The 143,175-nt window shown below is 43.6% G+C and overlaps 3 protein-coding genes and 1 long non-coding RNA gene across 9 annotated transcripts in view; 2 read left to right on the top strand and 2 right to left on the bottom strand.

The window, feature by feature from the left end:
- The window catches only part of LOC135189846 (uncharacterized), a 4,740-nt gene extending 4,645 nt beyond the window's left edge, over nucleotides 1-95 (bottom strand). The window contains exon 1 of the long non-coding RNA XR_010308328.1: nucleotides 30-95. This is a non-coding gene — a long non-coding RNA (uncharacterized LOC135189846). The remainder of the gene's footprint in view (nucleotides 1-29) is intronic.
- An 85,907-nt stretch (nucleotides 96-86,002) lies between these two features.
- Nucleotides 86,003-91,363, bottom strand: MRPL15 (mitochondrial ribosomal protein L15). Its single transcript, XM_064170629.1, has 5 exons — nucleotides 91,198-91,363; nucleotides 89,074-89,231; nucleotides 88,207-88,372; nucleotides 87,650-87,773; nucleotides 86,003-86,530 (listed from the first exon to the last, which is right to left on the bottom strand). The coding sequence occupies exons 1-5, from the start codon at nucleotides 91,294-91,296 to the stop codon at nucleotides 86,193-86,195; spliced, it is 885 nt and encodes a 294-aa protein (XP_064026699.1). The 5' UTR covers nucleotides 91,297-91,363; the 3' UTR covers nucleotides 86,003-86,192.
- Nucleotides 91,364-95,519: 4,156 nt separating this feature from the next.
- On the top strand, nucleotides 95,520-106,302 carry LYPLA1 (lysophospholipase 1). Of its 5 annotated transcripts, none has more exons than XM_064170634.1 (9): nucleotides 95,520-95,633; nucleotides 96,544-96,575; nucleotides 99,566-99,631; nucleotides 101,037-101,084; nucleotides 101,874-101,944; nucleotides 102,545-102,618; nucleotides 103,538-103,639; nucleotides 104,242-104,418; nucleotides 105,473-106,302. In XM_064170634.1, the coding sequence occupies exons 4-9, from the start codon at nucleotides 101,044-101,046 to the stop codon at nucleotides 105,524-105,526; spliced, it is 519 nt and encodes a 172-aa protein (XP_064026704.1). In that variant the 5' UTR covers nucleotides 95,520-95,633; nucleotides 96,544-96,575; nucleotides 99,566-99,631; nucleotides 101,037-101,043; the 3' UTR covers nucleotides 105,527-106,302. The 5 variants fall into 5 exon arrangements, with proteins under 5 accessions (XP_064026704.1, XP_064026705.1, XP_064026703.1 ...); XM_064170630.1 differs by lacking the exon at nucleotides 95,520-95,633 and adding an exon at nucleotides 95,774-95,917; XM_064170635.1 differs by lacking the exon at nucleotides 96,544-96,575 and having other exon boundaries at nucleotides 95,540-95,633.
- Nucleotides 106,303-112,174: 5,872 nt separating this feature from the next.
- TCEA1 (transcription elongation factor A1) lies at nucleotides 112,175-140,455 on the top strand. Of its 2 annotated transcripts, XM_064170628.1 has the most exons (10): nucleotides 112,177-112,436; nucleotides 116,600-116,662; nucleotides 122,536-122,641; nucleotides 129,944-130,031; nucleotides 131,013-131,161; nucleotides 133,627-133,683; nucleotides 135,088-135,242; nucleotides 136,720-136,866; nucleotides 138,719-138,790; nucleotides 139,907-140,455. In XM_064170628.1, the coding sequence occupies exons 1-10, from the start codon at nucleotides 112,368-112,370 to the stop codon at nucleotides 139,913-139,915; spliced, it is 915 nt and encodes a 304-aa protein (XP_064026698.1). In that variant the 5' UTR covers nucleotides 112,177-112,367; the 3' UTR covers nucleotides 139,916-140,455. The 2 variants fall into 2 exon arrangements, with proteins under 2 accessions (XP_064026697.1, XP_064026698.1); XM_064170627.1 differs by lacking the exon at nucleotides 139,907-140,455 and having other exon boundaries at nucleotides 112,175-112,436; nucleotides 138,719-138,817.
- Nucleotides 140,456-143,175: the final 2,720 nt, after the last annotated feature.

Raw genomic sequence — 143,175 nt, 5'->3', positions numbered from 1 at the left:
AACCAATAATATCTTTAAATGGCACTCACCACAACACGTAGACAAACTGTTTCAACTGGCAGTCACATCAGCAATTAGCAGCTTGAGCTTCTACAGGTTTATGGACCTAGGGAGACAAATAATTTAATAATTCAAACCTGTGCCTAACATTTATAATTGGAAGGTTACTTCTAAAATGATAGAATACAGTCAAATAGATTCATTTTCACATAACTAAATACTGTTTGTCAAGTAGAAGAGAAGGCTCAGGGGAGACTTTATTGGTCTCTGCAGCTACCTGAAAGGAGGCTGTAACCAGGCAGGAGTGGTCTTTTCTCCCAGGCACCCAGTGACAGAACAAGGGGACGCAGTCTTAAGCTGTGCCATGGCAGTTTTAGGCCGGATATTAGGAAAAAGTTCTTTACAGAGAGCGTAATGGGCTGCCAGGGGAGGTGGACTCACCATCCCTGAAGGTGTTTAAAAGGAGGTTGAATGAGGCACTAAGAGCCATGGTTTAGTTAATCAGAAAGGTTAGCTGAGAGTTTGGACTTTAAGAACTCCGAGGTCTTTTCCAAACTGGTTAATTCTGTGATTCAAACACAGCTTGGAGTCATACTCAGCAAACATCAGGAAGTCCATCTGTATCATAGAGTGCTTGGGTTGGAAGGGGTCCATCTTTGGGTTTCCCCCTCTGCCATGGACAAGGTTGATGTTCACAAGAGTGGGTTGTTCCAAACCCTGTCCAACCTGACCTTGAACACTTCCAGGTACTGGACATCGGCAGCATCTCCCAGATCTTTAAATAGCCTATCATGAGTGATTCCCAGCATGCTGTATTTCACTGCTACAAACCCATGCATACAATCCATCTGCCCTCACTTTAATGTTATCTGGACAGAATTAGACAGAACGGTTATCACTGTGCCTACTCTGAAAGGCCTCAGTTCTGTGTTTTGCAAGAGAACAGAGCATGGGCACCTAAATGTATTCATTTAGCTCAATCCCTAGAGGTGTTTTAAGATTGGTCTCTTGTGACAGGTACTTTGAGACAGAACAAGGCCTCATGCTGAGACTGGGTAGGTTGAGATTGGACATCAGGAAAAAAGTCTTTCAGAGTGGTCAGGGACTGGAATGAGCTGCCCAGGGAGGGGGTGAAGTCACCCAGCTTGGATGTGTTTAAGGGTGGTTTGGCTGTGGTGCTTGGGACTATGGTTTAAGGTGAATCTTGTAGAGTAGGATTCCAGGTTGGACTTGGCGACCCTGAGGGGCTTTGCCAACCTGGATGATTCTGTGATCTCAAGCTGCTCCTCTGCTCCCACCAGGCTGCCCAGAGCGGCTTTGGAGTTTCCATCTCTGGGGACTTTCAAAACCCATCTGGATCTGTCCCTGCCCTAGGTGATCCTGCTAGATCTAGGTGACCTCTAGGCCATCTCTAGAGGTTTTTTCCAACCCCTTACCATTCTGTCATGCTCTGTTTCTACCTCAAGAACAAGAGAAAAATGGAGTCAGAGACATGTAACAGGCAGCGTCAGGACTGTCCTTAGGGATCTGTTCAGAACAAGCTGCACAAAATAAAGAGTTCTTTTGTAGTAGGTTTCCTACCTATCAGACAGTTCACATTACCTGGTTCTTTGTAGCTTTCTGTAATTAAAACGAAGGCAAAGAAGAGAAGAAAGTATTTCAAATTCCTCTCTCCCTTTGCACTCAAAACTGACACTGACTGCAAAGAAGCCTTGGACGATTCCACGGCATTTATACCGCCTTTACTCCAAAGCCCTGCCGGTGCTCTAGAACCTGAAATAGAGGCTTACTCTTTCCCTCCGTGACTCACGATCGTGTCGATGATGACAGCAGCGACTAAAAATACCAGCGGCTGCTGCACGCAGCGCCCGTAAATCTGGGGGCAGCGGCGGCCGCAGACAGTGCCGCGGCGAGCCCGGCGGCCGGGCGCTGCCAGGGTGTCAGCGAGCCGCTGCGAGGCGGCAGTCTGTGCGCTGCTGGGAGGACAGGAAGCATCGAGAGTTTCTGCGGCGGTGGTTGGCCTGAGATAATACCATTGTATGAGGAGGCTGAGCGGCCTCTCCCAGCGCTGGGAGCCCGGGGCCTGGCGTCTGGCTGCCTGGCCCCCAGCCAGGCCGGGCCCGGGCGCTGCGGGGAGGGCGGCTGGTGCTCGGCGCTCCGCGCACAGCCCGGGCCACACCTCAGCTCGCAGAGGAAATCTGGCCGGGGCTCCAGACTTTATGACTTCTTCTTTACGAGCGCCTGCCCTTTTTTTTTTACCTCCTTTCCCTCGCTTTTCTTTTCTCTCCCACCCCCCCCCCCCCCCCCCCCCCCCCCGCCGCTCTGGTTGCGATATTCACGCTGGGCTCTCAGGGAGCTATTTAAAGTCGCCAGCAGTAAACGAGCCGCTGACAGGGTTATTGGCACAAGCCGTAGTCGCTACCCCAAACCGCACATAACCTTCCTCTCACTTTTTAAACAGCGGCAAATGACTGCCACCGCCACCCGTCGTGGGGGCTCGTTCCAGCAGGCGAGTTCTGCAGGCTTTTTGGGTCTTATCCCCTTTAATTCCACCAGCTTTATTTAAGATATATGTTCTGTTTAAAGCAGACATTGTTCTTCACGCACAAAGGCAGTTCAAGCATGTGGCATCAGCGTGTTCCCACCCAGCCTTCGCTCCGGTGGGGTTAGATTTGCTGACCAAAAAAAAGCACCGAGCCCCAGTGCAAAGATTGGGTTTTTAAGTTTAACTTTTCAGCAAGAGTAAATCAAAGCCGAGTTAAAAACAAACAAAAACCACCAAACCTTCACATACAGCTGTATGAAAAGAAATAAACCAACAACTGTAATTTAGCACAGCCGCCATCTGCTGCCCTTGCTCCAGAGAAGGAATATCCAAGGGTTCAGGAAGCTTGCCCCAAAGCACTCCACGTATGCCTTCCAAACATGCAGTCACACGCATGCAGAAACGCTCTTTGTGCTGGATTTAAGGATCTGCTTAAGAGTTCTGTGGAAAAGGCAGCAAACAGAACAACACTACTTACAGCTAACTAGTGAGAATGCCAGTATTTGTCAAGAGAATCAACCAGCTTGGAAGAGACCTCCAAGATCACCTAGGCCAACCTAGCACGCAGACCATGACACTCAGTGCCCCAGCCAGGCTTGGCTTCAACACCTCCAGGCACAGCAACTCCACCACCTCCCTGGGCAGCCCATTCCAATGCCAATCACTCTCTCTGCCAACAACTTCCTCCTAACAGCCAGCCTAGACCTCCCCTGGCACAACTTGAGACTGTGTCCCCTTCTTCTGTTGCTGGTTGCCTGGCAGAAGAGCCCAACCCCACCTGGCTACAGCCTCCCTTCAGGCAGCTGCAGACAGCAATGAGCTCTGCCTTGAGCCTCCTCTGCTGCAGGCTGCACACCCCCAGCTCCCTCAGCCTCTCCTCACAGGGCTGTGCTCCAGGCCTCTCACCAGCTTCATTGCCCTTCTCTGGGCACCTTCCAGCACCTAGACATGCAATATAGAGAAGCTGGCAGCAGCCTGTAGTAACCCTGCTCTATGCATTTCTCTGATAGTCTCCTTTGGACTCCTCCAGCTGGTTGTCCAAATATCCAGTAAATATTTACATGCATAGAGTAAGGTGGTGGCACTTTCCATGTAGAGCTAGCAATGAGACAACATCTCAGCTCTGTGTCAACAGTGAAAAACAAACAATGGCTGCTAGTGGAGAACACCAACTTCTATGCAACAGTCCACACTCAGGAACTCATGACCATGACCTACACATTTTATCTTGCTTCGATGTGCACTGTGAAAACAGACACTACTGTGGTTGCTGTCTGTATGGTAGCCTTGTGGGCACTCTGGTCCTAGGGGGAATCTCACTGACCCTGCTCTCTGCGTTTCTTTCTGACCCCTAGTACAGCTTTATGCTGACATGATACAATTACATGATGTATATCTAAGCAATGTTGGCCTCAAAAGCATGTGCCAGCTCTAAAATTGAGCCTGCAGTGCAAGGGTAAACATGAAGGCAGCACATGTACTAGTGGTAAGAGGCAGCAAGAGGCACCAAACAGATTAAAATGCAGTCACATTTAATCAAACGCCTGAATGCAGCATTTTGCCATGTGCACCTATTTTCCAGTCCTATTTAAACAATAGTGGCAATATTTTTTCTGACTGAGCTCAGGCTCTTGGTCTGCCTTGCAGTCTCCCACCCATTCTGAACACCTGCAGAATAACTTCTGTTTCAATAAATCACACATCACTCAAACAGCAAAAAGTACTTTGCTGAAGGGAAGTAGCTGTGTACAAGAGGTTAAAGTAAATTACCCAACTCATCTGAGATAAAAAATAATTAAAAACCAGGTCTCTGCAAATCCCTTAGCTAAGACTAAGGCTTAATGCAGTACCCTTACTGTTATTTTTCCTGCAGCCTCCTGCAGAAAGCACTTTGGACTGCAGTTTCTTTTTAATCTACTCACTTTTCACCAAGGAGCTACATTGCTAAATACCTTAGCATCAATATGTAGAAAACAGTAGTCCATACTTGAAATGAAATTTGAAGGAAACTGAACTCTCAGAGGTCAGTCAGAAAATATTATCCATTTCTTTGCCCACCCTATTTCATTGACATCAAATGAAGACTTTCCTAGTTTGACAAAATCCATGACCTAGCCTTAAGTGCAAAGACAGCCCAAGTTTGTCAGGCTTCAAATGAAACTCTTGTAGCTTTTGGCAAATTTGGGATTTCGGATCTCCAAAGAGTCATTTATCACAATGCACTGCACAGCCTTGCTGATGATGCAGACTGGATTTGTAGAGAATTCAAAAGAATGAAAGAGACAGATTTTGTTCTGTCACTTCTATAGCATTTCTTAAGAGCAGTTTGCTAAAACATGCAGAAAGAGACCAAACAAGCAAAAAATCCTTGATAGAATAGGTAGTTTTCCAACAGATGAGGTCTGGAATGGTGAAAGAAGGAAGTGAATAAAAAGGAGATACGACAGATAAGCAAACAGGTGTAAAAGCGAATGTTTATCATGAGCTGGAGAAGGATTACAACAGCAAGTGGTTGGAATTCTTTCATCTCTGCCCTTTCACCCACACAAGTCTCAGAGCATTGCAGTGTTCAGGTGTGACAGCCTGAGTGATAGTTTTAGACCTAAGTGGTTGGCAAGGAATTTTGTGATCAATGTCTTGCAGTGCTTGATGGCTTCAAGACTGTTAAGAAGTAACAGACAACAGAGCAGAAATCAATACTCAGATCTGCTGGCAACAGACCACATGGCCCTCCATCAGGAACAAAAACTCTGCAGAGCACTTGATAGAACAGGATGAGAGCAAATCTGGGAGCCAAAGCTTCAATGTTGTCTGTGATTATAAGCAAGAGATAGATTATCAAGCGATTTTGAACTCTTTGCAGCTTGGCATCAGCTTCACAAGTGCATCTTTTTTCCCTGTATGCTCCCAAGGTCCCCCTGCATTTCCTCCTCTTGTTAGCCCTGCTTTCTACTCCTCCACCTCCCAAGTCTTTTCAGTTGCCTCCTCACCCATCCCTATACACTTTAGCAGTGATCGCTGCCCCAGATTTTTCTCCACTACCTCTGCCTCTTACACATCTGCCCATTGGTAGTTCGAGCAACACCAGCAGAAAGCCAGCCCAAGCTATTAAGCCCTCTTGTGGGCTGTTAACGATGAGACCAAGGAGAGCTGGGTGAAATGGGGGGAAAAAAGGGCTGAATTCTCAAACGTGGGTGGGATGAGGAACCTTGAGAGCACTGGATTTAGATTCAGGCTGTGGGAAGCAGTATGCTATAGCACCTGTAGGCTTTTCTGCTTACTCTATGCACTTTATACTTAAAAAGCATCAACGACTTCAAATGCCCTTTTCCCAAACCTAAGCAATTGGACACATTTCTTATTCTCTATTTTATAAGTTTCCATTGTCTTTCCTCCATCACTAAGGTCTAACTCATTCTTTTTTTGTCAACACTAGATTTTAATTTGCCTTTCTTTCCTCCAGGATGAGGAGGAAAAAACCTCCAAGGATAGCAACTACACCACCTGCCTGGGCAGCCCATTCCAATGCCAATCGCTCTCTCTGACAACAACTTCCTCCTAACATCCAGCTTAGACCTCCCCTGCCACAACTTGAGACTCTGTCCCCTTTGTCTGTTGGTGGTTGCCTGGCAGAAGAGCCCAACCCCACCTGGCTACAGGTAGCTGTAGACAACAATGAGCTCTGCAGGCTGCACACCCCCAGCTGCCTCAGCTTCTCCTCACAGGGCTGTGCTGCAGACCCCTCACCAGCTTCACTGCCCTTCTCTGGACATGTTCCAGTATCTCAACAATTTTGTGGCTCTGCAGTAGTAGAGACTGGCTACACCTTGAATTTTAGTGAAAACAAGAAGCATCTTAATTGTCTTTTTCCTTTTTTCCCCCCCTCATAAAACCCAAACCCAGTATTGGACTCACGGTCATTCTCTGTGTCCCTGTGCCATGAAACACAGCTGCTAAACTATTGGAAATTCTTATTAAACACCAAGCCCCTATAACATGATCAAAATTGATTCATTATATTCTGCTTTTTTTAAAACCCCACAAAGCCAACCAAATGAAAACCAAACTAAAATTCACCTCACACACAACCTCCTACCACGAGCCAGAAACTCGGAGGAAATTTTCCATCCAAACTATTTGATTAGGGCAATATAAGGAAGATTTTTAATGGGAGGTATGGGCACCTGGGCTGGGGCCTGTGAAAGTGCAAAGCCTGATCCATTCCAGCGTGACCCACTGTGATGTGATCCATGAAAGAGAGTCCAGAAGGAAGTTCCAGCAGCAAAATCAAACTGCGGATTCACTGCCCATTCAGAGTTGTGACCCGCAGAGCAATTTTCCCTCTATACTACAGGCCAGATTGAAAATGCAGATGTGTTTGAAAATCTTTGATCAAAACTCAACACCTTGTTCCTTAGAAATAGACTTAAAATATTAGCTGCACAAGATCCTTAAGAAGAGACAGAGCCTTAAGGCAACAGTAGCAGCAAACCATCCTGGAGTCCTGGACCACAACATTGCTTTCCCCCTCCTTCTTTGAACTTACATAAGAGAGGAGATGAGGGGAAGAAACTGGAGAAAATAAAAGGTGGTTTGTAATATGAAGGGAAAGAGAAAAACCATGCAGTTCTGCTTTGCACTTGGTTGTGTCAGCACCTCTGTGACACTTACCTGGAACTGAGCAGTCCCAGAGAAAATGCTTTTGCTGTAGCAACAGGTGAACTGTGAATGTCAGGGTATCAGGTGGGGATAGCATTTCATTAGAAGTAAGCAAGGGTCTCAGGAGTCCCAGACAATTGAAAACTGCATGTACAAAGCTACCTTTCTCTCCTGCTTACATCTTCATGGTTTCCAAGTCAGACTTGATGATTTTAGAGGTCTTTTCCAGTTAAAACAATTCCATAATTCTGAAATGTGGGACTAAACCTGCTGATCAAAGATGGTCTGATCCTTAACAACAATTAACACTATTAGTTTCATTTCATTTTCTGAAACTGCAAAAGCAGTGAAGTGAGACTGCCTGAAAGAATGTCACAAGTGTATTTAGAGAGGATGCTCATCTTGAAGCAACAGGCACAAGGCCCTGCATGCTATTTTCATATCCCCAGCTATTCTTCACAGGAGGTGCTGCCCTGCCTAGGCAAGGGCAGTGTAGCATTAACCCCACTTGTTTGTACAGTTCTCCAACAGTAGCAACCTGTCCTAATTTCTCTAGAGGCCTACACAGTGATTTTGGCACAGATTTCACACAAGCAGGCCTGGTCTTGTAGTCACAGCACAGGCAAGGCTCCAACAAATCAATGAACCAGAAACTTGCCTGGCTGTAAAAAGAAAAAAGGCATGGTTTCATTACATTCTTTAGTACCTACAAGAATTGAAAATCCTCATTCAGAGCTTAGCTCTTCCATTCTCAGCTTGTTCATCCAGGTGGGCATGTCATACACTTCTGTCAGCTACTGTCTCAACAGTTTGAAGATAAAAATGAGACCACATCCAACTGAGAAACCTCTAAGAACTTGTTTTCAATTAGACAAACAGAAGTGGTAGAGGGACCCTGTAAAGCTCCATTCCCCAGCTTTCATAAACTGCTACTGAGCACAACTGCAGGATGACAGCAGATCACCACCCCACCCAAAAAGCCCAAACCAACTCCTCAGCCTGCTCATACCAAAGTGAGCATGCTGACATTTTCATGTGGTTGACTGACTTTTCTTTATGGCTGCCATAAATTCACCTTGTTATAATTACTGTCAATAAAAGTAATGAAATTACAGCCTGCTCAACAAAAGGAATATCAATCTGTAGCATTTTATTAGGTCAGTGAGACCTTAATTTATCACTGGTACATTTTCTGTGAGGCAGAGATTTGGCTCACGGTTTGTAGCTGCTGTAATTTCTTAAAGCTACCTTTCAGGATCTTAAGAATGTTTCATACACTAATTCTGCTTCCTGGAGTGAAAAGGAAAAAAAAAACACCTCTCAAATTAGGCAGAGCTTTTATAAATTTTTCTAAAGATTTAGAAAACCTTTGGTCCTGAGCCAAATGCAGAAGGAATTGCAGTTATAGAATGGTTTAGGTTGGAAAGGACCTCAAAGCTTATCAAGTTCCAGTCCCCTGCCATAGGCAGGGACACCTCCCACTAAAACAAGTTGCTCAAGGCCTCATCCAACCTGGCTTTGAATACCTTCAGGGAGGGAGCAGCCACAGTCTCCCTGGGCAACTTGTGCCAGTGTCTCACCACCCTTACTATAACTAATTTCTTCCTTAACAGTTTGAAAACTAAAATGCAGCAAATTTTCAGTAGCTGCCTATTTGGAAAATCATCTTAACTACAAACCCTCCCTAAAAGGGGTTGTAAGGTTTCCAGCAGCAAACTTGAAGAGGTCCATGCCACTCTAATTTCCTGTTTACTAAAGAGTGAGGAGACTGCACATTTTCCCCCCTCTGATTGAATAGAATCAGCGAGGTTGGAAGAGACCTCCAAGGTCACCCAGTCCAACCTAGCACCCAGCCCTAGCCAATCAACCAGACCATGGCACTAAGTGCCCCAGCCAGGCTTTTCTTCAACACCTCCAGGGATGGTGACTTCACCACCTCCCTGGGCAGCCCATTCCAATGCCAGTCACTCTCTGCCAACAACTTCTTCCTAACATCCAGCTTATATATCCCCTGGCACAACTTGAGGCTGTGTCTCCTTGTTCTGTTGCTGGTTGTCTGAGAGAAATGATCAACCCCACCTGGCTACAGCCTCCCTTCAGGTAGCTGCAGACAGCAATGAGGTCTGCCCTGAGCCTCCTCTTCTGCAGGCTGCACACCCCCAGCTCCCTCAGCCTCTCCTCACAGGGCTGTGCTCCAGGCCCCTCACCAGCCTTGCTGCCCTTCTCTGGGCATGTTCCAGTATTTCAACATCTCTCTTGAATTGAGGAGCCCAGAACTGGACACAGCACTCAAGGTGTGGCCTGACCAGTGCTGAGCACAGGGGCAGAATAACCTCCCTTGTCCTACTGGCCGCACTGTTCCTGATGCAGGCCAGGATGCCATTGGCTCTTCTGGCTGCACTGCTGGCTTATGTTCAGCTACTATCTGCCAGTATTATATTTGTGATACATTATTTTCCTCATAATCAGTCTGAAGCCAGACAAAGCCCTTTCCAATATTTAAAAGCCCATGAGCAGCTCACATTCAGAAATTAGAGCAATGCAACCACATTTTCTCTTCCTGTGTTACATGAAGACAAAGTTTCTTAGTGATTCCATGATCACCTAACAATCAAAAGCCTTTAGGGATACTCTGATGTTGCTTCTCTGATAGCAGAATTTAATCCCTGAGGCCCAAACAACACTGACAGTAGGGGACACACACAAGAATTCCACTTCTGAAACTAGGTGATCTTACCTTCCAAACTATCCAGGTTCTTTCATAACCTGCCTTCTGTTTTCAGCCATTTCCCAGGTATTGAGGAACTCAAATTTCACTGATGGTCATCAAGGCTTAGAGTTTAGACTGCATGAAATCATGGGCATGACTCTTTCAAAAACCCAGCAAACCCCAGTTAAACAAATGGCTCCACAGCTTGTACTGTTAGTCAGACTTCCAAATACTGCCCTTACTTTCCAGAGGCTTTTCCCCAACCTTAATGATTCTACTTGGTAGAGTCTTCTGTCCTCACTTGAGTCAGTTTTGGCAGGTTACATGTAATGACCGTAAGTTTCTGTCAGCAGTCTGGGCTCTTGGTGAAGCAATCAGCTGCTGTTCACTGACATGATAAAGATCTACTCCTAGTCAGAGTTTTCCTTTGATGCTGCAGCTTCCACTTCAGAAGCAAAAAAATTCCATCAGATAGTAACTTTACTCTTGGAAGACAAAATGCCAAATATGACTACCAGTTCTATGAAGAGCATCCAGAAATGCAACCCAAAAGTTTAATGCAGTGAATTGGAGTAGCAGCACCAAGTCATGGCTGGGGTTTTCTATTTGTTTTGGTTGTGGTTTTTTTTTCCCCACTAGCAGAAACCTGCTGTGGGAAAAAACTATTTCTCAACCCAACTGTTTAAAAGAAGGCAGGGGCAGACAAAATATGCTGTGCTGAGATGACACATCTACTGTACATCCTCTGGCAAGCAGGCCCCAATATTCTAGACAACACATAAACAAGTGTCTTTTTACAGAGGAACAGAACGGCTCCAGCTCCAAATCATAGCTTTCAATAACAAAGCAGGGAAGTGAAAACTCCAGTTTATTTACAAAGCCTACGTGCTACAAATGACAGAGATAAAAGCTTTTCTGAGAAGAGGTCCAGAGAAGGTATTAGCTTGCAGCCTTAGAGTGCTCCCTTTGATATGCTTTAAGAGACAGATCCATGTTGCAAACCAGTTGTAAAACTAGGGAAATGGGGCTTTGGAAAACTCATTGTTAAAAAAAGCATATTAAGAAAAATTTAAGAGTACCTGTATCTACCTTGAGAAAGTGAAAGCTGCTCCTAAGATTACAGCTTTTAAAAAGAAAGAAGTCTGGAGGCTTTTCTTGGCTCAGTGTTTTTATGGGTCAACTGCAACAACAACATTAAAGTCATAGAATCAGTCAGGGTTGGAAGGGACCACAAGGAGCAGCCAGTTCCAACCCCCCTGCCATGGGCAGGGACACCCTACCCTAAATCAGGCTGCCCACAGCCTCATCCAGCCTGGCCTTAAACACCTCCAGGGATGTGGCCTCAACCACCTCCCTGGGCAACCCATTCCAGCCTCTCACCACTCTCATGCTCAACAACTTCCTCCTCACATCCAGTCTGAATCTCCCCACCTCCAGCTTAGCTCCATTCCCCCCAGTCCTCTCACTCCCTGAGAGCCTAAAAAGTCCCTCCCCAGCTTTTTTGTAAGCCCCCTTTAGATCCTGGCAGGCCACAAGAAGGTCACCTGGGAGCCTCCTCTTCTCCAGCCTGCACAGCCCCAACTCTTTCAGTCTGTCTTCACAGCAGAGCTGCTGCAGCCCTCTAAGCATCCTCCTGGCCCTGCTCTGGACATGCTCCAGCATCTCCACATCCCTCTTGTAATAGGGGCTCCAGAACTGGATGCAGTACTCCAGGGTGGGGTCTCAGCAGAGTGGAGTACAGGGGGAGAATCACCTCCCTTCACCTGCTGGCCACACTTCTCCTGGTGCAGCCCAGGTTCTGATTGGCTTTCTGGGCTGCAAGTGCACACTGCTGGCTCATGTTGAGCTTCTCGCCCACCAGCACCCCCAAGTCCCTCTCCTCAAGGCTGCTCTCCAGACAGTATCCATGCTTGGGATTGCAAGTCAGGAGTTTGCAGCAGACAGGTGGTGACAGAAGTGTGAAATAAATCAGATGGACCTGCAGCATTTGTACCTTCTAAAAATTTCCTGTGCAGTTTTGCCATTTTGTTCATTTGTTTCCATCTCTTCTTTGCACATAAACCACTTGGAGGTCACTTCAGAGCATTTTTGTTTACAAACACATTGAATTAAAAAAAGCCAACACATGGGCAAAGCCCACAATGTTTTAGAGGTGCTTAAACCAGACTACCATACTTCCTAGCCTTGCTGGCTTTATCAGACTTATAGTCTCACGTTCCTCAAGAGAGCTCCATTAAAAGCCAAGAAAGCAACAGAAAGGAGCAAAAGCCTTTCCTCTGAACCTTTCCTGTGAGCACACGGGCACTGGAGATCACTGTCTCTTCTCATGCCCAGGACAGGGCTTGGGTGTCTTATCTCAACCTCACCACACTACTCTGTCCCTTTTAGATCAGTCAATTTTTTATTTTCCTTGCTTCATTTTCCTCCACCACAGATCTTTTCAGAAGAGCCTGTCAACAGAGGGTGGAAGCAGAGTGCAGCCAGTCCAACCAAGGTGCTCCCAGGCCTCTCACAACTGGACTCTGTCACCCACTCTTAAACCCAGTCCAAGCTGGAAGCAGGCAGGAATAACCGACCTCAGCTTGGTCATCTCAGCTACCACAAACCAGACCTTACCACCTCTTTGCTAGAAAACAGAAGAGTCAGCATTCCTGGACGGATGTGTAGACACCTCAGGGCATGGTTTAGTAGTCATGTTAGTGCTGAGTTGGCAGCTGGACTAGAGGTCTTTCCAAATCTTAACAGTTCTATGATCCTAAGTCAAATCAACCCCAATGGATAGGAAGGATTGAAGGTACCAGAGTTTTGTACTAAAAAGATGGATTTTGACATCTTTTTCACAGACACTCTTCTGTGTTACTTGAATACAAAACAGATCTTGCTGGAAGCTTCTAACTAAAAAACAACCAACATGTTAAGATTGGTACTTCAAAATTTGGCACCCAGCACCCTTTTTTTGGTCATGTTTCAATGGAGGAGAAAACAGCAAAAGAACCTCCTGAGATTCTCCCAAATAAAAAAAGGCTATGAAGTTTATTTTATTTCACACTTGGCTTTCTATTAACAAAGCCACAACACAGCACAAATCCTCTTTGGCATTACGTGTAAAGCATTCCCTTATTTTTGGACAACTCCACAGTGCCTGCAGCTGTTTTATAGGAAGCTATGTTTGAAAAACACTAATTATATTTCAAGTATTCCAAGGGAAGTGGCCAGAAGAGAAGTGTAAATGACAAGGATATTCATCAGAGGCTGGCAGGAGCAGAAGCATGTTGTGATTGGGATTTTAACACATGTCGGCAGCCTGCTGCCTGAGATAGTTCTGTGATTACATAGTCGCTCACCTATTTCCCCTCGGTGTTTATGTTGGAAGCATGGCACGTTATTTTGAAAGAAATGAAGGGAGGGGGGGGAAAAAAAGGAGTTTGCAGAGGAAACTTGAGCAACTGGTCCTGAGATGCAGTCATTTACCACACGAGCAAAAGGCACAAGTCATATGTTAAAAGGAACTCCAACAACTTGCAGTGTTAGCACTTTAATGCTTTAAAAGTAGGTTGTGTGTTATTGTTGTCTTGGAAGTAGTAAGAGGCTTCTCCTTGCTTCTGATAGTCCTTGAATTACACTGTCTGTGTTGCCCTTCCTAGTTGTTTTGGGAGGGTGAAATTTGCTTTTCTATACAAGGATAAGAGAATATTCCCTTCAGATCAGAGGCTCTGTCTGCTCACCAGTGTAGACACAGGTGAGGATATTGCCTCTGCTGTCATTTCCCATCCTCTTACATAGAATCAACCAGGTTGGAAGAGACCTCCAAGATCATCCAGTCCAACCTAGCACCCAGCCCTAGCCAATCAACTAGACCAGGGCACTAAGTGCCCCATCCAGGCTTTGCTTGAATACCTACAGGGACAGTGACTCCACCTCCCTGGGCAGCCCATTCCAATGCCAGTCACTCTCTCTGGCAGCAACTTCCTCCTAACATCCAGCCTAGACCTGCCCTGACACAACTTGAGACTGTGTCCCCTTGTTCTGTTGCTGGTTGCCTGGTAGAAGAGACCAACCCCACCTGGCTACAACCTTCCTTCAGGCAAGTTGTAGACAGTAATGAGATCATACATGTTGTGGCCATGCTCCTCTTATTTCTTATGATTTGGGCAATTCCTGAAACAGCAGAAAGATCATTGGAGCTTTTGTGACACTGCAGGGCACTCAGAACAGAGTCTATCCCCAAACAGTGAAATATAGCAATGTCAGACAACAGCAAAGAACTCTGTTGTATATCTTCATTCCGGGTGAACTGACTTCCCACAGCATGACAGGATTTCCCCACTGACTATCCAAAACATTGCTCAACACCTTTCAAACTGCAGAGTAGCAAAGCTGCTAATAAACAGATTGCCTTCTAATGTACAAGATTGAATAAGACAAAACAACACACTGAGGTCTTCCATTAAGGTGAATTGGGGCAAATGAAATATTTATAGCCTTTGCCTCAATCTTTGTAAGATATTATGCTTCCTGACCATGCTAACAGGGTAGATGAAGACTTAGCTAATGTGAAGAAGGCTGACAGTGAGCATAAAGGCTCTGAAAACATCTGCAATATTGTTTATATAGCTCTGGTTCACACTGGAAGCTACTCCATTCCGCTCTAGTGCAAGAGATATCATGCTAATGACAGATTAACCACAAACAAGGATGGAGCCCCAAGTTTCACAAGCCTGAGGCCCCACTACCTGCTCCTAAGACCACTGCCTGACAGATAATGTATATTTAAGATAAACAACACTGAAGTGAAAAAATATCTTTCATATAAACTTGCAACACCTAGGAAACGTGACAGCATCTTCCTTTGGGAGTCAGATTGTGTAAACTGCAGCGTCCTCTGGAGACTTTCAAGACCTGTCTGGATGTGTTCCAGAATGTGGCCTGAGCTACATTCTACAGTCCTGCTCTGGCACAGAGGGGTTGGACTCGATCTATGAAGGTCCTTTCCAACCCCTAGCATCCTGTGATCTTCACAGAAAATGCTGTACTTGAGCTGAAGCAGGGAAATCTGGTCGACAGCTGACTGCACATGAGCCACCAGTGTGCCCAGCTGGCCAAGAAGGCCAGTGGCATCCTGGCCTGTGTTTAAAAGAAGGCTGGATGAGGCACTTAGTGCCATAGTTTAGTTAAGTAGAAGGTGTTAGATGACAGGTTGGACATGATGATCTCAAAGGACTTTTCCCATCTGGTGAATTGTGTGATTCATGAACTCCTGCAGTGAAGGACAGAGAAAAGTCCCTGTGCTGGACGACTCTCCAAGCATCTTAAATAGTTCTCAGAAGAAACCAAGGTCAGCATTCTGCAAAGTAACTGCTCTTAAGCTGACTCTCAAGGCAAGGCTATTAATTTGAAGACAAGAGATCCAGACCAGATCCCAAAGCCATTACTGCTCCTCCAATGACTCAGAGTTCAACTGGTGTGAGTGAGTCCAAATCAGGTTTGGAAGCCATTGTCCTTGCCCAAAGCTGAAAATAAGCCCTACTGTAAAACAGATGTAATTACGTCTGTGCAGGAAGGAACACATCCAGAAGGATCATGAAGTTGGTTGTAATCAATGACCTTTTCTGAAATACCTTGAACTCTTTCTTTTGTTGCTGGGACTTTCTAAAAGTATACTGGGAGCCATAGGCTTCTGGCTTGGACCCATTTTAAACACCGCTTATCGCACAGCCCTACAATTTGTTATCAGATGACCCTGTGCTCATATACAAACACAACCACTATCAGGCACAGACAGGCTATAATCTGGCAATAACTTAAAAAAAAAACCCAGAAACAAACACAATGTGTAGGGAATATTAATAAACTGAAGGAATTCTGGCAGGGAATAAGACCGCTTATATGTGTTTGGAGGGAAGTACCGTAAGACATGATAAAAGTTCATACTAATTTTGGTCTCTTCCCTCTGACAAGCTAGCCTAAATTGGTACAGCCACATTAAGTGTTCTATTTGGAGCAGTTCAACATCTTTCTGCCTTATCTGGCTTTTGAAAATGTGATGATTACTGTGTATTATGGAGTTCTGTTGTGTCTGATGAGTTAGTTGATGCTTGTACAAACCCAGTCTTTTCATTATAACCATTACTCTTGCTTAGGAAGAAAGGTTTTACAAGAAAGACTCTCCTTTAGCAGATAGCTTTCTTGCATAGTCTGCAGGATTAATTTGTCACATTTAGAGTTCTCCAGCACCTGTAACAGGATCCAGATTTTCTGAAAGCAGCACCACAGAACAAGATGTGTAATTAATTCACTAACTACTGGCAGCTGCCATGGTTTGGGTTCACAATCTCTCAAGATACTACCTTCTCAATAAATGCACATTGTTGTACTAACCCCCAGTGGAAAGTCAGTGAATAATTGCCTGTTTAGTCTAAACCAGAGCTTACTTCCTTGCCTCGTGAGAGTGCAATGAAAATAAAACCTAGGCATGACTAGGCAGGTATCAGATGCTGCAGTGACAGGTACCAAGGAACCAGCTGGATGGATAAGAGCAGAGAATCTAGCTGCAATTTGTCAGCATAATCTCAAGGCTATGGTGACTTCTCACTGATTAAAATTGCCTGTAACAAAGAGACTCGTTCACAGTACTCATTGAAAGCCATGGCTGACTTTCACAGGGACAGAACATGCTAAACACAAAGGCTGTAAAATACTCATAAGCTTACGCTGATTACTGCTTTTGTGTGTGAAGAACGATCTATTAACCCAACTGCAAGCTCATCTTCCTTGGCCACTACCTGGGTAGACTTAATTTCTCATCCCTTTCTATCCGTTCATCTGACACAAACCATGAGGAGGACCAAATACACAATCTCTCTTCTCATCCTGTACCAAACTTTGTGATTCAGAGGTCACAATAGCTACAGCAGGACACAGTGATATGTTCAATACCTGGTCTGAGCAGACAGTACAGACATTTGCTTGTCTATTACTCCTTAGACTGCTTTCAAAGACCATCATATAGTCTTCCTCTACATTTTTTTTGGTCAAACCTTGCAACACATACAGGTTATATGCCCAAAATCCAATTCCAGAAACTTTGGCCAGTGTGTGTGACTTTAATGAGGGTCACTTAGGAATTGTGCTCACCGAGTATGGAAATAAATGGGATTCCATTTTAGTGTTGCTTGTTCTTCCTAACCTTATCCCTCAAGCTGATGCAAGAGTTCCTGGAAACCTTCAAGCTTTGACATTTTAGTGATAGGCTTACTTTAGAGAGCATGGAAGATTTTAAGCCACTCAATACCATTTTTGTCTGATATGTGAGGCACATTCTGTCTAAGGATCCCAGTAGCTCATTTGTAAAATTGGCTGAAAAGGATCCACACTGTTCAGAGGAGAGTTTGATTTTAGAGCATCCACTCACCCAGGTGTTTTCAGAGAGATGCTCTTCTCATTACCATGACATCACTGACTATAATATTCCAACTGACTAATCTGGAAGGAGGCTATGCCAAAGCTGGATGAGGTTATGACTCTAAACTATTGTTATCTCTTTTTGCTAAGGAAAAATTGGGTCAGGGAACTCCCACTCAGGAATTCCTTCTTTTGCCAGCTGAAGGGAGGTTGAGGTGCCAGTTCAAGCTGCTTTATCACAGACATGGGTAGATTGCACCCATGCTTAGGCTGTGAAATAAGTCCTCTTACAAGCATAAAATATTTGTACTGGAACAGTACCCCCAATTCTCATAACACCTTTACAAATGTGGGAAAGCACAGTTCTTCCCTAGAGATACTTACTGTCTGAAACTAGCAAGAGGTGACATGGAAAAAGAAGGCAGAGAGTGATATAAAGACATTTCCACAGATTCATACAATGGTTTGGGTTGGAAAGTTTGCACTTCAGTTAGATGATCTTACAGAATTATAGAATGGTTTAGGTTGGAGGGGACCTCAAAGCTCAGACAGTTCCAACCCCTGCCATAGGCAGGGACACCTCCCACTAGAACAGGTTGCTCAAGGCCTCATCCAACCTGGCCTCAGATGCCTCCAAGGAGGAAGCAGCCACAACCTCCCTGGGCAACTTGTGCCAGCATCTCACCACCCTCACTGGAAAGAGCTTCTTCCTAACATCCAGACTGAATCTGCCCTCTGCCAATTTAAACCCATTACTACTTCTCCTTCATTACAAGACCTCCTAAACAGTCCCTCCCCAGCCTTCCTGTAGTACCCCTTCAGATACTGGCAGGCCACTACAAGGTTTCCCCAAAGCCTTCCATGCAAAGTTTTAATTCAACTAATTAAAATCCATAGGAGAGCCAGAGAAGGACATTTTACAAAGTCAAGTAGTGCCAGGGCTGGGGGCAATGGCTTTAAACTGGAAACAGCAGGATTTAGATTAGTAATTAGAAAGAAATTCTTCACCATGAGGGTGGTGAGGCACTGGAACAGGCTGCTGCACCGGGAGTGAAATGACACTGGATTTTGATGCATCACCTCCATTTCTTTTACCTGCTCCACTCCTGCATTATTCTCCTTTAAAAAGTGTTTAGCTTGAGGAAACATATTCCTAACTCATCTCAAGTGATACAGGGCTGTCAGGATTGTTGCAGTGTTAATTTCAAGCATCCCAAGAGATGGATTCTTGGATTGCAGAAATATGAACCTAACCTAACCGAAACAGGAGAGTTCCTTTCCCCTTCCCACCCCCACCCTTATTTATTTCAAGCAACATATTTAAATAAGAAGAAAAACAGCCTGAGAAGGAAATTGCTGAGTGATCTGCAGATGATAGCTGTTTGTAAATGTAAAGGTAAGGGTATTTCCATTTACCAGATTGAAACACATTCCAAGTGGCACAGCCAGGACAGTGTCAAGTTTTTTGCAGCGATAAGGCTAGAGGCAGGAAGCCATGAGAGGTCAGGAAGGAAACACTATCAGGCCTGAGAGAAGACCAAACAGCAAAGGGAGCAGCAGAGCCTCTTCTACTTGGGCTATGTAACAACTGTGTTATTTTCCAGAGATAAACACCTACAAGTGCAAAATCCCAGTTACCATCCCTTTACACCTACTGGAACAGAGATCAAAATTCTTGCTTGCTCTGTTTGCCTTTTGCCTCTAGCAGCTTTGTCAGGGGAAGAAGGAAAGAGAGGAAGGCAACAGGGAAAGTCCTGTTTCACATAAACGCTTCTTCTGGCTGGAGACCACTTGTTTGTAGCAATTCAGTTTGACCCTAGGCACAAAGGTTTTGATCCATCATGCCAGAGCTGAACCTGAGTGGTTTAGTTTGCACTGGTACCTTTCCAAACATCATCAGCATCACCTGCTTCCCCACACGTTGCCTATGGGAAAGGTCAGAGAGCAAGATAAGGAGAAAAGGAAAGCTCTCACAAAGTCTGGTTTGTGAGAGAATCACACACAGTGAGGAGCCCTGGGTTGTTGCTGTCTTACAGGCACCAAAGCTTTAAAAGTTGGTTAGAGAGTCTAGCTACACAGCTGGGTTTCCCATCCCACCAAATTAAGAGACTTACATTTTCTTCCACTTCCACATCTTACATTCCCTTCAAAAGTGAGACACAAGCAGCAGAGGACTCAGCTGGTCATTTACTTGCACTATCTCCTGCTGAGGTCGAAGCTCTTTCTGGGCTGCTTACCTATACTGGGGGAAGTATTTGGATGAATACAATAACTCTAATTTGAGAGCAAGAAGATTTCTGAAGTCTGGAGCAAAACAACACTCTGTAATTCGACTCCTTTTAAGAGTCAAAGCTTATTCCTGCTGGAGAGAGGTGAAAACAAGTTCACTTCTGTAAAAATTACCTACCTGAGCTGCCAAGGTCAGTGAGACCTCTCCTGGGTTGAGTAAGTACCGCTGGGGCAAAAGAACCAGACCCGGAGGTAGATTTAACTTATGAGCCGCTTGAAGTTGCTGAACGTTAAGGAGTGAATGTATAAAGCTAAAGTCTACTGTGCTTTATGATCAGCTGATCCCATTGCCTTCACCACAGTAGTACAGAAGAAACAGAAGAATTTGGTTCATAGCACAACACTTGTCTAACAACAGTTCTGTCACTGCTGTTCACAGCAAACTTGTGCACTCTTGTGTGGCACTTCTCTAATGGGAGAATTAGTGGAGCCTGACAAAATCTGGCCCAATTTTACATCAGGCTTTGAGCAAAATTTGGACAATATCTGGCCTGATCTACAGATTCTTATTAAATGGGAATTGGTGTAAAATGGGGTTGGTCCACCTAAAGCTCAGAATGAATTCTTTTCCATCCTTAGTTGGTCTTGAGTATTAAGGTCGGGCTTTAAAGCTGCCCAAAGTAAAGGGATTGAAACTTTATCCACCAACCCTGCAAGTCAAAGCTAGCAAGGCTTCTAGAAAGCTCTGCCAGCTATCAGCTGTGATGCATGCAGCTCTTTCCATATTAAGTTAATGTTAATATATCATGAAGCATAGTAAGTTCAAAGGCATCCAATTTAGCCTTTGATTTCCTTTTTCTTCCTTTAGATCAAATCTGACTGCTTACCTGCCCTCTGCAGCCACTTTTCTGTGTGCAGGTAGCAAAGTCCTAGAGTCAGAGGCTTCCTGTACAAATCCAGTCAATATCTGATTTGCCAAGCAGACAGCTCCCAGTATCACAGTCCACAAACACATCCTTTTTCCTTTCCAAGCAGATAGCTGAGAGGCATTTTCCATAAGACCATATTCTAGAGCACCTGCTCCTGGATTTATGCTGTAATACCCGATTAAAAATGGTCCAGTGACATGGAATTTAGGTGACAAAGCTGGAGGACAAATGAGGTGAACTCGTTAAAAATAAAGGATCAGTACTGGGCTGTCTGGAGAATACTTTATAAGTGTCAATTGAAATAGGTCTAACTGCATAAGCTCCTCAGCCCAATTAGAAGGGCTTTTCCCTGATGCTCTCATCCTTGCCTGGTGTCTTCCTAAAAGTCAAACAAAAGTTGTTTTCTGTGGTTTGACTCATGGCTATTTGATTCCTTTTGTAAAGAAAACCAGGACATTTATCAGACCAGAAATAACTATTGTCCTGCTCCCTCTTGTGTGCTGTTACAGAAATGGTTTGCAAAATATGCCTTATTTCACTGCTGGAACCAGAAAAACTCTCAACTGAAACTGTCGTTCAAAGAGAAAAGCATCTGAGCAGCTGGATTAAACATTATCATTCCCCTGATAAAGACTGTCAAAGTAGATACAGCAGATAAAGACTCTGCTCTAGTGAATACAGTGAAGGCAATTTAAGCTATGACAACAGCTTGCTTCTCCTGTTTCTCTGTCAGAGATTGTTATCCCCAGAGTATTCACTCCTTAGCAGTTCCAGTCTATACACCTTATCTGGACCAGCTGAGAGGCCTGATGAGCACCACTGTGTGTTGTACCATGAACTACAAAAGTCTGAGAAGGTTCCACACATCCCTTCTCCTACCCTGCTGCAGGTGCTAACCTCTGCAAGTGTAAACTCACCAGAGATAGGTCTGCCACAGCCTATAAATCAGAGCCTGTCTGGAAAGTATGAAACACTGAGCAGTCCTTCCACTCCTGGAGTGGCTTCTACTCTAGTTTACTGTAGAAGATTAAACTCCCTTTCCTTCTGCTTGACAATTGGAGCTGGCTGAATAGGGGGTATAAAACTCTACAGAGAAAGATTTAGGGGCTATTAGAATTTAGTTTGCCATTAGAATTTGGTTTGGAATTTTAAGGGGCTTCCAGGAGACTTCGAAGATAATGATCTGAAGCCACAAAATTCCTCCAGGCATTTCTTCATCCCACTATGCCCTGAGGCAATAACACCACCTCCTGTGTCCTTAACCTGTTCTTAAATGCTTTTGTCACCAGACTGCTTTAGGTTTTTAAGCAAAGTGAAATATAGTGCTTGGGGGGAATGCAAAGTCGTTGGTAGGCTGGAAGTCTGACAACAAAACAACAACACTCAGACTTCCCATGAGAACTGAAAATGAGGCTGCTGCACATCACACCAGCATCAGCTCTCTCCACTCCAACAAAGATCAAGGTTGCACTGTGGAGCGATGCGTCCAGTGGGAAATAAAACACAACACCCACCACTTTCTGCAAGGCTGCTTGGACTGTCTTGTGCTTTGAAAAGAGAAGAAACTGAACACCAGCCAAGTCACCAAATCCTCCCAGTCTTCCATGACTGGACCTCCCCTCCTGCCGGCACCTTGAACTTACTTTTGACACCTCTTCAGAAACACTTTTCACAACACAAAGACTGTTGCACTTAAATATTGCAAACCATGAGAAAGAAGAGGAGAACACACCGAGCTGAGAGATTCTTACAGAAGAGGCCATAGCGACTGCTGCCTTTGACAGTACAGGGCCCTCCACTCAACTGACCTCTTCTAATGCAACACTGGAGGACTTCCAGGCAGGTAGGGCATTCAGCTCAATACCTTCAAACTACAGGCAGAAGCCTGAGCAGCTGGTGCAGGTTGGAAAAACAGGCCACAACATTCTGCATGAGATTGACATTGTAAACAGACTTGATTTTAACCAAATATTCAACGTGGTCTCACATCCATCACCGAGTATGATACTCAGAACTATTCTCTATATGAAACAGGCCACCACTTAGGTGGACAGGTAATAGGAAAAGAGATTTTCCTTAGTACTTTTAAAATAAAAAGAAATCCCAGAAAAGTAGTAATGATCTTTTGGTAAGCAATAACAAGCAGTAAGCAAGCAGAGGGCAGCTGAATTTGGAACACTGCCTTTCATTCTTTTGATGAAGTCACAGATAGATGTTTGCCATTTATCCTCCAGCCTCAACGCAGCAAAAAAGGCACTTCAGAATCATAGAATCAAGCAGGTTGGAAGAGACCTTCAAGATCATCCAGTCCAACCTAGCACCCAACCCTATCTAGTCAACCAGACCATGGCACCGAGTGCCTCATCCAGTCTTTTCTTCAACACCTCCAGGGACGGTGCCTCCACCACCTCCCTGGGCAGCCCATTCCAATGCCAATCACTCTCTCTGTGAAGAGCTTCCTCCTAACATCCAGCCTAGACCTACCCCGGCACAACTTGAGACCATGTCCCCTTGTTCTACTGCTGGTTGCCTGGGAGAAGAGGCCAACCCCCACCTGGCTACAATGTCCCTTCAGGTAGTTGTAGACAGCAATGAGGTCCTGTGCTAGATCAGGCACACACAGAGATTTGACTGCTCTAAGGCAGTACTGAGCACAGAAGACAGAGGAGTGCTGCATTTCAAGTCTCTGCATCTCTTGCTGCAACTGTCACAACCTCCTGGGATGTTGGAGCAAATAGGTAAGGAAATCACCAAGCCAATCACCCCTCATGATCCTGAGTGTAAATATAACAACCACCATCTTGGGAGAAATCCTAATGAATGGAAATCACCTTTTTTCCCCCCCTTCCTTTCTTAGTACATAGTGAGTGAAGCTTAAATATTCCCCATTCATACCAAGATTTTCACATGGGAACCCAAGACATCATCCTTTTATTTTTGGTGTTGTTTGGTACTGAGTTATTTACTGGGATATACTCCTGAGAACTTGAACAGGAAAGAACAGTGGCTGACATCTGGCAGAAATATAGACAGCTATGGAGATTATAAACACTTATCACTTTTAGCAAATATATACCAGAACAAAAGACATTAAGTTGAAGCCTAAATGGCAAAACATAGATGGCAGGAAGAGATCAAAGAAATCCTGCTCTTTGCTATATGAATAGAAGAGAGGTGAAATTACTATACAAGGAAGAGTCTTATATAAAATTAGCATTGATATGTTTATCCTTGTTTTGAATACAGCTTTGTTTGAACCGAGAAAAAAATCATAAAGCAGCCAACAGTGCTCTAGAGTAGGTATCCTTTATTGCTGTATTATGTTTTCAGGAAAGATTGATTTCCACCCTCTCCTTTTCTTACCCCCTGCCATTAAACATAAAGGTTTCTTCTACTAACACATTTTTATTCACTTGAAAGCATTGAATGGAAACAGTATATAGAAGTTTGCAATAGAAAAAGATGGAGAAAAACATTTCCTTCTACAAAACCCCATTAAAAAGCACATTTTATCAAGCACTGGGTTCAAAAAGATAACTGAAAGCTAATGCTTTCACATCCTTAAGAGTACAACTGTATTTAGGCAGCTGTGAGGTTCTTCAGGCTGGCAAAGGCTGCAGTGATGAGCTGCACAATCCAGCAGCTGCTCAGCTCGCACACCAGCAACAGGCACTGCAATAAGCAGTAGGGTAAGAGGCTCCAGACTATGGTTTTGTTGGTAAACCTTTACTGGGACTTCCTTTATTTTTCTCTACTAAAATGAACATCATTTTGAAAGCCCTGCTTATGAGTTGAAATGTCCAAAATCAAGAATGGTTGGAACAAACCAGTAAAACACACAAATATCAAGGGACTGACTTATTTCTCTCCTAACAGCACTTCTAGGTAGGATTTCTTCACTGTTACAGTGTCACAGTATCACAGTATCATCAAGGTTGGAAGAGACCTCATAGATCATCAAGTCCAACCCTTTACCACAGAGCTCAAGTCTAGACCATGGCACCAAGTGCCACCTCTAATCTTGCCTTGAACAGCCCCAGGGACGGCGACTCCACCACCTCCCTGGGCAGCCCATTCCAATATCCAGTGAAGAACTTTCTCCTCACCTCGAGCCTAAATTTCCCCTGATGTAGCTTGATACAAGACATTGTTATTGTTTGACTGGGCCCTTGTGCACTGCCACAGGATCAGTACAATAACACATATGTGAGTGCCTCAGATACTTCAAGAGAGGAACCAGTCCAAACTGTTGGTTTTAAACAAAGCTGGCTGATTTTTGTAGTGAAGTAGATATGATGCATATACACATATATGCCACAGAGGCAGAATGGGTAATGCAGAGCCATAAATTCTTCAATTTAATGGAGGGGAATGCTTAAGTCAGTGTCTTAATCCACTAAGCTTTAGTTCTGACTTAGTTTTTCTGCATGAAGTTGTTTCAACACAGAAAAATGTGAAGTTAAATGTCCAAATTTCCTCTCTTGCTCAAAATAATTTTTTTTTTTCCTCATAGCCAGGTGTGTTTTATGCTATTCAGTGTTTTACAGTATGATCTACTTGGCCAGCCCCAATTTACAGGGATCAATATATGCAGTCTACTTCTGGCCTTGACAGCATCCCTGAGCTCCCTGTGTAATAGATATCCTTGAGAATCATTCAGGGTAGATACTTGAAAGTGGATTGTGTGCATATCTCCTAGAGAAACCAGTTCTGGTCTCCACTTCACAAAAAGCCTTGCAGTCTATGGAAGGAAATTCTGGACACCAGATTCTGTAGAGGTGGCCAAATCTCTGCATAGTATAAAAGTCTTTGGAAACTTTCTTCTTTCTTATCTCTAAGTTTGTTAACTTTTTTATTCTGCAGAGATCTTTCTGTCCTTGGCTGCCAGCCACACTACAACAGCTGAACATCTTGATTATCAACAGCTTCAGCTGTATTTCCATCCTAGAAATAATTTCTTTCCTGACTCAGGTGGCAATTCAGCCACAGAATAACAGGAAAATGAACATATGCTTCCAAAAGAGTATAAAGCCTGTGACATGCATGCCTTGGCAAGAAGTGTGACCCAAAGTGTGGAGTTCTGCACTTGGTTTTAAAACTGAAGGGCTCAGAGGGTGCCTGATCTAGTTCATTATGTTTATAAAAAATTATATCTTTAACCTCCTGAGTCCTTCTTCCTGTGTTAACTGTGATAGCAGCAGTGGTCACTGTACAGCTTCCTTTGAGTAGAAATGAATGTGACTATCAGAATATATCAGGAGTTATTAATGAAATTTAAGTCCTCTGAAGAAAAATCTTCCATTGTCCAAGCTGAGAGAAGCACAATAGTCTGCAAGCAAGTGTGACAGGACATTTGGCATCAAATTAACTCCTTACTCACCATTGCCAGCTGTTCCTATCTTGAAAGGTGGGTTTAATAATGCACATCCCAGATAGCAAAGTCTGTCCTATAATAAGGATTACTTTCAGCATCCCTGAACTCAACTCATTAGTTGCACATCCTTTCTCCAAATACACTAAGCAAGAAGTGTCACCAAAACCTCTGCCCCCAAGTTGAATTGAAAATGGAAAGTAATTTTTAATAACAGATCCATGCCTTTGGAAGAAAAAAACAAACCACTCAGCCTGAAGTTTCCAATTCTGTTTAAAATAGCTGTGGAGATGCTGCCTCTGTTTCAAAAGATGTGCAGATACTACCCCTGAAGAGCAGACACTGGCTCGTTAAAGATGATCTAATTGCCAAACTCATGATTTTAATTTCTAAAGCATGGCCTTTATAAATTAAGAATAAAGGCTGGTTGCCTGCTGTGGAGATGCTTAATTCCATTAATCAGAGATGAATTAAGGAGGGAATTTAAACAGCAATTAAAAGCAGTGCACTGTTTTGAACAAGATTCACTGGCATCTATTCCACGCAAGCTTGTCTAAGACATGCAAATGGTTTGTATTATTTCTGTTAGAACAGAAAGCTGGTACATGACTGCCTCCAAAGGACACTGTTTTAACAGCACTGAATTAATTGATCTCCTTAATGTGATCACTGACCATAAAACTGTGCTCAAAAATGCTCTAAAAGGAGTAGGAAGTTGTCAAATACTCCTAGACTCAGACAATTAATTTAATCTAAAGAAAGCTGTCATCTTTCTGGATGAGTGTTCAGCACCTCCCATAAAACCTTAATGTTGAGGCTTGGATACCTAATTCTCCTTGGCCTAAACTGGCATTTTGCTTCATAATTTTTACTAAGCAACAAAAAAAAAAAAAAACCAAGGTTGCTACATATCTCTGGGGTCAAAGTGCCTGCTCTTAAAGAGTGGGATTCATCTTAAAACATAGTTAATTAAGGATAGTTACTACTCCAAGGATCTTTGAGCAGAGGGAGATTCACCCCTGCAGTTTAGACACCTACCTTAGTCTCAGGCCGAGACTATCTCTGGCTATAGAAGAACTGTTTTATTAGAAACCTCTGAAACTTAATGCATTTTTTTCCCCCTGCACCACTGTATTAAGCCTTTTACCACATCCAGCCCATGATAAAGGCCAGGCATTAGGGACATGTTTTGGTTCACTGTGCTGGAAAGAATGAGCTCCACTAACCAGATCATGGTAACTAGAAAACAAGCAGAAAGAAAAGGGCTGGAGAAACAGAAACTGTATCATTCCCTACAGAGTCCTACAATAGCGCTCCTACAAAACTAGGCTAATAAACAGACCAATTGATGTAACTAGAAAAAAGATGTCAGGCACATATAGGACTTCAGACTTAGTGTCTGAAAGATTGCTTGGTATTTCAACTTTTTAGTTGTTCTAACGAATGACAAACAACTCTCTGAATTTTTTGCCTTGCCCCCTTACCCTGTGAATGCTGTAGAGAAGATAGTGGAAAGTACTTGAGTCTTTACAAAACGGTTGCAGATTTCATTGTTGTTTGGTTTTGTTTTTCTTTCCCATGTACTATTTTATGTAATAGCTCTAAATATAACACTTGAAGACACTTCTGATCCCTTGAGATCTCCAGAAATTTCATTTTATGTTTATTAAGCACAAAATATTGGTTTTGAAATGCTTCTATTTAGATCTTACAGGAAATATTCTGTTTATCTAAAACTGTCTTTTCATTTCTGGTTGGAAACCAGATCATTTTAGGTGGAGCCATTGTATCTTGTCAGGTGTGGAAGCATTTACACCAAACAGCTTGAAGACCTTCACCTACTGTCCACAAATTGCCTCTGCAGAAGCAGAGTGGCTGCTGCAGAGGACAATCCAAAGCACTGCATTACAGTTCCAATAAATATAGTCCTGCATCAGAATCTCTCCCTTCCTGAATATAAAGCAAGGCTAAGGAGAATAGACAACAGGGAACCTTCATTAGAGGACTAGAAACTGGGTAGTTCAAGTGTTCTTCCTGCTGTTCAACAGGTGATATGGACAGCTTTAAATACCATAAGGAAAGACATTTCAATGTAGTTTAACTTGCAGTGACAGTGTTGTCATTACAGCAACAGACAGATTTAACAACTTACATTAAGCCATGTGACACATTTTTTAACCAAAAACCTCTTTTAAGTATAGAAACTGCAAAGCTGCTTTGGGTGGAAGCCACTTACACAAGTTCAAGAGGAATCTAAGAACACAAGAGGGAAGGAAATCCATCAAGGGTTACTACCTACATAGAAACCATGCCTAGCTCAGGAAATCCCAGAGCTTCAGGCATGTGAAGGCTGGGAGAGCATTCAGGAAAATAGGATTGTACACTTGCCCTGTTCTTATAGTTCCCTGCAGGCATCTGCTCTTGGCCACTACCAGAAACGGGGTACTATGCTAAGCAGGTCTTGGTCTGGCCTAGAACAGTTGCTCCCATGGCCATTTATGTTTTCAAGAAATTAAGAGCCTCATTTTTCATTAAGGCACTAGATCCATTTCACTTTCCAGGTGACATTTAAGAGATGCATTTGTCTCTGCATGCATGTGGCATTGATAATTCATCAGTCTTTGAAATCAATTACTTTTTGCCATACTGTAGCAACCAAGTATTTCTTAAGAAACAGATATAGTTCAGGAGACCCACTAATGAAAGGCACAACACTCTCTAGTGAGGGTCTGACCCATTCTGTTTACTAACAAGTACTTCAAAGCCTTTACACTACATCCTCACCCTAATTAAGCTTGGTAGTCCTTTAAAACGTGTAGGAGATGAAAGCAAAGCTAATCCCCAGTCCACCTTCCTTCCTGGTTATACATGCAGCACCAATACAATGCCTTCTTGATTAGAAGTGAATCTGGTACAGAGTGCAAGAAGCCCTCCATAGAAGAGATGCAGATCACTATTGGTTTACTTCTGAAGGGGCATCCTCTCAAGCCTAATCTATGCAGTGCTATCAGGTGCTAAAATATTCTCTGCCAGTACAGCAGCAAGCAAACAGAGGCTTTGTTGTACTGCTCCCAAGACTCAGATTCACTTGTGATCACATGCTGTTACAGGAGGAATGTGGGACAATAACCTCACACCCCTGGTGAACACATTGGTAGCATTTACCTGTCAAGAGGACAGTGAACATGCTGCATTGAAAGGCAGGGATGATAGCTCATTTCCTTGTTTGCAGGAAACAGGAGCATTCGAGGGGCCTCCACCTGAAGAGGGAGGGCCGAGAAATCCATTTCTTAAGCTGTGGTCTGACAATGTTGATAGAAGTCTAATGCATGACCTGTTTGATCTGTAGTTCAGGCCAGCTGAGAGCAAAAGCTGCACAATGGTTGCCTTCTAACTCCTTGTAGTCGGTGATACCTGACAAACACCTTGAATTCCTGCAAACTGCAGAACCTAGGACAAGAGCTGTGCTCAGTCATATCAGCTATGGGTTTGAAGGGGGAGATTCTTTAGGCAGTTAATCTTCCTTCCTCTCAACTTAAACTGTAAGTCTTAGACATACTGGTAAAGTTTTGGTACCCATCAGCCACCTTCTGCATTATCCTCAAGAGCAGATCTTAAACACAACAGATTCCATTAACACAGGGAGATCAAGAGGCACCAAAGACCACAGAAACTCCTCATACTACGAGAGACCAGAACCCACAGAGGGTAAAGATGAGTTAACTAGCCCACAACATGGTCAGATGTCATGGTTTGCTAATTCTTTCTAGATTAAGGTCACTGATATTTCATTCAGACTGTTAGTGACCAAGATGTCTCAAATATGCCATACAGGATGCAGGCATGGATCCACCCAGAATCCTGCCTCTGAAAACAAGCACACAGTGTATACACCAGAAGGTTTCCTCCTAAAACTCTAAATTAGAGGTAGCACATGGCACGGTTTGAATCCCTTGTAGAAAAGCACAAGGGTTGTTTTTTTGTTTAAACATCTGATCCTTTCTTGGACATGTAGGAGCAAAAAAGGATGAAGAGAAAGTAATGATTTCTCACATTGTCCAGCCAAGATCTGCTGGCTGATAAAGTAAGCGGGAAGGTGGAAGGAGAAGACATGCATGCCTGCTGTTAAAGAAAAGCTTATTTGCACATAATGCTGTGGAGGAATTATTGGACATTTCATCCACACAGGGTACAAGCCCTGTCACACTGCCAGGTCAGCAAGACCTGGCCTAATCTACTGAGGCAGTTCTAGTTATGCAAGTTAAACGGTTTAGTGGCTGCTTTAATTAGGAACTCTGTTTTGTTTACAAACTCTCCAAAAAAAGGGTAGCAAAGAATGCTTCATGTTCATATTTACCAACCCCAGTCCTTCTCCCAACCTTCAACCCTCCAGAAAAAAAAGTTTCTTCACCTCCTTCTACCCATTCATGGCAAGTTGCCAGCAACACATTCCAGAGCTTAACCAGTACAGGTGGTGCAGGATAGAAGTGAGGTGCAGCACACAGCATCTCTTAGGTGAGAATCTCACATTGTGCAAGGACAAAGAAGGGTAAGAAATCATTGGCACTGTAAAGAAACCAGGAATTTAAGTTAAAGAACTACTGAAAAATAATTATTCATCTTTTCCTACATCTGTTAACATCATCACTGCAAATGTTTTCATTGTGACATCAATTGGCCTTCACATGACACTCCCTGCTCATTCTAATCTCAAATACATCCACACCTTATTCCATGCTCAGAGAGGAATGACCTCCCATAGTCTGTCTCCCCAGTTGCACCCTTACCTGACAAACTCTGCCCAAAGATCCTTTTTTACCTCATAGCTTCATCCATGTTGTGTATACTGAGGACAGAAACTCAACCCAAACGTTAAGATGGACAAACCTAGCCCCATTTTCATACCACACTCATCCTCACTGCTTGACTCTTTCTCCTGAGGCTATTTCTTCTGCTATTTGTACACTGGCAATAACTTGAAGCCCACAGACTGCTGAGAGTGGATATAACCATCCTCAGTAAGGACTTAATTTTCTCCAGCTTCCTCTGTTGAGTCCACTGTTCACGAGTAATGTGTGCCTTGAGTGTAGCTAGGATCATCTTCCACACATCTCATGACTCATAGCACATTTGTAAGTGCTGTCATCAGCAAACAGCAGTAAAATGTAGCATCCTTCACATGAGGTGTAGGCATGCAGAGCCAGCTCAGTATTTCTCACAAGCTTTAATTCTTTCTGTTCTGAAATACAAAGCAAAGCCATGAGCATTACTATTAAAGGAAGATGGAAAGCAGGGAGAGTCACATTTGGAAGATGCAAGAGGAGCCCTGAAGATTTCAACAGCTGTTCTGCTTCTGCAAGAGGCCTTCTTTGAAGGTTATCACTGCTCTGTGGACATAAAAGCCTCTCTTAGGTAGAGGAGCAGCAATTGCTTCCAGTTTGGCCTGCCAGTTTGTACCAGCCATGTCCAGTACAAGCAAACATTGCATAAATGGTCACTCTTCTGCCTCACCTGTAGCCTGCCTTCAGCTACAGCTTGCTCTAGCTATAAGCTTTCCCCCTGTATATGAAGGACACGGCTCTGACTTTCCCCTTTTTTGAGCAAAGCCTGGAGAGAAACCAGGAGTTGTTTTTCCTAATTTGTATACAACTCAGTCTTCCCTCCTTAGAACCCTTCCAGGAAAGGGTTAGACAAGTGGAAAACATGAGTTTGTTTGCTAATCACTCCAGATGACCTCAGGTGCACCAGGTTTCCATATTCACTTTGGAGAGCTCTCTCTCTAAATCTGGACTTTGAAAGGTTGCAATAGAAACTACTTTTTGACCCAAGTGCTCTGCCAAGGGAGGTAACTACACTTAGCATTACACCAGGTGAGTTCACCAGCCAAAGTGCAGTTTTGACCAATTAATACCATGGTCAACCATGTAGTTCTGTAGTTTGTACACATGCCTAATGGATCAGGAGAATGACCCTCCAAGATGCACTGAAATCCAAAAGGAAAATGCAACAAACTTTGGGCTGCACCAGGACCAGACATCCTGTTCAGAGAAGTTGTTCTTCTGTGCAGCTTCCTTTCCCCACTTCCTCTTGGCTCCTAGTCCTGTCCTCAGGTCATTACACCACATCACTTCCCTGTTGTTAACAGGTTATAAATACTGAGCCAGATAGGTACTGACATGATGCTGATAGCAGTTTGATAGCAACCCATGTACATTATCAACTGTATCCCTTGCTTGAAAGGCAATAAAGATTTGCTGGGACCTCCTTGCTGCTAAACACCAGTTGCAAATTTACATCTCCCTTTCAGTAAGCCTAAACGGTTGTTCCCATGTTAATATCCACTCAGCCTGGTCATTTTTTCTCCTACAGTGCTGAAGCACATCACTGCAAGGAGCACATCAAGGTCTAGTCAGTCACAGAAAGCATTTCATCAGTCTGCTTTTAAAAGGTGTATCTTCAAGCCACAACGTGCAGCATGTTTTATCACTGGTTAATGTAGGATTCTTAAAGCACTGCCAATCAATAACCAAGTACTTAACTCTTTGCTTTATTGATTATGTCTGCACTGGCTGAATTCACAGGTTAACCATGCTGGTTCCCAGATCCCCTCTTTGTGGAGCCTAGGCATAGCTTACACAGACTGGCAAGGGTCTTCCTATCACATTCTTGTTCTCTGAGCTGATTCTTCCAATCTAAATCCTTGATGGTTAAGTGCTAGACAGTTCTATAGTGGTGTAGACAGGGAGAAGGTTTCTCAGTCTGAGCAGGGTTTTTGGCAAATACCACAGAGAAACAGGCTCTCATGCCTGTCCCAGAAATGAACTGCTGCTCTCATATCTCCTTGTGAATTTCCATGAATTTAGATTTTTGCTCAAACCAGAAACTTTTTTTTTGTGCACTGAAGACAGCAACATCAAGAAAGCTTCCACCAATAAACCATGAATTTCAGACAAGTCTGTGTGTGAGGAACAGCAAAATATCAATGCAAGAACAGATTTCAGAAGACACTGTTTGAACATAGCTTCTTGATTTGCAGGAATCCCAATCAGCAAGATGTGATGCAACTGAATGAAGATGTAATCAGTGTATTAAAAAGCAGGCTCCTGGCAAATTTTTGCTACTTGCTTCTCCAAGGACATGCTCTGTCATGGCCAGTAGGGATGTTGTCACCAGTCTGGGGTAGTGAGGGGAGATTTCTGCCATGCAGAATTCTGAGTGAAGGATTAGAGTGAAGAGGAAGAAGATGGGAACAGCCAGTCAGCCATCAGCATCTCTTTTAACAGCTGTGTCAAGCAAGGCAAGGAGGAGAAAAAAATGAAGACAAATTCCTCCCAGATCTTAGCCTGAAGTCATTAAAGGGCTTCTACAGGGAAAATGCTTCTCTGTGTACTGCACAGCTCTCTGGAGTAGGTTTGCTGGATGATAGAGTTGACAGTACTCACAGATAGTGCTGACTGTTAGAGTTAGTGCCACTCACATTAGTGGGACTGGAGAAACAGCAGTTTCTACCCCATGCAGGGGCATAGAAAATTGAGGTGCTACCCTCAGCACCTCTTTTTTCACCTTCTGTACACAGCACTCAGCACCACAAGGTTACCTCAGAGCCACAGGAAAGAACACAGCAGCTACCCATCACTACAGCTTAAGACACCAGGATTCTGGCTTAAGCCTTAATGAGAGTGATTAGGAAAAAAATATTAATTGAGAAATCATGAAAACCTCACACCCTGCCCATGTTAGGGGTGACCAAACCAGTAGGACAAGGTCATTTTGCAGGCCTGTCCTGTGCCAGCATTGAGCCTCTTAGCACACAATTGGCAATCACTTTGCAAACCGTGGTTCACTCATTTGTCCCAGTGCTGTCAGGCAGAGGAGAGACCTGTTTGTTGCCTTTCCATACATCACCTTCCCTGCTCTCTTGTACCTCCCATCTGACCCATGTTAGATACCACTGTCTGCACAAAACACCTTATTCGAGGTTGGCACACTGAGCTGTTGCATAAACATTGTGCATCCCTAACAGGCAGTGAGCCAAATTAATAGTTTTATATCAAGTAAATTCTAAGTTCCATTAAAAATCTGCCCAGGTTTAGAACTAGATGTTGAAAGCCATCTGCAGAGCTGTAAGCCTTGTTGCTCTCATGCTATCTAAATGTCGCTATCTTTTTTTCCCTGGTCTCTATTCCCAGATGGCATTTCCCTCCTCAGGGTTAGTTCTTTCCTTAGAAGTTACACTGAGTGGAAGAAAGTGGACAGAAAGCTGCACAGGCCAGGGCTTGGCAGTCCTGTGAAGAATGGGGAGAGGTAATTATGTGAAGTAATAGTTGTGGCTCCCCAAGGAGGAGAAGGATGGAGGGGAAAAGAAGGGAGGGCAAGTGAAGCCCAAGTCAGATTAAGATCTCTTTCCTCCTTTCTTCTCAGCTGCAGCTGGGTCTCACCCACTCTCCACCTTGAAGCTGTCAGCAAGCCAATGCCTGGCACAACGGCCAAGTCATTACTGATGACATGCCAGCAGGTTTTTTTTCCAGATTGGCTTTCCTGCCTTTCTGCAAGAAAAATAAATGAGAAGCTGTACCCCAACAAACAGGACAGGAAAAATAACAATACTTGTATGGGACTGATACTGGAAACGTGCTGCTCCTCCAGCTGCAGACAGGAGAGAAGTATGACCACCCTCATCCTCCAGCACCTCAGCAAGGAAGGGGGAGTTTGAAGGCAGGCTGGGAGAAGGGCTCTTTCCAAAGGTCAGCACATTTCTTTCAGTCAAAGCTCAATGTCACATCAAGAACAGGGAAAAGGCAGCACTAGGAGTCAGCAGGCATGGCAGTAACTCCAGCAGGCAGCACAGCTTGTGTTTGACTTAACCAAAAGTTAAAAAAATCCAAACCCTGTATCCTTCAGTCCTCTTCTTTTAACATGGATTATGATGACTCCTGCAGGCTGTTAAAGACTAACTAACTTCTCTCACCTGCCACACAAGTGTGTCCCACCAAGTGATGACTTCTACAAGTCTCTCAACTAGCAAGCTCTTCACTTTAAGATGGGAAGATCAGGTTCTAAAATTCCACTCCCTTTTATACAGATGTGGCCTTGATAATTTGTAGAGCCCTGCCTTGCAAATATTATCTGTTGGCTTACACACTATCCTGTCTTATTTCATCTCAGCATCACGATTAGAAACCCCACCACCAGAGGACAAGTGTGCAGACATGATGTCATTTCTACCCAGAACAGTGTCTTGTATTTAGCTTCACATAAAGCTTATATTCTGTACTTGTCAGTAGAAGCCAGAGGTTTCTAACCTTCCTCTGCCATAGCCTGGGAGATGTTCATGATTTCTCTGTGGACAATACAAATTGAAGTACACACATTAGGTGAATGGACATCAATTATTTGGAGGCCTTATGCTTTTGGCTTTTACATTTTGCACTACAAGGACCTTGTTTCTCATCCCTTCATACCTACAGTTGATAGATCCAGCAAGACAGTTCATATTAGAATGTCATTCAACCCATAGACAGTCCAAACAATAAATCACCATACAGCTCAGACAAGCAAAGATGCTGGGATATGGTTTGCCATGGGGAAATTAAAGAGAAAAAGAGAAGCCCTCATCTTAAACCTGCAGAAACTCCATGTGGAAAAATAAAGTGTGTGTTCCTATGACAAGCACACTGCCTGCTATGGTCAATGGTGATGCTGCAAAGCTTTCTGCTCTAAGTCCCTGATTTCATATGCTCCTTGTTAGGAAGCTTTGCCACTTTCAGGGTAATTTCTTTCTGTCCAAAAGTGAAGATTGTTGATGATTTTGCTATGTTTTTATAAAGACACTTGAACTGTAATAGCCAGGCAAGGATTAGAAGGCCCACTAAAGGAAAAAAATCTGCCTAGCTAGGCCTGGGAGGGTAGTTCAAAGCATACTGCACTCAGAAGCCTTGAATTTGGGGCTTAGCACTCAAAAGAGAGCAATCAGCCGAAGTGGGACACCTCCTCTCAAAAAAATGCCTGCTGGAACTTCAGAACAGCTTATATTCCCTTGCAGAACTGATGCAAACCCTGGGCTTCCTTCTACAGAGGCAACTTAGCAAAGCAGCATGCTCTAAGGCCATTTAAACTAACCCATTGTCCTTATAGCCACAATAGAGGAGAACACACACAACTACTGTTCCTCAGCTGAAGGATAATAGCTTCCTGCTAAGGGATGGTGACTTCTTGAAGTGCATTAACTCATTCACTTTCAACCCTCTACCCACCAGAAGGCATGATCTGGGCAGCACTGGTGTTCACCAAGCTCTGCTTCCCCATCATCTTTCCCTCATCTTTCTCCTAGTCCAAGTCCCTGGTGGTTGGAACTGCTTTTTGTCTGCTGGGGCAGTTGTCCCTGCCCAAACATTTAGGCTGCCTCCAAAGCTGTTTTTCAACCACTATAGTTGACCTTCAAATTGGTCACGGGCAAAAAATAAACCAGCACTCAGTACATGATTAGCTCCAGACCATCTGTGTGTGGTCCTACAGAGGAACAGAGTAGTGGCCAAAAAGAGAAGCATTACAAGGTCTGCAAACATCAAAGCTCATCCAGTCCAACCTAGCACTCAGCCCTGACCAATCAACCAGACCATGGCACTAAGTGCCCCATCCAGGCTTTTCTTCAACACCTCCAGGGACAGTGACTCCAGCACCTCCCTGGGCAGCCCATTCCAATGCCAATCACTCTCTCTGACAACAACTTCCTCCTAACATCCAGACTAGACCCCCCCTGGCACAACTTGAGACTGTGTCCCCTTCTTCTGTTGCTACTTGCCTGGCAGCAGAGACCAACCCCACCTGGCTACAGCCTCCCTGCAGGCAGCAATGAGCTCTGCCCTGAGCCTCCTCTGCTGCAGGCTGCACACCCCCAGCTCCCTCAGCCTCTCCTCACAGGGCTCTGCTCCAGGCCCCTCAGCAGCTTTGTCGCCCTCCTGTGGACACCTTCCAGTACTGCAACATATCTCTTGAATTGAGGAGCCCAGAGCTGGACACAGCACTCAAGGGGTGGCCTGAGCAGTGTTGAATACAAGGGAAGAATAACCTCCCTTAGTGCCCCTCTTCTGGCAAGTAGCCACTACTTATGGTGAGCTTGATTATTTTCCCCCTACACTCCTCTTCCAGCACTGTTTAGGAACAATTCCATTGGCCCACATGACACTAAATAAGGAGAACTTGGCTTTTGATGTTTCAACTATGCAAAGAAGTGATTCTTTCCTAAATGAATGGTTAAACTTCTGGCATTTTTCTTGTCTCTCACTGCCATTACTTGCAAGACAGAAAAGGTGAATAAGGAAACAAACAGGAATTTGACCTTGGTGAATTAGATCCCAGTTTCTGTGTTCCAGCCACAGTGTGCTTTTTTTTTTGCACAGTCCCACTGCACACAGAGGTGCTGGAATGCAGGGGCTCTATCTCCAATATAATGATCACACATAGGAAACTTCTCTATGCTAATATGAAATCATCAACAGGGGTTAAATAAAAGGAGAAGCACACGTGGCAGGCTCTATGTTCTCAGAGTTACTGGTTCCATCACTTTCTATTCTACTCATGCCAGAAGCCTCCCAAAGTCTTTACTCTTCAAGCATCACATCCTCTTCCACAAGCCACATTCTATGCAGGAAACTGTGAGCTTATCTGCAGGCTGACTCCACAGAAGATACAAAAACCTCATTTAGAAGATTATTGCGGACAAGATTCAAATGTTGCAGCTTCTCTCTTTCCCCTCCCCCTTCCAGTTCTTTTTTCCCCCCATTTTGTAGTACTCACAGGTCAGGTTTCAGGGTGTTAATAAAGCATAGAGCAGTATTTTGGAAGGTGTCCAGCTCTTCACCCCACCCAGATGAATACCTGGAAGCACACTGTTACCATGGCTATCCTGCCAGACTGAAATCAAGCCTGGCCTCAAGTGAAACAAACGTCGCAAAGACAAGATGCCCTCTGAAGCAGGTAACCAGAGGGCTGATGGAGCAATACTTAGCTTACAGGTTTATACCCTTCTAGTAAATAACTTAATGTAACTCTACAAATCCTTTTATGGTAAGACCAGACATTGCAAACAAGTCTTTCAATGTACTTTATCATGATGTTTCCTAAACTAACTTGATCAATTCCTGTAATTTTGCCTGAATTAAGCTTAGGTTTTAGGATCTCAGAGAGCTATCTGGTGTTACCTATGCTCCAGTATCTGGTAAAACAATATCAAGTCAGTTTTTTATGCCAGTGCTAGAGCTGGCTGAGGATTTTGCAAAACATAGAAGGGTCTGTGTTGTTTTGACTTGAAAAAGCTCCCAGCAAACCCAAGCCAGACGCCCAGGAGAACTCTCCAGAACTGTAAATCCAAACACACTGTTCCAAGGCTTTCTGGTCCTATTCCATGAGGTAAAGAGGCTGAGATTTCAGTCTCCCCCCATCACCCACTATTTGCCTTCCTAATCCACAGTCAGGCCACTAGTTTCTGGGTGTCTCACCTTACTGAAAGTCACCCTCCTGCACCTCCTCAGGTCAGTGCCTTGGCTGAGTGGCCAAACAGGAGCATCAGAACATAAGAAAGCTTTTCAAGCTAATCTATGATGTTGTGTAAAACATGATTTAGAAAGAAACCACAGCAGAGAAGAGGACTCACAAACCAGCAAAGCTAGCCCAAAGCAAGCACCAGTGCTACTGCAAGCATCTTTCTCATTACCTACATGTAGCTTGAGGTAAAGTACAGCAGTTGCTCTATCAATCAATATCACCCCCCACAAACCAAAGGGTCAAGGAAAAAGAGGAGAGACCCACAGACTGAAATGGATTTAACAACCAAACTAATATAAAAATAAAGTTATACTCATACCTTCAGGAACAAAGAGCAAGACAAGCCTCTCACCTCAGCAAACTTCTTTATACTGGGCATGATGCTCACACTCTGGGATACACCTAGAGCTAATTCCCTTCAGCTGTGCTAGATGACTTGAGCTACTAATGGTCTGCAGCCTATGGCTGGCCTGGGATTCTGAGCCAGCAAAACAAGGGCACCTGTGCAATATGGCCCTCAGCTGGACTCCTCCACACACCCGAGGAACAGCTGTAACTTTTGCATCTCACGCAGAAACGTCAGGCATAGTGCTGCACTTTGCTCTCCGAGCTGGGCAAAAGCCCTTCCGTCCCAGCAGGGCCATTAGTTACCCCACGACCTTCCTCTGCTGTCTGTGCCAGAGGGCACAGCCATTCTCCTTCAGGCAGGCAGCCTTGGCTCATTTGTTCTCTGTGACAGACGGGGTTATATCTCTGAAGACAAGGTTCCTCCAGGGTCTTCCTCCTTGAGGCCTGGCTCCAGGAGACCCTGCCGTGAGTGTCCATGCGTCTGGCACCCAGCCTGACCATGCTGATTTAGTAGTCCATTGTCCTGTGGGAAAAGTGCTTAATGGCAAATGCCAGAGCATGATCAATAACACTCAGCCTCCAGAGTCTGTGTTAGAGCTTCAACACCAGGCCTCAGGCACTAAAGACATTTCAATGCACCACTGCAAACTGAGCAGCAGTCTGGTGAAGTGAATGGATCAAACTGGCAGGTATCAGAAGAAGGCCAAAGATGCCTGGTTGCAGGTCCTGGGTGCCTGCTGAAATGCCATAAACCATCTGAATGCAACACATTTAGACTTTCTGAAAGCTCAGAAGCTCAAAGGCATTTGATTTCAGCTATGTGACTTCTTTCCTTCAGAGAAGCCACTGATTGCAGTGCAGTTGCTCCTGATTTGTAGAACTGTGAGCTCAGGCTCCAGCCCTTTAATTTTTAAGTCACCAGGACCATGCTGTCACCAACCCTGAGCCTGGAAACATCGGCAGATCACGACAGATGTGTCACATCCTCCTTAACCTCGCAGGACCACGCTCCCTGCTAGCCACTGCCTCTGCCCAGCACGGCAGAAGTCAGCCCACAGCAGCATGATGTATTCTTGTGCGACAGAATAGATGAGGTTCGAAGAACACAAACGGCAACGCACTGACCCAGTCCATCGTGTGATCCCAGGCTCCAAACAAAAGGGCAAGGGTGGGGCCCACAGCCCAGTCCAAGTGTCGGGTGGGTCCATGTTTTATGCAAGATAAGAACATATTCTATTAAAAAAAGCCTTTTGTACAGTTGCTCTTTGCGACCCTGAAGGGGGAAAAAATTATCTTCGTGCACAGGCTGGAGTGGTGTGGGGTGGTGCAGGCACACACACGTACCCCAGCAGTGGTGTTGCCAGGCACTGGGGATGTCTGCTGCTGTTCACTGGTCAGTACTGCCAAGGGAATGTCTATGGGAACTCCATCATGGCAAGAGATTTGCCTTGCAGTGTATTTTTATCTTGTGGTTGGTTGGGGTTTTTTTGGTCTTTTTTTAACCCCTTTGTTTGGTTATTATTGTAAATGAGAGTTCTGGGATGCTGTCTTCTTTTCCTATTACCAGATTGTCAAGGACTAGACACTTATGTGCACGAGGATGTCCACCTCAAAAATTCTAGCATCAATAAAACACTAAAGTCTTCACACTTTAGGGCACCACTATTCAAATGACCTACTCACAGTAAGAGCTTTAATACCAGAATCATTTTCTGAGCAATGGCATTTGTCCCTTTTCATTGCAAGACATTTGGACTAAGTGACCTTCAAAAGTCACCTCCCACCCCAAACATTCTATGCTTCTGTGGTTCACAAACAATCTGTTTTACATGGGCTTTGCCAGGGCTTCAGATGTGGAGTGTCCCATTATGTGGGGTTGGACTCGATGATCTCCTTGGGTCCCTTCCAAACCCTAATGGTTCTGTGATCCTGTGATCTGCTCCAAAACCCCTGCAGTGATGGAGTGAGGAGCCCAGCTTTAAAGCACAGGCCAAGCCACCCTTGTTAGCAATGCAAGCAAAGCATCCTGTGGGAGCAGGTACTTCCCATTGCCTACTGCAGGGTTGTTGCCATTTTCAGAGGCAGAGAACAGAAGATTGACTGGAAGACAAGCATGAGCACCTGGGAAGTTTGATATTCCTTTGGTGCTATGTTGTACCCACTGCTGCTGGAACTGCAGTGTTTGAGTTCACATTTGGTCTTGAAGTACATTTCTTTAAAGTTCAGGGAAATGCTCAGGTTTTGTTTCAGTCCAGAAGATCTACTTCTGGGTTCAGATTCCTCAAATGTTTGTGACTGCTCAGATCCAAGAGCCCAGGTTTGGCCCAACTTAGGAATCATAGAATGGTCTGGGTCGGAAGGGACCTCCAAAGGTCATCTAGACCACCCTCCCTGCAGTCAGCAGAGGCATCCTCAACTAGATCAGGTTGCCCTGGAATCATTACAAACCAGATAATACTACTGAGACAGGAAATTAACACAGCCCTATGAAATCAGAATAATAAATCTGTTCACTTTTTCCTCTTTCTTGAACAGAGAGGTTGAAAATTTATGTGATTGACTTAGGCAGTCAGGGATTTTACTCCTACCAGCACTTTATTCCTTTCAGGAAGGGTTGATTATGCCTAAAGAAAATGTATGTTTCTTAGGAAGTAACTTAAAGTGTTTAGGAAGGCACATTTGGGTGTTTATCCTAAAGCAAGTCAGTCAATCAAGTTTAATGACAAGTGATATTGTCCCTAAGAGAAGCTCTGTAATTACCCATCTATCCCTTTCTATTCTTTGCAATTATTCACATGCAATTATCTCCATCCTGCCTGATGTTTTCCTAAATCCTGCACGAATATAAAGAAAAGCAACAAGCAGGTCAGTCCTGGTTGTTCCTAACACTTCTGAAAGGATTCCTACAGTTAGGGAGAGGATGGCAGGGAAGGGGTTACACTCTCTGTTCCAGTTCCTCTTTTTGTCCCCAAGGAGAGGAAAGAAGCAGAATATCTCCAGAAGCTAATGAAATGTGGAAACAATTTGTGTACAAGCAGAAACCCAAGGTTTGTCGTCTCTTGCTGCCAACAATAATACTTTATTTCCTATTTGCACTGTATAATGTTCAGGATGAAAAACAAGTGATATTACCTGGTAATTCCCAAAGGTGTCATTCTATAGGTAGCATGGCCATCTCCCTGGGCTCTCAATGTATGGAAATAACTCTGCATCCACATAAATGGATATTAGGAAAAGGTTTTTCATGGAGAGAGTGGTCAGGGACTGGAATGAGCTGCCCAGGGAGGTGGTGAAGTCACCCAGCCTGGACGTGTTTAAGGGTCCTTTGGATGTGGTGCTTAGGGCTATGGTTTAAGGTGAATCTTGTGGAGTAGGATTCTAGATTGGACTTGGTGATCCTGAGGGGCTTTGCCAACCTGCCTGTTGCTGTGATTCTGTGTTTCTTTGAAATGGCAGCCATGAGCTGCCTGCTTTGCTTTAGCTCAAGCACATTCAAAATCTCCTTAATGGAAAACTTCAGGAATGTAGGCTTCTTTGAAGAATCAGACTTTCAAATCAAGCTGTTATAAACCTACAGAGAACTCTCCAACTGCAAAGTAACCCCAGTTTAAACTCTTTTACTGATAGTACTTCAAACCTTATTTTTGTCTCAAACCAGAGAAGGTGCAGGTACAGCATAGAGTAGGGTGTGAAGCTGGTTACAGATCAGCACTAATTATCACTGACAGCTTCCTCAAGAAAGAATGAGCATCAAAACCAGTCCCAGCTTCACTGGCATGCAGCCTCATTTGGTATTCATGGAAATTCCCTTCTCATTTCACTAGACCTGGATGTATGCAGGGAAGAAGCCGAAACTGCCTGCCAGAACAATGCACAAAGGCGCAGCATTTGGAGCCCCCCACAAATGACCACTCAGACAATTATAGCAGGTGTCAAAATCCCTAAGAATAGCTGAGAAACAGCACCTCCCAGCCCTGCTCTGGTGTCAGATCAACAGAGATAAAACAACAAATGGACGAAGTCCCAGTGGGTCTCCCCAGGCACCAAAGGCAGAGCTTGCCAGCAGAACTCACCTCCCTCCAGGACCTTGTTTGCTGCTCCTAAAAGCCAACCTTTATGCTGGTCTCACTTGTCCCTTTACTGGGGACAGCAGTTTGAGAGCCTGCTCTACAGCCTAGGAATGCAACCTAAGGCCAACAATTTCCTTGTAGTGTGCTTCCAGAGGTCGAATGCAGCTGACACTTGCTTCACTGTGTGCAGCAACCACATATTCAGCAACTGCCTTGGCCCATCTGCTTTTGAAGCCCTCGTGAAAGCCTCAATGATCTTGCCTTTGATAAAATGAGGCATAAAATAGCACTGCCATGTGCAGCTGTACACAGACAGGCATGTTTTGAGGGTTCCAAACTCAGAGAAAACTGGGAGACTGCTGGCAGTTTGGCTGATCAGCACTGAGAGCAACCTGGAATATCCTTGGAACTTTTGCAGCAGGTTGAAGCCTCAGATCTCATGCTGGTAGTGCACTGTTGCATCAGTACACATTGAGCTGTCAGGCTAAGGGCAGTCCCACCCTGGCAGCCTCAGTTTCAGCCCAGGCTGGGTGCTGGTTAAGGGTGGATGGCTCACAGCAAAGGTTGTGTCACTGCTTCACCACGTGGCACAGTTTCTTTCTGTTATCTTTGAAACCAGAGTACATTTAGACTGGATATTAGGAAGAACTTCTTTACTATGAGGGTAGTGAGACACTGGAATGGGTTGCCAGGGAAGTTGTGGACATCTCATCCCTGAGAGTGTTCAAAGACCAAGCTCTGAGCAGCCTGGTCTAGTAGGAAGTGTCCTTGCACATGGCAGGGAGGTTGGAACTAGATGATTTTTAAGGTCCCTTCCAACTTGAGCCATTCCATGATTCTATTTCTTGCAGCTTAAGTAGTCTTGCTATCACTCCTGTAATTACAGCACAGACATATTCCTTGTTGTGAGCTAGGAGGCTCTCTCCTGATTTAGGCATAACAGTGTACCAGATACAAGAGAAAGTGTAGCTATGTTCCAAAAAATTCCTAATCCTCAGACAGTCCAGGATTAAAGCCAGGTCAGAGCAACATTACTTAGTCATATCTGTACAAAGTCAAGACAGGAGCTCTGTTTCTCCTTTCCACCAAGGCAATACAGCTTCAGTACATCTAGTAAATACAAGCTTTGGAGGTGGAGTTAGGGAAGCCAGCTTTGTAACAAAGGATGCTTCAGACAAGAGCTCCCTGTTGGCATCGTCCTGATGCTTAAACCAGGAGACAACTTTTCAACAGAGTGCCTAGAAAAACCGCGTGAGGCAGTTTGATGTTGGAAGTGTCTCATCTATTCCTTGGGACCCAAGCAGCCTTGTAGTTCAAATTTAACAGTCACCAATCAACATTAGCAAATATAGCTAATATAGCAAAGAGCTATCAAGTGCCCATCACAAAGAAGCCCACACTACTACGTGCCATGCTGTCATTAAGCTGTTCTGGCCATATCTGCAAACTATCTGGATGAGAGAGAGCTGCAAGGGCAGATCCAGACTTTGCAGACCCATGCAGGGCTAGATACTATGGAAATGAATTGCTAACACTGCTGACCAGCTCCATTGTTTGAAGCAGCACCCTCTCAGACTTCAGCAATAATTCAACAGTGAAATAAACAGCTCTGATCAGATAGCTGGGGAAATTAGATAAAGAGCACAATAGCTGTGAAGATAGGAATATTTCACTACAAGCTATGTATCAGTTTATTCCTCATTCAAGCCCCTTCTGATTACTCTTTGTTAATGCCTCACATCTGTATGCCAAGTCAGAGAGAAAGGCAAAAATCTTTTCAGGCAGAAGCTGCTTCCCCCTGAGAGGACATATGCATGCTACCTTCAGGACTTAGTGCTCAGCCTTGTGCCTCTTTATGTTACTCCCTCACAAATAATGACTGCCTTTCAGGACATGGCTATTTCCTTAAAGCTACAGTTGATACTTTAGTGTGCTCCCAAGTCACTAAACTATTCAAAAGTGCTCTTTTCCTCTACGTCTGTTCCCACACAAGTCCAAGGCAACTCCTTTGAGTCTCAAGACAGTGTTTTTGAAGTGGTTGAACTGAAGCTTAGCACTGATTTTATACCACCACATACTGATTTCTTTCAAAAAAAGTCATTTAACTAATAAGACAATAAAAATTCCAAGGGTGGTGAGGCACTGGCACAGGTTGCCCAGAAAGATCATAAAATCATAGAACTGACCAGGTTGGAAGAGACCTCCAAGCTCATCCAGTCCAACCTAGCACCCAGCCCTAGCCAGTCAACCAGACCATGGCACTAAGTGCCTCATGTAGTCTTTTCTTGAACACCTCCAGGGATGGCGACTCCACCACCTCCCTGGGCAGCCCATTCCAATAATTGTGATTGTGATTGTGAATGTGCCCTCCCTGGAGGTGTTGAAGGCCAGGTTGGGCAGGGCCCTGAGCAATGTGGTCCAGTGGAAGCTGTGCCTGCTTGTGGCAGGAAGCTTGGAGCTTGCTGATCTTTAAGGTCCCTTCCAGCCCACACCATTCTATGAATCTATGAATCTGTGCATGGATATAATGGGATTAATGGATCATCACATTTGTTTAGTACTCTATTTCCTAAAAGTATTACTGAGGGTACTGGATGTGGCTACTGTGGATGAAAGAATCATAGATTTGCAGAATCAGAGAATCAGAGACTTACAGAATCATAGATTTGAAGAATCAGAGAATCACAGAATCAGAGATTTGCAGAATCAGAGAATCACACACTCACAGAATCATAGATCTGAAGAATCAGAGAATCACAGACTCACAGAATCATAGGTTTGCAGAATCAGAAAATCACAGACTCATAGATTTGTAGAATCAGAGAATGGTCTGGGTTGGAAAGGATGCCCAAAGGTCATCTAGTCCAACTCCTGCAGTGGGCAGCAGGAGTAAGCTGCTGAGACACTGGGAAAGGAGCAATCTGCAGCCTTACTAAATGAGGCTACTGTGGAATTCGGGATGTGCCGTACACACAGCTGGCTATAACCCCCTTCAGATCATCCAGCTCTGCCTCTCCCCTAGAGCAAACAGTTCTCTTTGCATGTCTTGTTGCTCTTATCAAAGGTAAATAGGCTGGGTATGTCACAGTACTCCAAAGTTTTTTGAGGATGTTCTTAAAAGACTTAGTGAGGCCAGAGGATCTCAGCCCAGGGAGGTGAGGACCTCTTTACAGGTCTGGGGTGGGGTAAAGGGGGGCTGTTTTTTAAGCTTACACATTGTGAAAGGTATCTCCTGTTCTGATAGTTTTGAGAGGTAGGTTGATACCAAGCTAAGATATGCACATCTAGGTTTTACAATCATTGCAAATCATTTCAGTATCTGACTGGTTATCATAAATTCAATATGGAATCCTTTCAAATTAGCAAGTGTAGCAAAAGGGAGGGGGGGCAAAGAAACAGTGAAATGATGATACCAAACTACCCTGTTTTCCTTTGCCTTTTTAAGGGACACGTCATGAGCTGATGGCCAAGCATTCCCACCCAGTGTCCTGGTTTGTTGCTACATTAAGGTCATGCACAGATAATGCCTAGCATTAAATAAAAAACCAAACATCTCCAAATTTTTAGTTAAAACTAAGCATAGAAATATTAAAAAAAAAAAAATTAAAAAAAACCCAAAACCCCCCAAACTTCCAAAGATATTTTTTTGTCCCTTGTGGATCTGAATCTTGGTGCCTCACCTCAAGCATGTGGGATCTCTTTTCAAGGTATCTTACCCTGAGTTCCCTGGGTATGAGGACTTGCTACTTGCAATATTCTTACAAGCAATATTACCTTTTAACCACCATTAATTATTCTCAATCGTATTTTGCTTTAGTGAAGCAGTTTTAGAGGGATTACCTTAAGTTTTCCCCCCAACACTCTACAAGGAGGAATATTCAGCTGTGGTTAGGAGAGCTACAGGATGGAGGGAGAAGGCTTTTCTGAAGTGATGGAAGTCTTAAGCAATGCACAGAAGTCCCCAAAATTTCCTCAGGCTTACTCAGCCTCCTTTCTCTCCAGCTCTCCAAGAGGAGATTCTCTTCCTCCTGTGAATATGATGCTGCAAGCTGGAGCAAGGTGTAAGTGGTAAGAACCCATGCAGATCATCATAGAAACATAGACTGGTCTGGGTTGGAAAGGACCTCTGAAGGTCATCCAGTCCAAGCCCCTGTATAGTAAGCAGGGCCATTCTGAACCACACCAGGTTGCCCAGAGCCCTGTCAAGCCTCACTTTGAACATCTTCAGGGATGGGGTCCCAAACACTTCCCCAGGCAACCTGTTTCAGTGTTCCCCTGATGTCAGGTTTGTGATGGATTCTACTTCCCAACCTTAATGACAACTAGGTTGCTAAAAATCTCCCTTGCTTCCACCAGTACAAATGTAGACCAAATTCCTTAACTGTACTAAAGTTATTCTGAAGATACACTGCTGTAACAGAGGCAAAGATTTGAAGCTGTTTCTTGATAACACCAGTGTAGAATCTCTCAGCAAGGAAAATCTAAAAGTCTCACAGTGTCTCTGCTCAGCTCTAGCAAAAGCAAAGGCAAATACATTTTGAAAACCTACTAAAGCATTGCTTGAGCAATAGGGTGAAAGTCAGTGGTGTTACAAGTCCTGTGAGGAGAGGCTGAGGGAGCTGGGGGTGTGCAGCCTGCAGCAGAGGAGGCTCAGGGAAGAGCTCATTGCTGTCTACAACTACCTGAAGGGAGGCTGTAGCCAGGTGGGGTTGGTCTCCTCCACCAGGCAATCAGCAACAGAAGAAGGGGACACAGTCTCAAGTTGTGCCAGGAGAGGTCTAGGCTGGATGTTAGGAGGAAGTTCTTCACAGAGTGATTGGCATTGGAATGGGCTGCCCAGGGAGGTGGTGGAGTTGCCGTCCCTGGAGGTGTTCAAGCAAAGTCTGGATGAGGCACTTAGTGCCATGTTCTGGTTGATTGGCCAGGGCTGGGTGCTAGGTTGAACTGGATGATCCTGGAGGTCTCTTCCATCCTGGTTAATTCTATGATTCTACGATACTTTACATTTCTGCAGGACCCCCAGAAATCAGAATCTGTCTTGTGCCTAGTAAGAGGAGTCACTCACTTTACAGAATCACAGATACATTCAGGTTGGCAAAGCCCCTCAGGATCACCAAGCCCAACCTAGAACCCTACTCTACAAGATTCACCTTAAACCATAGCCCTAAGCACCACATCCAAAGGACTCTTAAACACATACAGGCTGGGTGACTCCATCACCTTCCTGGGCAGCTCATTTAGTGACAACTGCAAATGCAGCTTCTCCAAACTGTGTGGCAGAGTTGCACAGATGAAAATAAAATCTGCAGCTGGTTTTAGTTGACAGATTTGAACATTCACCAGCACTAATTATTTCTTTCTTATTTCACAAGCTACTTTGATTAGATACAACAAACTTTTGAATATAGCTTGTAAATACTCCACTGTAGCCAAATCCTGCAACTCTCACTTGCCTAAGAAATTCCAGCTGGGCTAGCAGGGCTCACAACAGGTTGGACTCAAAGATCTGAACATTCACCAGCACTGTTTCTTTCATATTTCATAAGCTACTTTGATTAGATACAACAAACTTCTGAATATAGCTTGTAAATACTCCACTGTAGCCAAATCCTGCAACTCTCACTTGGCTAAGAAATTCCATCTGAGCTAATAGGGCTCACAACAGGTTGGACTCAAAGATTTGAACATTCACCAGCACTGTTTCTTTCATATTTCACAAGCTACTTTGATTAGATACAACAAACTTCTGAATATAGGTTGTAAATACTCCACTGTAGCCAAATCCTGCAACTTTCACTTAGAATCATAGAATCATAGAATCAACCAGGTTGGAAGAGACCTCCAAGATCATCCAGTCCAACCTACCACCCAGCCCTATCCAGTGAACTAGACCATGGCACTAAGTGCCTCATCCAGTCTTTTCTTCAACACCTCCAGGGACGGTGCCTCCACCACCTCCCTGGGCAGCCCATTCCAATGCCAATCACTCTCTCTGTGAAGAACTTCTTCCTAATATCCAGCCTAGACCTACCCTGGCACAACTTGAGACTGTGTCCCCTTGTTCTATTGCTGGTTGCCTGGGAGAAGAGGCCACCCCCCACCTGGCTACAATGTCCCTTCAGGTAGTTGTAGACAGTAATAAGATCACCCCTGAGCCTCCTCTTCTCCGGGCTAAACAGGCCCAGCTCCCTCAACCTCTCCTCATAGGATTTGTACTCCAGGCCCCTCACCAGCTTTGTTGCCCTTCTCTGGACTTGGCTAAGGAATTCCAGATGGGCTAACAGGGCTCACAACAGATTGGACTCAATGATGTTAGAGGTCTTTTCCAACCTGGTTAATTCTGTGATTCTGTGGTCTCACAAACTTGTGCATCAGAGTTAGGCTCCAAAGAGATTTGTAGCACAGAAGTCTTTGCCATGCTGCTTTTCTTTTAAGAACTCCACGGTGCATCAACAGGAACGCAGAGCACATCTTGGGTTGCATCATTAGCTGCAGTTTCAGGAATTGCTAAAATCCCCTAAGCTGCAATTTGTCATGATTCTTATTCTTGGGAAATCCTTTAAAGGACCTGTTAAAGTCATTAAGCTAGTGTCCTCGATTTAATCTTTGAGGCTGCCTGGCCAACATTGAGTCACCGTAGTCTTCTAGGTCAGACAGGAAGAGAATTGACGTCATTGCACAACGCCACTGCGTAAGTGTCTCTGAAAAAAATGGCAGCCAGGCCAGGACACAGTTGGGCAATCAGATGCTGTGAACAACAGAGTGCCCAACAGGTGAGCTTGGGGAATTGGGCACTTCCGAGCTGAACTCGCTGCGTCCTTACGCGGGCAGTAAGAGATCCGCCGCGCACTTTCTCTGACACAACATATTTAGCAAACTTATCAAGATGTTTCCTCTGCCCAGAGAGTCAAGCAGCCTATTAGGAATGATCATTTGGCACACCAAATGCTCGAGGGACAGATAGGATAAGGGATGTTTCACACAAAGGGGCTTCCACCACTAGTCGCTTTTGCCGATCTGCAGCTAAAAACAGAGCGGCATAAAAATAAACTTTAACTCTTCACCCCGGGCAATCAAGCTGTTTTCTAACAAAGTGAGCACAGCTTGCACAGGCACCAGGAAAACAGCTCCAGCTCTGCTGAGACACTTACTCCTGAAAAATCAAACCTGGGCATTTACACGGGGCAAGGACTTGCAGATGTTTTTCCCCTGCTTGAGGTCTAACATGTCCAAATCCAAGGTGAAGGGGAGCAGCATCACACAGTTCAGAGAGAGACTCCGCTTATGGCAGAGGCTGGAGACCCTTCAGAGCAGAGCTGTTCCCGTTTGGACTCATTTTTTAGAAGAGTGACAAACAGGAAGCTCATGTGCTGCTGTCCACAGGCAAATGGAGGCAGAAGAAAGCTGTGTTTAGGCACACACTAACCTTGAACCTTATCCCAGTGACTTGTACCTGCCCCAGCACTCATCAGAAGACTTTTCCCGTGAGCAGCAAAAGCCTACATGCTTGCAATGATTTGAATGATTCAGAAATACATCTAGCTCTGGCTGTCCAGGGTCCTTACCCCAATCCCCTAAGATAGCCTCACTGCAGCCCAGAAATCCTTCCTACAGCAGAAATAAAAATAGCACCCATTTGTTCTTTAAATACGTTGATGCTTCTGGGCTTCACTTTATCTCTTAAGAGCTTTTTCTGTTTAACTATAAAGCTACTTCTGTTGGAGTTATCCTAAGCCTAAGCCCAAACCTAACCCAAGACCCACCTAACTCCTGGCTTTCTTCAGTCTGTTGTTCACTCCAGTTCTCCCAATGAGACCAATGATACAGCAACCAGTAAAAATCTCGATTCTTCATTCTTCTTTTACAGACACTTTAATCATAATATAGTGGTAGCCCACAGATTCCTACCCGTGGCAGGAAATCTTCCTCTGTCACTACCCAGAAGAGCTGTGACCCTAGCAGGACCTAGCACAAACATGCATTTTCCATATGTATTTGTGAGAAACTTTACCCAGCCCCAGTTGAACCCAAGATACTTTAAAATGTGCCTTAAAATACTCTTGCCTGTCAGGCTGAACCTTCATCCTAGCCCTACAAAAAAGCATGGCTGAAAGCAGATAGCTCTGCTGACTCCTGCCATCATGCTTATTCACATAACCACAGTATCACAGTATTATTAGGATTGGAAGAGACCTCACAGATCATCAAGTCCAACCCTTTACCACAGAGCTCAAGGCCAGACCATGGCACCAAGTGCCACGTCCAATCCTGCCTTGAACAGCTCCAGGGATGGCGACTCCACCACCTCCCCAGGCAGCCCATTCCAGTGTCCAATGACTCTCTCAGTGAAGAACTTTCTCCTCACCTCCAGCCTAAATCTCCCCTGGCGCAGCCTGAGGCTGTGTCCTCTTGTTCTGGTGCTGGCCACCTGAGAGAAGAGAGCAACCTCCTCCTGGCCACAACCACCCCTCAGGTAGCTGTAGACAGCAATAAGGTCACCCCTGAGCCTCCTCTTCTCCAGGCCAACCAATCCCAGCTCCCTCAGCCTCTCCTTGTAGGGCTGTGCTCAAGGCCTCTCCCCAGCCTCATCGCCCTCCTCTGGACACGCTCAAGCATTTTGATGTCCCTCCTAAACTGGGGGGCCCAGAACTGAACACAGTACTCAAGGTGTGGTCTACAGGCCACAATTTCCCTGTGGGGTTAGAATTTGTGTCTAGGACAAAGGTGAGTTTATTACTGGATATGCAAAACTACAGCATAGGATGAAGATTAAGCTAAAAAAGGGTGAATGTCTTCTGTTGAGCTCTGGCACAAGTATGAGTTTGCTGTGCTCTACCTCACTCTGCAGTTAGTGTTGGGCTTATGTTCCAGCTGGTCACAACATGAAATGAAAAGATCACTTTATCACTGAATTTCACAATACTTAGAGGTCTATGATGAGGGCAGGCACCAAGAGAGATGCCTGAAGTGGATAAGATGCAGACTGATGTTGAAATAACCAGCACTGACAGGGCTGGGCTTAATGGGCTATAAAAGTGGGGCTAGAACCAGCTGGAGCAGAAGGCAGCATGTACAGAGCCCAGAAAAGGCTGGAGACAGCAGCAATGGGCTTCTGAACCACTGCAGACCTCGTGTGATCTTGTGCAGGTTTCCTTACACTACAGCAGCTATCTGAAATCATAGAGAAGAACCAACCTGATTTCCTAACAAAGAAAGAACTAACAGAAGACTCTGGAGCACTCAGATGGAATTGTAGGGGATGCTGTAGCCACGAATCAGCCAATTTTATTTACTTCAGTGCATGAGAATATTGTTCAAATAGCCCTAACAGCTAACAGACCTAATGCCAGATTTTCCAACCCAAGAGCTGCATCTGTGATTTCAGTGAAGAAATGAAACCACTTATGCTTGCATTTCAAATATGACAGCTGAAAACCAGTGAGTTCTAAAGCATCTCAAATATCTTCCTTAGTCCTACCCAGTGATTCTTTTACAACACAGGTATCTGACAACTGTTGTTTATGTGACCTTGTGTTCTGGTAATTCAAACAGGTTTTTTTCCCCCCAGTTGCCTTTAATATGCAGTGCTGGGTGAAAGTATTGTAAAATCTGGGCATGGTGAGATCTGGGCTCCTCTTTTCCTGTATGCACCAGGAGACTGGAAGGCAAAAATGGTTGTGGTTGATAACAGAAGCAGCCCTGTTAGGAGGTGCCACAGAGCTGGTAAAATCCAGCACAGAGGGTGGCTGAGATTCATGCTCAGGGCCTCGGTGACTCTCTCCCTTAGCCTTTAGGAACCCAGGCCTGAAAACACTGTGTAAACAAAGCAATCAAGAGGCAAATTATGATGCACTTAGCTTCTTCTCTAAAAATAAACAGACATTAACATTCAGTCTCATCCTCACTGCCATTGGAATGGGCTGCCCAGGGAGGTGGCGGAGTGCTGTTCCTGGCGGTGTTCAAGAAAAGACTGGATGAGGACTTAGTGCCATGGCCTGGTTGATTGGCCAGGGCTGGGTGCTAGGTTGGACTGAATGAGCTTGGAGGTCTCTTCCAACCTGCTTGATTCTATGATTTAGCTGGATGAAATGATGTTCTTCCTACAAACCAATCAGAATGACATTTAAGACACATGACTGTTTCACAGGAAAAGAGTCCTAACTTTCAAGAATTACCTCACAGACAAAGAGGGGGCCAGGGACCAAAGAGAAACAAGCCCTTTTCAATGGGACTTTGAGCCTTCCAGGCAAAGCCTATGTGCCACTGTGTCCTGTGCTGGCTTCCCACCTTGGTGGCTGCTCGTGCCAATCCACAGCCCGTGGTCTGCCACCTCCCCAAGCACCTTATTTACATGCACACAGTTTTCACCCTCTTCCATCACAGATAACCAGAGCACCAGGTAGCAGAAAGGAATGGCCAGTTAAAAGGCTGGCCTATATTTTCCACTATCAAAACTGTGAATCTCCAATGTCATTTTAAAGCATTGTAGGAGGGGAGAGATAAGTGGCAGCTATCAAACTACTAGAAACAGCTGTAAAACTTGGGCCAGTTTTTCTCTCAACCACAGAAGCTGCATTAGCAGTGATTGTGAGCAATGAACAGGCTCCCAAGAGCCCTGAGTGAAATTTGCTCAGATTTTGAGCTAAGATCCTCATTTTCATGTTCTTATGGCTTAAAGGTAACAAAATTACTTCCAACAGATTCCACTGCTTCTCATGCTAATGTCCATATATGCTGTTAACTGTTAAATGGAGCACACAAGCAGATGCATTGCTTCCTCCTCACACTTGCATTTGATCAGAATCATGGTCACTGAAGTGCTTTTAGATCATCTTTATGGTCACTTGGCCAGTCACCTTGGGAATTCATTCTCCTCCTGCATCAGCTCCTCTCCTTTAAAGGCTAGCCTGGCATTTCTGCCTCACTCAAGTGATGTGCAAATGCTCTTCTCAGGCTGACAAGAACAGGCTTGTACAAAGGACAAGCATGAACTTGTTCTTTCACCAGGCCTTTTCTTCCCCCATTAACATTGCACTTCACAGTGGCAGACAGAAATCTGAATTCTGAACCTCTTAGCTTCTTGGAAGAATTTGCAGCAGATGAGCCAAGTAGTGTTTACTTCTAATTAAAGCCTTAACTACTACAAGGGACTGTCTGGCCACACTATGGATTTGCTCACCACTTCCTCTAGCTAGGAAATATTTTTTCCACTTGAGAGTATCCAGAAACTGCCTCAAAAATCTATAACTTAAGAATATAATCAGGCACTGTAACAGGCTGCCCAGCAAGGTGGTGGAGTTACCATTCCTGGAGGTGTTTAAAAGCTGCTGGGATGAGGAGCTAAGGGCAGGCTCTAACAGCTGTATACAGGGAGATTTTAGGTTATGGTTGGACTCAAGGATCTCAAGGTCTTTTCCAAGCAGGCAATTCTGTGCTTTTAAAACCACCACTACTTTCAAATTCTGCTTCAGATTTTGGAAACAGGTAACAAATCTTCTGAAATCAGAGGAAGAAATGCACAAACATCTCTATAGGATTTGGAGCCCTGAAGTTTCCATTTCCCAGTGTATGAGGTTATTGGAATGGGCTGTCCAGGGAGGTGGTGGAGTCACCGTCCCTGGGGGTGTTCAAAAACAGCCTGGATGAGGCACTTAGTGCCATAGTCTGGTTGATTGGCCAGGGCTGGGTGCTAGGTTGGACTGGATGAGCTTGGAGGTCACTTCCAACCTGGCTGACTCTATGATGCTAAGTGATCACTTTTGTTCAGGTACTTGTAGGAGGCAAAATCTGAAAGAGCAGGCCAGCTTATAAAAGCAATTTTGTTTACAAGGCAGGTCCAGGTTAAGAACCAAAGCAGAGCAAAGTGATCCTGGTGAAACCCCTTGTCATTTTTTGTCACTGCCATTTGCCATCGTGCTAGAGGAATGCCAAAGGCTGCTGCTCACTGTGCAGAGCCTCTACTTGGCTGGCAGGGTTCAATACATGCAGTCAGGATACTGAGTCCTGGGTTCTCATACCTTTTCCAGACCTCCCAGCTTGGCTGCCAGCCTGCTGTAATAGGAGGTGCTCACCTGATTGCTAACAACAAAGAGTACCTTTGGATCTGTAATGGCTGGTAGAAGGAGTACAGCGTGTGCTGTAAATTGCATTTCTTGTGCAAAAGCAGAAACTGTCCAAGCAGGGCATATAAGGTATGCACAAATGGCAACCAGGTGAAACCAGCTTATGCTCACAGAGCTCCAGGTTTCAGCTCTACCTCAACATTATTGCAGTGCCATCTGAAGCATCTGACAGTGACCATTTCAAAAGCCAGCAGCTCCCAGCAGTGCTGGTTGAAGAACCCCTACCAATCTCAGCTTTACAGCAGACAGTAGGTAAGCCTGTCAGAGACCTAAATAAAATAGATGAATGAATGCAACTGTCTGTCACATGTGCATTGTGTGCCACAAAGGTAAATTTAAGTTGAGCTAAGGATGTTTTAAGAGCAAGTGTGCAAAGCTGAGCTTCTGAATAGGTATTATGTCCTATCAAGGACTCATTGTTTGGCAGATCCTATATCTAACAATGCCTCATTGTGAAGGCTCCAAAGATCAGTGCATTAAATACCAGTTTTTCAGACCCCTTCACATTTTCAGTGTCTTCCAGAGCTGCAAACACTTAGATGTTCTTGCTACACCCATACCTGTATGTGAGTCTGTGTCTGTGCTACTCTGGGAATGGGAGCAATATCTCAAATCACTGGCTTTAGTTCTTCAAGGATTTTATTCTGTGCCATTCCAAAGAAATCTCCTTTAATTTTTTTTTTTTTGGATATTGGAAAACTGCTGCACAGGTGGAAAAAAGAAATCTGGATTTCAGGAGTGATTCTTGCCTGGATGGCTACTTCAGGTGGAGACCAGGTGAAATAGCACTGTGCAAGACCATGGATTAATATGCATCTACATCTCCATGCTCTGTGGGTGCAGCTGGAGGGAGGATATGGCCTTCTGCAGGAGCAGAGATTCCAGCTCACTGTACTGCATGTGGGAAGTGACTCTGCCCTGCTGTCACCAGCGCTGACTGCTTCCTTACTGGCAACTGATATGGAAACCCTGGAATCTGACTGCAAAAAAATAAGTGGAAGACCGATGAAGGAATCCACATCAGAGCAGCATCGTGGTGCAGAAGGGCCAGCTGAGAGATCTCCACACCATTGCTGCAGAGAAGGTGAGAGCTAGCTCTGGATTTGGAAAACCAGGGTAACGAATGGCAGCAAACGCTTAACTCTCAGCAGTTCCGACATGAGATATGATCACAGGGCAGATCTCTGACACAGGTGGTGGTGGTGCTGCTGGGTGGCAACAATTCCTTCAGCCATTAAGGTTAATTAAAATAAGGATCTGCATTTTCCTTCTAGCATACCCTCCAGCAAGGGACGCCTTGGGGGGCAGGTTGGAGGAGGAGGAAGGTAGAGTGAAGGGGGAGGAGATTTTTGAAACCTTTGCTTAGAGACGTCAGGGTGATGCTTTCAGGCTCTGGCAGCTTTCTAAACCTCTGCACGGGTGCAGGGAATGGGGGGGGGGGTGTTAGAGAAAATGAAATTCACCGCTCCTTTTTATGGCAAAGAAAGGTGACATTTTCCTATAGATGTCCCTCCCCTGCCACTGGAAAGTGACAGTGAACAAACGCCGAGCAGCAAACCAGAGAGCTCCCTGAGCTCGTCTCCAGGAGAGTTTCTTTTCATGTTTCTATCCCAGATTTTGCAGATTTGAATTTCTGCTCCAGCTTTGTGCCAGCATCACACCAACATGGGGTAAGAGGAAATGTTAAATCCAGTTTTGTCCCTGGACAGCAAACCAGCTGGCTGGCAGACGGAGCTAACTGAGCTCGGCTGGCTTTGTGAGCAGGGTATGCTGCGTTCAGAGTATCCCCCAGGATGAAGACATCCCTTTCACCAAAATCTGTACCTTTGACCCATGCTTGAAGTTCCTGTGTAACAGCTGAATTATCTCTATAACTAGGGAATGAAGGACTTGCTATTGTCAAGCACCTTTAGAGAACAAGGGGGTCCAGGATCTGTCTACGTAAGGATACAATGAAGCTCACCAGGTACATCTGTAAAGCACTGGAAGCTGATGTGGAAAGTGGTCACATCAGCTGTGAAATCAGTCATGTTGAAGCACAGTCCAGGTAAAGGATGATTCCTTCACCTGCTTTTTCTAATGCTCTTGTCACCATGTTAAGAGAATTAATTCACAAAGCTCCTCCCTTCCAGGGAAATTTTGCATTCCTGGAAATCAGTGCAGTGGAGCTACTGCCAGTTCCCCCTTTCTCCACTCCCAGCAGCCTTACACTAGAGTGTATGAGAGGCAAAAGCCTGAACTTGTCTGTGTTCACATACAGCAATCCCCAGTAATTAAATGTTTCTGACCAGATCCTAGTTCCAGGTTATAACTGGTGGGAGATCTGACTCTTAAATTGACCCCAGGGCCATGTAAGATTTGAGCTCAGCACCAGCTCTGAACTGCAATTTAAAATGAAGTGGCAGTCCTGAGCTGCTCAGCTCTGCGAGCCAGCCAAGGTTTTTCCAGCTTGGGCTAGCTTATAATGGCTCTGACTGTGATTTAAACTTTGTCAACACAGAAATGTTCTCCACTATGTCTTCCCATGACATTCAGTGGCCCTGAATTTCTGGCACTCTGCTTCTCTCGAAATTGTAGGGATTTTTATCTGATTAGCTCTAAGTGATCTTGATAATTACTCAGCTCTAGTTATTTCTTGAATTCATTGCTTGGAGATCAAACATTACATCACAAAAACCTAATGCTCTTCCAACTGAAGCCAAGGACAAAACTCCCATTGACTTCAGTGTGTGCAGGATAAGGCTATAAATCCTGGGAAAGCTGAGCACCCAATTTCCAAATTAAAACATAATGAACTCAATAGAGATGGACTTAAAGGCTGTTACATTTCACATCTCACATGAGATTCTACAGCAGGGTTACAAACGCCTCAAAATCTTTGATGCTCTGAGGAAGGGTCATTTTCTGGGAGCTGCCATCACTATCTGCCAGGCCAGTACACAAAGCACACAATGGCAGTGATACTGCCTGGACTGCAAACAATGTCTTTGGAAAGCTTCAAACAATTTCTCTGCAAACAACTGATCAGGGTAATTACATTTTCTAATCTGAAACGGTGCCGTGGCTTTGTTTCAGGTAACACATGAATCATGCTAAAGGGTTTTCCTCTGCTAGCACTGGCCACCTTATCTAAGCAAGCTCTAGTCTAAGCATGGAGACCTAAGCCTGATGAAGTATTGTGATGGCACTGCAGGTAGTGGCTCCACCACTTGCCCCCCCAAGACCCAATCCACTGCTACCGTTGGGCAGACAGCTCGGCAGGTAATTAAAAACGTGAGGAAATGGTGGAGCTGTGCCTAATGCCTCATGATCCCAACTCATTCTCTCTAGGAGATGAGGTGTCAGATGGGACAACCTTGCCGCATATCTGAGTGCTGCTGAGCCCAGGTGAGAGAGCTACAGCTTCACTCAGCAGAGGGCAAACATGGCCTTGATGACTTTGTGCTTGCTAATGAACACAAATGACCCAAAACACAATAAGTGTGTCTCCCACCACCTTCAGGCCAAGCTGTGACTTAATAATGTGGCTGTCAAATCCTCGCCACTACGTGGGATTGTGTTAACAAACTAGCCCGAGTTCATTACACAAATCACAATTAAATACTTGCAGGAGAAGCAGCTCCAGCTTTCTGCTTGCTTTGGTTTTGGTTTTAGCAGCACTTACAATAGGAAAGCTGCAGCACGACCTTGCCCCTGCAGTATTCTTTTATTCCTCAATCTCTTGTCATAGATGCAATCTGTACACTGCTTCATTTTTGTTATCATTGCCTTGGATATCTACCAGCTATGATTGTCATGATTAAATCAGCATTAACTTAATTACAAAGGGCTTTACTCAAGATAAACAGTAAAGAAGTGATCCAGAACAGTGAGAACTGCACTGCTGAGGACGTCTGGCAAAAGCCCTTCAGATACTTTGAGCTCTTTTCCCTCACATAAGTTTCTTTCTTTTTCTTTACTTTGTTGTTAGTTTTTGTCTTTCTTTTTCTTTTTCTTTTCCTTTCTTTTTTTTTAATCCAGGTGTTGTTTTTGTCAAATCCCAGAAATTAGATCAGTCTGTCACCTCCAAGTCTGACCCTCAAAGCCATCCTATCAGTGTCTTTGGCCATGATTTCTCTTCGCTGCCATCAGCAGCTATGTTTTTCGCTCCACTCCAAACTTGAAGCCACTGGTGGCTTGCCATGAGTCAGACCCTGAGGCTTTCCCTAATTTCCTCCTCACAGTGCCCCCAGGATTTGGCACACCTCCCACACTCACCTCCTACTCTAAGCTGTTCCCATTCTGCAGGAAGAAAAACACAGTCATTGATATAGCTAGGATGGGGGGGAACCATTTTATCTCTGCTCATCTCTCTTCTCTGGCCTTGCAGAGGTCTAGTTAGGATCTAGACACTGAACTTGCACTAGCTGAATGTGGCAGCAGAAATCTCACTAATTCAACTAGGACTATGCCTCCCTTCTTAATTAGGATACTAATCATAGAGCAGTGACACAACAGCTGATGATCTAGTCTCTTAAACAGACATCAAACATCTCCATGCATTTTTACATATGAAATATGCAGGAGTTATATGTGAACAGAGAGCAAAGAACATTTCAGCATCTCAGGTGAGATTTCCACAAATTATACAAGATTTGCTCACTAGTTTAGGACACAAACTAAGTTTCTCAGAGACCATGGTCTGTATATTCAGCTCTTTGATATACAGCCTGTGTCAAAACATTATTTATTTTCCAGAGAGAAGCCTGTAAGATCTCCCATCAGCTATGTAAGTCATAGAATTATAGAATGGTTTGGGTTGGAAGTGACCTTAAAGGTCATCTAGTTCAACTCCCATGCCATGGGCAGGGACATGTTCCACTAGACCAGAGTGGTCAAGGTTCCATCCAACCTAGCTTTCCAACATTTCCAGGGAGGGAGCATCCTCAGTTCCCTTGGGCAACCTGTTCCAGTGTCTTACCACTTTTATTGTAAAGAATTTCTTCCTAATATCCAGTCTAAATCTACCCTCTTCTAGGTTAAAGCCATTTGTTCCGGTTTTCCTCAGTCCTGCCTTCTCAATAGACTCTATTAGTAGCCTCCTAAATGCTAAAAGGAGACATAGCATTCACTACAGAACTCAGCCCTCTGGGGTTCTCTCTGACACCTGTGACAAGAAGAAAACAGCTCTAGGTAGTGAAGGTTTCCTAATAATCAGAAATTCCTCTTGCTTTCCAATAACAGGAGAAAGATTTTTCATTACACCCTTCCTCACTTCCAAGAGCTGAAAGAGGGTCCAGTTTGTGGCATGGGAAGGTACCAGAAAGGTCAGGATGAACTATCAGGTGACAGCTTCTCACATGCCCATTTCTTGCATGACAATCCTTGTACTGTTTTCTGGTACTTCTGTAGCTTTTACCCTAATTATTGGATATTTTCTCCAGATGCATGTAAGTGACTTAATTAGGGCTGTGTCCTTCCTAGACATTGGCATTTTCTTCATTTTGGCCAGTGGGACAACTGTTTGCAGTCCTTTTTGCTGCTTTTTGGCCCAACACAGAGCAATATGTCCTTCTAAAGAAGTCAGACCCAGCCTCATCTGCCAAGCATCAGATAAATTCTGTCTGAGACCAGCCACTCCTATGCAGGTTGATTATGGAGTAAAGAGATTCTGTGGTGCAGAGCTGTTAGAGTGCCGAAGTTATGGGGTGCAGGCTAGTTTCTTGTCCATAGACTTCTGGCAGAAAGGCAGCCAGGAAGACACTTAGAAAACACCTCTGGAGGAAGAGGTGATGGATGAGCTGAGTTCTGGGCTCCTCAATTCAAGAGATCTGTTGAAATACTGGAAGGTGTCCACAGGAGGGCGACAAAGCTGCTGAGGGGCCTGGAGCACAGCCCTGTGAGGAGAGGCTGAGGGAGCTGGGAGTGTGCAGCCTGCAGCCGAGGAGGCTCAGGGCAGAGCTCATTGCTGCCTGCAACTACCTGAAAGGAGGCTGTAGCCAGGTGGGGTTGGGCTCTGCTGCCAGGCAGCCAGCACCAGAACAAGGGGACACAGTCTCAAGTTGTGCCAGGGGAGGTCTAGGCTGGATGTTAGGAGGAAGTTGTTGGCAGAGAGAGTGATTGGCATTGGAACGGGCTGCCCAGAGAGATGGTAGAGTGCTGCCCCTGGCGAAAGAAAAGCCTGGATGAGGCACTTAGTGCCATGGTCTGGTTGATTGGCTAGGGCTGGGTGATAGGTTGGATGAGCTTAGAGGTCTCCTCCAAGCTGGTTGGTTCTATGATTCTATGTTACTTTCACTGTACATCCTTTCTGGACAACAGAAATTTCCTAACGTCCAGCAGAACAAATGTGAGGTCCTTCACATGGGACAGACCAAGCCTCTGTGACAATGCCCGCTGGAGACTGCCTGGGGAGAGAGCAGCTCTGCAGACAGAGCAGGTTCACAGGTAGAAAAGTTGTGGAACATGAGACAGCAGTGCGCCCTTGAGGCAGGGAAAGTTCAGCACACGGCAGGCTGCATCAGCAAGAGAGCAGCCAGCAGCTTGAGGGAAGTGGCGGTTCCCCTCCAGTTCCCACTTGTGGGGCCACATTTGGAGTGCTCTGTCATGTCCACTTTTGAGTTTCCCAGTAAAAGGCACTAACGTGTTAGACCAAGACCAGTGGGGACAACCAAAGCTGTGGGGTGTGACATTCCAGTAGGGCTGCAGAAACCAGGTCTGCCTAGCCTAGGGAAAAATAAAGTTAGTGGTGAAGGGTGGTCTGACTGTGGTCTTCAATTGCTTAAAGGAGTCTACAGCCCAGATGATTTCAGACTTCTCTCAGTGATGTGCAGCCAAAGGACAAGAGGCAGTGGCCACAAGCTGCATCAAGGGAAACACTCAGCAAGTATAAGATGAGAAAAAACCCAAACATCAGGTAAGAGTGGTTAAACCCAGCCAGAGAGGTTGGGGAAGTTCCACCCTCAGATATTTTCAAAACTGGACTAGACAAGGCCATGAATAACCTTCATTTGGCTTTTAAGTTAACCCTGCCTGGAGCAGTGGGTTGGACTGGATGACCTCCAGGGGTCCTTTCCAAACTAAATTATTCTGTGATGCTATAAATAAGGTAGACATTGCAAGGAAAATGACCTAAATCAGATTCAGGAGTGGCATGAGCCTTTCCTGTGTTGAGAGGAGAGAACAAGCCAGCAGGCTGCTGCTACTGCTGACCTCTTAAGGGCTGGATGATTGAAAATCACTTCTGGATGCAGTGGAGCGTGTGTTCCTGGCACAGCTCTTGCATTGAGCCATTCCCAAGTTCCATAAGCAGTGGCCTTATCTGGGTGGAGTGCTGTCACTCAGGCATTTTTTCCTTCAATCTTGCCTCACCCCTTGTCATCGCCGTGTGTTAAACCCAGCCTGCCAAAAGGACTCACAAAACTTCCACACATCATTTCTATTTGCTCAGGTGGATCTCAAACTCCAGACACCCATATTATGCTTATCATAAGCACATATATATATACACACATCTTCCAGGGGCTGCAATACCATATCACAGTGCAAATGTGATTGGCCTTTTCTTTTAGGACACCACAGCTGGAATCAAGCCTATGGCCAGAGTGAATATGGACATGCACTGTATGGATGCCTGACAAGCTGAGTCTCAGGTAGGCTCATAGAAACAGTCCTTACTGGCAGTGGAAATAGCCTCAAGCTGGTCAAAATCTCAACCATGTTTGTGAAGTGTGTCCTCTCTTCAGCAGACAACCATTTTATGGACTTGATTAAAATCTTTGCTGTTCAGTCTTGTTGAACCCCTTGATTTGGGGTTCAATTCCTCGCTAGTCCTTATACTGTTTTCTCATAGCCAGGTGACTGCTCTCTGAGCTATATTAAGGTGGACACATGCAGACAGAAAATTGTCTTCTGCATTTGCAAGGAGAGCCAACTCAGCATTTTCTTGGCCTTTAAAACTGAGAACTCAAAAAGACATGCAAAGGTTACATGTGATAAGACATGGAAAGGAAAGACTGTTAATGTCAGCCCACATGTCCCTAGCTCTTGCCTAAGTAGACTCAGACTCCAGTGCTCCTTTTGCAATGCCTGGCCAAACTCACAGTGATTTCAATAAGAGCAGGTTTTAACTCACAATTGGCAAGCTTGAGAAAAAGAAAAAAAATGAAGAAAAAAAGACAAAAGTATTTTTAAGTCTTCATGTTGGAACAAAAAGCACCTGAGAGGCTCTATATCAAAAGTGAAAACTGAAGCTGGAACTCAGCTCCAGCTTCATAAGCACTTCTAACCTTTACACCAGTATACTGACCAGTCTCTTTAAATACAATAGAAACTCTGCCACTTTGAAGATAAGCCCTCACAGTTAGCTTAAAACAATAATTCTGTACTTTCTTTCCTGTTTCTAGATTTATTTTAAGTATTAGTATAAAATGTCAGAGTCTGATAGCAGCCAGATCAGTTTGTATAAAATCGACTGCCTGTTTGTAGTATATTAGGGGCTATATTTGACACAGGAAAGCACTTAATCATGAATGCTATCAGCACACCACACCCATCTTTGTAAGTGCCTTATAAGCTAGATTTATCACCCTGAACTCCAACTGGATCCAGACAAGCAATGATGAATAATGCCAACCCCTTCTGTGGAGGTAAGGTTAAAGGTGTGTTATCCACAATACCACTGCCCGACTACAGCTCAGAAGCTGTGCTCCTATCTGTATGTGGCACAGAGGCACCAGGACCTACTCTCTTCCACTTTAGATGGATGCCTAGAGGACTATTTCCACTGGAGTCATCAAACTCAGATAACAGAGGTGAGATAAAGGAGGGAAGAATCTGTCTCAAATACATGTTCACATAGTTTCTGCCATTTCAGGTATTTTACGTCTTGCCTCATACTCACTGATTTTGTGATTCTATTAACTTCACACTTCTGTGTCCATCACTAAATCTTCTCCATTTGCTTTCCAGATTTCACTCCTGTGCTATTATTATTTCAGCTTAGTCACGGAGTCTTCCAGAGGCAAGCAACCCCGACATTCCTGTTGTTAAAAAGCAAACAAACAAAAGAAACACAAGCAGAGTGAGGAGGAAAAAAAATCAGGAGGAAAAACTTTCTGTCCTTTATACACTGCAGCACAGTCAAAGCAAAACACTCCCATGCTGCTCCCACCTTTGTAGTTCACTTTTAAGTCACACTCTTAAGTCCAAGAGCTGGAAGCTGTCTCGCCATTGGACTGTGCACAGGGATGTGCTAGAGATTCCCTCTTACTCCCTTGGGTGGGATGTAAAGAATTCCTCTCTTCATAACTGGCATTCCAGCTGCACTGAGTCATTTCATGAGGGAGACAATCATGTGCAAATCTTGTTCAGAAACTTGTAGATAAATGCTGTGAGGTTTGTTTTTTTTTTGGTCCAGTGATGCAAACAAGAGAAGGTCCATTGGATATGAAGCTTCCTGGCCAAAAACTGAGTTAAAACCAGAGTGCCTCATGCTCACCACCGGCAGCTAAGAGAGATGTTCAGGTACTGGAAGGTGTCCAGAAGAGGGTGACAAAGCTGGTGAAGGGCCTGGAGCACAGCCCTGTGAGGAGAGGCTGAGGGAGCTGGGCATGTGCAGCCTGCAGAAGAGGAGGCTCAGGGCAGACCTCATTGCTCTCTACAACTACCTGAAGAGAGGCTGTAGCCAGGTGGGGTTGGTCTCTTCTGCCAGGCAACCAGCAACAGAAGAAGGGGACACAGTCTCAAGCTGTGCCAGAGGAGATCTAGGCTGGATGTTAGGAGGAAGTTCCTGGCAGAGAGAGTGATTGGCATTGGAATGGGCTGCCCAGGGAGGTGGTGGAGTCACTGTCCCTGGAGGTGTTGAAGCAAAGCCTGGATGAGGCATTTAGTGCCATGATTGGCTAGGGCTGGGTGCTAGGTTGGACTGGATGATCTTGGAGGTCTCTTCCAATCTGGTTGATTCTATGACATACTTTGGTGTTCTTATCCCACCTTCCCACAATTAATTAATCAAGACCAGAGAAGGGGATCCATATCTGCAGTATAGCCATTCAAAAGAATCTTAGTCCCAGAAGCTGCAGGAATCAGTACTGTGGTCACCTGCTCATTCCCTACAGCAGCAAGCACAGAAGTCTTTTGTGTTGTGTATTGTTCCCAAGCACAAGTCTATCTGATGCCTTACTGGCAGCTTTAGAACATGTCATCTTGTCTGACATGCTTGTGCTGCACTGGTGAGGTGGAGATGGAAGGTGTGGGGTTGTTTTGGTTTGTTTTTTTCAGGTGACTAGTTGGAAATGGAAGCATGAATCAAAACTGACCATGGGCCACAACCTGTCAAAGTGGTGTTTCTCCTTTGAAGACATTACTTGAGATAGTTGAGAAAGATCTCTAAGATCAAGTCCAACTGTCAACCTCAGACCACCTTGGCCATTAATCTGTGTCCCAAAGTGCCATGTCTGTGCCATTTTTTAGTGTCTCCAGGGATAGTGACTCCACCTGACAACCTTTCAGTAAAGAAACTTCTCCCAACATCCAATCTAAACCTCTCCTGGCACAATTTCAGGCCTTTTTCCTTCATTCTTATCAGCTGATACTAGGGAGAAGAGACCAAGCCCACCTCATATGCAGAGTATCTATGTGATAAGCTTTAGGGGCTCTTTTACTATCAAAGGGCAGATTTGCAAGTGGCTACTCAGAGATGCTCCAGCAGGCTGGAAGGGTATTGGTGCACAGTACAGGCTGATTTTCAGAGCAGGCATCATTTGTGTTCAGCATCTTTCCAGGCAAACTGCTGGCTTTCAGCCAAGTAAAATGTTTCAAACACAAGAAAAATGAAATCACTTACTGGAACTACCTTACTGATTCACTTTTGGTCACTTTCACCACACAGTCCAATGTCTAGGCAACAAATGACTCCTTTTCCTGAACTGGTCAGCACTAGGAGGTGCCAGCCAGGGCCAGGTTCTGCAGAGCTGTGTGGGAACAGGACACAAGCAGTAGGTGAGGATCTTGCTGGGGAGATGGGCAGCTGAGTAACTCCTGCTGAAGGAGGAGTTATTTGTCTCTCATTAAAACACAAAACTTCGGTTACAGTGCTCAGACACAAAAAAAGATTCAAAAATATTAAAGTAGCATTTACTTCCTGAGTACAAAAACACTTTTATGCATACCTTCCAAACGCCCTAAATACATCCCTTCCTCCTCTCCTCTCCTCTCCTCTCCTCTCCTCTCCTCTCCTCTCCTCTCCTCTCCTCTCCTCTCCTCTCCTCTCCTCTCCTCTCCTCTCCTCTCCTCTCCTCTCCTCTCCTCTCCTCTCCTCTCCTCTCCTCTCCTCTCCTCTCCTCTCCTCTCCTCTCCTCTCCTCTCCTCTCCTCTCCTCTCCTCTCCTCTCCTCTCCTCTCCTCTCCTCTCCTCTCCTCTCCTCTCCTCTCCTCTCCTCTCCTCTCCTCTCCTCTCCTCTCCTCTCCTCTCCTCTCCTCTCCTCTCCTCTCCTCTCCTCTCCTCTCCTCTCCTCTCCTCTCCTCTCCTCTCCTCTCCTCTCCTCTCCTCTCCTCTCCTCTCCTCTCCTCTCCTCTCCTCTCCTCTTTTCAAGGATAAAACCCTAAAACTAAAACCAAAAGCCATGTGCAGTGTGAGTGTTGTTGGTAAATACAATTATACAGTAAGGACATGTCCTTTACAGAAACCTTTCACACAGCTTTAAGTAGCACAGCAGTCATAGCAGCTCTACAGCCCACAGTAGGTGTGGGTGCCATGCCATGACTGCTGATGGCTCTGGGCCATTTGGCTCTACTGCTCAGGATTTCAAGATCCATTACACAAAATCTCTGCCTTGTCTCACAGTATAATAATAACAACAACAGTTCTCTGGTATCTTTGTTGCTCTTCTTTCTCCTTCCTGGTGAATTTAATAGTAACATTATTGAGTCATAGCACTGTCTGGTTGGAAAAGACTTTAAGATCATTGAGTCATTCAGAAGTAACTTGTGCCAGAGCCTGAAAGTAGGAGCAGGTCAGGCACAGCTCCAGGTGCTTCAACCCCAGCACTCTTCTAATGGAAATGCATCAGCCAGAGGGTTGGAGAAAACTTCCATCTGATGCACTCAACTTTAACTCTAGGTGTTTCTCCAGAGACTTTGCACCACTTCATCAGAATAGTGGTTTTGGTCCTGTCTCATGAATGATCTTGTATCCAGATGAGGTGGTAGGTGCATGGGAGTGAGTAGCTGTTACACACACTCTCCTCTTCACAGTCAAAAGAAAGAATGACCATGATATGCTTCTAACCACAGCAGCAATTGCTGCTTGCTGTCACTGGAGCCATTGCATGGCTCAGCTGTGGCTCCAGGTTTGTCTGTAAATAGTATCATAGATGCATCAATGCCCTTTGCACTGAAGACACATTGCACCAGCCTCCTGCTCTGCTGATAGTGGAGATCTGGCCACTACTTTCAACATGATAAAAGAAACCCAGATAAATCCTGCTCTGTGACTTCCATCATCAGCAAGAAGATTCTCTTCCTTTACTCTGCTCTGGTGAGAGTCTACTTGAAGACTGTATCCAGTTCTGGTGTCTCCAGTATAAGAGAGACATTGAACTGCTGGAGCAGTTCCAGGAGAGGGCCATGAAGATGATCAGTGGGCTGGAGACCCTCCTCTGTGGGAACAGTCTCTGAGAATTTGGGCTGTTCAGTCTGGAAAAGAGAAGGCTCCATGGAGACCTTGTAGTGGCCTTCCAGTACCCATAAGGGGCTACAAAAGAGATGGGGAGGGACTTATTTATAAATAAGGGCTTCTAGTGATAGGATGGGAGGGAATGGATTGAAGTTTGAGGGAGATTTAGTCTGGATATTAGGAAGAACTTCTTAACAGTGAGGGTGGTGAGACACCGGAACAGGTTGCCCAGGAAGGTTGTGGATATCCCTTCCCTGGAGGTGTTCAAGGCCTTCTAGTGGAAGGTGTCCCTGCCCATGGTGGGGGTGTTAGAACTGGATGATCTTTAGGGTCCCTTCCAACCTAAGCCATTCTACGAGTCGATGAATCCATGAAATGCAAATCAAATTCTCGTGATCTTCTTTCTAAAGATGACTTTTGCCCCTCTAAGTGTTCTTCACGTGAGCATTTTCGAGACAGCTGTACCTGCAGTTTGATGTAGACCCCTGCCATGCTCACTGCTCCCCCTTTTCTGGTGCATGTGTGTGTGCTTTTGTACTTGTATTGTGTAAGGTGCCTTGGGATATTCGCATCCTGTGCATTGTGTGGCATTGTGTTGAATAGGAGGTACAGAAATTAAAAGCAGCTCTCCTCCTACCCACATATGCCTTTTCTTTGCAGGTTTTCCTGGAAGTTTTGTGAGGGGAGGGAAGGGAAGAGGTAAAATATGACTTGGCCGAGACTGCCGGATGCTGAATCAGCTGCGATTGCCTCACGTTTTCCTTTCTTTTAAAATAAGGGGTACAGTTTGCAAAAATGCCCATCCAACTTCTCCTCAGGCACTACCCACCCCAGCACTTCTCACTAAATCTCCTCTTAGAAGTGGTGCATATGCTTCTAAGTCACACAGGCGTCATTGCAGAGCGGTTTCATCATGCCTTCCCCCTAGGTCTGGAGACTGTGTACTCTGGGATTGCAAGAACCTGGCGCGGCTGCTGCAGGTTATCGCAGCACTCATGGTCAGCTACAGCAAATTTTCCTCTCCCCAGACTTTCTGTGTAAAAGGAGAAGATAACCACACTTATGAACTCAAAGCCCTCCACTACCACAGTCCCTAAACCACAGCATCTTAAAGTGTAACTGCTCAGGTTAAAGGTACTGACACATAAAGTGCTGACTCCTTGCACCTACACATAGTGGCACAGATGACTGCTAGAGGCTGGACAGCAGCGGTGTGCTAATGCAAAGGTCAATGAACAGAGGAGCACTTCAGGAGCAGCAAACAAGGAGCGTGGCACCAAATCCTGAGCCCTAGAGAGAGCCTTTATCAGAAGAGTTGCTCATCCAGAGGCTAGAGACAGATGAACTCAGACATTGGTGGTAAACTAATAGCAGCTCTCTGAAAGCATAGCAACTGCTTTTAGCAGCGTTCAGCATTTTGCTTCCCTGTCTTTGAAAGAAAGGTGGAGCTCAATGCCTTTTAATTAAAGGATGCACAACTACATACATGGTGCTCATTCTTCCCAAGGCTGCTTCCCAGTTACTCACTAACACAGACAGACGTTCACCCACTCTCTTTCTAAGGCAGACACTGAGATTGAGTACTTGAAGCCCTGACAGAGCAGCAGAAGAAAAGGGAGAGATAATAAGGGCTGAGCCCTCCAAGGTGTACAAGAAAAAGAACTGACACCTGACAAGCAAGTGCTTTGCATCCAAAGGTGATCAAAGAATTGCCAGTTGCTCTTTTCCTTCTTTCTCCTTTGCAGGAAAGTGGGTTTATTCACCTGATACAGCTAGCAGTTGAAGGTCTTGATAGCTGGCATTATATGCTCTCCTAAAGGTTCTTAAACCTTCCTACAGTGTTCCCAGTTAGATGGAGCACCTTATAATATAACTTCCTCATTAACATCAAGAGCTGTGATTATACAGTTTTGTTACCAAGGGCTTCAAAGACACGAAGCCTAAATATAATCCTACAGTACCTTGTTACAATACAAAGCACATCCTCTAATACATCTTTTTTTGTTTGCATAAGATGCAGCACAATAATGGTTCACTTGACCTTTGGCCCACTGTATAGTTCATTTGAACATTGTTTGAGGAGCACAGAGTTTGCATTTTGCAGGGCACAGGTGCTCTGCCCCACGCTGGAGGCTGAGGCTCAACCCGGCGGTGCAGCGCACCACTTCTCCAACCCACATACCCCCCCCCACCCGCCTCCAGCAGCTGGACTCAGGGGATTGCTTTTGTGGTCCACCAGGAATTTCCTGTGATAGAATATCAGAAACCTACTGGTGACTCGTAGGAGGTGACTTCACAGGGCAAAAGTTCTCTCCCTACAATAAACATTCTCAGCGCTGCTGTAGAGATTTCCTACACAGACCTGACAGCCGCCAGCTCCTTGTCATCTCCACAGAGAGTGGCTCAGGGAAGGGACTGTGATTGTCTGCAGCGCGTTTGTTACCTTAAAAGTGAAGCTGTGCCCCCACTGCCAGTTTATTAATGCCTCCCGAGAGCAGGGAGAAGCCAAACTACCCATACTAATGTAAAAAAATGCCAACAATATTGAGTGAAAGGACTTAAAAACATACAAATCCACAAAGACTGAATATCCTGGTATCTACAGGCACCATGATACAGACACAATCCATATATACCACATATCCTAGCACCTACAGGTCCCACATGCAGTCCATATGCTCCCTGTGTCCTTGGATCTCCAGCTACCACAATAAACATACAGTCCATATATACCACATATCCTGGCACCTATAGGTACCGCGGCACACATTCAGTCAGAGATCCAAGACAACAGTTAGAAGAGCACCATGGTTGCTCTCTACACAGGCTTAGCTTGGCAAAACTCTTCAGGGATATTCAGATCTCTTTCAGAGGACTGTCACTTGGAGGATCCAAACACAAAATCTCAGCCTGACACAATTCTCTTGGCTAAAAGTACTAAGAGGAGTGTGGAGGGCATCAGATTCATTTGGCTGGCTGCAATAACGTGCAAACTGGGCAGACTGCAGAGTAGTTTACAGACTGAAATAGCTTTGGGGAAACAATACATTAATTTCCTGTGGAAAATACATCTATTAAAGTGTAGGCTTGCCTTGGTTGAGTCCAACTGGGTTTAAAAAAACCCAACCAAAACAAAACCATGCTTTACAGGGTCCTTGGTAGAGGCAGTGAGAAAGGGCAGAGATTTCCAGAAGTTATCTTTAAGCTGTCTCACCAACTCCTCCACAAACTCCAGCAATTCTGTGCAAAGCCTGCAGCCATGGCCTTCACCATGCAGGTTTTGGGCAGGTTTTCTGTCCACTGCACAAAATTTGACCCAAACCAACATTGATTTATTTTCCTTCTGAAATCTCATTATCAGCTAGTGGCTGTTTCCACAGCTGAGTCTTCCTCAGGGCTGGCCAGAGCAGATCTGTCTCACACCTCACCTTGCTCTGTGACTAACAGCACTGCATCAGAGAGAAGAAAGCAGGAAAAATAAAAGCAAGTAAGAAATCTGTAGGAATACCCAGCAACACTGGACACGTTTGATTCTTGTTTGCTGTTCTTGAAGCAAAGAACTCACATTCACTGACACTGAAATCTGGTCAGAGCAGAGCAGCCTGTGTCTCTGGGTCAGAGGACCAGGAGATCAGCACTTCAGCTCCATGAGGCAAAAGCAGAGGGGAAGAACCAAGCCCTGCTTTCAAGAGTTCTTTCTCCTTACGTTCTCAGATAAAGTTTTCTTTCTCCCCCAGCCACAAATAACCTCTGGAACACATGATTTCTGCCAGAGCTGTGACCACTCCCTCTTAGAGGGAAATGAATTCAAAGAAATAACATTCACCTTTCTCCACAGTCTGCTAATGAAGCTCTGGGAGATGAGGCCACAGCATCTGGCTCCAGTGCACTCACCAAACTTTTAGTGGTAAATAGATGATTGTGCTGAGGGAAGACTAAATCCATCTGTCAAATATTTCTCTTTCTGGTGTGTGTCTGTGCTCGAGGCTGATGTTTTCAGTCTCAGTGACTGGATTTCCAGTCAGCCACTATGTACTCAGGAGGAAGAAACCAGTTTGGTTAGCTTTTTTTCTGTTTCTCAGCAAGCAGAACACTGTATTCCACTTCTGTGGACCGTGACATCCCATGGCACATTAAAAGCCTTATTCAAATTGCAAGACAGCCATATTTTACACTCAGCAGGAGACTCTAGGAAGAAGTATGAGGCCAGGGTTAGTCTGACTCTGGACAGTTTGTCAAACTGGGAGCTAGGAACAAAGCTCAGGACATTCTCTGCCAATTCATATGAACCTGAAATAACTAAGCAGAAGATTGCCTCAGCAAGGATTTTCTTTATATTACAAGAGTCTGCACAGAGGAAGGTTTAATTTCAGAAGTAGATGAACCTGCCCTCATGCTTTTGTTGGAAGCCTCCATCCCCTGTACAGTATCACAAAACCTGTGGAAACGCTGAAGACAGCTCTGAAGCAAACAATATTTTGTTGTCTTGGCCACACTTGAGCAGAGCAATGGAACAGTAAAATCTCAGCTTCATTCATGGACCAGGTTCACCAGTAACTGGAAGCTCTAACCGGGGCCATGTCTCATGTGCTGATCCACAGGTTGGCCTCAAAACAATAAATAAAAGTCATCAGATAGTGGGGGAGCTGGGAAGCCCTTTTTTAGTCTGCTCAGATGATGACAGAAACTTTAGGAATCTCTTCTGACACAATAAACTCTGTTTAGTGAACTCTACCACAAACCTCTCACACATCACTCATCACAGAAAGGCTGAGCACATTACATCTCCTGTGGCTATCCAGTTCTATTACGTTGCAGAAGTGGTTTCCACACACCAGGAGCCCTCTCCTCTTCCACAGAGGTTTAAGACAAATAGGAATGGAAAATTCTCAGCAAGGTGGACACTGCCTTTGCTCTTTGGCTTTAGTGTGTAAGGATGGATCTAAGTTGGGCAGAATTTGATCTTCTGAATGTGGTGAAGATCATTTTCTAGATGATATTGCTTGTGACTGTGTTGGGTAAGAGCTGCCATCCATGAGAAATAAAATCATCCAATCCTACTTATGCACCTCAGCTTCTCAATTAGAAGGGATAGAGGTCAAGGAGCTTCTTCAGCAGTTTAGTTCACCTTATTCCAGAATGCTCCGGGGTGGCTTCTTGTCTCCTGAAGCTCAATGCAATTCAAACAGTCAATTAACTTTGCACTGAGTTTTGCCTTTGCACATGACAAAAACTTGCAGGAACCTGTTCCTTATGGCATGCAGGAGACTAAACACATAGATACTGATTCCTTGCTGGTACTAGCAGAACTCAACCACTAAACCTCCACAGAAGATGTAAGCTAAACTTAGGGGAAAAACTTTCACCAAGGGAAGGTGTAGGAAAGAGGTCTTGGCTTGGAGCTGGACTAACTACTCTATGGCTACATCACATCTTGGGAGAAAATAAATCCATTGATTTTGGCAAATAACCATTTGGATTAAAAAAAAAAAGAAGCAGCACAATAAACTATATGAACCTTTTGATCCTTGCACCTACTACACTCAAAGATAGAATGCCAGGTTGGAAGGGACTTCAAGGGTCATCTGGTCCAACTCAGTGTGTCCAGGAACAAGTACAGAAGCCAAAAAAAAAAAAAATGGCTTTTGCTTTTGAATACTTTTAGTAAACTCAGTCTAGTTTTGTTGTGGGTGGAAGATCTCTTTTGAGAAGTCTCTAACATGTGGCAGATAGTTCATTATGTTGGGTTATGGGGGGATGACAGTGGTGACTGTTTTCTGATCTTCCCTAGGTTTCTTTTCTCCTTCACATTTATCTTATTTCCTCAGGGATGTAACCAAAGGAGCTGAGGACAATCAGTTTTGGAGCCCTTGATGAAGAAAATTGCAAACTTCCTAGAGTTTGCAGCATATTTTCCATCCCACAGGGTATCTGACAGTGGTAGATTTCAGGAAAGCAGGAGAATTGATGGAACCCAGAATCTTGTCCTTGGCAGAGCTAAACCAAAGAGAGTTCCTTTTCTAATACACTTATGTTGAGATACTATGCTAGAAATTTCCTGAGCATAGGATACGCAAAGATCCTACCTCAGCATGCATTCACATCTTTCCTGAACGTGAGCTGAAGAAGAATTAGATGACTCAGTGATGGCAAAAGCAAGATAATTTGCTTCCTGTCATACCTTCACACTGCCTATTGACAACCATGAAGGGACACAGCCATATGGCAGAAACACACTGCTCTCACTTTTGGAGATCCTTAAACTTTGTGCTTGGGTCCACAGAATAGCTAATGACTTGATTTTCAGGTGAAAAGGAGAATAGATGCCCTCTTTCCTATCAGGAGGAGACTTACAGAGCTATGGACTGCACCTCACAAAACAGGTTTTCCATAGAACTAGAAATATTTATTTCTAGGTCTTCGGTTCTAGAAATGAACATGAAAATGCAGAGTCTGATTTTCCAAGGCTACTTGTTCCAGTATTTGACTGCTTGGTGCTGGCTTGCCAGCTGGGAGACTAAACATCAGCACACATTCACTTCTTCTTAATTCACTACTTAATTTGAAGGCTGAGCCCTGGAGGAATAAATTCACTCCCACTAGATGACTTGCTAAGTCGCTCAGTGGGGCCATTTGTTGCACGATATAGGACAATGTCATTCTGAACCCCTTGAAAACTTCTCCAAACATATCATGCTTGATGAATTCTTTCCATCACCATTTAAATCTATTAAGAAAAAGAAGGGTCTTTACAAGAGACCTTTGCTTCTTGTGTTGTTAGCAATTCTTTTCCTGACAGTCTTAAAGGGTTCCCCACCACTCCATTATTCCAGTGTAATGAGAGTATTCATCTTGCCATTTCTGGCTTACAGATATCCTCAGAGATTGCAGAAGTTAACACCAGGAAATGTAAAGGTAATAGAGTAGAGCCTTCCCCATTTACGAACCATTATCTCTCAGGACTCTCCTTTCCTGCCCCCCAGAGCTGTTGCCTCATTAATCTCCACGCATGACCGAAAGCGTTAAAAGCTTCCATGAGCAATTAATTACAAGAAGCTGTCCGGGGACACTTCCCATCCTTTAAGCAGCCACCTCTGTTTGCTGCAAAGCAGTGTTTGAAGAATCCCTGCTTCGGAACACCCCCGGGATTTCTACTCCTAAATCGGAGGCTTGAAACCTCGGTGCCTGCCCCAGAAACGGACCTCGCAGCTGGCCCAGCTGCTCGGTACCAGCTCAGTGTCCCCGGGGTAAGATCGCCCCCCAGTGGCCAGCACTGCGCTGCCGTCACGGACCCGGAATCGCGGAATCACAGAACTAACCAGGCTGGGAATGACCTCTAGGATCATCGAGTCCAAACTATCACCTAAACCTTCTAATTAACTAAACCATGGCACCAAGTGCCTCATCCAGCCTTCTTTTAAACACCTCCAGGGATGATGACTCCACCACCTTCCCGGGCAGCCCATTCCAATGCCAATCACTATTTCCCTGTAGAACTTCCTAACACCCAACCTAAACTTGCCCTGGTGCAGTTTGAGGCTGTGACCTCTTGTTCTGTCACTGGAAGAGACCATCCCCACCTGGCTACAACCTCCCTTGAGGTAGTTGTAGACAGCGATGAGATCTGTCCTGAGCCTCCTCTTCTCCAGGCTGCACACCCCCAGCTCCCTCAGCCTCTCCTCCCCAGCCTTGGTGCCCTTCACTGGACACATTCAAACTCCTCAGCATCTTTCTTAAATAGAGGGGCCCAGAACTGGACACAGTACTCAAGCGGTGGCCTAACCAGTGCTGAGTTCTTCTCCCAAGACTTCATATGTTAGTAGCAGGGAAAAAAAAATCTACCTCCCACACAGTTCAGTCTTCATTCTGATTTCTTGAAAGGTGGTGGAGGTGATAAGTGTACCTCTTGCTGTAAGCATCTTCCTGCTGATAGTGATGGATGGTGCTGTAGTCATTACCTCTGCAGGTTGCCACTCCAACAGGCAACATTATTCCAAGTGGATTATAAAGGAATTCAGTCCTGAAAGCAGAATTTTTGCACCCTGCTTAGTTCCAAGTTTTTATCTGTCTCCACTTTCACCTTGGCTTGGATTTTTTTATTTGTTTGGTTGGTTTGTTTGGTTGGTTTGGTTTGTGGTTTTGTTTGTCTTCTGTTTGTTTTGGGGTTTTGCTCACACACACACTTCTAAATTAGTGGGATTGATTTTGCTGGTCAGAAGGAAGCTCACATCAACCACCTCATTCACTAGGAGCTTTTCAGCCTAGAGAAAACTGAGAGGGGATCTCATAAATGCTTATAAATACTTAAAAGGTGGGTGTCAGGAAGATGAGGCCAGTCCTTTTCCAGCGATGCCCATTGACAGGACAAGAGCTAATGGGCACAAACTAGAACATAGAAAGTTCCATCTCACCATCAGAAGGAACTTCTTTACTTCGAAGGTGGTGGAGAACTGGAAAAGGCTGCCTGGAGAGTTGGTAGAGTCTGTGTCTCTGGAGTCACTCAAAACCCATCTATCTGCTGTCCTCTACAACCTGCTGTAGGCAAACATGCTCTGGCAGGAAGGGTGGACTAAATGGTCTCCAGAGGTCCCTTCCAACAGCTGTCATTCTGTGATGGCACAAAATCCACGAGCCTGAAGAACACAGCCACTGCTGCTCCTCTCCTTACTGTGGTCTTCACAGTTGCAGGAGGCAACCAGGTCAGCCTGCAGCTCTCACAAGGAAGCCAGATGCTCCACCTCCTTGGTGTTTTAGCAATAAGCACATTTTGGTGTCTCTGTCCCCTTGGGAAGTGCTGGGAAGTACCAGCCAGACTCTTTCTTGGGCAGAAAAAACTCATCAGCTCTGCTTAGCCCCATGTATGGCTGAGTTCACAGGCTCACAGGATGTCAAGAATTGGAAGGGACCTAAAGAGATCAAGTCCAACCCCCCTGCCAGGGCAGGACCATACAATCTAGCACAGATCACAGAGGAACACATTCAGACAGGCCTTGAAAGTCTCCAGAGAAGGAGACTCCACAACCTCACTGAGGAGCCTGTTCCAGTGCTCTGGGGCCCTTATAGTAATGAAGTTCCCCCTTGTGTTGACGTGGAACCTCCTGTGCTGCAACTTACACCCACTGCTCCTTGTCCTGTCCCAAGGAGCATGTAAGCAGAGCCTGTCCCCCACCTCCTAACCAGTCTTCAGAGGTTTATAAACAGTTATTAAATCCTCTCTGTGTCTTCTTTTCTCCAGACTAAAAAGTCCCAGGTCCCTCAGCCTCTTCTCATAAGCCATACCCTCCAGTCCCCTAATCATCCTCCTAGCCCTCTGCTGGACTTTCTCCAGCACATCCCTGTCCCTCTTCAACTGGGGAGCCCAAAACTGAACGCTGTATTCAAGATGAGGTCTAACCGGAGCAGAGTAGAGGGGGAGGAGAACCTCCCTTGATCTGCTGGACACACTCTTCTTAATGCACTCCAAGATCCCATTGGCTTTCTTGGCCACAAGAGCACATAGCAGTTCAGCCCAGTGGTCTGGAAGAGGTGGGGGGGGGGCATGCAAGCTGCTCCCCTTGTGTGCCACAGCCCTGGAGAGGATGAGGCAGCACCACCCTGAGCCACAGGAATTTCCAGGCTGGGACAGTGCTGGGGGACTGTAGCCACCAGGTAAGAGAGGTTTCTGTGGGAGGTCCAAGGGATTTCCTCTGGCTCTGCCTGCATGCATTCTGACATCTGCCATGCTGGAGCTCCATACCACACATTTTGGAGCAGATGTATGAATCTAGCTGTAGCACAGGGCACCTGCTACTGGGGTACTACTGCTACCAGTGCAAGCAGTGCAGCTGGACTGACAGGCTGTACAATTTGCCTGAGGTGCCAAACAGGTTTTCCAGAAGGGATGTCTACCTGTACACGGAGATGGAGATGTAACAGATGCTCTGATTTATAGTCCCTGTAGGCACAGGAAGTGACTCGGATGCTGGAGAGCTTTATCCACGATGTTGCTCTGAATGAAGGCAGGGGTCCTGCACCTGTGGTCTGAAATAATGAAAACTCAGACTGAACAAGTAACAAAACTCTTATTACTTTAAAAAAATAAAGAAAAAGAAAGGGAATAATTCAGATGACATTCAAGGCCTTCACAGTCTTCACTATTTACCTTTCAAAATGAAGGCCTTGGAATGCTTTTATTATACCTGGTTAAAGTCACATTTAACTATTCTGTGACTCCTGCTCATTACTACTCATTATTTCCTCATTGTCAGCTTCTTAGTGTGAATGGAATTAAGTTTAGAAGCCAGGTTTAGTAACTTTGAAATGAAGAATTATTCAAATTGGTTATGCAAGTGAACTTTAACCTTGATATCTCCTGCTGAAGAGACACCAAGGGTAGCTGCAAACACCAATGAGAAAATGCAGACTTCCCTCCAGGAAAATGTTTTGAGACACCAAACTGCACTGCCAGTTTTTCAGACAGCTTTCATGAACTGCATTGTATGTGTGTGGGTGTTTGGACAGATTTGCTCTTCTCACTCCCAGTGTCATGGCAGGGTTTGGCAGTCCATCCTGCTCCACAAGCTGGAAGCAGATGAAGGGCACCAGAACAGCCTCAGCCCTGGGATTCCCATCCCTGGGGATGGGAACAGGGCACTGGATGGTGGGTCAGGCAGGGGTGGTCAAGCTTGGTGGTGTCCTCACTGTCCTGGAACAAAACTGTGACATCTGAGATGATGGGAAAAAAATAGGCCAGGATGATGTGAACTACTCTGCACAAAACCAAATCAGTCTGGTGTAAGCAATGTCAGAGGCTTGTGTTGCTCAGGACTGGAATCTCCTGCCTTGGACAGAGATTTTTGCCTCAGGAATTTGTCAACCCCCTCTCCAGAGGCAAATCCTATCACAAGCATTTAGCAGAAGATAAATTAGTGGATTTTAAAAGGCAGAACCTTTCTTTTTTTTCACAGGCTAATTGGAAACATACCACAGATACAGAATCAGAGCCATGCATAAAGTTCTGAGTCAGATATAAAAAAATTATCAGAAGGAAAAAAGCCTGCCTTTTCCTTTCAACAACACAGGGCTTCTGCAAGCCCCTAGTTATTTCATTCAGGAAGAATCAAAGTTTCCTTTCAGCCACAGAAAAACACTGAGCTCTGACTCTTTGTGCAACCAAACACAGTGCTAGCAGCAAACAGCCATGCTGGATCAACAATTTATGTCCAATGTTTCAAGAAACACTTCAACAACAAATGATAAAGACAAGAAACTCCTCCAGTACCAAGGACCGCTCCATGAAGGCTTCTTTAGGGCTTCAGTAATAAGGTTTCATGTGGAACCTGTTCATGTGGAGAACCACTAAGAATCTCTGAGGTCTATTTTTGGAGTCAAGAATTATTCTTACAAGAAGACTGCTTTGGTTCTGTTTGCTTTTCCCAATTTAGATAACTAAGCCTTCTGGCAGAGGTCACACACAATTCTCAGAAGCATTTCATACTCTTGAAATGTTGAACTAGAAAATCCAAGAACAATCAGAGGCACTCTAGAGGACTCTCTTAGCTAAGTCTCACTCTTCTTTAACAAAGAGTTCACTAAGGCACAGAACTCAAAGCAACTCCAGCAGGACCTGCACTGATGATAGAACAGGTAGCTCCTCCCATGGAAGCTTCACTGTAAGATCCAACTCATGGGAAGCAGACATCAGCAGAGAGAAAATTCTGCAAAACCCCATCATGTTTCGTTTTGGATTCCTGAAAACAAGGTGATCCAAACACCAAGGTCAGCCATGATCTCATTAAGGAAAAAGAACCAAGAGGCCATATTCTGAACTTAGCACTGATTGCTACCAGATGGCTCAGAGTCTGCTCAGCGCAGCGGCAAGGCACAGCTCCCAGAAGCTCACAGGCAAAATCTTCATGGCTCCATTATTCAGCTTGAATAAGCCTTCAAGCTACTTTTCTAGCAGACAAGAAACAATGAAAATAAAGGTCGAAAGAGATGATGAAATGAAGGAACAATTCCCTTCCAAGTTTTAAAGAAGAGCCAATAGTGACTGAAGTCGAATAGAGGGAATTCCCATAGGAATAAATGTGTCTGGTCACTAGGTGTCAGCCTTGCCTGTACCAGGAGGACATTGGACCTTCTCCCTGTACCAGTGAGCAGAGGACATTCAGCACTCCAAATGACCCCAGTAGTCCTGTAGTTCGGGGAAAGGAAGCTGCCACTTGGGTAGGATGCTCATGTATCTGACGATAATATAACATTCGTTACCCTCAGGTGTGGGTGCTGGAAGCAACAGCATGCTTCTTCCATGCCAAGGAGATGTGAGTTGCAGAGACAGCAGAGGAGTTACAATCTCAAAACAATGAACAAATCAGCAGGGTCTAAGAAATGAATCAGTAACCATTCTGCAAGCCTCACAATATTTGCTGTTTATTCTAAAGCACCAGTTCCTGGAATAATGCCATCCCATTAAAATGCTGGCTCTCACTTCTTAAATTTGCTTCTAGGCTTGCTGGATCCAGGAACAATGCTTGGAAACAAGATCCCTGCAGGGCTGAAAACTCTGAAGACAACAAAGAAAACCTAAAATGTATTCTTTAAATAATTTCTTGAACAGTTCATTGCACTGCAGTCAGCAAAAACAAAGAGCAATCCAACACGCAGCAGAGTTCCAGGGGTGTCAGCAGAACACTTGCGTGCTTCTGGTTTTGGAAGCTCTTCAGAGGGAGACCATCACACCTTGATTCTTGTGTTCCCAGACCTGCCAGGTTATCCTTCCTTTTGCTAGGGACAACTACAGTGCCATGGCTCCATTTTGGTGTCCACTGTGGTCTGCTCCCAGTGCAGTTTGCTAATGTGCTGCAAGCAAAGTCACCCAGCCAAGAGCAACAGGTGGAACTGGCAGGACAGGCACGCTTCACAAGAGGGACCAAAAGGACTCAACACCCTTTTAGCCTCCCTTTTCTTCTGGAGTTCGCTTACTGCACAGCTTAAGCTTTTCCACAAGAAACAGAGAAAAAAAATCACAGCATCTCAGTGCTTTGATTCCCTCAGATACACACAAAAGAGTGCAGAAAAAGAGACCCAGGTAGAAATACCATCCTTTATGGCAGTTCATTTTATGACTATTCCCTGGCAAACACCTGCCTGGAAGGATGAATCTGGAAGGGATGGAGCCTTCCAATAACAACAAAGACAACAAAACCCAACAACAAAGCCACAATTAGCCCAGACATTTCACAAGTCCTACCAGTCAGGGCAGCAGCAAGGTCATGCTAGCCAAGTCCAGTAGAATAATATTTTGACTGCAGCAGTCTCAAGCCCAGTAAGTGGCCTGTACCCAGACCGCCTGCTGGGCTGACAGTGTGATTCAGGACATGGATTAATGGCCACGGTGGTGTTAGACTGGCAGTTGGACTTGATGATCTCAGAGGTCTTTTCCAACTGAAACAATTTTATGTCACAGTCAGCAGAGCCCAGAGTACACTTTGTCTGCTTCAGCCTGAATGCAGGGATTCTCCAGGCTCCACTGCTTTACCAATCAGAGTTTAAGCAATTACCTACATGTGATACAAAGTCAGACTTACATTGTGAAGACAATATCCCACTATATTTAATGTGTAGGGAACTTGGATTCAAAGTGTTGAAGCTCTGAACCACAGCTACATCCAAAAGAGTCAAGAAAGCATCTCCCATGGCAGATATTAAGAATGGATTAAGTTTCTTAATTCAAGCTACTCCACATGAGAAGCAAGACAACCTTCTATCATGCTGGTTAGTTTAGGTGTTGGAAGAGACCTCAAAGGATCATCTAGTCCACTTCCCCTGCCAGAGCAGCATCACCAGGAAGAAAAAAAAAAGGGAAAAATCATAGAGACCTAATGTACTGTAAATTTACCCAAGAACTTATTTTCCATAGCCTGCTCCAAGCACAAGCCTCTACCTAGCACTACCTACCTAAGGAATAATAATAAAAGCATTATTAAATGTAGACCTTCAGGTTGACCTGCCAATATTCCTAGACTGGAGACCAGACAGGACAGTCCTAACAGGGGACAGGCTGGATCTTAAGGAAGGCTGAGTTTCCTAAAGTACAAAGAGAGACTGATTTGGGCACTTTTACAATCAATCTAAAATTGTCTATTCATCCAGCTGTGTCCCTAGTGCGTGACTCTGAGTTAAGTGCACAGACACACCTCTGAAAAGCTCTCCTTGACTCAGAATAAACTCCAAATCCATTGCTCAAAGAGCCCTCCAACCCAGTGGCCATGTGTCTCAGAATCCACAAGGTTAACAAGTAAACAACACCGCTGTTGACATTTTTAACAACAAAAGCAACACCAGTGCAGGAAACTCAAGCCACGAAAAAAAACCTCGTATAAACAGATGCAGGAATGATCAACACTTTTCCTGCTCCAGAGGCACATAAAACAAGCAGATTTCAAACCCAGAGTGGGCCAGACAGGATGACACTGTGAGAATGATTGAGCCCTCTGGTTCCCACCGCTAACAGGAGGAGCAAGAAGAGACCTTGGGAAGATGCAGATGCAAGAGGCATTATTAACCAAAGGAGAAAATAGATCTGAGGATAGCTTGCTTCCACTGAGAAACCAATAACTCTGTAGACAATATCACATATTCTGTTACAAAAGACCAAGATAGGCACCTGAGCTGAAAAAGAACTTAAGAAGCTCTGTCACATCTGGACTTATAACTGCATCTTTGCATAGTCTAAACCACAGGAATAAACTCAAGCAGACTATGAATTACATAAAACTATTCCCATCTGATCAGGGAATTTAGGAGCTAAATCTGTAAATAGAATACTGGAATGGGCAGTTTGGCCAGACACAGCATCTTCATTTTTTAGCTATATATTTTGCTTTCTTTAGCTGCACATAGATCATCTATTTAAAATGCAGAACTTGTCCAACAATTAGAGATTATTTTTTTACAGAACCTGTGAGTGCTCAGCAGGGCAAATTTAGCTTTGCATGAGCATTACATATTTTAGCAAGAAAACAGAAAATAATAAAATAGCAATGGGAAGCTATCTTCATAATTGATCACTTTTATATGACTTCCTGGAGCACCACCATCAATTCTGCCTGCATGTCAAAACAATGTTGGCTCACTGCCAGCAGAGATTCAGACCAGGGCCACTGATTTATTCACTTATTCCTTTTTTTGAAAGCAGTGAATGGTACAGTTAACTTTTAGGTTGTTAAACACACACATGCTATATGAGGCGTAACAAAGGAAAAGCCAGTGTGTCTATGTTGTCTATACAAGCAAAAGGGAAAGCATCTGTATTTTAACTTGCTAAATCTGTAAGCAGGGTGTTGACTGGCTGCTGTTAGTTTACCCTCTAATAAAGAGATTATTTCTAATTATCAAGATATAACAAAGCATGCAGCACTTCAGTTGCCATTATTTTGATTTCAGTCTCACCCATGCAATAGGTTTTATCAAGGATCCACTCACAAGTATGATGTTGCTGATAAAATCTGACAGGGTTTTCAGTGCTTTCGGCACAAAGAACATTTCTTTTCCTCAGCTACTTGATAGCACTTTTCCTGTTGCAGAAGGTTGGGTGCTTCTTGCCATGTAATACATTGTTGCCTATGAAAGACCCCTATCAAAACAGGATATCCAAGGCAATCATTTATCTGATGAACCTGAAAGTGTGGTGCATATTGCTAAGTAAAGAGAATGGCCTTAGATTCCAGGGCTGGCTTAGGTTCCTGCACCAGTGAGCCTAGTCCTCCTGTAAACAACAGCCCATGGGGAGACTGTTTATTACATACTTATTAGAAACCTTGTCGATAATTTACTTGTGCTGTTGATAATTCTGCATTCAGTTGCCAGGAGATTTGTGTTCCTGACGAGATAAAATGAACAGGAAATCCTCTATAGCCTTGCCACTTTTTTCACTAGTAAATAAAAACCAGAGCAGCCCTTACAAAATACTAGCTACTGTAAACAGAACAGAGGAGGGAGAAAAAAAAAAAAAAAAGAGACAAGCATTGCTTATTTTAAATAAAGCCACATGCAGCCCTTTTTGCCCTCTTCAATTATAAGATGATAAAAGATCACCTTTATGAAACAGAATGACCGGATTTGGTGGAACGTGGCTGTTTTGGCTCCAAGGTATTTGTAGCAGAGGATCAGAGCCAGGATACAGCTGCCTTGTGACTAAGATGTCGTTCACTGAATAAGTGCTATCCAACCCCTCAACGTCACCAGACATCTGTTTCCTGTTTTCATTCTTTCTTTCACTGTTATCATTTTATCCAAGCTACCCTTTCACCTGAAAACGATTTAGAAGCTGGCAGAAGGCAGCGTGTGCAGGCGTGTGAGTGTATCAAAGAAGTTGATTTAGTCAAAAAGAAATTGTTGAGAGCAATTTGTTCACTTTCATACAAAGAGCATCAAGAGTGAAACAAAGTTGCCTTCCCCCCTCTTCTCCTCCCCAAAATACACAATGATACATAAACACTTTTGTCTTCTGGTCTTCACTAATATGACTAACTTCCTTCTTCACTTCCAGCTAAGTAGCTTTCCTGTTGAGTACCACCACCTCCACAAAGTACAATTGTGAATTGATTCATAAAAACAGAAACATTATGGCACAAATAAGGGAAGGCAATAAATACTCTTCCCCCTCTCCAAATGGAAGCAGTAGTATTGTAATAGCAAAAAACAAAAAAATAAAAAAAATAATGCTTGTCATTTAAGGTTCCAAACCAACAATCATCAGGATGCAGAACAGGATACATCTAAAGTGAGAAAGTTATTTACTTCACATTCAAGTTAACACCAGCTATGCCCTTTTTTTTGGCACATATTCTTCTTAAAGTGCCAAAAAAAAGTGTTGTGCACCTTATAAAAAAAAATCAATGTTCACACCACTGAGACCAAATTCCTGCTATTCACAATCCAATTTTATATTGGTGTTGTGCTTCACCGACACTTAAGACCACAAGTCAGAAGGATCAGTACTGATAGCATCTAACACACATTAACGACAGACAATAGAAGCTGAAGAGCAAGTTGTCAAAAATGAGCACCTTCCCGTGGTTAATCTCTGGATTTCAGATTCTTTCACCAGCATTATTAGACATGGTAAGGTTTATTTGTGATTCCAGAAGTTTGAATTCATTGGCAAGTTTGCAGAACAAAGCAAAACCCTGGGCTAGTTGATGAACATTATCTACTTTTTTCATTTCTGGGTTTTTTTTGTCCTCATCTTGAGGCACACCAGGGAAATACAGGTGTGAAACAGGAGGAACAAGAGATTCTGGCACTCGGTGAGCTTTCCTTAGGAACTGGGATGGTTTGGCAGCCATAGGAAACTACAGGTAGCATTCAAAAAAGCATAGAATTGGAAAGTGGGACTTCTGGTCTGGTTTTGTAGGCATTTTCCTGCATCATAGTAACGAAATTATGCCTATTTTAAAACCAAATTCAGCTTCCATTAAAGATAATTTAATTCTGAAACACCTCATTAACTTCTGAGGAGTCAGAGTAATTTCTGATGGATTACCTTAGTCTCCTCTCTTTCAATTAACTGCTTGGTTCACCATCTCAAATGCCATATTCCAAGGTCCTGCATGAAACCTGGATGACTCTTGCATAGCAGCAGCAGTGCTCAGGACAGACTGATGAAACAAACGTTTGTTGGAAATCATTTAAGACTGTATCAAGCTGATGTAATTAAAGCATTGTTCCCCATAAAATCAGATTACTTCTAACTTTTCACAACATCCAAATTCATTTGTCCATTGTCACACATGCAACCTGTAACCCAATTGAAAACTGAATCCTTCTTGTGTACTTATTCCATTACATCTCCACCCCTCACCATCTCCTGTCACTGTACAGTATTTACTGCCTCTGGATTCTGTTGTGCATTTTTAAGGCATTGCATCTAGCTTCACATTCTGTTTGGATAATAAAAACTTATCTGAAATCTAGACAGAAAGTTCTTTTAAACTGCTCACCTCAAGTCTACCTGAAGGAATAAGACATGAATCAGGACCTCTCAGGCTCTGGTGCTATTGATGACATTGGCAATTCCTGAAGCATTGCTATGGAATTGAAGAGATAAATGATTTTTCTGTACTTAGTTATTCATGGTTACTTTAATTTTTCCCCCAATAAAAAAATGATGGTCTGCCTTTCAGTTGTATTCAAGACACCATTTTCCAAAGCACTGTAATTTATGTTATGAAATAACTGTAAATCTAGTATCACTTTTGCAGAGTCATGTTTCTGGGGTGAAATATAAACAAATTATTAGGTCAAGTAACTCTTCAGAATCATCCTCTGAAATAATTGCAGCATCCAAACAGTTCATTTAAAAAAATAAACTGACAAATGATAGCAAGAGAAAGTGTCCCAACACCAACTCTGTACCAGACTAGACAATGCTCCCAAATGTTGACAACTCTTTTTTATTGCCATAATACAGTGTATGAAGAGCTGAGAGCTACACCAGAAGATGACAAATACGTATTTATGTTTTGGCTAGTACAACAAGACTCTTAAAACAAAACAAACACCACCTCTATCCACTGTTTCCTACCCAGATGTTTCCTGTGCACCTGCAGCTGGCTCCAGTCCTGAGTTCACGAGCTATAGTATTTTAAGAGATTCTCATCAGTGGGCTTTAGAATTTTCTTGTCTGCCAGGTTTACGATCCACCCTGGAGCAAGGCCAAAAAAGATCTGTCTGGGATCCTTGCGCATGCTTAACATTTTGAAGAGTTCATCCTTAGTTATATCTGGTAAGACGTAGCCATACTTCTTGGCCAGCTCAAGCCTGGCTTCTGCAACCTTAGCTGGGTCTGCCAGGTACCCACGACTTCTGCCATCTGTGTAGTAACGGACAAGGTCTTCAGGTGGAAGCATTCTCTTGGGAATGGGCTTGCCACGCAGGAAAAATACCACTGGCTTACACAAAATCTCTGTAGGCAAGCATGAGAGATAATGAGACACTACACTTAATAATCAAATAACATCATCTTGTTTAGTATTTTGTGCCAAATAAAAGTCATAAACTTTCATTAAAAGGCATCAAGTGAAAAAAGACTCCAGAATATTCTTCATCTTCAGTGGTTTACTACTTTCACTTAAAACAGTTGTTTTAATTAATACTTATAGTGATAATCTGGATGAGTTACTACTTCTACCACATTTACAATGCCTGCTCTGGAAATACATGATAGCTAAGACAGATGTCATTGTTCATGTCAAGGACTGACTCTCAGAAGCAAAGCATTATACAGAGCATAAAACAAACATCAAATGTAGTGTTTCTATAAGGATTTGAAATTAATCAATGGCACATGCATCTATTTAGTCATTTGTGAGACTCAAGTTCTGCTACATCTAGCAAATTACATTCCAGATCCCTTAAATCCTTTTTGACTATCTTCTGGGTTTGAAAAACAAAACAACCCAACACAACAACTTTGTACCCTGGAGTGATACACATTTTGCACAATAAAATGTCTATTCCTCTTGTTCTCAGCCTCATTCACACATGAAAGCTACGTTATTGTCAATAAAAACTGCATGAATGAATATTAGACAGGATGCAGCCTCAAGCAAAGCAAAGCCTCATTCTTCAGTGAAAGTGTTTTGAAAACAATAGCCATTTTGACTGGAACCATTCTGAGCTTCTGTAACTTAGTTATTTCCTCACTTTGAAGGGAAAAGAAGTTTAAATTAAAAATGTAAACATCCACAGTGGGTTTCAAATCTGCTTTTTCCCCAACTAACTTTCTCCCATGTTTAGTAACACTAAGGTGACAAAAATTCAAAGCAAGGATCTTTTATTAGCTCCTCTGCATTTCTTTAGCTGGTTCATAAATAATTAGTAAACATTTATAGGGCCAAATAGTTATGGTTCTAAAGAGTCAAACTGAGGCTGCATTACAGATCACATCTGTATAACAATATGTTGCTGAAGCTTTTACAGGTGGATGATTTCTCAGTAAGAATTATGTCTGCAGCTTTGATCTGGATCATTTAATCTTTGCACATTAGAAGAAAAAGGGGTAGAAATTAAAAGAAATTCTTACCCAAACTCCGTGGATCATAGAACGATGTAGTTACAACACCTCCATTTTTTTCTATGGCTGCAATTGCTAATTCAGATGCCCTCTGCACTTCAATATTGACTTTTGCTGAAAAAATATCAGCACCCTGCAAATTTAACCACATTGAAGGGAAATTAAAATTTATTATCCCTGCAAAGTTGTATGAAACATTATATTATTTGTCTGTTCCCTGCACTAAGACAGGTAATTAAATCACTCTCAGCCACACAGGTTGGATCAAAAAACACTGCCTTTCCAACAACATTCAGCCATTTCTTGCAGTACACTGCAGTCTTCTGCTGTAAAATACTTTTTTGACCTCTCATGTGCTCCTGAATTAGCATTTCTGCTCTCCCAGGTCTCACAAACCCCAGCCTGGGTTTTTACCCTAGCACACAGCGCCCTCTGGTGGATTTATCATCAGAAAACCTCTACAACAAACCAGAGCAAAGATGCTTCCAAAACACGGAAGGACAATCCGACAGACCAGTATGAAAACAAATGAAACTCCAAGGCTTTCCAGTGTCTTCTGCACATACCTCCTCCACCAGCTGGACACCATAATCCCTCTTGAGAGGCTGCACTGTGACACCTCTGGCATTGATGAGCTGTGTCAAGTCAATGGGCTGTGTAGGGTCAACTCTACCCAAATCAATCAGGTACTGCAGCCTCTGGAGACTGAGTGGCTGGTATTGGTATCTGCGGCTGCGGGAGGAAAGTCAAAGCAAACACCACTGAGAAATGTAAATACAAGCTCCAGTTACAGGCCAGGGCTTCATTATGAATTCAGAGTTGGTCACCCACTGCCACTCCCAACAATATTAATATTTTTGCCATTGCTGAGCTCAGTTTGTTTACTCCACAATAACTTCGCTACTTCCTGACTGCTTTAAGGAAGCAGCAAAAGCTGAAGAAATTCAAGTATAGGCAAAGCCAAAAAGGAGGACAGACAGAGAAGCAGAACTGTTTGGGTAGCAGCAGATCCAAACTTCAAGCGAACAAAGCATAGAAAAATAACAGGCAAGGCTCTGGATTGCAGTTCCATGCCTAAAATCCTCACTCGAGCCAATGGGACCACTCCCAGGTTATCTGTGTGCAGATGGGCAAAGAGAGAAACAGGCGTATGGAGTAGTCTCAGAGGAGAACCATGCTCAGTGCTAAGAAGAAAAGTAGTCTGCCATTATGCAAAGAAAGAAGGAAATAAGTAGAGCTGCAAAGCAACAGCATATCAGTGAATTCCTCAAAAAAACCCACAGTCTCATGAGAAATGGGAAATTCTACTAGCAAAGAAGCTAACAAGGTGGAAGAGAATCTCATTTTCAGCCAGGCCAGTTTTGGCATACTATGGTCTAGCTTTAGGAGAATGATCAAGAAAAGCTGTCAATGGTTAATACAACATAACTTACCTATGCCCCTCATTAAACCCATATTTCGGTATGACCAAGTAAAATGGAGTCTGACCACCCTCAAAGCCTAATCGGGGACGATTTCCTCTTTGCCTTTGTCCTTTGTGACCTCGACCACACTTCCTACCTCTATATCTTCCTCGGCCACGTCTTTTCTCCTGGAAAACAATCGACCACACATTTAGTCAACTACTTTGGAGATAAGCATCTACAAAACATAAGATTTCAGACATACAAACAACTGAGCAAGATGCTAAATTAAGAGATAGGTCTCTTCTAAAGGCAAAAGTAGAAAAGCAGAGGACAAATCAAGGCAAGCACCACAGACAGTCTGAAAGTTGACATCAACACATTGCAATAAAAGGAACACCACAATTTAATACTACACAATAAAAGGAATATGAGAATTTAATACTATCTCTAACATGTTAAGAGGATTTTCCTGAATTCATTATTGGTATTTCCTGAGAAAGCTGCTCAGTGCTCAAACACCTCCCATGAAAGACAACACACACAAAAAAACCCTCCAAACAAAACAAACAATGAAAACTCCAACAACAGTGAAACCCCAGAAAATAAAAAAACCCAAATCTTTGTCAAGGGGCAGGAGAACAGATATAGTATCTGTGCTCTGCACACAATTATTTTCAGAGACTTGGATTTTCTGAGTCTGCAACTGTTGTGATTTCTACCATAAATTGACCAAGATGATTGTATCTTAAACCTTTATTATTTTTAAATTAAGGCTGTGAGACTCAGCTGTTTCCATAACACTTTAAAGCAACATTGCAGCCCTAAGCGGCAGTTCATCATTCTTCTTCCCTCTTATTTGTGCCAGCAAAAGCACTTGCACAGCTAAATGGTGAACATGATCAGAGAGACAAGCAAAAGTAAACCCATCCAGTACAATTCGTGGGTGTGGAGCTACCCACAGAAGTACAAAACAAGCAGCAAGTGAAAACGGGCAGCTGGGAGTGATCTCTACTAAATGAAGCAGCGGCAGCTCACTCTGACCTAACGAAGCTTCCTGTGTAAGGCAGGTGACTTGCTCACTACATCACAGCACTTGTTAGTCTAACACCACAAAAACACAGAATTTGATGCTCTATCCTCTTATGTTTGCAAGTTTACCACAGCTCTGCAGCACTCAATGTGCACTGAACTATTGGCAGAAAACTCATTTTGAGGCCATCCCTGCCACTGATGAGAACAGATTTGTCTCTGGGCCCTATGCACCTTTACTCACAGCCTCTTGTGCTGACACATGCAACTGTATAGCTTTTGGGCAGTTTTTCAGTCTAGATTAGTTAAAAAAAAAAACTCAAAATCACCACTCCAGTCCTATATAGGGCTGCTGCTTCCAGCTCTGCTTCAATCTGGTTAAGTTAGGTGCTCACAGCTCCCAACAGAGTCATTTGGCTGGGCAAGCCTAAGAGCTACAAGAGATAAGAATTTCCATTCTCTTACTTTGTCACAGCTTTACAACTCCGCAGCACTCACCAATTCTGCAGGCATCTCTAGGGAGCCTTGAGCACCGACAGGAAAGTGCTGCATGCACTCAGCTGTCTATTCCTATGACTTTAGCCCTTGAACCTCATCTCTGTTTACTCATCTTTCCCCCAGACCAGACGGTTTTTTTCCATTACTCCTTTATTATTTGACAAGGAGAAAGAAAAAAAAAAAAAACCAGTTGCTTTATTTTCGAGAAAACAAAGGTAAGAGGAATTGTGGACTGGCATCACACCCCTTTTTACGCCTTTTAATCTTTCAAATGTATAACTCCATCCCACAAACACTTTGTATTCCCTGTTTTTTTCGGCGCCTCCCTGCTCCCCCAACTACAACCACTTCTCCGTGCGAACGGCCACATGCAGCACTCGTAAAGAACGCGAAGGACAAGGCGAAACCCAGAACGCGCAACATGCCATGCATTCCCCAGCCTTCCCACGGCTGTTTTGATAAGGCCGTGCCATTTTCCTGGGCCTGGAACAGCCTCTCCAAAAGCCTTCTAACAGCCCTCAAACCAAGCACCACCAGGGCCGAGCGGGCTCGCTACCGAGACAGAGTCTGGTTTCACAGGGGAAATCACGCCCTCGACCCGCCCGATGAGCTGCAGGCACTCACCAACTTTTTGGAACCTGGATTAGGCCTTAGGTTGGCCAGACAAACCCTAGGCAGGGAGCGCAGCAGCTCCAGGGCCTTGTTGCCGCCATTGCCGCTCATCTCCCGTCACTTCCCAAGGGCAGCCAGCGCAGCTCCCGCCGGCCGCGCTGCTTTACGGCACAGCCGTAAACCGCGCCCCCGCGCCTTCCCAACAGTGTCGCGCAGGCGGCGGGGCGGGGGCTGTGCAGGAGGTTGGTTCCAGGCCCGTGAATGCCGCTCGGTGACTGACCGGCGCCCGGAGCACACAGCCCGGAGAGCAGCGGTGTGTTCGGGACGAGGCGAGCGGTGCCGCCTTCAGGTGAAGCGGCCTCAGGGTGGCCATGTACACGCTGTGCTGGGAGAACGGGGGAGCTCAGAGAATTAAACGTTAACGTATGGAACCATAGAATCAGCCAGGTTGGAAGAGACCTCCAAGATCATCCAGTCCAACCTAGCACCCAGCCCTAGCTAATCAACCAGACCATGGCACTAAGTGCTTTGCTTCAACACCTCCAGGGATGGCAACTCCACCACCTCCCTGGGCAGCCCATTCCAATGCCAATCACTCTCTCTGCCAGGAACCTCCTCCTAACATCCAGCCTAGACCTCCCCTGGCACAACTTGAGACTCTGTCCCCTTGTTCTGTTGCTGCTTGCCTGGCAGAAGAGCCCAACCCCACCTGGCTACAGCCTCCCTTCAGGTAGTTGCAGACAGCAATGAGCTCTGCCCTGAGCCTCCTCTGCTGCAGGCTGCACACCCCCAGCTCCCTCAGCCTCTCCTCACAGGGCTCTGCTCCAGGCCCCTCCCCAGCTTTGTCGCCCTCCTGTGGACACCTTGCAGTACTGCAACATCTCTCTTGAATTGAGGAGCCCAGAACTGGACACAGTACTCAAGGTGTGGCCTAATCAGTGCTAAGTACTGGGGAAGAAGAACCTTCTTTATCCTACTGGCCACACTGTTCCTGAGCCACGCCAGGATTCCATTGGCTCTTCTGGCCACCTGGGCACGCTCCTGGCTCATGTTCAGCTACTCTCTACCAGAACCCCCAGGTCCATTTCTGCCTGATTGCTCTCCAGCCACTCTGTCCCCAGCCTGTAGTGCTGCTTGAGGTTGTTGTGGCCAAAGTGCACTTAGCCTTGTTCAATCTCATCCCATTGGCCTCTGCCCACCCATCCAGCCTGTCAAGGTCCCTCTGCAAGGCTCTCCTACCCTCCAACAGCTCCACATCTGCTCATAGCTTGGTGTCATCTGCAAATGTAGTGATGCTGGACTCAACCTCCTGGTCCAGATCATCAATAATGATATTGAAAAGAACTGGGCCAAGCACTGATCCCTGGGGGACACCACTAGTGACAGCTGCCAATTGGATGTAGCACCATTCACCACCACTCTCTGGGCTCAGCCCTTCAGCCAGTTCTTGACCCATATCAGAATTAATCTGTGCAAGCCATGAGCTGCCAGCAGCTTGTTGTGGCAGATGGTGTCAAAGGCTTTGCTGAAGTCCAGGTAGACTATATCCACAGCCTTCCTCACATTCACCAGGAGGGTAACCTGATCATAAAAGATCAGAATGTAGATCTTTTCATTTTTCCTGAGAAGGGTTGGACCAGATGATCCTTGAGGTCCCTTCCATCCAGCTATTCTATAATTCCATGAGTCACACCTTATCTAAGAATCCCCAACGATCAGGTGCCAGTGCCAAACTACCTACTTCCAGCATCAACTTTTCTGTTACTCTCACAGACCTCAGCCAGGTGTTGCAAAAGCCAAGCCCTTAAAAAGCCATCAAGCTGCATCTAAAAATGACTGACAGTGCCCAGAACATTGATCTGCTAAAAGTGCAGTGCCCTGTGTCAATCCATGAAGTCTAACAGCAAGTTCTTACTGGAAATGTGCATTAATATTAGAGGCTTGTTGTGCTGCAGTACTTGACTGCTTTCAATATTTTAATCTACAAAGTGAACCTCCTGGAAAATGATACAGCATTTTCAATCACTATATTGGTCTGGAGGGATAGGTGGTTACTCTGAAAGGTGAAGGCTTACCAGAGTGAGGAACTGAATTTGGGAAGCTGCTGCTGCTGAGAACTATAGAGCAGAGAGGTTGGTTCCCCTTATTGAAGTCACTCAGTGCTCCTCAGTCTAACTTTCTGCTTTCAGTCCTGAAACTTCTCTGTTTGATCAGCACCTTTTTACGTGTCAAATGTCGGCTGCAGATTACATCCTGGAGAACAGGTCATGCAACAGCTCTGCCAGTTCTGAAAGCAAATAGAGATGAAATCCTGTTGCTGAAATTTCCCAGTTTCAATATGAATCTGATCATGAAATTTCAGCATGAAATCTGTACAGTTTATTACTCCCTTCATAAAAAAATAATGAAAATCACAGTGTAATAGTACACATGAAAGGCTGGCATGGCTGACCACCTTCTCCAAGTCTATTTCAGCCACTAAGATAGGGAAAAATCCACACTTTGGAGTACTCTGTGCCTTGCAAAGCTCTCACTAAACAGAACCTTCAAGTTAAGTAGAAAAACTCACACTGATCTGACAGACATCTCACTAAAGAGACAGCCAGCTTACAAGTTTTTCAAAGGTTCCTAACTCAGATGATCCCAGCAATCCCTTCAGGGCTTCAGCAGCTCAGCTCCTTAAACATTTGTCTGTACTACCCCACACCCATTCAGACCATCGTGCTAGTGTGTGACTTGCCTATGCCCAATCCACACAGCACTAAAGTCTCTCCCCTGGCCCTGAGCCATCCTAGCAGCAACTGGGAATTCAGGCAGAATCATTCCAGCTATACTGGCTAAGAAAAAATAAAACCTTGTCTAATCATGAGCAGACTACTTGTCCTCCTAGGCTGGAGGTTCATTAGCAAGCCACCTCATATAAGTAATATTTACATGATAAATAGCATGGTAGAGAGGGAAGACAAAACTTCATTCATGTCCCAAAAGGATGCTCTACAGCAAGAGCTGGGGTCAGCATCACTGATACTGTGTGGAGCTCTTAATCTTTAGGAATCTTTTATGCATGATCTGTATTTTCTGAACAGATTTTAACTGGGACATGAGACAAGAACACAGAATCACAGAATTCACCAGCTTGGATCACCAGGTTGGACCATCGAGTCCACGCTATCACCTAACCTTTCTAATTAAAGCATGGCACCAAGTGCCTCATCCAGCCTCCTTTTAAACACCTTCAGGGATGGTGACTCCACCACCTCCCCGGGCAGCCCACTGCAATGGGCAATCACTCTTGCTGCAAAGAATTTTCCTAATCTCAGCAAAAGAGGCTGCACTTCTGTTGCACTATTGATGCAAAGGCTTCACCAATAAAGCATCTCCATAAACTACATTTTATGATGACAAAATCATTAACGTTGCTGAGCAAAAGCTTTGTGAGCAAAAACCCTCCCTGCCTGGTATGGAACACACACCAGTGGGAAGGATGTGAAAGAAGTGCAGTGTGCGTTCAGCTGCTGTTTGAGCTGCCAAAACAGCATCCATGTTAGCCAGATACCACCAGGCAAACACAATGAGCAGATTGACTTTGTGGGAGATCTCTGACAGAGATGCATGAAATAGAAGACAAAGAACAAAGTATTTCATTTTGATAGAAATGTGCTTGCCATACTTAGAGTTGGTCTAAGCATTCAGAATAGACTGGAATGATCCAGTGATTTCAGTCCAGACTGCCTGAATAGCCTGATACATTTCAAGATGAATAAGAATCATTGACTCTTTGGCTGCAAACCAAGAGATTTAATTTGGTAATGAAGGCATCTGATCTGATGAGGACAAATGAATTCCGCCTAACAATGCTGTTTGCTGTGTTTGTGCTGGTTTTCCTGTTTCCCATGACCTATTTTCTATTTACCTGTTTAAGAATACTGTCATTTCCCTTTCCCCTCAAGCCTTATAAATACAGCACAAAAATGTTTTGTACAGGAAACACTCAAACCACAGACACGTACAAATTACCCTATAAAAGTGCAATATAAACTGGCAGATGGATCTGGCTACTTGAAAGGCAGCTGTAAAGGTGTCAGACAGTCCAAACCCTTTGGATCTCCCGGAAACCCAGCGGCAGCTTTAAAGCAGCGCACACAGACCGGCACTCCTCAAGGCACCAGGCCTCGGCTAGGCTTCCCCAGCTGGGCTCTCCCGGCAGCGGTTAGCCACCAGCAGCGCTCCCGCGAAGGCTGCAGTAGCCAGACCGCACTTAGAACCGCCGCCCCCATACGGACAGGCCAGCCCAAGAAGGCCGAAGGAGGAATTAAAGCGTCGCAGCTGAGGCCACGTTAATCGTCTGCCTCACGGGCAGGCTCGCTGCGAGGCGACCAGCAAACAGCCCTCCTCAGCCACCTCCAGGCCCGGGAGCCTCACCTATCCTGGCACCCCGGCGACAGCCAATAAGCCCCGGGAAGGCAAGGGGGTACCCTGCCCGGGAAGGGGGAGCCGATACTCATGACTGCGTCCGCCGCCGCAGCAGCCCACAGCGCTGCCCGCCTGCCCGCACCCCTCCCACCCCGCCGCCCGCTCTCCTTCCCCCGCCCCGCTGGCTCCGCGCCCGCCCCGCCTACCCGCTGCTGGCCGGTGTCCCGCTGGCCGCCTCGCAGCCCGGTGTATGTGCGGCAACAACATGTCGGCACCGCTCCCCGCCATCGTCCCGGCTGCCAGGAAGGCGACGGCTGCCGTGAGTGCGGGCTGTGAGGGAAAGGCGAGCACGGGGACGCGCCGGCAGTCAGGGGTCTGCTGTGGCGGGCGGAGGCTCCCGCCCCGCTTTGTTCTCTGCCGCGGCCTCGGCCCCGGCCCCGGGCGGGGGCAGCCGCAGTGGCCCCGAGGTCTGGGGAAGAGGCCACGGGCAGGCCCGGCCCCGCTGAAGGCAGGCAGGACCCCCGCTGCCGCCGGTGTGAGGGGATACAGCAGCGTGTCCCGGGCCGGGCGGGCTGACAGGTCTCTCTCTTTACTTTCCTGCCATGACTGGAGCTAGCGCCGGACAGGAGAAGGTCACCGGTGTCGCCCGATGGGGGCCCCGCCACGCCGTGTGTCGGCCCCGGGCGGGGTGCGGCGGCTGATGGCGGCGGGGAGGCCCGGGAAGGGTGGGCTGGGCTGGGCTGGGAAGGGAACCGAGCAGAGCTTGCTTCAGAGAAAGTGCTGTCGAGGTGCGGGCCGCCTGTGTGTGAGCGGGTGTGGGCGTTAGGAGGCTCTGGCCGTGCGCATTGTTCACTGATCTTACCCTACTGTGTCTTTGGTTTTGTGTCTTTGGTTTTGCTTTTTCCTTGTTTGTTTTGTTTTTTTTCCTTTTTTCTCTTCATTTAGGTAATTTTTCTTCACGGATTGGGAGATACCGGGTGTGTATTCTAATCTATTACATACTTAGTAGTGCAGTTTCAAATATGGTAATCTAGTTTCAGATACAAAGCTGCATGTGTTAAAGGTGTGAGCAGTTAAAAATTACTGAAGCTTCGCATTTTGCCCTTAATTGAGCACGGCTGCTAACAACAGATGAAACTCCCATTTCTGCTGGAATGATGGTGGCAACTGTGCATGTAAAATTGCCCTGCATAGGTCCTCAAAAGCGTTTTCTTCTCTCGTTCCAGTCTTGCCTAATTCGATCTAAATGTGAGCTCTCTTTTGTGCTTGAAACAAACTTGGTAGAAAAAAATAGAAGTTTGTGGATTTCTGATCTTTCACTTTTCCTGAAAGTGGACTCCTTGTTATTGCTGTGTCTGTTTTTTAACCTGGGCTTGGGGATTGTTGGTTTGCTAGTAGGTGCAGTTAGTCCATGTTAGAATCCACATTTCATTTATCTAAGCAAATTCCTACGAATTTCTCTCTCTGAGATAAAATCTTTGGACTCCAAGCCACCACTCCTTCCCAAACAGGCTGTGAAATACTCTTTGCCTTATTTCTGTTATTGCCATGTTTGAGTAGAAGTAGAGTTTCTGGGAGGCATTCCAGGTACGGTGAAGTGTTTCTGTTTGAACCTTTTGTGTGCCGCTATGAGCATACCTTCACTAAATCCATGGAATTAACGAGGTAGGACTGTGTTGAAACTTCTCTCTTTTATTTGGTGGAAGACCTTAAAGGAATTGGCAATTAAGATACTAACAATAAGTAGCATGAATGCTTTGTCTGCTGTACTCCTTTATGGGCAAAATTTCACTGGTGTTTTGAAGAGTTCTGATTTTTGTTCCCTGGAACATGAACTTTCTCTGAAGAACTGAAAAAAAAAACAATCATCTGTCACAATAGAAACTTTTGTAACCTGGACACTTAAAAAGAGTTGAGTCTGTGCACTTGGCAGGATTCTACAAGTGGAGATGTTTGCTGTCATTTGTTGTGCGGATACATCACCACCTCTTGCAGTACATCACCCTCTTCCTTTCTGCTAGTAGGACACAGCTGAGGCAGCAGTACTGCCTGCATCTTGGCACCAAATGTTCAGCAACTGATTGCAGAATCTTTTTGAGTCTTTAGAATTTGGATCTTTGCAAATTGGGTTGATGTTGATTTTGGCCAGGAGGAAAACAACACGGAGATCTACCCTTTAAGATAAATTGTATCCCTTGTACAAATGCAGTATTTCCATTTTGGTGACAAAGCTGATGTACAGGCTCAAGCTTGCAAGTGCATTGAGCATGCTGGAATGTACACCATGAACAAGTCATAACATCTCTGGAGAGATGGTGACTTAGTTGTGTTTCTTCCTCCAGTCCACTGCAGGTCAGATGAGCTAGAACTGCCTTTGACACACTGCCAATGTTATTAAAAAGAAAAAGCTGTAGTAGTGACCCAAACCCAAATTGTCTGAAAGGTACTAAATAACAGTTTGTAATTTCCTCCAGTTCAGTGTGACCTGTTCTCCTCACTTGACTTTTTAAATTGCTCACTGCAGTTTACCAGCTGTGTTTTTTTCTTACTCTGAGAAGTGTCTAACAGAGGTGTTATGGTCTTTTTCTCTCTTAGCTCCTTTCAAAATGGCACTTAAAGATTGATACATACTTGTCAAAATCTGAACAAAAAGGTACAGCACAGAGAGTTGTTCTAAGGAGTCTGTGTAAATGTGTTGACAGTGTTGCTTACCAAATTTGTCAAATTAATCTTCATAGTTAGCTAAAAAAAAATCCCTTATTTCTTACCTAACTATTTTTTCTTGGGCTTCTCACAGAGATTTCTGTTCTGCTGCAAATACTCTGCAAGTAATGTCACCCAAAATTTGTTGATGGAATGTATAGAAGTATTTATAGGAAGCAGACTGGGATACACAGCCAGTGCTTCTGATGTCTGTGCTGTCTTTGTGGTTGAAATGTCTTTTAACTTCAAGTGGCATACATTAGCTTTTGAGGATGATACTAAAAGTCAAACTAAACAAAACATGCTTTCATGGCTTGTCAGCTGTTGCTCTAGTCAGTTGAACTGTGTCACTGCTGAATTTGTTGAGAGCATTTTCTGCTTAGCATCAACTTAGCAGTATCTTGTTTGGCGAGTTAGGAATATGGAATGAGAGAAGTCAGGAAATCTAGGTACTGTTGAGTCTACCAGAAAGCCAAGGCCACGCATGGGCACTGGTTCTACACAGGGTCAGCCCTGGGTCCAGCTTGGTTCATTTTTAGATGAGCCTTGGAGTGAGTCTTTCAGAGCTGTTTATTTAAATGATGCTTTCCAGTTTTCTGCTTTGTAGAAAGCTTGGTAACTCATCTGCTGTGCAGCTCTCATGTTGTTCAGTGCACTCACACAGCATGAGCTTGAGATAAAAAAAGCTACCTGCAGTCTGGAGGGTTGTTGAGGGCTGCCTGAATCTGAGAGCTCTCCAGCTAAGCCAGAGTTAATAGGTCTGATTGATTAGATTGGCTCCATGTGGAGTCAGCTTAGATGTCAGTTGGCTAGTGTCCCACATCAAGAAATATGCTTCAGAAAAAGCAGAGTTGGCCATGAAAACTGCAAGAGCAACAGAGCACCCACTGGGCTAGAGCTGTCTAGAAGCAGGATACCTGGGTTCGTCTTACATTATAGCACCGAGGTTAACACACCCAGGCATCAGATACAGAGCAGGCTTTGCCTGAGGCCACAGTGGTATTTCTATGTCTGTAGTACACCTATGTTAGTCAAATGAGATAACATTTCCTTTGCTGTGTATATGCAACAAACACTGAGGCAGAACACACCATTAAGTACTGTATTCATAGCACACTCCAGTTGAGCTAAAATGTTTCTAGAAATGTGTTTATATTGATCCAATTAAGTATATTTCTTACTTACTCTGTGCTGTTGCACCCACAGAGAAATAAGAGCTAAGCCAAAAGAAATGCCATTTTAAATGTCTTCCTTTTGTTGCCAGGCATGGATGGTCAGAAGCACTTGCAGGGATCAAAAGCCCCCACGTAAAATACATTTGCCCACATGCGTAAGTTGAATTTTTCCTGGTTTGTGTTTTTCTGTAGAGCTACTTATTAAGACACTTGCACAGGTGATGGAGTCAGGTGGGATTTGGATAGCTCTTTTTGTATTTATATATAAAGCTACCTAAAATAATGTTGAAGCTACTGAAATATTCAGCTATTTTTAGGAACTGCTGTGTGGAACACTGCATTTTTAGTCAGGTTGCAGCTTCAGACTTAAAACATCCTTGGATGGTTGTATGTACCAAGTTAGATTGTTTTGACCTTGTTTTCACTGCATTGAATTTGTTGCTTGCTTTTCCCCCCTCCAACAGTCACTTGTTAAAAGCCAGCCTTAACAAGGAGTGATTTTCTTGTATTTCACTGACAATTAGATGTGCTTTGTGCTAGGTACGTGCACTTCTTAAGCTCAGGTGCTTGTAGCTTGGATTAAATTTCCCTGTTAAGTACAGCAAGCTTCAGAGTCACAAGATCTTCTTATTTTCAGAAGATAATGCAGTTTGAGCTGTCCTTTTGCATTTTGAGAGGTGGAATACTTCTGAGCCCAGTAAGCAGTCAGTTCTATCTAGTACTTAATTAATGATAGACAATGCAAGTGTAACTTGAATTTATTTTAACACAAAGTTCAGATCATCTTTTGCTCCAGCAGTTTTGGCAGGCACAGAGCAGAGCCGGTAGGGAGATACGTAAGCAATGTTTTGGAGCATGACTGGGCTGAGAGTTCCTTATTTATTTTACCACATGGACATGCTTTGCTGAGCTGTTCAAAAAGAGCTTAGCAGTATCTGTTGTGCTCTTTGCTTGCCCTTTGTCTTCCTTCAGTCTTTCCCCACAATGTTCTCTGTTGTCGGTAGGTTATGACATCCAGATTTGATCTGTGGCATGGTCTGTTGTAGTTGTCCTGATATGGCTGAGAAGATGCTTTAGAAGCAGCAGAGGGGTGGGAATGAGAGCTGAGGTGAAGGAGATGCTACTTAAGCAGGTTGAGCTGCTGAGAAAAGTGTATGTAGCCAGACTTGGGTCCAGCACTGTGCTGCCTTGAGCTGTTTGCTTAGGTTTGCTGGGGCTGCTGTGAGTCTGTGTATGGAACTGTGATAAAGAAGTGTAACTTAGAAATAACTACATGAGACATATATATTTTTATAAATATGTGTATGCAGACACATATATATAAAAAAGTAACCCATTAATGTTTTGCTAACCCTTCACAGCAAGTGGTAGTTCAACCCTGAATATTAAATGTGCCTAGGCTGGCAGGTTTCAAGAGAGATTTCTTCTAGGGGTACTACAAAGCAGACTATGTTGGATATGGTTTAAGTAAGATAGAATCAAGGATGTGTAATTTCATGACAACTGCATCTGCATCATTAAATTTCAGTACATGTCAGTGGTGTTCATTCTCATTTCTAGGCCAGTTATGCCAGTGTCTTTGAACATGAACATGGCCATGCCATCATGGTGAGTATTTGTTCAACTGCAGGCTAATCTAATCAAAAGATACCTAAGGGGTTTAACTTGCTCTTAATTAAAAATCAACCTGAATGGCTGGTTTTAATCACATCTAAGTCTAAAAAGCATTTTGCTTTAGTTCTGTCTTTATAAAAGAGCTATCATGAGTACATTCTGATTCTCCTTATGTATCTGTGGCAATAATTTTTCCTCAGCACAAATCTGAATGTTTTAAAATCCAGAACCCACTTTAACTTACAAGTCTATGATCTGTATTGCATGTGAATTCAGTCAGACGTAGTAGACCCTTGGGATGGAGATAATGCCTCTAGTGAGCAGTATTTGGTGAGGTATCTAGAAACTGTTCTTGAAAACATCCATTCTATTCAGAGAACAGAAAAAAATGTGGCAGGTTTTAAATCAGTCCTCTTCATACTGTGTTTTGTTTTGTTTTTTAAGTAACTTGTGTTTGCTTTCCTGTATTTCTTCAAGCAATATTTTGATTCTGTACATGCAGCTGATAAATTGAGTCTCCTACTGACCAAATGTCAAAACCGAGCTGCTTCATCTGCAGTAAATTACAAAAGATACCAAAACTCAGAAAAACTTTACCTAAATCTGGCCTTTTAGCCACATTGACAGATTGTTCACCATTTCTTGTAACCTGTGGTTGCCTGGGGCTAAATAATGTGTCAGCTACCATTTTTATCTGGAAAATATCCCAGGTTTATTACTTGAGTTTTAAGGAGGTGGGCTGAACGCTCTAATGAGTAATGCTTTTGTTGATATTTCTGTAAGGTTTGATATCATTGGACTTTCTCCAGATTCACAGGAAGATGAAGCTGGGATCAAGCAGGCAGCAGAGAATGGTATGGTTAGGAATGCTTTTATGTCTTAGAAGTACTTCTGTGTATTCTTAATTGAAATGAATCCTGAGTCTGAAACAGATTTTCCCAAGATAAAGATACAGGAGACGTTAAGATTTATGTATTGTGTTACTATTGATCAGCTTTTAGTGATGTGCATTGTTTGTTGGTTCATAGCTTTGTTGTCAGAACAGCATCAGCAGAGTAACTGACCAGTATAAACACTTTGTACTCTCAAATATGAATTGTACCCATTGTACATGGAAGCCAGTGTGCTTTCTGTTTACTTTTTAAAGTTGCTTCTCAGTAGCACAACACATTAGAGCTATGTAAGCATCTGCTTGTGATGCTGGATAGTTGGAAGAGGATGCCATCTGTCTTCCTGGTACTGGGGCTTTGAGTTTTGAATGTTTTTCTCTTTGGAGATGTTGCAGGGGCATTGGAGTTTCTGATAATGCTTCAAATCTTCTTATACTTGTCAGTGCCTAGCAGACTAGATATTCTTTTACTAGCTTTCTCTTGACATCAGGAAGAAGGTTTCTTTTCTAGGATTTTTACAGAACAAAGTGTTTTTTTAACTACTGGCCTTTATTTGTGTTGCAGTTAAAGCACTGATAGATCAAGAAGTAAAAAATGGAATTCCTTCTAATAGAATTATTCTGGGAGGCTTTTCTCAGGTAAGATGTGGTTGGAAAGAGTTGTGTTTTTCTAGGGGAGTAACTTAACTTTCCTCATGTAGGAAATCATAGAATGGTTTATGTGGGAAGGGACCTCAAAGATCACCCAGTTCCAACCCCCTGCAGTAGGCAGGGACTGCTCCCACTAGAACAGACATTTGAATTGAAAACAGCTGATGTTAGGTGCTTCTGAAATTTTCAGGTGTCAATGTTCCTATACCTTAACAAATGAGTTTTTTTAGTTTTATGCAGATAATTACCATTCACTGGAAAATGAATGTATATGTGGAATAAAGGTACTAAAATCAGCAGTTCAGTTAACATCTTTATGCACATAAAGGTGTAGATGTGGTGCTGAGTGACATGCTTCAGTGGTCACCTGGCAGTGCTGGGTTAATGGTTAGGCTTGATGATCTTAAAGGTCTCTTTCAAGCAAAATGAGTGTATGATAAGGTATGTAGCTTTATTTGAAAGCCTCACTAGTACTTTCATTTTATGGATGTTTGATGGTCTGGATTTATATGGGAAGTTCTTCCCTTCATGCTTATAAGACACCTGTGGTAGATGAGTGAATCGATTAATTGGTGCATACACCAACTCCCCAGAGTGTGTGCCAGTAAATTAAGGTATTGAAGTAGTGATAACACTGATACGAGCAATTGTACTTCATTTGATGGTTTGTTTTGTTTCTTCCCAGCTGTTAGCTACAGGGAATTTGCTGTTTTGCTTCTTACATGGACTCAGAGGAGGGGAAAATACAAAATGAACGTTGTGCAGGAATACTGATTTTAGCGTTGGTTCTAAGAGAGAACAGATTGGACTAGGAAAAGACTTGGAAAGGAGAAACCAGAGATCTGGAAGCAAGCATTAGAAGGAACATGACCATAGCCATTTTAACACTTTGATCTGTTTATCTTAGGGAGGTGCTTTGTCACTGTATACAGCTCTTACAACCCACCAGAAATTAGCAGGTGTTGTAGCCCTCAGCTGTTGGCTTCCTCTGCGGGCTTCTTTTCCTCAGGTATGTTTCTTTCTTAACCTAATTTGCTCATGGAGAATGAACATATCTGAAGATTCTATCTTCTGCAGCAATTAGTGGTCATCATTATTACTGAATACTGATGGTTGTTTGGTAACTCTGGAGTTTTTAAAGTAGGGCTCTGGATTTTTAGACTTTGGCAAGTAGAGAAACTGTGGAAATACTCAGTAGCTGTCTGTGCCTAAAATGATGTTCCTAGGAAACTTCAAGGAAACAGAAAATTTTCCTTGAGGATGAATTTTCTGTTTGTCATTTGTTCCATATGCAAAGATGTTCCATCCTATTAGAAACTAGGTATTTAAACAAAGTATCAGGTTTTTTACTTGGCAAAATCATGTTCTTCTGTTCTGAAATTTGTGCCAAAATACTACTTGCAAGTTTTTAAACTTAATGTGTTGTCAGGCACAGAGCTTATTCTGTAAGGAAGTTGTAGACTTATACATTGTGTTTTTATCCTTCAGAATTCAACTTGCTTGCTGTGCTACAAGGCATAAGGCCACAGAGTCATTTTATAACAAATATTGTACTTAACCTCTATTTACATCTCTTTGTTCCCTTCCCTCCTCCAATTTCACCCCTAACAGGGCCCTATCAGTGGTGTCAACAAGGAGATTGCTGTTCTTCAGTGCCATGGGGACTCTGACCCATTGGTTCCACTAATGTTTGGTTCTCTTACTGTTGAGAAGCTAAAGAGTATGATAAATCCAGCCAATGTAACCTTCAGGACTTACTCTGGCATGATGCATAGCTCATGTATTGAGGTAATGTTTTTAATTCTCACTGCATAAATCCAACTTGGTATTTTGGAGACAAGAATCTTATTAGTTCTATGGGTGGAGACTTTGAAGGAATGGAGAGGGAGGGCTGATGCTACAGAAGGTGTAGCCTCAGAATCTGTATTTGTGGTTCTGGCTCAGCAGGAAGCTGTGCTGATGTAGTGGCTTGCTGCTGCTAGAAAGGGGTGGACTGGTTCTCCCTGCTTGAGACGTTGTGGCCCTCTTTTTGTGTACCAAAAAGAAACTGGAGCTGATGAGAAACTTCCTTGAATCACTTGAACTTGCCAAAAAGGCAGAATCTACTAGCTTTAGTTTTGCAGCTGTAATGAGTTGAAGCATCATAACTCAAAGGAAATTATGGGAGCAAGAATCAGAAGAGGAGAGAAAAGGAACAGATCTGACAGCAGCAGCAGTACTTTTGTTAGCTTGGATTGCTGCATCTTATGAGAACTGCCTTTAGACAGCCTCTTTGGGACATTTGCACAGTGGTATTGAGCTGTGTTTAGGCAGTGATATCACTGAGTTGTCACACAAATTATTAATAATGTGCTCTTTTTCCCAATGTGGACATAAACCTTTATTTTTAATGTGGCTTGGTTTCCCAGTCTAGTTGCTGTATTGCTTCTGAAGGAAGGATGCCTCATGAGGGTGACACTTGAGATGGTTAGGAGGAGCTACTATCTTTTCATACTGCTGCTAACTTGCAAAAGCTTGGACTGTACACGAAGCCACAGCATTAGCTACATTCAATTCCTGTCCATATTCAGGTCACTTGGTGATTAGTATGTAGCTTGTCTACTATACATGTGAGAGAGAAAGTAGTCAGCTTCTTGGCTTGTATTTTAGCCTCCTACTAGTACACAGTCCCTTGAAGAGTCCTCGGCCTTGATGTGTTGTATGCAGTGGTATGATTTTAATCAAGTAACTAATTAATATTTGCAGCCCAGCTGCTTGTTGTAACTAAAATGTAGTGTAGCTGAATATATGTTAGTAGGGTAGGGAGCTGCTTCAACTAATCCCTACTTCTATCTTTCAACAGGAGATGATGGATATAAAACAGTTCATAGATAAACATCTACCTCCTGTAGACTGAAATGATACGTGAGAAGCCTTCTCTATACACACACCAGCATCAACTGTGGTAGAGTGTTAATCTTTTCATATGCCTGATGAGGAAGCATTACTTCTGTGCCTGCAGTGTTGCTACTGTGTTGCAAATTTATACTTAGGATGAGGATTAAACAATACACATGTACAACAAAGGATAATCTTTTTAGTATTAATCATCCACTGGTGGGACTATGTGCATGAGGCAGGTGGTGACAATGACAGACTGTAACCTGAGTACACTGCTTCAAGACAGCTGAGGGGGTTTGACTGCAGAATTTTAAACTACTTGTACAAGTCACTGAATTCAAATGAGCAACGTAAATGTGATCAGTTTTACTCTAGACGTGATTTCTACTTAATACTCACTGAAAACATATTCAAATACTTGCTTTATGGGGGAAATGCATAAAGTACACAACATGTAACATAGTTGGCATGTGGTGGTAGAGGAAATGCTACCCAGGACAGAGCTTTAAATGTTAAATGTTAATTGTTACTCCATGTAAGGAGGGTTGTTCTAAAATGGCTGGAAATCAGTGAAGGTATTTTTTACTTTTTAACCACCTCACTTTTTCACTCTTTTCATCTAGGTAGATACTGTGGAAACTCTAAAGGGACTCATTCTGTGTTAGCCTATCATTTGTCACTGTTTTTGTTTTGATTACTGTAAACTCATGCCAAATGCTGACTTGGAATAGAATTCTGAAGAAGTGCAAAGGGTTAATTTGAGTTTCATTAAAAAATTGTTTTCATACTGAATGTTCCTCTTGTGCTGCTTTAGTCTTTGTAGCTTGCATTTGTGTAGGAATGTTGATGTATTTCATGTGAGCAATTCCAGCATATAGTTGTGGTTTCTTTGAACTGAAAACAACCTGGCTGCAGTAGTTTTGTGTATTGTTGGAGTCTGATCTGTAACAGACTTTGCTTGACTGATGTGATCTTTTTAAACAGAAATACAAGTGCAGTTGGGATATAGCCTAAACTTAAAGTTGATACCATCTAGTACTTTCTTTTACTGCATGTTAAGACTTGATTATTTTCTGACATGAAGAACAAAGAATTTTCTTTTCAGATTGTTCTGCATCACTCTAGATCGATACAGCCTAGGAATATGAAGACCTACTATGGGGAAAACCAAACCTACAGGGTACAGAATGTCACTTCTTTCAGAAGCTTAAAGTTATAGAGCACACTGGGTTACAGAAATTGATGTGCACTCAAGTTTTTTACAGTTGAGTGACATAATTCTGGAAAGAGGTGTTCTTTTGCAGAGTTCAGAGACTGTCATCACACTAGGAATGTTTACAAAACATTACAGGTTTTGACAGAATGTGCTGCATAACAACGTCCTGTAGTATGGTTGTAAGCAAAGAGTATTCCTGCTTTGGATGCCTCTTGTTCCAACTCTGTGCTTCATACCTGCATTTAAGCTACTTTCTCCTTTCCCAGCTTAATTAGGTGGTTCTCTTGCAGCGTGTTTGGATTCACCAGCTGCCAGCACAAATGCTGAAGTGGGAAATTAGACTTTTCTATCCCTTCTCTAACAGTGCTGCTTCCAGAAATCTGACTGACCTAGTGCAAGTTCTCAGTTTTCAGGGTGTTTTTTCTATATGTATTGCCTTTCAGTTTCAGGGACCTGGTTTTCTTTCCTAATCCATCTACTTTGGATTATTAAACATCTCTAAATATGTAAAATTGCAAAAGAGGTTTTATCTAAATGGTGCTGAAGCACTTCAAGCTCTTCCATCTGCTGGAGAGGGCATGTCTTTGAAGTTTAATTAGTATTTTCCCTCAGTCATTCTGTTCTATAGATCTGCCAATTTGTCTTTTCAGCTAATTTACTTCAAAGAAGAAACCATAATATTCTTACTGTAGTTGGGCCAAAATTCTGTTTCCACAAATCAGTATGTCCTAGGTTGGAGTCATTCCCAAGTTGCATTAGCTAACTTTGCAGCCTTGCCGAACTGCAAACTTGGTAAGCAAACTACATGTTATTTTCCTACTTAGCTTTAACCTCAGTCCTGTCTTGCCTAAATAATGATATGTATCCCAACTTCTTGCACAAGTTTCTACTTTTGCCATTGTTACCAAATAATTTACAGACAGATGAGAAAATAATTCTGTTCAGCTCTCATGTACAACTTCTGATCCACAGAGTCCTCATTTAACATAATCTCTCTTCTGCTAGAATGAGCTTAAAAGTCATTTCTGAGATGTTGAAATGAGATGAGTCCCAGTTTATTCTGTGTCAGCTTCCTAACACTGTCTTCAGCTTGGTAAACTGCCCTTGCAGCTTGTAATCAGTTTTTAGTACTTAAGCATTTCAATCCAAGTCAGCTTCAGTTGTCACTTCCACAATGTTTTCAGATGTTTTTTAGGAATGTTTAATGTGTTTTGTACAAATACTCAGATTTTTACTTTTTTTTTTAATGCTGTTGCTTTGCTGCTTGCTTTATGCACAAAGAGCTGTCTTGCCAAAGTAAATAAATGTGGCTTACACTTAATTTCTCTGCTCTAGGAAGAATTCACCTTCCAGTTCTTTTTGCAGGTGTGTATGTTGTAGTTGGGGGATGCTAAAGAGCCCCAGAAGACAGAGAAAACTTGAAGGACAGCTGTCTCCTCCTATATTACAGTGTGTATCTCAAGCTCTTGTCTTTTGTAGCTTTCCAGTTTGTGGGAAAGCTGTATGAATGATTTCATATCCAAACTTCTTCACTGCCTGAAGTGATTTGATGCTGGGATCATCGTGATTGTATTCATTTTTAGGTTGACCGGTAGCTCAGTCTGATGTAGTGGTCTTCGTAATATTCCATTACAGTGGAGAAGTTGGACTGTCAATGTTCTCAATGTTAGCATCCTGGCCTCATAAACTATGCTTTGAAACTCTGTTCAAGGCCAGGCTGAATGAGACCTTGAGCAGCTGAGTCTAGCAAAGAAGTGTCCCTCCCTGTGCTGGGGAGGTTGGAGCAGATTATCTCTAAGGTCCCTTCCAACCTAAGCCATTCTATGAATACAGTTTATTTTCTGTAATGTTAAACTTTCCCCAGGAAGGGAGGATACCAGTCAAGCCTGTAAAAGCACTGATACCCAAGTACTTTGCTTGCAGGTTGCTTTGTTTCTATCAGTATCTATCTGCCTAATGTGTTTCTAATTCCAAACTGGTCCTTAAATTTGACTGCAGTGTGGTGCAGTCAGAAGTCTGACTTCTTCTTGGAATATGTTGCCCACTGTTTTTTTTTAAATAAATATATCAAGCTGAATGTTCCAGATGTTCTTGAGGTCAGCCTGTAGTGGGGTCTGCACTGTGGTGAGTGCTGTATGATTCGGTCTCTTCCTCTTACCTTGTATAATTACAACACAGTAGATGGTTAAAAGTCCTGTACACTGTAACTGGCATTGAAACTGGTAATTAAAATGTCTTCTCTCTGATGGAGTATACTGCACTTAATTGAAGTCATTTGGATGCATCCTCTGTGCTGATGGACATGAGTGAGAAGAAACTGTTAAGATGTTATTGAAGCCATATGTACAAGGCTCATGTATCTTAATTTCTTTTAAAGAAACACTGAATGCTTAACTCTTTGTTTTGAAGTATGAGCCATTTGTATTAAATGTAAACATCTAAGATGGAATCTAGTTTACTCATTTTATTTAGGATAAGAAATCCTAACACAGGAAATTATTTCTATAGTGGGGAAAAATCTTTCCATTTTTTATCATTGCGAAATGAATTTCGGTCAGTGTCTGGGCAAATACTGAAGACAATTTCCTTACTTAAGTGAAAAAAATCAACTTGCATGTGGTATGAAACAAGCACCTAGAGGCTTCCTGTAACTATATTGTATGGTAATGTATGCATGCTGCCATAATACAAAATAATGATGACTTGCAGTTGCTGAAAAGAAAGGAGAACATCACCAAGGTGTATTGTGCAACTTTGTTGAGAGAATGGTAAGTATAATTGGATTTTAGTTTTTATTTTAACTTGTTTTCTTGGCATTTTCACTAATATTGAAAGGTAGAGGAAATAGAAATATTTTTCAGTAAGCCCTATTGTCAAACAGTAAAGAGCTCGTTCTAAGCCATGTTTCAGGACAGTGAAGTCTTCTCACTGCATATTGTTACACCTTCTGTGGGGGTTTCTCTGCTCTCAGGGGGCCTTTGAAGTTATATTTGATTTGTCATACTGAGTTCGTGGCATATTTGTTAAGGAAGCAGTTGTCAGGTCAAGGGCTACATGTGTTCTTTAGCTTCATGTAACATTTGAGGCTGGGGGTATGTGTGGTGTGGGGCACTTCACACTTAAGATTATCTGGAAAGAAGTGCTGGAGGACGTTGAATAGGAACAGTGTACATGTAGTAAAGAAGGGCTTTCTCCCTCAAACAGTTTAAAGCAACCAAAAGGCTGCTTGTCTCCATGGACTGTGAGCTGGGAAGCTCAGGAATGTGTGGGAATGCAGGTCACATGCAGTGCTGGATGTGAATTTGCTGTGGCAACTTTAGGGTATAAGAAGAGTTAGAAACAATGAGGATGCAATGCTGTACAGAATGTCAGTTGGGATTTTATGGAGAAACTTCGAGTTATGGTCAGTTTCTGCTTAATTGCAGCCCTGAGGTGTTAGTTGGGAAGAGAAACATTGTCTTGAATTACCATAGTAAAAAGAAAAAGGCCATGTCCTATTGTGTTAAACTTCATCAAATGCAATGTGAGAACAGTGATGGAAGTCAAGAAGGTGACTCTGAAGAAGTTTTCAGAAAGTCTGTTGGTGAACTTGGAAATGGGAGTCTTTGACGAATATCTGTGAAACAAATTACTTGTGGGGTTTTGTGGTGTGGTTTTAGTTTTGGGTTTTTTTTTTTTCCCTTTTCATTGCTTTCCACTCCCATGTTACCACCCTTTGCCTTTGGGATAGCTGGTTTTATTAATCCTCTTTGAGTGAGATGAGTACCTTTTGATGTAGCTGGTTATAGCTTGATTTAAATGAAGTAATTGGCTAATTTAATGGACATCCACAAAGTGAATCAGTAGATAGTGGTTTTCTCTTGGCTGCAATTACTGAAAAAGAGCAACTTGTTACCTCTTTTTTTTTTCTGGAAAACTTGTGAAATTCAAAACTTTAGACAGTTTGCTGAGGTGTAGTAAACTTTGCTTCAGGTTTCTAAGTGGGAGGTTTACCTTCTGCTATGGGAAGGGAGAGTTCCCCCAGGGGCTGGCCAAGGTTCTCTTCTTAAAAGGCTGCTTGTGTCATTAACAGATGGAGTCTGAAGTGGGAGTCTGAATGATCCCTGGTTGTGAATACAAACGAACTCTTCAAAGTATCTTCTGCTTGAAATAATTTCCTAGCTATGTTAGAGGTTTTTAAATCATTTGCTGGGATCTTTAAATGGCTCAAATGTTCTCAATCTACATAAAAAAAGGTAGAGGTTGTTCTTGACTAGAGGAGTCTAATAATGTCACCTAAAAACCTCACCAAACAAACCCAAAGGAAAACATTTTCTTCACCATGTTGTATTTAAATGCCTCCAACAGTGAAGATGCTTTGAAAATGAACTTACTAGCTGCAAACACCAGAATCTGAAAGTACTTGGCCTAACTGCAGGCCACTCTTATGATTTGAAATCCTCCCTCCCTTGTATACAAACATAACTCTTTAGGGATAGACTTTAAGAAAAAACATTTTCTTTTACAGGGAAAAGGTGATGATTTTTTTTCCTATCCATATGAAGCTGGCAAAATGAAGTTTCTGCGGCAATTGTGAGCCTTCTGCCAGCCAAAGAAATGCTTGAGCGTGGATGTGCATTGCTGGTGCCACGTTCTGTGGTGTGTTAGCCACAGGCAGCACACTGACTGCCTAAGAAAGGGCTTTCCACCTGCTGTGCAAAGCCACTCAACGCACGGGAGGTATTTGCTTTGCTTTGTCTCTGCAGTGCTAGGCTGTAAATCCAGCACCTCATTAGCTCAAACAGCAGTAGTTTATACCCACTACGAATAGCAAGTTAGACACGCTGGATTGCATGATTTTAGATCACAAATTTTGGTAGGTTTTAGTATTAAAATCCCCGCAGGACCTCGATGGCTTAATGTTTGTCCCAATCTGGCACGTCGAGATGCCCGAACGGGGCGTTAGCTGCAGCAGTTACTGTGCCTTGTTGCTGTTTGCAGTTCTGTGCTGGGACGGTGGTCACACACTGGACCATCTTGTCCAAGGACGTTCTAGGGCTCCTCGTTCCTGCAGGTGTTTAAGACGGGACGGTTTAATCAGCGTGGTCTAGAGGGAGGTGTCCCTGTCCAGCGCAATGAGGTTGGAGCCAGATGATCTTTAAGGTCCCTTCCAACTCAAGCCACTCTGATTATTTTAACCTTTTAGTCCCGAGGCACTTCCCTTCTTGTTAGCATGCTTTCAGTTCAGGTCTGCGCTTGCAGCCACGCTGTGAGCTGCAGAAAATGAGGCATTTTAAGATCTCAAAGCACTTACCTGTCCTTCTGTCACGCCGTTCTGAGGGCGCAGGCTGGGCTGTGAGACTCGCCCCCACAGCCCACCCCCAGGCCGGGCCCTGCAGCCCCGCCTGCCGCGCTCCTTGCCTCGGCCTTCAGCAGCGCTGCCTGGCTCTTGCCGCCGGCGCTCGATGCGCGCTGCCTGGCGCCGCCGCTCTGGCTGCTGGGTCGGGGCGCTGCGCCGCGGCCTGCCCCCGGTTCTGCCCCTGCCCGCACAGTCTGGCGGCGGCTCTGGCTGCTTCCCGCGCCCCGAGGAGAAAAGAGAGGTCGGCTCTGCGAGCTCCAGCTGCTGCGCGCTGCGCCGGGCCTCGCTCGGGGTGCCGCGGCCATGGCCACGGAAGACGAGATCATCCGCATCGCCAAGAAGATGGACAAGATGGTGCAGAAGAAGAACGCGGTGAGCGGGGGCGGGACGGGAGGCGGCTGGCCCGTGGGCAGCTGCTCGGGCCCCGGCGCCGTCCCGGCGGGGCCCCGGCGAGCTCCGCGGTCCCGTGTTAGGGCGGGCCCGGGGCTTTTCGCGCTTCCCGCCGCGCAACGCCAGAGGCCCTTCACCTGTCTCCGTCTCCCTCTCCGTCGTTTGGCGGCCTGGGGGTGGCTGCGGCTGTGCCCCCTGCACCGCTCCGCCGCGGGGAGGTCTGGAGCCGCCGGCCGGCGCGGCTTGCCCGCCGCCGGAAGATCCTGGGCTGTCGGTCGGTTCTCTTTCTTCTCCTACTCCCCGTCCGCTTTCCGCAACAGCGGTGGTAGGGAGCGGTGCCTTCCCCCGCTTCAGCGCGGCGGCGGAGCCCGCGCCTTCGGCCGGGACGAGATTCTCGACCTAAACTGACTCTAAACGGCGTTTTCCTCCTTTTTACATTCATTAAGATGGCAATGTTGGCCCCGCTGGAGGCGGAGTGGGATGTGCAGTGCCGCGGGAAGCGCAGGCGGCTGGAGGAGGCCCTCAGAGGTGGCCGGGATCCTTTGGATGGGTGCTTTCGCTTCCAGGCGCGAAGGCTGGAGTTTTGTGTAGCGTGTGCAAGATAAAATACCGATAAGGAGCCCTCATCCACTTTTGGCAGGGTGGGCAGAGTTGCGTGGGCGAACTTGTGAAGCAGGAGGGGGATGTGAGCCACTTTTTGTTACTTAAACAATTGTGACTATTATAACTACAATTATTAATTCAGGGAATCGGCTTCTGCCTTAGCGTGGAGGTGGAAGTTGGGTGGAATTCAGTTAGTTTATTTCTAAGGCTATCTATGCCCCTGGTGTAGAACTTAGACTGTATCCGACTGACATTTATCCTGTTCTAGTAAGAGCATCGGCAGCAGCCACACTCCATACTATGGTTACACATGAAGTAGCATACAATAAATAGTAAACTCTCTCTGTTACTTCATTATCGGGTGGAGACGTTGCTGTTCTCTTGTAATTTGGGTATCTGTGATTGCTGCTCTTCCTGCAAGCATCTGTGTAATAGATAAGGGTGGGGTTTTGTACGTGTTATGATTGTGCATTAAATGCTCAATGTTACTGGTAGTGCATAGCCGAGTTATAGTGGAATTTCAGTTCATGAAAGGTTTTTCTGTTGAAGATGATGGAATACACGTTTTAGAATGCAGATGTAGAATGCAGGTAGTACAGAAATGTATGCAGTGCTGCAGCAATGCCAGAGATGCTCCCAGTGACCACAAGTGGGTTTCTCTGTGGTCTGGGGGGACTGAGGAGTCCAAACTGTAATGGAGAGCCCAGGTGTAATTCCTAGCAGCAGCTGAAGACATGTTTTCATGCTGTAATGTGTGTAACCTCGTTACCTTTCGTAGCACCAGGGAGCAGCACGGTGCCTTCACAACAGACGTGGCTGGGCTGGGGCTAGAGCCAGCATCTGGGTCTTCATCTTCACCCTTTTCCCAGGGGCAAGCACCACGAGCAGTTGGGTTTTAGTGCTTTATTGGAACAGAATTCCTTCGTTCCAGCTCATGACCACACACAAGCTGGTTGTTTTGAGGCTGTTTCCAAAACTTTCTGAGGTTGAGGCCTTGAGCTGCTTTGGTGGCTGATAGTGGAGATGCGAAAGTTTATGCAAGTTGTGTGTGTGTTCTGTGATAAAGCCCTTAACTGTCTGGCAGGAGACAAAATACATCGGTATCTGACCCAGGAGATGTCTGTTTTTCTTGCTAGTCTTTGTCATCAATAAGGTATTCTTGAACTGCACAATGTGATTTCCTAGGTAGTCCTGCCCTGTAGGTAAAACACTACCTTTAGCAGTGTTACTAAGATTATTTCTGTGAAGGGGTTCTTCATTGTCTCACAGAGATGAGCCTGAATTGAGAAATGTGTTCTTACAAAAGTACCTGCTGGATAATGATGCTCTTGACAGCCTCTTGTGTTTACTTCCTAAGAACAGATGTTTGGTATGTCTTTAAGTAAGAAAGATCTGATGAAATCCATCTGTAACAGGAAATAAAAAGAACAAAAAAGCTCCCTCCAAATCTTTGAAACCTTTTCCCTTTGAAGTTGTCAGGATTCAGATGGAAAAAGATGCTTCATCTCTTATAGAAAAGGTGACTCTATGGCTTGTGGCAAAGTTTGTTTGGTGTTTCTTTTGTTGAGTTGGAAATTCAGACACTCTGCTTGAGTCAGACTCCTGATGATTTGTGTTGACTGAGGATTTAATTGTAGCTGTGCAAATTTCATAACTATTTTAGTGAAGTGGTATATGCAGTTCTTTGGAAGGGCAAAAGAATAATGTAGTGTTGCATTAAGGTTGAACTTGATCACAGAGGTCTTATTCCAACCTTGGTACTTGTATAATTTAATACACTAAGATACAAGCTTCTGCTGCTGCTTCAAAGATTGGTCTTGTCTTTGAAATAGATCCTCCTCTTCCTGCAGAATAGCTGTGATTGGCTTTTATAACACACATAGCCCCTTTCCTTTCTAGCTTTTGTTGTACATAAGTACATTTCTCTTTCATTAAGCTGCTCTGATGAATAGGTATAGAAAGTATCCTTGCATGCATGGGTTAAAAAAAATCAACAACAGTTGAGTGAGTTAAAAGAATAAAATGTAAAATTGCCAATGTTGTTAAATGTTTGCTCTCAAATAGAACACAATGAAGAGAGCAGAGCTATCCAGTTAGAGACATGCTCCATTTTCTGTTGGCTAAAGCATAGATTTAAAACATGAATATAAACCATAATTCTGCAGTTAGTCTAATAACTCAGAGAATCTTAGAGCAGAAATCTACCAAATCTCTATGAAGCTAACTTCTGTTAATTCAAAGAAGGTAAACTGGAAACCAACCAGCCTAGCAGAATGGGACATAGCTTTTAATTTTCTATGGAATGACAGAAATGCCTTTTAAAGAAGATTTATAATGTTCTTAATTCTTGGGCTCTTTTAAACAGAGTCTCCCATTAGAAACAGAGAAACTGCAGGTTTTATTGTGCCTCTCTGATTCTGAGGAAAAGAGCACATTTGAGTTTATGCTTAAAAGGGATGACAGAAAACTTTTTAGCTGCTGTAAGTTTAAACTCAAACTTAATTTGTAAGCATTTAGTACTTGATGTACTTAGTATAGTTGATTAATGAAGAGTGAAGGCTTAGAAAGCATTAGTGCTTTAGATATTGTGGTAATCTGGTTCAGAAAACAGCATGAAATGTAGGTGACATCTGTGCAGCAAGTACCTGGGGTTTTGCGCTTGTTGCACGATTTGTTTGTATATAAAGTTACTGGTTTTGGACCATCTTTAAACTGGGAAAAATAAAGTTGTTTTGATACATTTGGACACAGTTCAAAGGGGTTAGAAAGGGATTTTACAGAGGCAAAGATGTTTTGGCTTGTATTTCTAAGATGAGGGGAAGAAGGGATGCTTTGCATTAACAGCTGCAATGGCAGGCCACAAAGACCTGTGTTTATTTTCGAGTCATGTGCTGTGTACAGTTTGCTGATAGCTCTGTTGGGTCGGAGTTAAGTGTTACAAAGTTGTACTGTTGCAACTGGCACATTGACTTCTGTCCTTAATTTTGGTTTTAGCTAAGATTTTTCTTGAATTCAATTTTTGTTCTGCATCAGTGAAGATAATTTGCTTTACACGGATCTATGCTTGCCCAGAAGAAGCCATGCTTAACAGTTGTTAAGAGAAAGAAGCTGTTTAGTGTGCTAGCTTGATTTAGCATCTGAAAATGGCATAACATTTCTCAGTCTTGCATCACTGCTGCTAAAGTTCTGTGGTAATAACTGGAGAAGTTTTGTGTATCACAGATGAAAGTTAAATAAGACTCTTTGCTCTTGCAACAAGTAATAATTGACAAACTGTTTTAACTGGCATTTCAGTTATATGGGGTAGAACTACTTTGGTCTTTTAGTGAATACTTCTGTTAATGCTTAGGTTTTGTGAAACAGAACATTCCTGGAGTTGTTCTGCGGATGAATTGGGAACTAAGGATGGTTTTAATCCAGTCTGAGACCTTGAAGGCAGATCAGAGCATGGTGTTGATACTATATTTAAAATACCTGATAGCCACTACATTAACTACTCTTTTTGCTATTTTTTTTCCATGATTGTCTTTCTCTCTTGACAGGCTGGAGCTCTTGATTTATTGAAGGAACTTAAGAATATTCCCATGACCCTTGAACTGTTACAGGTATGATTTTTCCTATTGTGGTTATGCTCCAAGTATTAACTCCATAATGTTGAAGGTGAAGCCAACAAATTTGTAAGAAGTTTGCCTGTTAAAGTAGGTTCCTGTATAGAAAATCTTTGAAGAGTCTAGAAGAACTAGTCTTTAATTCACACTAGTCTTTATTTCACACTGATTTAGGGCACTTAAGTTGTTTTCTTCCAGTAGCAAGTTCTTAAAACTTATCTAAGTGGAAACCCATCAGTTTTGTCATGGACAACGGGGAAAAGCTGCTTATAAAGTTACCTTGCATGTTAGATCCTTACTGACACAAATCTGTTTCCTTTCTTCTGAAGGAGAATGCACCTGATTACCTGTTACCTTCTTAGTTCTAACTTGGGATTGTAAGAGAGGAGAAGTGTAATTTATACTATGCTATGTATTTATAGTTGAGGCAAATTGTATTAATTTCCTTCCCCCTCCCAACTCTGAATAGTGTATGTCTGAATAAATGATCACATAGTGCAGCCTCTCTCACTTGCAGGCACACTCTTATTTGGCATATCTGCATCCTTGACATAGTATTTGATATATCATTTATCTCTGAATGTTATTTGCAGGTCTGGTTTCAGAGTTTGCCAGGTAATTCATCAAAGTTCCAAAGTCTCTAGATAGTCCCTGTCTCTGAAAATTTTCAGAGGCAAACAGAAGAACTGATTTGCTGTGGTAGACACTTAAATGGGATGAGTCTGAAAAGTCACATTTTTCTAAGTGACAGTTAATGGTCACAGATAGAGAATTAGCTATGAAGTTAGATTTGTGTCAGTAGCAATGTCACTTGACATGCATGCTGTACATTTGCGGAATGTACTTGGTATGTTACTACTAATACTGCTTGTGACAGAAAATAGGGATTTGAAAGTGTCACCTTGGTGCACAAATGAGCATGGCTGCTATGACACTGCAACTTGCTTCCCTGTGGCCAACCTCCTTCCTTAAAGATAACTTGAAATAAAATCCAACAGCCCCCAAGCCCCCTATAAAACAACAAAATCCAGAAACTTTCTCTCTTAACTTGCATAAAGAAACTCAAAATGATCATGTTTTAATAGAAATTATTTGTGTTATACTGTTTTTTGCCTTGGAATACAAAATCTCTCTTCAAGTACTCCAGAAATTGTCTAAGTGCTGCTTTGCCAAACCATTCTGCTCAGTGTGAAGAATGATAATAGAAGGAGAAACTTTACACAGAACAACAAAACCCTTGAATCATGAGGATCTGAAGAATGTACAACTACATAACTTACTCTTCTTAGTTGCAGTGAAAACCTTAGTAATGTTATTAGCAACAGAGGAGGGCTTTTAGTCTTGCTGAATATAAACTCAACTCTCTGCCTTGTCAAGCACTTGCATTACCCTGACTTTATCTTCATGGGGCTGTGTATTAATTCTGTCTCAATTTTCTGTCATACTTAAAAGAGGCATATTTATTCTCAACCATGTAGCAGGTGTCTGGTTTTCAAGTGAAATATTTGCATTAAAAGATTGTTTTTAATCTCTATTGGAGTGGACACCATATGAGATTCTCTCTGTGTCACAGCGAGTCTAAGGGGTTCACATATTTCAGTGAAGTAGATTGACTGGAGCTTAGTTAAGGTTTTAAGTACCTGTTGTTCTATTCAAAACGTTTTGCTGTGTAAGATTGCATTTAGCAATGTGTTTAGGCTCAAATTTACCTTAGTTTAAATCAGAGTTCTATAACTTTGCAAAGTCTGCTGTCAGCTTTCTATGTTAGCCTCCCAGATTTGCTGAAGGAATGGAGGATTCTGAGCAGCAGTTAAAATGTGAAGTAATCACAGCGTTGCTCTGGTAGTGGATCACTGAGGTGCTAATGTCAAGGAGGTTGATGGTCATGAAAAGTGGAAGGAGCACTAAGTTCAACTCTGTGGAGTGAGATGTCTATTGATGTGTTTGAACTGATGGAACTAGGGCACAAGTGAAAAGCACACTTCATGCCCATTTTAAAGCAGTTTTGAAAGCTGGCTGCATTGAGAAAAGCACTGCCAGCTGACTTAGTAGCTTCATTGTTCCTGTGTGATACCAAGTGACCATTTTTCCTGTAACGTGACTCTTGCTTCAGTCTGAGCTGGTGAGGTTCCTCTGAACAATTTACAGGTGAATCATAGAATAGTTTGGGTTGGAAGGCACCTTTAAAGATCATCCAGTTCCAACCCTCTGGTATGGGCAGGGACACCTTCCACTGGGTCAGGTTACTCAAGGCCTCATCTAACCTGGCCTTGAAGACCTCCTGGAAGTGACATCCACAACCTCTCTGGGCAGCCTGTTCCACTGTCTCACCACCCTCACTGAAATATCCTTCCCCAGCATCCTTGCAGCCTCCTTCAGGTTTTGGAAGGCCACTCTAAGGTCTCTATAGAGCCTTGTCTTCTCCAGGCTGAAGAGCCCCAGTTCCCTCAGCTTGTTCCCATAGGAGAGGTGCTCCAGCCCTCTGATCGTCTTTGTGGCTTCATGGGCCTGCTCCAGCAGTTCCATTGGCCTCCTTGTGCTGGGCACACACCAGTAGCCTGAACTTGTGCTTGTGTTTTGTGTCTGTCTCCCTGATTTTTGCCTCTGAAAGGTGAAGTGGTTACAGACAATGCAACTGTGTCATATCTAATGAGTTTTATGTAAGCAAGCTGATCCCTCTCAGCTAGGCAGGGAGCCAGGAGCCCTCCTCACACGTGATGGTGGTCAGAACTGCCAATCTGTTTAGCAGCCAGCCAGCATTGTCGTGTCCCTGTGCTAATGGTGGCCAGTGCACAGCTGAACAGTGAGCGAGGCAGACAGCCTTTCTTTTAACAAACAGGTTCTGCTGGAAATTGCACACACGTATGCAGAGCTAGGCTGTGACCTACAGTCCTTGCTGAGGTCTTCTTGCCAGCTCATTGGTGAGCAGGGGAGACCTGGGAGCCTGGAGGGTGTTATTGCTCAGGGGTTAATTTGACTCTTCTTTGGTCTGTGTTCACCAATTCTCTGGCATCATACTCTTAACCTTTTGAAGCTGGCAGTGCTTCTTTTCGTGGTTGCTTTTCTTCCCCACCTATCTTCCCTTACATAGAGCAGCTACTACTGTAGGCTTTGTTTTGGTTCAATCACAGGTTACTCGTGCTCACTGCTGCTCATGCCAACTGAAGGTAGCTTCATAGAATCAGCCGGGTTGGATGATCATTCAGCCCAACTTAGCACCCAGCCCTAGCCAATCAACAAGACCATGGCACTAAGTGCCTCATCCAGGCTTTGCTTCAACACCTCCAGGGACAGAGACTCCACCACCTCCCTGGGCAGCCTATTCCAGTGCCAATCACTCTCTTTGCCAACAACTTCCTCCTAACATCCAGCCTAGACCTCCCCTGGCACAACTTGAGACTGTGTCCCCACGTTCTGTTGCTGCTTGCCTGGCAGCAGAGCCCAACCCCAGCTGGCTACAGCCTCTCTTCAGGTAGTTGTAGCCAGCAATGAGCTCTGCCCTGAGCCTCCTCTGCTGCAGGCTGCACACCCCCAGCTCCCTCAGCCTCTCCTCACAGGGCTGTGCTCCAGGCCCCTCAGCAGTTTTGTCGCCCTCCTGTGGACACCTTCCAGTACTGCAACATCTCTCTTGAATTGAGGATCCCAGAACTGGACACAGCACTCAAGGGGTGGCCTGAGCAGTGCTGAGTACAGGGACAGAATAACCACTCTTGTCCTGCTGGCCACACTGCTCCTGATCCGGGCCAGGATGCCATTGGTTCTCCTGTCCCTCTGGGCACACTGCTGACTTCTCTTCATTCTACTATCTATCAGCACCCGCAGGTCCCTTTCTGCCTGGCTACTCTCCAGCCACTCTGTCCCCAGCCTGAACCCTTCATACATTAAAACAGCTGTCTTGTGCTGTCTTGGAGCTATTTTACTCTCAAAAAGCAGATAAAAATGCTCTAGGACTTGAAGTGGGGTAGAATTATCCATTAAAAATGCATTTTGAATTTTCAGGTATCTGCACACTTAGGAATTGTCACAGAGATAAAAGCATTTCCACAGGTTACAGTGGGCTAAGTAGAAGTACCAGAGTTGTCCACTTAGGATGATTCTTTCCAAGGACAGCTTCATAGATAGGCTGGAAGACTGGAGGAATTTCAAGTGCTGACAGGTATTATGTTTTTAAAGCACAGTAATTTTGAGCAGGTAACAATGGTCATTTGCATTTACAGGGGAGACCTGTAAGTTAGTGTTGTCTTTTGCTGATGAGAACAGGCTGTGGTTGTGCCAAATTACCAATGGAAGGTTGTTGTTTTGTGGGTTTATTTTTCTCATTCAGGTATGGTGAATATGTTATGGAAGTCCAGGCACAGAATTAGAGAATGATAGGTGTTATAAAGGGCTTCTGGAGGTCATCCAGCCCAACCCCCCTGCCAGAACAGGTTCACCTAGAGTAGGTTGCACAGGACAGTGTCCAAATGAGCTTTGAATGACTCCAGAAATGGGGACTCCAGCACCTCTCTGGGCTGCCTGGTCCATTACTCCACCACCCTCAACTAAAGTTAAGTTCCTCCTCATGCTTAGGTAGAATTCCTTGTGTTCAATAGGAAATTACTTCCTGTCTGAGCATAACATTGATAGTATGTATTGCAAATGTAAGGAGAGTTGGCCAGTACTGTTAGGCTGAGTGATCAGAGTCTATCCTCAAACACTTTAGTTACAGGTGAGTAATCATCTGGGTTGATTTTTTTTTAATCCAAAGTGTATAGCTAGAGCTGTTTTCAAACTTGAGGCTATTTGATGTGTTTCCTTTGCTAAAATAGTTGCTGAATATTTCAGTACATTTCCAGTCGTTTTAGCACATCAGTGGTGCCCCAAAAAGTGTTGTGTGGGTTGCAAGGAGTAATTTACAGGAACAAGTCATTTCCATTTTTAGCAAGCAACAGAGATTTCCATTTTCCTTTAAAGGAGAAGGAAACTGGTGATGAACTGCTGCAAAAGTAAGTAAAATACTTCATATTTAGTGAGTCCCATAAATGGTAAATGCAGAAAACCTGATCATGTTAAGAACAAGTAAGGAAATGGAGTTAGCAAAATATGAAATGAGAATGAAACACTGATGTTAAACACTTCTTTCATGAAACTGAAAGTTTGTAAATGTTCTGCTGGTTAGATTAACGTGGTAGAATTCTTCTGAAATTAAACCTTTGCTACTGCTGAGGTGAATTTATGTCCTTATCTTTCCAGTTTTAACAGGAGTGGATTGCAAGTGCATCTCCTCCTCACCCCATAGATGGCAGTAGTGCCAAAGGTTTAAAGCCTCTTACTCTTGCTCTTTTCAGTGTTTCCTTCTAAAAGTAGAACCCTCGAGGCTTAAGATTTTAAAGAATCTCAGTATTGCCGAAATTGTTAAGAACCTAAAGTGTGGTCCTTCCCAACTGATGTTATAGCTTCTTCCACAGCCAGCAAATGGGATTCTATGAGTATGAACTCACTTGAAGCAGTTGGCATGAGTACGAAGTCACTGATTCTGATTATGCCAAGATACAAATACCCTCATTGGTACACAGAAAGATAAAGCTTTGAGCTAGAGCCTTTGCTGTAAATTTATATAATGTGAAGAGTTACAGATGATTTTCATGCAGCTTTCTGTGATGGAGACAAAGGGTGATGTTGTGTTGCTTTTCAGAGCGTCCATGTTTAAAGTAAGTTTTGTAAAGGCTTGCAATATTTCATCCTGATAGTCTTAACAAAACCCTCACAAAGCTAATGAAGCATAGATATAAAGTTTTACTCTGACATAAAAAAAAAAAAAAAAGGTTTTTTTACTCCTTAATTTACCTTCATGGCACTTTTTATAGTCCACATCTTTATTTCTGTTGCAGTCTACCAGAATTGGAATGTCAGTGAATGCGATACGCAAGCAAAGCACAGATGAAGAAGTTACATCTTTAGCAAAATCTCTGATCAAGTCGTGGAAGAAACTCTTAGGTATGACCACACAAACTTCTTTTTCCCCTGCTCTTGTGTTTTAACTATATGTAGTCTTACATCCTTGGCACTGCCTTGCTTTAGATATATTTGTGCCCTTGTGTAAGTATTGAAACTTGCTGCACTGATGAAGTTGTTTTTCACTTTGACTATCACCAGTGCATTACTGTGAAAGTCTATTCAGAGAAAAAGTTACTGTGTCTTTACTGGAGCTGGCAAGCAGTAGGAAGCCTGCTTCTGTGACATGACTCATTTCTGAAGTCTTGTTGCCTGCTGTTGAGCTAGAGTGACTGTACTGCAGTGCTAAGCACTAACGATCCTGCTCTTGATTATTTCCTTTGTCAAATGTAACAGGAACCCTGAAGAACTTCTGCAAACTCTTGCATGAGAATGGAGGTTTTGAAGTTCGCTTGTAAAGCAGTTTGTGGAGAGGAAAAAAAACAGTTAAAAATTGAGGTTAAAAGTCTCTTCAAATTTCGATTTGCACATTCTAAAACCTTCAGTGTTTTAAACAACTTACTGATTAGCAAGTTAATATTTCTTGTTTAATTTCCCTTAAAGCAATGAGCACAATTAATGAAACTTTTCTGTTGGCAAGCTTTTATTCGAGGCTGTTTTGTAGCACTTAAATGTATTTGAAAACAATCAAATCTCAAACTGCCCAGGCATGTTTGTTCCATACGCTGTGCTGTACTTTCCTTGATCTAATTTTAGGACGTTTAAAATTTTGAAATAGAACCCAATTTACATTACATTCTGCTGGTGTAAATACTTGTAATTCTGTCTAGAAGAATATACTAAATACCAGGAGACGTTAGGGTCTCCTGCTATTTGAAGTCAGCCTCCTCCTTATTAAGTATTGTGTCAGATACTTCATTACTCTCTTGTAAATGGTGTAGAAATAGCTTAGTATCCAACAGTATATTTATGTAGAAATGGACAATTTGTCACACTTTTCAATTTTCATAGGTTAGAAAGAAGAAACAACCTTTATAGTAGAGATTTTTTTAAACTTCTCTTTAAAAAGTTAGATTTTAGAATCTTAGAAGCAGTCAGGGTTGGAAGGGATCACAAGGATCATCTAGTTCCAACCCCACTGCCATGGGCAGGGACACCCTACCCTAGATCAGTCTGTCCACAGCCTTATCCAGCCTGGCCTTAAACACCTCCAGAGATGGGGCTTCAGCCACTTCCCTGGGCAACTCATTCCAGCCTCTCACCACTCTCATGGTGAAGAACTTCCTCCTCACATCCAGCCTGAATCTCCCCACCTCCAGCTTTGCTGAATAATTCTAATTAGATAATCGACATCTAATTAGATAATTCTAATTGAGTAAGTTTTAGTAATTAAATTTAGGTAATAATAAATATGTTGATAAAATACTTTTTATACCATAATGACTTCATAAAAAACCTAAATGCATACTTTATAAATGATCTGCTGGAGTTCACCAGTAAATACTAAAAAAAGAAGTATTTTTTTATGGCAAAATTACCACTGGAACTTTCAACTGTATTCATTGCATAAAGATGGAGAAATGGACTTGAAGTGTAACTTGAGTTACTCCATAGACTTCCCAAAGCAGCACTGGATTGGATGGCCTAGTTCTCAAGTTAATAATCTAATTTATTACTTTTTTAATGGCTACACCAAAGTTTTGATGTTTTGTGGATTGGGTTCTTTATGTGGTTTTGATTAGTGGTTATTTTTTTCCCCCACTATAAAGTTCAAATAGTTTAGGCAACAAAGTAGAGGAAGTGCCATCTTCTTCCTTCCCACAATTTTCTCGTCTTCTGGGAATACCTTTGGAGGGGACTAACCCTCCTGGATATCACTGTCCTTTGAGCAAAGGAGTTGCTATGTATTTGTTCAGACAGTAAAACCACCCTTTTTTAACACAATACCTTAAGTCAGTTAAACTTGTCTTAAAATGCTGTTACTTATAGCTGACTGATCTTGAAGTGTCCAAACACGGTGAAACACAGGGAGTATTACTCCTTCCCGAGGACCAAAGGGTGTTTGTGCTGTAGGAGTCTTGCATGTGACTAGTGCCTTATGGTGACAGCAGGTCATTCTGTGAGCTGCTCAGTTTCCTCATGCTCTCCTGTGCTGCAGCAGAGTTGGATGAGGCCTTGAGCAGCTCAGTCTAGTTGGGAGGCATCTCTGCCCGTGTCGAGGACGTTGGAGATGATCTCTAAGGTCCCTTCCAACCTAAGCCATTCTATGAAAAGTGCTCAAATGGTTATCCAGGAGACCAGAGCTGAGAACTGACCAGCTGGAAACTGATTGTTTTATTTGTTTCTTCTGGCTTACATTTCAGCTGTGTCAGGTTTTTTTTGTCCAGCCTGTTTGCAGTTGCTGTTTCCTCTGCAGGGGTTGTGACAGTAACATGCAGCTGGTGCAAGGTAGACCTTCCTGTTTTCATGTCTTGCTATATTCAGATTGTTTTAAGAGTGTTGTGAGACTCTACCTAAGGCTGCTTTCAGCAAGTGAAGTCAAACATCTGAGGAACTGACAAACAGTAAATACTTGACATTAATCCTAATTGAGTACTGTCTCCATCAGGCAGTGAATATGTGATCTTTATTTGCTAACGGGACAGATTTACTGTCTGTAGATTATTGTGCCAGGTCTAGTATAGTTCATTGAATCATTAAGGGTGGAAAGGACCTCTGAGATCATCAAGTCCAAGACATAAAATCCAATTGTTCCTGAAAACACAACTCTGCTTTTAGTCAGAAGTAGTTAAACTTGCCTTGATTTTAATACAGATGTTGTAATAAGGCACAGAAGGGTAAATGCTTCACCTCCTGTTGCACGGCTCAGTAATGCATTAGAACTTGAAATCTCACCACCATGGAAGGTTAGGGTGTCTGGGCTGTGTGAAATACAGGTGGGAATCTTACCAAGTGCTCTTATTCTGTTTTGTCATTAGTTTTGGCTTTCTGAGAAGAATGCGAAATGCCCTATGTTGAGCTGCTTGAGAAATCAGTTCTGCTTATGCTGTTTGTAGTGCATGTAGAGTGGTATGGAGCAAAGATGGCAACAGAAGCGGACAGCTGGTAATCCTACCAAGCATTGTACTCAGAGATCTGAAGGCTTTGTGAGTTATTTTTATAAATGACATTTTGAATGTAGGCAAGAACTGTTGACTGTGCAGGCTGCATGTACTGTTTTAAGTTCAATGCTATCGGAACTTAACGTTTTAAGAATACATGGGAAATTTGAGAAGAAATCCAAGTCAGGTTGTGAATCACCAGATGTTTGTGGCTTGACTAGAGACATGCCAGGTTACCAGTGGGTTTTTAGGGTAGTCAGAAGCTGCCCAACAGGGAGCTTGCCAACTTTGTCTGAAGTGACTCACTGAGTGAGCAGCAATGGGAGATCGTTTTCAGATGCTGCCATGAGAAGGTTTGCGGCTGTGTGGTGCTTAGCTGGCAACTGGGGTTAAACTAAGCCAATGTTAAGCCACACAGCCAAGTTGGTCACAATTTACATGTGGAAACCAATTCAGCTCCTAGAGTAAAGTTCTACTCTCAGTACAGTTATAACTCCAGACTTGAAAATAACAGTTGTTTTACCAAGTAGCTGAGTATAGTGAGCATGCTACGCAGCTGATGAACCTGTGCATACACATTTAGGTTATGAGGAGTGCTCCTTTACATGTATAACACCACCTAAAAAAATATTTAAGGGATTTAACATTCTTCATCACAAGTAATTGTTTACTGAACCCTGAAAGTGAGGAATAATATGCAGATCTCTGACCAACTAAACTTAACTCCAGCAAGTTTTTTATCCTGAACTGGAAATGCAGAATGATTAATTTGTTCCTACCTTACAATTGTGTCTTAAAGAAGCATTGACATAAATTAGTTTATGTTTAAGCTTAATTTTGTATGGCCTTTTGAAACTGCAGTAGCTAAAACTGGTAGCATTTCTCAGTCCTGGAATGGCTGACAAGTTCAATTTGTTACTGAAACCAGGATCACACAGTTTGGCTAAGTTTTAGTAGTTGTATGCAATTGTGAAAGGAATTGTGCTTCTTTAAAGCAACTTGGAATTTATATAATGTATATGAATATTATAATGCTCTGTGGACCTTGTTGGCATTTTTACATAGCTCTCACAGCAGGGCCATTCCTTACATCTTTGTTAGAATTTCTGTTGTTGGTTGTGGTTCCCATTAGTGGTCATTCTTCCTTTGCATTAGAGTCACAGTATCACCAAGGTTGGAAGAGACCTCACAGATCATCAAGTCCAGCCCTTTACCACAGAGCTCAAGGCTAGACCATGGCACCAAGTGTCTGGCTGTTGGCTATAAAATTAGTTAATTAGTAGAGATTTAGTTTCTCAAGGATAATTTCCTTATCCTTTCCCTAGAGGACAGCTGAAGTGTTGTCTGGCAGGCTGTGAGTTGCATTCCCTTCTTTTGTCAATACAGTATTTTAATAAAGTAAGAAATCCTTATTGATGTGTGAGCTTCAGAATAAATACTGCTTGACAGTGGAGATGCTTTCCTGGGTGCTTTCCAGGTTATTATCCATAAGAGAAAACAATTTAAGCAGGAGACTATTTCAAGCAAACACAGAATATTTTTTATTGGATTTCTGAAACTGGATTAAACAAAAATATCTATAAACTCTAAGTGATTCAAGAAGCTGTAGGTTTGAAGACGTATTTTCTCATGATGATCCACTTGTCCCAGCTGCTGAAGTCTGACCGTGGTTTGAGACCTGCTTGCATAGACTGATCTGCAGGTGTAGGAAGAGATGTGCTTTTTCCCTCTTGCTTTATCCCTGTGTGCATGTACCCTGCTGTCTATAAGAGGAAAAAGCAATGGAGGGTTTTGGGAGGTGTTCTCAGGTGCCTGCCTTCTCTCATGAAATACTGCTGGGCATGTTGGATGAACTAAAACTAGATGTCAGCTGTACCATAGCTGCATACTCAATGCAAAAGAAGCGGGAGCTACCTAGGTCAGCTCTGAACCTGACTACTTGTGTGCCAGGAAAAAAAAAGTGTGGGTTAATGGGCTGCAGCAGAGCTCAGCTCTAAGGCAGCTATGCTTTCTCTGCAGAACTCGAGCTGTACCCCAAGATACCCATTTGATCCCTCAATTTGCTTTAAGGCCTCTGCCAAAGATGATCCTGTACAGTTGGCATGAAGACAAATGAGATTGCATGCATATCTAGAGTAGTTTTTAAATTACATCTCATGTAAGCATTTGTTGCCATAGAGAGAAGTCACGTGAGCATGTTAAAAATGGGATTTGTTTTCTTTCTCTTAGTCTCATGCAATTTTAGGTGTCACAGCAAAGAATTGCTGTGATCCATTCAGTTTATAGCCTCATTTACTTGCTTTGTGGAATTCCTTTTTTTAATAGAGAATAGTTAGTTCATTTATATCTTTATTATGATTTTTTTTTTTCCCAGTAACATCATTGGCTTACTAGACACAGTTGTTCTGAATGTATCATCTACTGTGTTTCAATTTTTTTTGTCATTTCTGCTGTTTATTACATGGAGAAATTTATCAAGGATTGAATATTAAGTTGTGAACAGTGAGGAAATCACTAAAATTCTATTCTCTTGAAGGCTGGGGAAATACTCTGCTGGAGAAGTATTTTTGTGTGTTTGCCTGGTTTCTATGCTGTTTGATGGGCATCCATTTTAAGGTGCAGCTGGAGATAGAATAGTAGATGGGTGCTTGATCTTATCCACTACTGCTGTCTTTAGTCTTCTTTGATGACAGTTTGGTTTTCGGTCGAGTCAAGCCGACAGAGAGTCGAGTTAACCACTGCCTAGGCACGAAGACCACAGCCAGTGCCCAGACCCATTCTGGTGTGGGCATCTGCACAGGGCACCACTCATGCCAGAAGGGCCCTGTGGTCCCCTCGCTTCACACCTGCAGGGTTGGGGAGGTGGGAAAGAGGTTTTTTGCACCTCTCCTCTCCCATTCAAGCCACAGAGGGAGAGGACTTTAGGGGTTTACCAGACTCCAGGACAATCAGTTCTTTAACTGAGAGCTGAAAGAGAGGCTCTAAATCCTGTTGAGTTTAATATCTGTTCTCTGTAGTTCTTTTAAATGCAAATTGTTCCTATTAAAAATAAGCCAGTACAGTAATCTGCTGCTCTCTAGGAAAGGAAAAAGAAAGCTTAGTACTTGAACAGGAGACCCAAATTTATGTGTTCTGTAACACGAAGTTCTTGTGAGAGCTGTGGGGATGGAGCTTTTCTGGAAACGAGGATACTTTTAGATCCTTAAACATCTTAGGACATCTTTGTGGGAAAGCCCTTAGTCTTATTAGTTTTCCTTCCTTTTCTTCATCTGCTTGTAGTTATTTTTAAAGATTTTTATACATGCTTATCCCACTAATAGTCTGTGGCTTTAAAAGTGTAATAGCAGCTTTATGAGGACTTGGAGAGGGGAATTCACAAAATCTGTCAGTGACTGGTGCCAATTCTGGTGCCTGCTTTCTCTGCAGGCAGTGGTGAGAGTCAGCCTTGCTAGAGAGCATGTCAAAGCAGAAGCTCAATTTAGCCACCCCAAATTCCCCTTTGCAGTTGAAGAGTGTATGTGTTCTCACTAGGCTCAAGATACAGGTAGTGATTGCTTTGTTTTAGCAGTGACTGTCATTTTTTTATCCTTTAGAAAAGCATCATTAAATGTAGCTTGTATGGGAAAGGTAACATCAAATCTTTTTAAACACTAAGGCAAATAATTGAAGAGCTGTCCCAGAAAACATTGTGTGCACGTCTGGAAAACTCTTTCCAAAGCAGATGAAAATATTCTTTATGTTACTTGGCAGCTGTGGTAGCTTTTATACCACAGATTCTTTTAGTTCAGTCCTTTGATGTACAAGTCCTGTGAATGTAATAAAAACAAAGGTGTGCATTTAGTTGAAGCTTGCATTTAAAACATGGAAGACAAACTCCAGAGACTTGATGCAGAAGGTTAAGAAGTTTTGTATCTCATGCAGCAGAGTTGGCAAAACTATGTCATCAGAGTCAACATTTTCATCATGTAGACTTTTCATCATGTTTCATACATTATATTTTCTCTGCCAGTTTAAGCAGATGCTGGACTTGAAGAATCTGAAATGCTGTCATACTTTCCATTTGCTGGGTTGGGGAGGGTGTTGGGAAGTGGAAGGCTGTGCTGAAGAGAAGGTTGAAGCAGAGAGTGGGAGCTGATAGCATTTCCAGCTGGTTCAGGAGAAATCATCAAAGACATTTTACCACTGCTTTAAATCAGTTACTATTTCTAGGTAAAAGCGTTTTTCTCATGTTTTGTAATTCCAGATGGACCTTCAACTGACAAAGATTCTGAAGAAAAGAAAAAGGAGCCTGCATCTTCCTCACAAAACAGCCCTGAGGCAAGAGAAGAAAGGTGCTTAATTCTTCATGCCCGCACAAATAACCTCACTCAGTATAAGCTACCATTAAGCAATTTGTTCCATATGTGTCCTATTAGAGACAGCTTCCATGTTCTTTTCTGAAATGAATGGAGTGGTGCAAGGAATGATGTGTTAGGGAAGTACACCCTGCTGCTGCTGACATGAGAAAAGGATGGAAGCCACAGGTCCAGATACTGCCAGAGTAGTTATTGTTTGTTTCATCTGTCGTATGCTGCTTCCTCTCTCAATACTAGTACTGAGCTCTGAGAACTGTAAACCAGCTTCCAGTCATAGCTTTGTGATAATTGCACCTGATGGAGGTTTGGAATGCTATTTCTGTCTTCTAGCTTGTATGTTTAATAAACAATTTCATTCAATGCTTCTTTTTTTTTTGGGTGGGGGTAAACACAAAATACCTCTTGTGAGAAAAATGAGCCCATGTTCACCTGCAAAGCACTATCTGCAAGCCCATTCCTACTCCACATTTCTGGGCTTAGTGAATCTGTTTCCAGCAGTCATTTTCAAATGGAAATGTAACCTCCAATTTAATCAACCTGAAAACTTTTGGATTACCAGTTTGTAATGCTAGATGGATTGTTTGTGGACATACTACCACTTCAGTGCAGTCAGCAGACTGAATGCAGTGTATTCACTGCACACTGAATGCCGGTCTGATGTACTCTGGTTTTTAAAGTTCCATGGCAGAAAAGACTTTGTGGTAATGTAAAGAACTGAGAATGAAAACTTAGATGGCACATAATGGAATGAAATACCTGCTGTGTCTCTGTTGTCTGGAATACCCAGGTGAATATTCTAAAGACACTTGCCTCTGGAGCTTTAAAGAGGCTGCCTGTCTTCTTTCTTTGCAATACCATCAAATGGATGTAGCAAAAGGCCTATGTTTTGCCTTGGAACAAAGTTATTTGAAGGGGGGGGGAAATATTAATATTAGTTTTCTTTTTGTCTTTTTATAGCAGTTCAAGTAGCAATTCCAGCAGCAGGAAGGAGGAGGCTAGTGCTCCCTCAAACTCTTTCATCCCTTCCTTTCCCCGGGCTCCAAGTACTTCGGATTCTGTACGAATGAAATGCAGAGAAATGCTCTCTGCAGCCCTCAGAACAGGAGGTGAGCTTTGTAAACTGCATTTTCAAGCTTAACTATTTCCTTCTCTGTTTCAGTCCTTCCCACTCTATTTTCCTTCTGCCCTGTAGGGAAAAATAAACCTAGTTTATGACCATTTGTATGGATATACCCACAGGGTTCACCAAAGTTGCAAGTAATGAGTAACCTCAACAGCACGGGAATGTGTTGACATAGATTTTGTTGCCGATGATCCAGGACATCTTGTGGCATCTCTTCATTTGATATCTTGCCCAAAGTGGAGCTTCTTTTCAGGAAGTTTATCAGCTCGTTAGTACCTAATCAAAATATTGTTTGTGGAAGCTGCTGTTTGTCACCTCTAATGGTTCCACACCTGAAAATTTCTGTGCTTCAGGCCTTCAGATACTTCTTTTGAAGGCTGCTTTTCTGTTCTGATTTAATCTGGACGTTTCATTGAAATACTTGCAACAAGGGGGACTTATGTTGCTCTATTTTTGTGCCTTTTGACTATCTGTAAATTCCTTGATTGCTGTGTTTGGGAGTTTTTTACCATTTTCCCCTCTAATGTAGACTTGGTTGTCTTTAAGGTGACAGATGATACTCAAGGTAACTAAAAGTTAGACTTCTTAGAAGAACCTATTTTTTTCTCTTGTATGTACTTCCCTTGTACTTGAACTTAGGACCCAACTCCTGTTCCTCTGTCCTTATCTTAGTGTAAACTGACCCAGTGTAAACAGACTTCTGAATGATCAATTTTTTTACTTTTCTCATTCCTTTATTCTTTCTTTTAATACACGTAAATTCAGGTAAAGAGTGTAATCCAAACTGGATGATGCACATGAATTTATGCTTTTCTGAATATGTACTTCATGGACTTGTAAAATCATTTGTAGTCGGAAGGTTGCTTCTAAGTATTCATAATTCTATGGAGTCTTTATTGTAGCAGCTCTCACAAAACCTGGTTTTGTTGTATTACTTTCTAGTGATCATCAGTGGGCTTAATGCCAATCTCAAAAAGTAAAGTTATTTTCTGGTTTTGGGGCCTTCTGCATGAGATGGAAGAAGAAATAGTGGTTGGATTACTCGGTGAAGTACAGCCGTGATCAAATGAAGGGGAGGAAAATGTGTAGTGGATGTCATTTGTCTTAAGCTATCTCAGAAATGAGAGTAAATGTTTTGGTCAGAAACAGTAAACAATTATCTGGAGGCATTTTAGGACAAGTATTGAATTGTCTTGAAGATTGCTGTGGCAAATGTCTGGTAATTTGCATGTTTGATGACATGCCTTTGCTTGGCATTGTTAAAAACTACCTAATAATAACTGATTCTGTTACTTCATACATTTCTAATGGAATCCTTCTCTTGCATGAATGCAAAACATGAGTTGCTTCTGCTGATACTGTGTAGACTGAAAGGATTGATGAAACAATACAAAATGTTTTCTTTCCATAATAGTCTGTTCTACCCACAGATATTCTGTGGAGATGGGTGGTTGCCAAGCCTGTTGCAATATTGAACATCTTTCTGCTTAGTGTTTTGTTACTACTTGTGTTTGCAACTAGATGTCAGGATTTTTATTCATGTGGAAAATTCAAGGTTGTTTCACTTCTGTAAACTTCCCACAGCTCAGTTTTGTTCTCCCACGTAATTAGTTAATGAAGTTTTGGAAGGGTAGATGCAGAGTAAGTTAAACTTCTCTATACAAAAGGGAAATTCTCTGCAGTTGTTGCATAATTTGCTGTTTCAAAAGGGCTCTCAGGATCAGGTTGGGGACTGACCTGTTGGAGAGAGCAAAGGGAAGAAGGACCTGGGGGTCATAGTGAAGGGAATGTTGATCATAAGCCAGCAATGTGCTCTTGTGGCCAAGGCCAACGCCATTCTGCAGTGCGTTAGAAGGGCTCTGGTTAGTAGGCCGAGAGAAATTCTCCTCCTCCTCTGCTCTGCTCTTTTGAGGCTGCTTCACAAATATTATGTTCATTTGTGGGCCTCTCAATTCAAGAAGGACCTCAAGGAACTGCTTGAAAGAGTACAGTGCATAGCTAAAAAAAATTACAAAGGGAGTGGAACATCTTATGAGGAGAGGCAGAGGGAGATGGGGCTCTTCAGCTTGGAAAGGAGGGGACTGAGAGGTGACCTCATTCATGTTCATAGATACGTAAGGGGTGAGTGCCAGGAGGATGGAGCCAGACTCTGCTGAGTGATGCCTGATGACAGGACGAGGGGCAGTGGGTGGAAGTTGAGGCATAGAAATTTCATGTAAACAGGAGGAGGAATTTTTTAATTTGGGAGAGTGACAGAACACTGGAACAGGCTGCCCGGGGGAGTTGTGGAGTTTCCCTCTCTGGAGATGGTTAAAACCTGCTTGGACAAGTTCCTGTGTGATCTGGTCTAGGTGATCCTACTCTGGCAGGGGCGGTTGGACTGGATGAGCTTTTGTGATTGTGTGATACAGACCAGGTTGCTAATAGTTTAACATCTCTTTTCCTCAGATGATTACATTGCTATCGGTGCTGATGAGGAAGAGCTGGGTTCCCAGATTGAAGAAGATATCCTTTGTTGTACGTCTGCTTGCTTAAGAAGCAAAGTATATTTAAACAGCATTGATAATGTTAAAAATCATTACCTTGACCTACATATTAAAGATTTCTTAAACTCATTCAAAACAGAAGCTAACAAACTGTGTTCAAAACATCAGTGCAGAAATGCGGCGCTTAGAAAACCAGCACCCCCTAAATGATTTGCCTGAAGACATCTAGCAGTGTGTGTAGGTGATGGTGTGTGGGTTTCTTCCAGTGCAGTATGTTTTCCTTGCAGCAGCAATATTAGATCTCACTGAAGCTTTTTGACATAAAATTCTAGGCTCTTCTGTATTATTTTTAAACCTTTTCTTCTTAACAGTTTTGATCTTTTTCTAAGGCAGTTTGGTGTGGTTTTTGTTGTGTTTTTTTTTCCCTTGCAACTTTCATTTCTAAGTCAATTTGGAATTTCATAGAATCAGTCAGGATTGGAAGGGACCACAAGGGTCATCTAGTTCCAACCTCCTTGCCGTGGACAGGGACACCCTACCCTAGATCAGGCTGGCCCAAAAGGTTTTTCTGGTAGCAGCATTTGAGTAGTTACAGAGCAGAGATCTGGGCTTCTTTTTATTTTAGGGTTGGGTTTTTTTTTTGTTGTTTTGGATTTTTTGGTTTTGTTTTGTTGTGGTTTTTTCTTTTTTTTGGTAGGGGTATTCTTAAGCATAGAAATAGTCTGAACTTCATGATTCCAACTTTGGTGATTACAGTCATTCACCATTCCTGCAAGGGAATTTCCTCTTTCTGTTGAAAAACCGCTTTGAAATTCTGTTAGTGAGCTGCCAGTGTTTGACTGTTTGGGTTAGAAATTAAGGTACTAGGAAGAAATTCTTTGCAGTGAGGGTGGTGAGACAATGGAACAGGTTGCCTAGGAAGGTTGTGGATGCCTCCTCCCTGGAGGTGTTCAAGGTCAGGTTGAATGAGACCCTGAGCATCCTGGTGTAGTGGAAGGCATCTCTGCCCACGGCAGAAAGGCTGGAACTAGATGAGCTTCAAGAATCCTTCCAACCTAAACCATTCTATCCATCTATGAAATCAGTTAATTCTCCAAATGAAGTCCAGGAACTGGATATAAATACATGGATGTTGGACTTGATGATCTGTGAGGTCTCTTCCAACCCTGATGATACTGTGATGACTCTTCACAATTTCAGTTGAGATCCTACTGCCCAAAAATTCACATTTCATGGACTGTTAAGCTTCAGAGGGATGTGAAATCTCCTGTTGTTGAACAAGAAAGTAGCTGCTGTTGGGGATAATGTGCAGGACTTTACCACCATAGAAAAGTATATTGCTTTAGAGAAGTTAACCCGAAAGAGGAACCTTTCTAGTGCTCTGTTGTACTTGTTCATGTGTTATTCCTTAAATCCTAAGCACCTATTTTTCAGGAACTAAAAAACACTGATATGAAATACAAAAACAGAGTACGGAGTAGAATAGCAAATCTCAAGGATGCAAAGAATCCTAACCTAAGGAAAAACGTCCTGTGTGGGAACATTCCTCCGGACAAGTTTGCCAAGATGACAGCAGAGGTAAGTAAAGACAGGTCTGGAAATAGTCCTGTTGGACTTACTGTGCAGGCCTGTGGCATAAACATAACTCTTGTAAGCTTCCTGCACATGAGAAAGCCTGTGGCTTGCACAGTGGGAGTCACAGGGCTGTGTGGGGGCAGAGGGAATCCACTGATGTCTCTTAATGGTTCGTAAATGTCTGGGTTTGTGTAAGGGAGAAGGCAGGGAAGCTGGCACCTGTAAATTTCCTGAAGCATGCTGTGCTGCTTTTTCAAGGCTGTGTGAGCTATCTATGATAGGCTTCTAAGTTTAGGAGGATATAAATTTGTCTGGCTAGTAACCGCAGGATGCTCACCTGGCTGGATGTTTGTGTTAGCTTGCCATTTTTTTCCTCCATACTCACCTCTGCTGTCAACTGTTACGCAGGGTGTAGCACTGTGGGTTTCAAGATCAGTTATAGAATCAACCAGGTTGTAAGAGACCTCCAAGATCATCCAGTCCAACCTATCACCCAGCCCTGTCCAGTCAACTAGACCATGGCACTAAGTGCCTCATCCAGGCTTTTTTTGAACACTTCCAGGGACCACCTCCCTGGGCAGCCCATTCCAGTGCCAATCACTCTCTCTGCCAACAACTGCCTCCTAACATCCAGTCTAGACCTGCCCTGGCACAACCTGAGACTGTGACCCCTTGTTCTGTTGCTGCTTCCCTCTTGTTCTGCTGCAGTCCCTCCTCCTGATGGCGTTTTCAGTGCCTATCTCTAAGTTGGCAGAAAACTTCAAGTGCTTTTCAAAGAAGTTCTTAACAATCAAGACAAAAGAAGGCATAAATAATAAGGGAAAGAAGCCAGGAGAATGGTCCTTTAAATCAAATTAAACCTGTTACTGAAGGAACATACGAAATACTTGCATAGAAATTCTTGGTCTGGGCACTTGAGTAGAAATTCCTGTTCAGATATTCACTGTCTTTACAATTCCCATTCAAGTGTTTGCTGCCTTTACAAGTGGAAATAAATCTAGGAAGCCAGCTGAAAAACTAGATTTTACATGAGTAAAAATGAAAGCACCTATAACATGGGTTTGGTTTTGTAGTTCTGCTTGTATGTGTTAGGTTCTGTTCTCCCAAACCAGGTATGTAGGAGTTTCTTGGAGACTAACGTTAGAGTTAGGATCAGGTAATGAAAATCAAGGTTAGCTTTATTTTTTTTTTGCAGTTGCATAAGAAAAAGGGGAAGGAAAAAAAAAGGGGAGGAGAAAAGAACAAATAAAATCCTCCATATTTTAAACTTTCTGTAACATTTTAAACTCTGTGTAGCTTCTGTGCTGTGAAATCTCTTAGCTGAAGTCTTGCAAAATTCGAAATGTGTGAAATGATTTTTGCCTTTCAGTAGAGTTGTTCATGGATTCTAATTAAAACATGACAGAGGCTCACACAGTGGTACCAACCTGTTAAAAACTAAACATCTCCAGTCAACTCTCTGCATTTTGTCCCCCAACAGGAAATGGCAAGTGATGAACTGAAAGAAATGCGCAAAAACCTGACCAAAGAAGCTATCAGAGAGCACCAGATGGCTAAAACAGGAGGAACCCAAACTGATTTGTTCACATGTGGCAAGTGCAAAAAGAAGAACTGTACATACACCCAGGTACACAATTATCCAGACTCCTCATTTTCCTCCTGCAAAGCTCAGGACTTGTGTGAAGATTGTCAGCAAAAAGAGTTTTCATTACAAACTCACCTTTTGAGCCAAAGACTGTCAGATGGCCAAAGATGTGAAGACAGTTTGATGTGTGCTTGTGTAGAGTGTGTTTGTTGTATTGAAGCAAGACATGAGCAGACAGTGCACACTTACAGCTCAGAAGGCAAATTATATTCTGGGCTGCATCAAAAGAATTGTGGCCAGCAGAGCCAGACAGGGGATTCTGCCACTTTATTCTGCTCTGGTGAGACCTCACCTGGAGTACAGCATCCAGTTCTGGAGCCCTCATTATAAGAAGGACGTGGACCTGATGGAGCTGGTGCAGACAAGGGCCACAGAAATGATCAGAGGATTGGAGCACCTCTGTTATGAGGACAGGCTGAGGCAGCTGAGGGTGTTCAGTCTGGAGAGCAGGAGGCTCTGGGAGGACCTGATAGCAGCCTTCCGGTACATGAATAGGAAGAATGGAGAGAAGCTGTTTACAAAGGCCTGCAGTGACAGGACAAGGGGCAATGGACTCAAGCTTGAGAAGAGCAGATGTAGATTTGGTGTTAGGAACAAGTTCTTTACTATGAGGCTGGTGGAACGCCGAAACAGGTTGCCCGGGGAGGTGGTTGAGTCCACTTCCCTGGAGATATACAAAGTGAGGCTTGACAGGGCCCTGGGTGACCTGGTCTGGTGGGGATGTCCCAGCAGGGGGCTGGACTAGATGACCTCTAGAGGTCACTTCTGGCCCAGACCATTCTAGGATTGTAGTTATTTACCAAAGACTTCATGGAAACCCAAGCTTTAGAGCCTGAAATATCAGGTTCTTGGCAATGCTTAGTTTTGCTGATTCTTCTAACTACATCTTACTTATATCGTTTTATGTGGACAGTGAATTACTGTTTTTCACGTGGGTAAACTTCCCTGCACAGAGAGAATAAATGCCAGAAAATAATGATATGGACATACAAAACAAGAAAGCTAAGAAGGGTTTTTTACAAGGGCTTGTAGTGATAGAGCCAAAGGAAATGGATGGAAGCTTCAGGAGGGTGGATTTACACTAGAGATTAGACAGAAGTTCTTTATACTGAGGGTGATGTAACACTGGAACAGACTGCCCAGGAAGGTTGTGGATGCCCCCTCCCTGGAGCTGTTCAAGGCCAGGTTGGATAGGCCCTGAGCAGCTTGTTCTAGTGGAAGGTGTCCTTGCCCATGGCAGAGGGTTGAAGCTAGATGATCTTCAAGGTCTCTCCCAACCCAAGTCATTCTAGCAGTATGAATATTTTTTCCTATGTAATCTACTGTTTGACTAACTTCAGACCCTGGTTTTACAGTCTCTCCTACAACTCTTTCCTGTTTTAATTAGGAAATAGGTGCAAGAAGGGGTTTATCATTTGTTGAACAGTGCTTCAAGGCCTGTGATTTTGATCATGGGGTCAGCTGCATGTGTCACTTGATGCTGTTTATCAGATGATTTTGGTAGAAAGATGTTTCTCAGTGGTGAGACTTTGAAGCCTTTGCATCAGCAAATATATGTAAAGCTGCACTGAACAAGTAGTTCTGTTGCAGAATCTTTTCCTAGAACCATGTGCACAGTTTAAGTGCTAAAATTGATGTTTTAGTGCTACTGAGTCTGTCAGCACAAGTTCATGATCACTTCAGTGTCTGAACAAAAGTTTTAACTGAGATGAGAAGGTAGCTTGTATGTTTATCCAGAAGTTTCCTTAAGGTCATACTTTGATTTTAAGCCTTTGCTTTGAACAGACAGTAACCAAAGTTGAAAATACTGATTCTCTTCTTGCCTTCGCCAAAGGTTCAAACCCGCAGTGCTGATGAACCCATGACAACGTTTGTTGTCTGTAATGAATGTGGAAACAGATGGAAGGTAAGACTGTGAGACTGCTCTGTGTGTTTGACAGCAGCCAGCCAGGCTCTGTGCTTCATTTTGGTTTGCAGGAAATGATAAGTGAGTTTCTCTTAATAATGGGTTATTTCTCTTAATATTGGGTTATTTCTTAAGCCATTAATGATTCTAATGGTTTCTATGGATTCTGATGATGTTGGTGTTGCACAACAGCTTTGGATTAGGGAAGTATTTTTGACTGAGAGTGTGAGATCACACAAACAAAGCAGTGGCAAGGGGGAAGAGAAATCAGGGCACTGAGAGGCCTTGTGACATTGAGTGACAGCACTGCTTTGCCATACAAATGAGTGGCAAGTTAATCACTGTGTTTTTCTTCACTTCAAGATATTGGAACTATTTTTCATCACTCTTTCAATGACAAGCCCTTTTAGACATTATGTTGGTGTTGCCTGTGTATCCCCTTTTTAATTCTCCTCTGCCATGTCTCTGTGTTACATTTCTGACCTCCAGAAATGCATTTGCAATATGCAGCAGAAACCAAATGACCGCTTCCACATTCCTGTGTCAGGAGAAGTGTTTTGGGTTTGGCTCAATTTTTTTTTTTAAGTTTAGGAAATAGGAATGATGAAAGATTCTGAGGAACACTGGTAATCCAATAAAGTGGAGAAGCATGCAAAATTTACAACCTAAGATGTGATAGCAGGCAAGCTGAAGCACCATATCCTCATTCTGTTATTTTTCTATGTTTAAGAATGCTGCGGCTCAGCGTGTTGCACAGCATACATTAAGATCACTGCATAAAAAGCCCATGATGTCCCTTGTTTTTTCCATATCTTATTACTGACTGTTGTTCCAATTTGTACTACAAGATGCCTAAATAATTTATAAGTCTTAGAAAAATTGTTTGCTGTGGCAAAGGACAAAGGAACTTTCTCAAGTAAAACCCCCTCCTGTAAGGTGCTGGTTACAAAAGCCTCCTTACAGAGATGCTTGAGTGAAGGAGTGGTTGTGATAGAAGCAAATGCTTTAGCTGGTGATTTGCATATCTTAAATATGGTGTTGTGTTTCTGTTTCTTCTTGCAAAGATTTGGAAATAAACTGTACAAAGATCTCATAAAAATTCTTTTCTTTTGACAGTTCTGTTAGAAGAAGAAATTGCCGAGACATCTGGACCAGTATGAAAGAGGATTTTGTAATTAGCTTTAAAAACTAGGCTAAGCATCTAGCTTCCTGCAAGTGAGAGGGGGTTTGGGTTGGTTTTCTTTCTCTTTATTTCTTTTTTTAAAGCAGCATCCATGCCTGAAGTTAGCCTTTGTTTTGACACAATCATCATTTCCTTCAATGCCTTCCTCTAGCTGGTAGTCAGTAGAGCAGGTTGCTCAATTGTATGGTGACTGTTTAAAGTATTTTTTCATTTTTATAAGTAAGTTGACATTAAAACTTTTACCAATTAAACATTTTGGTAATTGGCTTGGGTTTGTTTGTTTGGTTTTCTAGCTCTGTGAATCATGTGCTGTATTTTTTTTTGAGGTCTGAGCATACATCCTCCTCCCGTGTGTATTTTACTGCTCATGTTTGTTCAGTTGTAAGAGTGGAATTTGTTTCATGCATCTGTGCTTACTACTTCTGCAAAGAGAAAAGGTATCTAACTTCACCTAATTACATTAAAATCAGTTGTTGACTAAATCACCCTCTACTTAACTCTAGTTTGTCTTTGCTGGTTCTGCCTTTAGGATTAAATCTGTGGTCTTGGGGTTTGGAAATCTGCTAGTGGATATGATGACCTCTGTTGCAATGGTTAGTTAAGCTTCTTTGTGCAGCCAGCTTTGATCAATCCAGTATATTTTATTGCCCAAAGCATGGGTTTCCACATTCTACCAGTAGCTGTTATTTCTAGAAATGTCTTAAAACAGTTGGTTGAATCTTAGTGTTCAGTTTTGCTTTTATGTTCTTGACAACCAAGTTTGGGGGTTAGACTTGTAAATAAGCAAAGGCATTGTGTGCCAGTAACAGCAGCTGACCAACTCAGCACAGTAGAACCTGGCTGGGGAGGTAATATTAGGCTGAGAGGATGTCAGGGATTGGAAGGGACCTAAAGAGATCAAGTCCAACCGCCCTGCCAGAGCAGGACCATACAATTTAGTTCAGGTCACAGAGGAACACATCCAGACAGGCCTTGAATGCCTCCAGAGAAGGAGAGTCCACATCCTTTCTGAGGAGCCTGCTCCAGGGCTGTGGGACCCTTACAGTAAAGAAGTTCCCCCTTGTGTTGAGCTGGAACCTCCTGTGCTGCAGCTTACACCCATTGCTCCTTGTCCTATGCCAGGGAGCAGTGAGCAGAGCCTGTCCCCCTCAGGTCCTGACCTCCAGGCCTCAGGTAGTTATAAACATTGATTAAATCCCATCTCAGTCTTCTCCAGACTAAAAAGTCCAAGGTCACTCAGCCTCTCCTCATCAGGCAGTGCTCCAGTCTCGTAATCATCCTTGTAGCCCACTGCTGGACCTTCTCCATCAGATCCCTGCCCCTCTTAAACTGGGAAGCCCAGTTTAAGAGGGCATAATTTTGTTCATCAACTGAATGTTGAGATGCAGAGTATCCAGTGTGAATCGGAGACCTGCAGGTGAGAATAAATTATGAAGGTTGTAGTCTTTTCTCTGTGTGGAATGATACAACAACTGCTTTGCTGGATCCTGCTTTTTAACAGTGCACATATTCAGAAGCATTTTCAAATGAGCTTTCAAGGAAATCCATGTCAACATCTGCAGAAGAGATTCAATTCTTTCATTATGCCCAGCTTTCTGTGATCTAATTTATTGAAGCCCATGGCTGAGGAAGTCTGTCCTGGAACTGTGTAAAGGATTCATGGAGCAATGGGAAGAATGTGCGTGGTTCCTGGAGAATAAATTGCTTGAGAGTAAGGCAAAAAAGATTTTTCTATGTTAAATACTTTCTGTGTGGTGGCAGCAATCATAACAAATGAGTTGGAATTAGAATCATAGAAAGGTTTGGGCTGGAAGGGACCTCCAGAGGTCGTTTAGTCCAACCGCTCTGCAGTGAGCAGGGACATCCTGCACTAAGTCATGTTGCTCAGAGCCTTTTTGAGCCTGGCCTTGACTATCTCCAGGGATGGGGCCTCAACTAACTCCCAGGGCAACAGTTCCAGTGTTCTACCACCTTTGTTGTAAAGAACTTGTTCCTAACATCCAATCTAAATCTGCTCTTCTCTGATTTCAAACCATAGTCCTTTGTCCTACCACTCCAGGCCTTTGTAAGTAGTCTCTTTGCAGGCTTCTTGCAGGCCCCCTTCAGGTACTGGAAGGCTGCTGTTAGATGTTCCCAGAGCCTTCTCTTCAGCCTGAGCAATCATGAATTGTTCTACTGTTTTAAGAGATCTGGAATCAGTTTAGTTACAGCATTAGCACAGAACATCTTTCTTTAATGTCACTTAAATGGTTTGATACCTCTCCTGGCAGAAAACCCATCCTTAAGAACTGCTTGCAGCAAACTTGTTTAAAAATGTCTTCACATTGCCTTTCTCATCACTTTTTTCTCAGGTATCCTTTGTGCATAAGTGCATGATGTTTGTGTGATAAATGTAGAGAGAGCAGAGCCCTTCACTATATGTAGACTTCTCCCCCCACCCCCCTTGTTTGTATCTTGCTAACGACTTTGGAATTTAAAGGTCAAAGTAAAGCACAATGTGTTGGCTGAAGGAGCCCATGCAATTTTAATAGTGCTTAGCAGGATGGTGGAAAGAGCAATCCTCAACAGTGTGAGAGTTACTGGTTTGTGGAGACATTGAAGGAAGAACACCAGTGGACTGGAAAGCAGTTAGAGTTTGATGATATCCTGCAGTTAGAAAAATGCCAAGACAAACCACCTGGGCTTCTTTTCGAGCTAAGATAAATTGATTTGGTGATAATTTCTTACTTGATGAATTATAAATAATACCTTGTGTCAATATAGTTCTTTCCTCCTGCTATTCATTGCCTACAGCAGCACTTGAGTGCAGCTCACTTTTGCTCTGAAGAAAAGTTTGTGCATACAGAACAAATACTTAGTAATGAAATGTGATTGAAACTTGTCCTCTGATGGTGGGGGTTTGCTTTCTCTTTTTGTCCCCACCCTGGTCTCCTCCCCACCTTTTTTCTTCCCACTGTTTTCCCCCTTCCCCCCCCCATCCCCCTTTTTCCCCTTCTTCTCTTTTTGTCTCCCTCCCCTTCTTCCTTTCCCCTCTTCCTTTTCGCTCCCCCCTTTTTCCTTCCATTTTTTTCTGGTCCTTCTGTTGTTCTGATTTTCCTTCCCCTTCCAGTTACATTCAGCACTAAACATCCTCACACAGCACGCTGGTTAGGGAGGTGGGTTGACTGGGTTGTTAGAGGTACTCTCAGAGTATCTAAGGCTC

The sequence above is a fragment of the Pogoniulus pusillus genome, chromosome 34, assembly GCF_015220805.1.
Source record: "Pogoniulus pusillus isolate bPogPus1 chromosome 34, bPogPus1.pri, whole genome shotgun sequence".
Lineage (NCBI taxonomy): Eukaryota > Metazoa > Chordata > Aves > Piciformes > Lybiidae > Pogoniulus > Pogoniulus pusillus.
The sequence above is the reverse complement of the archived record's forward strand: the minus strand, read 5'-3'. Positions and strand labels throughout refer to the sequence as shown.

What these genes read in the sequence shown, in the direction of transcription:
- LYPLA1 (XM_064170630.1), top strand. Translation starts at nt 95,849, where the DNA reads ATGTGCGGCAACAACATGTCGGCACCGCTCCCCGCCATCGTCCCGGCT. An exon ending in CCAGGAAGGCGACGGCTGCC is followed by an intron (nt 95,918 to 96,543) that starts GTGAGTGCGGGC and finishes CTCTTCATTTAG; the next exon opens with GTAATTTTTCTTCACGGATT. An exon ending in AAATACATTTGCCCACATGC is followed by an intron (nt 99,632 to 101,036) that starts GTAAGTTGAATT and finishes TCTCATTTCTAG; the next exon opens with GCCAGTTATGCCAGTGTCTT.
- TCEA1 (XM_064170627.1), top strand. Translation starts at nt 112,368, where the DNA reads ATGGCCACGGAAGACGAGATCATCCGCATCGCCAAGAAGATGGACAAG. An exon ending in GTCGTGGAAGAAACTCTTAG is followed by an intron (nt 122,642 to 129,943) that starts GTATGACCACAC and finishes TTGTAATTCCAG; the next exon opens with ATGGACCTTCAACTGACAAA. An exon ending in TTGCCAAGATGACAGCAGAG is followed by an intron (nt 135,243 to 136,719) that starts GTAAGTAAAGAC and finishes GTCCCCCAACAG; the next exon opens with GAAATGGCAAGTGATGAACT.
- MRPL15 (XM_064170629.1), bottom strand. Translation starts at nt 91,296, where the DNA reads ATGAGCGGCAATGGCGGCAACAAGGCCCTGGAGCTGCTGCGCTCCCTG. An exon ending in GGGTTTAATGAGGGGCATAG is followed by an intron (nt 88,373 to 89,073) that starts GTAAGTTATGTT and finishes TTCCTCCCGCAG; the next exon opens with CCGCAGATACCAATACCAGC. An exon ending in CTATGATCCACGGAGTTTGG is followed by an intron (nt 86,531 to 87,649) that starts GTAAGAATTTCT and finishes GCTTGCCTACAG; the next exon opens with AGATTTTGTGTAAGCCAGTG.